Source organism: Ipomoea nil, unplaced genomic scaffold (genome assembly GCF_001879475.1).
Source record: "Ipomoea nil cultivar Tokyo-kokei standard unplaced genomic scaffold, Asagao_1.1 scaffold1074, whole genome shotgun sequence".
NCBI lineage: Eukaryota > Viridiplantae > Streptophyta > Magnoliopsida > Solanales > Convolvulaceae > Ipomoea > Ipomoea nil.
In genome coordinates, this window is record NW_017617502.1 from 940,472 (window position 1) to 1,079,457 (window position 138,986).

At 38.6% G+C, this 138,986-nt stretch overlaps 18 protein-coding genes and 1 non-coding gene across 29 annotated transcripts; 8 read left to right on the forward strand and 11 right to left on the reverse strand.

The window, feature by feature from the left end:
* The first annotated feature begins 382 nt into the window (after positions 1-382).
* On the forward strand, positions 383-3,160 carry LOC109182694 (NPL4-like protein 2). 2 transcript variants are annotated; one of them, XM_019332846.1, is made up of 3 exons: positions 383-1,579; positions 2,680-2,953; positions 3,037-3,160. In XM_019332846.1, exons 1-2 carry the CDS (start codon positions 590-592, stop codon positions 2,932-2,934), a joined length of 1,245 nt encoding a protein of 414 aa, XP_019188391.1. In that variant the 5' UTR covers positions 383-589; the 3' UTR covers positions 2,935-2,953; positions 3,037-3,160. The 2 variants fall into 2 exon arrangements, with proteins under 2 accessions (XP_019188391.1, XP_019188390.1); XM_019332845.1 differs by having other exon boundaries at positions 2,680-3,160.
* A 4,536-nt stretch (positions 3,161-7,696) lies between these two features.
* LOC109182692 (sister-chromatid cohesion protein 3) lies at positions 7,697-16,048 on the forward strand. Of its 2 annotated transcripts, XM_019332841.1 has the most exons (21): positions 7,697-7,964; positions 8,063-8,234; positions 8,808-8,920; positions 9,024-9,116; positions 9,336-9,499; positions 9,593-9,829; positions 9,920-10,064; positions 10,156-10,334; positions 10,430-10,557; positions 10,631-10,758; positions 10,907-11,080; positions 11,670-11,831; positions 11,916-12,116; positions 12,196-12,333; positions 12,434-12,637; positions 12,712-12,856; positions 13,125-13,231; positions 13,443-13,580; positions 13,661-13,923; positions 14,368-14,492; positions 15,498-16,048. In XM_019332841.1, the coding sequence occupies exons 1-21, from the start codon at positions 7,917-7,919 to the stop codon at positions 15,743-15,745; spliced, it is 3,312 nt and encodes a 1,103-aa protein (XP_019188386.1). In that variant the 5' UTR covers positions 7,697-7,916; the 3' UTR covers positions 15,746-16,048. The 2 variants fall into 2 exon arrangements, with proteins under 2 accessions (XP_019188386.1, XP_019188387.1); XM_019332842.1 differs by lacking the exons at positions 10,430-10,557; positions 10,631-10,758 and having other exon boundaries at positions 10,156-10,299.
* A 2,730-nt stretch (positions 16,049-18,778) lies between these two features.
* On the reverse strand, positions 18,779-26,536 carry LOC109182693 (serine/threonine-protein phosphatase BSL1). Of its 2 annotated transcripts, none has more exons than XM_019332844.1 (21): positions 25,976-26,536; positions 25,829-25,889; positions 25,632-25,710; positions 25,468-25,547; positions 25,292-25,386; positions 24,646-24,745; positions 23,908-23,977; positions 23,376-23,477; positions 23,128-23,191; positions 22,826-22,996; positions 22,335-22,503; positions 22,052-22,250; positions 21,808-21,975; positions 21,482-21,720; positions 20,696-20,780; positions 20,498-20,596; positions 20,213-20,412; positions 20,066-20,141; positions 19,653-19,788; positions 19,425-19,564; positions 18,779-19,346 (listed from the first exon to the last, which is right to left on the reverse strand). In XM_019332844.1, exons 1-21 carry the CDS (start codon positions 26,172-26,174, stop codon positions 19,263-19,265), a joined length of 2,616 nt encoding a protein of 871 aa, XP_019188389.1. In that variant the 5' UTR covers positions 26,175-26,536; the 3' UTR covers positions 18,779-19,262. The 2 variants fall into 2 exon arrangements, with proteins under 2 accessions (XP_019188389.1, XP_019188388.1); XM_019332843.1 differs by having other exon boundaries at positions 23,110-23,191; positions 25,976-26,535.
* A 4,393-nt stretch (positions 26,537-30,929) lies between these two features.
* Positions 30,930-34,501, reverse strand: LOC109182695 (protein tas-like). 2 transcript variants are annotated; one of them, XM_019332848.1, is made up of 13 exons: positions 34,349-34,501; positions 34,179-34,253; positions 34,000-34,099; positions 33,803-33,911; positions 33,302-33,390; positions 32,990-33,046; positions 32,717-32,825; positions 32,514-32,636; positions 32,394-32,458; positions 32,168-32,271; positions 32,028-32,092; positions 31,851-31,905; positions 30,930-31,481 (listed from the first exon to the last, which is right to left on the reverse strand). In XM_019332848.1, the coding sequence occupies exons 2-13, from the start codon at positions 34,240-34,242 to the stop codon at positions 31,321-31,323; spliced, it is 1,101 nt and encodes a 366-aa protein (XP_019188393.1). In that variant the 5' UTR covers positions 34,243-34,253; positions 34,349-34,501; the 3' UTR covers positions 30,930-31,320. The 2 variants fall into 2 exon arrangements, with proteins under 2 accessions (XP_019188393.1, XP_019188394.1); XM_019332849.1 differs by having other exon boundaries at positions 30,931-31,481; positions 32,535-32,636.
* A 53-nt stretch (positions 34,502-34,554) lies between these two features.
* On the reverse strand, positions 34,555-34,627 carry TRNAA-UGC. The gene has a single exon. It is a non-coding gene; the product is annotated as a tRNA-Ala (tRNA).
* A 4,397-nt stretch (positions 34,628-39,024) lies between these two features.
* On the reverse strand, positions 39,025-39,778 carry LOC109182696 (histone H2AX-like). Its single transcript, XM_019332850.1, has 2 exons — positions 39,509-39,778; positions 39,025-39,404 (listed from the first exon to the last, which is right to left on the reverse strand). The coding sequence occupies exons 1-2, from the start codon at positions 39,716-39,718 to the stop codon at positions 39,183-39,185; spliced, it is 432 nt and encodes a 143-aa protein (XP_019188395.1). The 5' UTR covers positions 39,719-39,778; the 3' UTR covers positions 39,025-39,182.
* Positions 39,779-47,283: 7,505 nt separating this feature from the next.
* On the reverse strand, positions 47,284-48,657 carry LOC109182602 (ankyrin repeat, PH and SEC7 domain containing protein secG-like). The gene has a single exon (XM_019332751.1). The coding sequence runs from the start codon at positions 48,655-48,657 to the stop codon at positions 47,284-47,286; it is 1,374 nt and encodes a 457-aa protein (XP_019188296.1).
* Positions 48,658-57,469: 8,812 nt separating this feature from the next.
* LOC109182604 lies at positions 57,470-61,096 on the reverse strand. Its single transcript, XM_019332752.1, has 6 exons — positions 60,640-61,096; positions 58,629-58,991; positions 58,450-58,535; positions 58,045-58,361; positions 57,869-57,940; positions 57,470-57,758 (listed from the first exon to the last, which is right to left on the reverse strand). Exons 1-6 carry the CDS (start codon positions 61,094-61,096, stop codon positions 57,470-57,472), a joined length of 1,584 nt encoding a protein of 527 aa, XP_019188297.1.
* An 838-nt stretch (positions 61,097-61,934) lies between these two features.
* Positions 61,935-63,814, reverse strand: LOC109182580 (LRR receptor-like serine/threonine-protein kinase GSO2). The gene is made up of 2 exons (XM_019332731.1): positions 62,291-63,814; positions 61,935-62,151 (listed from the first exon to the last, which is right to left on the reverse strand). Exon 1 carries the CDS (start codon positions 63,532-63,534, stop codon positions 62,329-62,331), a length of 1,206 nt encoding a protein of 401 aa, XP_019188276.1. The 5' UTR covers positions 63,535-63,814; the 3' UTR covers positions 61,935-62,151; positions 62,291-62,328.
* A 3,043-nt stretch (positions 63,815-66,857) lies between these two features.
* LOC109182741 (probable LRR receptor-like serine/threonine-protein kinase RKF3) lies at positions 66,858-69,705 on the forward strand. The gene has a single exon (XM_019332915.1). It carries the CDS (start codon positions 67,157-67,159, stop codon positions 69,077-69,079), a length of 1,923 nt encoding a protein of 640 aa, XP_019188460.1. The 5' UTR covers positions 66,858-67,156; the 3' UTR covers positions 69,080-69,705.
* A 1,294-nt stretch (positions 69,706-70,999) lies between these two features.
* On the forward strand, positions 71,000-71,747 carry LOC109182605. Its single transcript, XM_019332753.1, has 2 exons — positions 71,000-71,155; positions 71,316-71,747. Exons 1-2 carry the CDS (start codon positions 71,000-71,002, stop codon positions 71,481-71,483), a joined length of 324 nt encoding a protein of 107 aa, XP_019188298.1. The 3' UTR covers positions 71,484-71,747.
* Positions 71,748-73,052: 1,305 nt separating this feature from the next.
* LOC109182743 (sugar transporter ERD6-like 7) lies at positions 73,053-79,254 on the forward strand. 3 transcript variants are annotated; one of them, XM_019332918.1, is made up of 19 exons: positions 73,056-73,287; positions 73,332-73,521; positions 73,603-73,665; positions 73,814-73,903; positions 74,104-74,163; positions 74,299-74,364; positions 74,467-74,532; positions 74,611-74,686; positions 74,789-74,853; positions 75,191-75,283; positions 75,379-75,459; positions 76,890-76,974; positions 77,433-77,476; positions 77,559-77,621; positions 77,708-77,767; positions 77,856-77,909; positions 78,642-78,701; positions 78,792-78,906; positions 79,001-79,254. In XM_019332918.1, exons 2-19 carry the CDS (start codon positions 73,339-73,341, stop codon positions 79,114-79,116), a joined length of 1,440 nt encoding a protein of 479 aa, XP_019188463.1. In that variant the 5' UTR covers positions 73,056-73,287; positions 73,332-73,338; the 3' UTR covers positions 79,117-79,254. The 3 variants fall into 3 exon arrangements, with proteins under 3 accessions (XP_019188464.1, XP_019188463.1, XP_019188462.1); XM_019332917.1 differs by having other exon boundaries at positions 73,056-73,521; XM_019332919.1 differs by lacking the exons at positions 78,642-78,701; positions 78,792-78,906; positions 79,001-79,254 and adding an exon at positions 78,027-78,184 and having other exon boundaries at positions 73,053-73,521; positions 77,856-77,963.
* Positions 79,255-82,831: 3,577 nt separating this feature from the next.
* Positions 82,832-85,509, reverse strand: LOC109182742. The gene is made up of 4 exons (XM_019332916.1): positions 84,630-85,509; positions 83,641-83,848; positions 83,420-83,549; positions 82,832-83,301 (listed from the first exon to the last, which is right to left on the reverse strand). Exons 1-4 carry the CDS (start codon positions 85,463-85,465, stop codon positions 83,030-83,032), a joined length of 1,446 nt encoding a protein of 481 aa, XP_019188461.1. The 5' UTR covers positions 85,466-85,509; the 3' UTR covers positions 82,832-83,029.
* Positions 85,510-88,324: 2,815 nt separating this feature from the next.
* On the forward strand, positions 88,325-90,194 carry LOC109182744 (BSD domain-containing protein 1). The gene is made up of 2 exons (XM_019332920.1): positions 88,325-88,444; positions 88,523-90,194. Exon 2 carries the CDS (start codon positions 88,539-88,541, stop codon positions 89,829-89,831), a length of 1,293 nt encoding a protein of 430 aa, XP_019188465.1. The 5' UTR covers positions 88,325-88,444; positions 88,523-88,538; the 3' UTR covers positions 89,832-90,194.
* A 5,316-nt stretch (positions 90,195-95,510) lies between these two features.
* LOC109182823 (sm-like protein LSM2) lies at positions 95,511-97,653 on the forward strand. Its single transcript, XM_019333029.1, has 3 exons — positions 95,511-95,672; positions 95,751-95,909; positions 97,255-97,653. The coding sequence occupies exons 1-3, from the start codon at positions 95,670-95,672 to the stop codon at positions 97,372-97,374; spliced, it is 282 nt and encodes a 93-aa protein (XP_019188574.1). The 5' UTR covers positions 95,511-95,669; the 3' UTR covers positions 97,375-97,653.
* An 806-nt stretch (positions 97,654-98,459) lies between these two features.
* LOC109182821 (protein PALE CRESS, chloroplastic) lies at positions 98,460-101,693 on the forward strand. 2 transcript variants are annotated; one of them, XM_019333026.1, is made up of 8 exons: positions 98,460-98,698; positions 98,783-98,892; positions 99,514-99,708; positions 99,876-99,962; positions 100,450-100,539; positions 100,623-100,802; positions 101,237-101,520; positions 101,606-101,693. In XM_019333026.1, the coding sequence occupies exons 1-7, from the start codon at positions 98,563-98,565 to the stop codon at positions 101,468-101,470; spliced, it is 1,032 nt and encodes a 343-aa protein (XP_019188571.1). In that variant the 5' UTR covers positions 98,460-98,562; the 3' UTR covers positions 101,471-101,520; positions 101,606-101,693. The 2 variants fall into 2 exon arrangements, with proteins under 2 accessions (XP_019188571.1, XP_019188572.1); XM_019333027.1 differs by having other exon boundaries at positions 98,462-98,698; positions 100,450-100,500.
* A 671-nt stretch (positions 101,694-102,364) lies between these two features.
* On the reverse strand, positions 102,365-110,429 carry LOC109182820 (CSC1-like protein At4g02900). 2 transcript variants are annotated; one of them, XM_019333025.1, is made up of 12 exons: positions 110,050-110,429; positions 109,370-109,469; positions 108,414-108,757; positions 107,403-107,552; positions 107,080-107,215; positions 106,896-106,997; positions 106,595-106,714; positions 106,322-106,402; positions 105,645-105,985; positions 105,027-105,272; positions 103,091-103,415; positions 102,365-102,901 (listed from the first exon to the last, which is right to left on the reverse strand). In XM_019333025.1, the coding sequence occupies exons 3-12, from the start codon at positions 108,725-108,727 to the stop codon at positions 102,449-102,451; spliced, it is 2,268 nt and encodes a 755-aa protein (XP_019188570.1). In that variant the 5' UTR covers positions 108,728-108,757; positions 109,370-109,469; positions 110,050-110,429; the 3' UTR covers positions 102,365-102,448. The 2 variants fall into 2 exon arrangements, with proteins under 2 accessions (XP_019188570.1, XP_019188568.1); XM_019333023.1 differs by having other exon boundaries at positions 108,414-108,764.
* A 327-nt stretch (positions 110,430-110,756) lies between these two features.
* Positions 110,757-112,122, reverse strand: LOC109182822 (EID1-like F-box protein 3). The gene has a single exon (XM_019333028.1). It carries the CDS (start codon positions 111,781-111,783, stop codon positions 110,827-110,829), a length of 957 nt encoding a protein of 318 aa, XP_019188573.1. The 5' UTR covers positions 111,784-112,122; the 3' UTR covers positions 110,757-110,826.
* Positions 112,123-131,001: 18,879 nt separating this feature from the next.
* LOC109182882 lies at positions 131,002-135,775 on the reverse strand. 3 transcript variants are annotated; one of them, XM_019333114.1, is made up of 9 exons: positions 135,645-135,775; positions 135,075-135,145; positions 134,585-134,747; positions 133,556-134,388; positions 133,189-133,362; positions 132,955-133,071; positions 132,474-132,653; positions 132,294-132,340; positions 131,002-131,733 (listed from the first exon to the last, which is right to left on the reverse strand). In XM_019333114.1, exons 2-9 carry the CDS (start codon positions 135,120-135,122, stop codon positions 131,433-131,435), a joined length of 1,863 nt encoding a protein of 620 aa, XP_019188659.1. In that variant the 5' UTR covers positions 135,123-135,145; positions 135,645-135,775; the 3' UTR covers positions 131,002-131,432. The 3 variants fall into 3 exon arrangements, 2 of the variants coding, with proteins under 2 accessions (XP_019188659.1, XP_019188660.1); XR_002054458.1 differs by having other exon boundaries at positions 131,536-131,904; positions 132,233-132,340; XM_019333115.1 differs by lacking the exon at positions 132,294-132,340 and having other exon boundaries at positions 131,571-131,733.
* Positions 135,776-138,986: the final 3,211 nt, after the last annotated feature.

A 138,986-nucleotide genomic window follows, 5' to 3' on the forward strand; every position in this document is an offset into this window, starting at 1 on the left:
ATTAGATTTTTACCACTTTAATTATCGACTTCTAAACTTGTCCAATTCTATCACCAATTATGCAATTTTTACTTAAAATAGTCATTTGCCAAACTAAAATAGTCCTGATTATGACCATTTTGATTAACAATTGTATAATTGGAATGAAATTGAACAAATTTAAAAGTCGATAACTCGATGATCAAAATAATAAAATCATAATAGTTGAGAGCTCAAATCAGGTATTAACTCATAAATCAATTACACTTTTACGTGTGGTTAGATGGTTAATTTCAACCTTTCTCAAATTAAATTTTACAATAACAATATGAAAAGAATTATAAGTCTTCTAAGAAAAGAAACAAGCATAAGTGAAACAAAGCGATTGGGATTCCTAAACCAAACATGACTCCTTCCCCACTTTTTATAAAGGAAAATACAGTTTAAGAGCGCTCAATATTGAAGAACGCAACTCCTCTCTTCTTCTTCCTCTTCTTCTTCAGGGTGGAGCAGTGTGAAACCTCTTCATCACTGTGTCTCAGACGACGCTTACAACTTGGGAGGATCGGGTTCTTGGTGTATTGGATAAGAACCCACCCAGGGATCGCATATGGCGAAGTTGATGATCAGAGTTCGGAGCAGGGATGGGTTGGAGCGGGTGACAATTGACACCCCACACGCCACAATCGCTCAGCTCAAATCGGAAATCGAGGCCCAGCTCCGAGTTCCCGTCCAATCTCAAACCCTCTCCGCCAATCAAAACCTCCTGCTCGCCAAAACCCTAGACGACATTGCCCGATTCACCGACATGTCCAATCCACACGCCCCGCTCTCTTCGCTCAACATCGCCCACGGCTCCATCGTCTACCTAGCCTACGACGGCGAGCGGACCGTCGCCGGCCCGGCCTTCCACCCCGCCGGCTCCTTCGGGAGGAAGATGACCATGGATGACCTCATCGCCAAGCAAATGCGCGTCTCCAGACAGGAAGACCCTCACTGCGAGCTCGTCTCCTTCGATCGAGACGCCGCCAATGCCTTCCAGCATTACGTCAATGAGACGCTCGCTTTCGCCGTGAAGCGCGGAGGGTTTATGTACGGGACCGTGTCTCCGGAAGGGAAAGTGGAAGTGGATTTCATCTATGAACCGCCGCAGCAGGGGACGGAGGATAAATTGTTGCTCCTCCGTGATCCCGATGAGGAGAAGATCGTCGATGCGATTGCCATAGGGTTAGGGATGAGGAAGGTGGGATTCATATTCACACAGTCCGTTACTCAGGACAAGAAGGATTACACCATGTCAAACTCCGAAGTTCTGCAAGCTGCTGAGCTGCACGGGGAGGGCGAGTTGAAGGAGTGGGTGACAGCCATGGTTAAACTCGAGGTAAACGAGGATGGAGGTGCAGATGTGCATTTTGAGGCATTCCAGATGAGTGATATATGTATCAGATTGTTCAAGGAAGGGTGGTTTGAGACAGAAGGCACTGAAGATTTAGATCCCAAGCTTTCAAGGATGAAGAAAGACGTGGTTGTTGGAGTGAAGGATACTAAAGAGGTTGACAATGATTTTTTCTTGGTTGTTGTTAAGATTGCTGATCACCAGGTGAGTTTGAATTTTCTCCTTTGCTTGCTTTCTGGTATTCAATTTCATTAATTTCTATGATCTCCACAATCTGACTTAGTTAGATCAGATAACTATATATAATGATCTGAATTCATTGGCTTCAAATATCTGCTTTTGCCTTTATGTTTATTTCCTGATTGATTGAACCAAAGGGTGAAACTTTAGATGCAGATGACCTAGGGGAGTTGAACTAGATGCATAAAATTTGGCAATGTGTGTGTTTGAGAAGTAATGATAGTATTCACAAATTTGGGTGTAAAATAGAATGCATGCTAAGTTCATTCTAGTTAGTAAGGCCAGCGTCCTAGACGCTAGGCACCCCAGGCCGAGTGGATTAAAGCCCTAGGTAGCTTTTAGTCGGCCGGCCAATTAGGTGCCCAACATGGCTGGGTGGTTTTTTTCCTAGCATGTACCTCTTTGCTCGGGTGATTTTAGTATTGCCAAATTACTGATTTTGTCTTTGTTACTTTGCATATAAGTTTGTCTGATTATGAATTTGATTTGTAGTATATATTATACACTTCGTTGTCATTCATTATCCTCACTTGGTTTGATGAGCTTCCATGGGATGGTGTCCTTGTCCGTCCCTTCCTTCCTTCCTCAAAATGTGTGTTCAATGGCATAAAAAAGTTAGGTGCTTTATGCACTTTGGTTGGTGGTATGTGGTGCATTAGTTCTAGTGCTATTATACCTCAGCTGCGGCTTGTATGCTATTATCATTACACCTTAGACATGGCACAAGATTAAAAAAGTAATGTTTACATCCTCCCTCTAGTTCTCTAATTCTGAGGGGCACCTAAGAGAGATTTGTAGGATGATTTAAATTGGATGGTTAAGGTATCTCTTGAAGTTCAAAGTCTGAAACACAATTCTTGGAGATGCAATAGTATTATTATTTATTAGGCAAAGTTTGTGAAATCTACTTTTTTTTTTTTTTTTTTTTTTATGTGGTATGCATTCTTCTTGTTCTGTTATGCCTTAAATACTACTATGTAGTGTATTAAGTATAAGTGGTGGAGATGGTATTGGTTTATGGCTATTGCTCAGTTCTATTGTATCTCATGTTGAACTTTTTGTAGGGTCCACTTTCATCGGCTTTCCCTATCGAGAACAGAAATGTTCCTGTGACAATGAGGGCACTGAAAAATCATTTTGATCGAACAAAGAGTGTCCCATTCGTGAAGCGAATTTCAGATTTTCACCTGATGCTCTTGTTGGGACGGTTTTTGGACATTAATGCTGATGTACCTGCATTAGCTGAATGTGTGCAAACACAGACACCCGTCCCCGAGGGTTATCAACTCCTTATAGAGTCCATGGCCAGTGCTTCTTAAGCCACACTAGGATATGAATCAGCAAAGGAGTGGGATGATGAGATATGAGAAAACGCCAGCCAAAATTGACCTCACAAAAGCCCCCCATGGAATCAAACCTCAGTGCCTTTGCAATGGGCAGACTTCTCTGATAATGTTGTATGCCTTGCACATTTGCTGATGTAACTAAAATCAAACAATACATTATTTATTTAGTTTTATTAAGATTTTCTGAGTTGTTTGTTTATGTTATACTATATTTGTATATTATTTTTATGATTTCCTTTTATTGCAAATTATATTTCCCATGTGATGTGTAAACTTAGTTAAATTTCATTTTCAATTTATCTATATAGGGTCTGGTTCTTATGAGAACTATTCTATGTGAGAATGTGTGAAAGGAAATGTACGAGTGTGATTAAACTAATATGTTTAGACTAAAGAAATTAGGAGAATAAAATAATAAAGAATATTAAAATAGTAAAGAACGTTTGACTAAAGGTAAATTATGAGATTAAAATAGTAAAAAATATTTGTCTAAGGTAAATTAGTCTTTTAAGTAAAAACTAATCGCATTAAAAAAATTACTCCTCCCACACTACAATTTTAAAACATGTTTCTTACTAATATTGCCTGGAAACAAAACTGCACGACAAAAAGACCGTAACAATAGTATAATGCACCACACCTAAAACATAAACGCACTGATACCTAACCAATACACAAATCACAATTCTATGATGCACCACACCTAAAACATCAACGCATTGGTACCTAATCGTTGCACAATGCACAATCGTACGATGCACTACACCTAGCACCCAAATGCATAGTCCAAAAGCCTATGATGCACTCCCCTCCTAAAATCACATATTTATCAATAGTTCTACGGTGCACCATACTAAGCGCACTAATGTACATCTCATCAACCTACGATGCACAACTCTTAACACTGGGTTGTACAACCAACAGAACGGTACTACCCATAATGTGTACATATACACCAACATCCAAATATAGACAATATTATATTTTCAAAAAATAAGTGAAAACAAATAAAAAAAATATTGATCACTTTCCATAGACGAACACTCAATCAATGATGAAGAAATTGCGGCTCCAATTCGCAACAGTGATAATCTAAGAAATAAGAAACAAATCTAGTCACATCTGCAACAATTATACACACACACAAAAGACACTACTACACCCACTTATTAAAAAAAAAAAGATAAATGTCAAATAGGCTCTTAAAGTATACTCAAAACAGCAATTAGACCCTCAATCTATAAAAAGCTCCAATTGAACCCCTCAACTTGTTTAATTAGTGTAATTCAATCAATTTGCTTGTAATCTTCCCGTTAATGCCGACATAACAACCATGTGGATTTTTATTTTTGTAAAAAAAAAAAAAAAAAAAAAAAAAAAAAAAAACCTAAAAAGCCTATGTGTATGGCAACAAACAAATAAATTTTTATTTTAGTCCAAATCAAAACAAAATAACTAGATAAATAATTACAAAATCATAATCTAATCCCCAATCGATCACCTCTTTCAGATTTTTCTTCCCTTATACCATAGTCGTTCCATCTCCTCATCTCACATATTTTTTCTCTTCACTTCTTGTCCAGAGATGATGTCTTCTTCTTGGAGTGCCTCTTCATTGTCTTCTCCATCAAAGGTGAGACCAAATCTACAATAAGAGCCCCCCTTGTATTGTTGTTGCAGATTAAAATCTCCACTTTTTGTATTACGAGATATTGGCCAGTAATTTTTTGGGTGTCAAAAATAGAAGGTATGCATATCTTAAAATTTTAACTTTGGGTATTACTATGCTTAAAGCTTGAATTTTAAAATATGCTATATTTTCAATTTTTTTTTAAACAAAATTTTTTCGTGAATTTCATTTTTTGTTTGTTTGTTGAAATTGTTCTTTTTCTTTAAATTTGATTAGTATTATAATTTTTGGGTCTTTTGAAATTTTCTTAATATTTTTTTTTATTTGTTCCAGGAAGGTGGATGTGACTTTTTTATCTGGAAAAATTTATTGTGCAATAATGATGATGTTGAATCTGATCTAAGTAAAAGATATGAGTTAGCATTGAAGAACTCAAGCTTGAAGTGATGGAAGAACTTAAATTGGTTATTCAATATGTAGTTTCGAAGGCAAAAAAAGTAATTGAGTCTAGAAGCAAAAATGGAACTGGGGGTTACGATTACACTACAAATACTTATATCTGTAAACGAGTAGGAGAGTGCGCTCGTGGGTCAGTAGGTCGGCCAGTCGGTTTACCGAGGGTCGGTCTACTTGGTGATGACTGAGCGGTCCGAGGCTGAGTAATATTACAAGTATTAAGTGGTTACAAGCGGGTTGCTACAAGTGGTGCAGGTTGCAATTGTAGAGTGTTGAATTATAAGCGAGTTGCTACAAATGGTGCAGGTTGCAATTGTAGAGTGTTGGATTATAAGCGGGTTGTTATTACAGGGTGAAGATTACAAGTAGTAAGTAGTAGGTGTTGTAATGAGATGAACATGAGAAATGATGGGGAGACCCTCCTATTTATACTAACTAAGTCGGTTTACGCATTTAATGCACCAACTACAAGTGGATTGACGTGGTGTCTTCATGTTGGCTTGGCCAGACGGTCACTCTGCAGCTACTCGTAGGTTGACTAACCGAGGTGACAGAGCCGCCCTACATGCAAGCTGTAAGTTGTTGTTCTACAAGTGCAAGTTGGCCCCTATAACTTGTCGTATAAGTTACGTTTTCGACTTTGCAGGCTGTGTCACATTGTAGGCCGACCGGTCAACATACGATAGACCGACCGGGTGGCTTTCCGTCGGGGCGATTCCAAGGGTGGTTCGAGAGCATCTTTTTTTGTCACGAGGCTTATCAGTACAAGCAGTACGGTTGATCACAAGTGATTTAGTCCCGTCGGGTTGATGGCTATAACAGACCGGTTGGGTGACTTTCTCGACGGACCGGCTATACAGATCAGTCCTTTAAGTGTATTTACCCATCAAGAATAAAGGTTTTAAAAATACAATAACAAAAAATCAAGACAATTGATTCTAATATAAAAACATCCAAAGCACTAATTGTTGGAAAATTCTGAACCATGTGTCTTTTCTGTTTTTTTTTTTTTTTTTTTTTTTTTTTTTTTTTTTTTTTTTTTAAAGGAGTGTCCTTTCTGTTATAAATATGTGGCTCATAATCTCATTTGATATTTCTTGTGGCCACTATTAACCTAATTAGCTTTGTTGGCAGAACACACAAACACATAAACTTTCTTCATCCCTTTTGTATGCCTCCCTAAGTTTGAGCATTAGTCAAGTTTGTCCAACGTGGTTATTATATGTTGCCTGTCGAAATCGAAAGCGTACCGACAATCTTGACTGCACCGTTACTGAAAAAATAACGCTTTTAAAGTAGTGTTATATAACACGGCACATACTCTCTTACATTCATACACAAGTACTTCTCCTCGTTTCCTAACAAGGTTGCCAGCCTCCGCGTTGACGTCGCTTATATTTTCCAACACCAATATGAACAAAAAAAAAAGTAAAAGAAAAATCTAAAAGTACTAATACAAAATAAGGAGGAATAATGAAATGAAATCCTTATTTTATTAGGGAATGTGTTTTTTGATTAAGGGGGTAATCACATCCCATAATAGTGTTATAAAAATCTGTCAACCAAACAATAACAATCACTTTGATTCACATTCCTGATAGCTAAACCCATGAACCAAACACACCCTTAGATTTGATGTGAATTAGAGACAAGAGATCTTGCAGGGGATGATTTGTTTTTTTCTTTTAAGGAAATCAATAGTGTGTATTTGATAAATCTGACATTGTAACTCTAATCAATAAAAGACCATAATAAAATTAATTTAGATTGTCTATTTTTTGTTGGTAAGGAATTTAGATTGTCTATAATTACTAATAAGTCACTTCTAAACTCTAAATGAAGGTTATAGTGTGAAACATAATAATCCAATTAGGTCAAACCAAATGAGTAATAACTCTAATAGAGTATTATTTTTTCATCTATCCAATATTTGTTTACCGCAATCAAAGATTTTGTTTTTGTTTTTTGTTTTTTGTTTTTTTTTTTGTTTTGTTTGTTTTTTTTTTTTTTTTTTTTTTTGGATCAAAGAGAGAGTGATATCCAACAAAATTAAGCTCTGTCTCTTCCCCTAGTTTTGGCATGAGGAGATCGAGGATAGAATTTAACTCCTATTTGATCCTGGTAGATCGCGTCCAGTACGCCATGGGGAGGAACCGTCAGAAAACGAATGTCGATCTGGTGCAACAAGGCCATCGAAGCAAACTTGTTAGCCACTCTATTTTGCTCTTTAACCACATGCTTGAAAGTCACATTGTTCAAGGAAAATTACATTTTTAGTCCTTCAATTATACTCATAGTATAGATTTAGTGTCTGAGTTATATGAGTGACCATGTTTAACCCTTAAATTATGTGCAAAGTTGTGATTTTAGTCATTCGAGAATTATTTTTGTCATCAATATGTTACTCCGTATTTACTAAAAAGTGACAGATTTGATTATTCAGGGACTAAATACGCTACTTTGTGCATAACTTAAAAGGTTAAAAATGATGATGCATAAAATTCACGAATTAAATTTATACCACGAGTATAACTGGAGGACACAAAATGTAATTTTTTCCCCAAAAAATAATGTTATGGTATCAAAATAAAATTTATTCCATTAACATTTTTAAAATGGAATTAGCAGTTTACCACGGTAACTCGGCAAGGCTGTCGCGCAGTATAATGCGGATGGTAGCGAAGATTTAGCAGAACAGAAGCAGCGTCCATAACCCACCGGTTCTATAAATTTCTTGGCGGGAGATTTTGCCGCTTTCCCAATTTCATACAATTTCATACAATCATTCACATACACTCCAGCCTTAGTGGAGTGATTTGTGATTTGTGGAGAAGAAATCTCTCTGCAAGCTCAATTTTCTCAGAATTCCATGGAAGACGACGAACCAATGCCTTCACAGACGGCGACTCGTCGTTCGGTCAGTCAGGATACCGACTTGCCCTCATGATTGTATTTGCTCGTGTCTCCGTTGTGCATTGCCCTAATTATGTTTTCTGTTTTGTTCGTTCATGGTAGAAACGGGCTAGGGTTCAGATTAGGGCCAATGATCTTCGCGAGATGAGCTTGAATGAGGACGAGAGAGAAGAATCTTCTGATGACTTTGAAGAATCTCGCCCTCGTGCTAAGCGAAACAAAGCTACTGCAAGCACTTCAGCCGCTGCTCCGATTACCGATCAGACTTTAATTGGTATTATATCATTGCAACTCTGCCCTTCTGGTTAGACTGTATATAGTATTTCAACTTTGTTGAGTCTTGTTAGTTTGAGATGGCTGTTATGCAATTTTTGTATGCTACAATTGAGTTGCTGGTCTAGAGCTATCACAGTATCACTTCACATTTTTGCATTTGATAGCATGTGCCTTGTGTGAAATTGATTGGCTGCCATTGTAACTGACACTTCAGTGGTATCCTTCAATTAAAAAAAAAAAAAAAAAAGAAGGGGAGGAGCCTTGGGAGTATTCATGACTATTATTGCATGGTGATTAAGTTGGGGCACATTTATAAGAAATTATAGTTCACATTTGGATCCTGGCTGAACATCTTGTAGAATTCTTAAAGTAGAGCATTTGCTATCTTCGTTTGCTGCATTTTCAACCCTATTGGCTTCTGAAAGTAGATATTCCTTCTTTTTATAATTATTTTCTTATAACTGCATTCCATTCTAAAACAGGGAAGAAGTATATGAATGTCATCATGCTGCTATTTTGTTGTACATACACTACAGCTGATATATGTGTATTTTTTAAAATTTGTATTCAGAGGTTCTAAAAGGTAATAGGAAACAAATCCCTCAAGTGGTTAAGAGTTGGGTTGGACATTATGAGAAGGAACCTGAAGCTGCAAAACTTGAACTTGTTATGATGATACTTGAGGTAATAATGCTTTTTAATGGCTGCAGAATTTCTGTAATTTCTATTCTAAAGCATTTAAGTGACATGTAAGTTTGGCTATGATTATATGGTTGTATTATTGCAGGCATGTGGAGCCAAGTATCATATTGATGAAGAGTCCTTGGATCAGACTAATGTTGACGATGTAGTTGTTGCCCTTGTTAACATGGCTAAGAGAGTATCCTCAACAAGCTCTATGTTCAACACTTATTATTATTATTTTTTTCAATTTTAGTATTTATATTCAGCTTTTATAATTATATAAATGTAGAATTTCCTTATCTACTTTTAGTTTTAATTTTCATTATTATTATTATTTTTGCAAGACTTATATATTTATGAAATGTTTGAGCTGTCTGCAAACAATTTATGCAGTTTCACTTAACCTTGAGATCAGGGTGAAGTGGAAGATTACCATAGTTCGAAAAAAAAGGAGTTAAAGAATTTCAAAGATAACCTCATCTTTTTCTGGGATAATTTGGTTACCGAGTGTCAAAGTGGGCCACTTTTTGATGGTGACTTGTTTGACAGGTGCACAGACTATATAATAGCATTGTCATGGTAAGTATTTGATACTGGTTAACTTTTGGTGTGTGTGTGTGTGTATTCTGGGTGATGTGATTTAGCTAATGCATTCATTGCTATGAATTGTAGCACCCCTCCTAGAGTTTATCGACAGATTGCCTCCTTGATGGGACTACAGCTTGTCACATCCTTCATAACTGTTGCTAAAATGCTTGGTACACAGCGAGAAACTACTCAGAGGCAGCTAAATGCAGAAAAGAAGAAGGCAGCTGATGGGCCTCGTGTTGAATCACTAGACAAGAGGTTATCTGTGACTCATGAAAAGATTACAGTAATAGAGGAGATGATGCGCAAAATATTTAAGGGGTAGGAGTCTCTACTTAGAATGTTATGTAAGCTCTTGTCATTAATTAATTTTCTTGTGCTTGATAGCTATTCTGTTTGTTATTTCTGTAGGTTATTTGTGCACCGGTACCGCGATGTTGAATCCGATATCAGAATGCTATGCATTCAGTCATTGGGTATCTGGATCCAGGAATACCCCTCACTGTTTTTGCAGGATTTGTATTTGAAATACCTTGGTTGGACATTGAATGATAAAGTGAGTTGACAATTTCAAAATCTAATTGATGTTATTTTATAACATTTTAGGTCCAGAACTTCAAACTCATAATTGTCAATTATATGCACAGACTGAAGGTGTGAGGAAGGCATCTGTCCTTGCATTGCAGGAATTGTTTAAGGTGGATGATAATGTTCCATCTCTTGGCCTTTTTACTGAGAGATTTTACAAAAGGATGATTGAGCTTGCAGATGACGTTGACATTTCTGTTGCTGTATGTGGCATAGGACTTGTAACACAACTGCTAAGGTACTTTAAGCATCAAATGCTGAAATAAATTTTGTGTTTTTTTCTACGACACTGTTGAAAGGTAATGGATAGACTGGATTTTTGGCATTTTACAGGCTGCAACTTATTCCTGATGAGGATTTAGGTTCATTATATGACTTACTAATTGATGACCCACCAGAAATCAGACGTGCAATTGGAGCTCTAGTGTATGATCATTTGATTGACCAGTCTAGCCGAACAGGTTTGTTTGAATTAGAAACTGCTCTAGTTTCTTTCGTTTTATTAAGTCATGCTAATGATTTTTATCCCTTCAGGAAACGCTAAAGAATCTTCAAAAATTCTACTTAGTAGAATGCTGCACATATTAAAAGAATTTTCATCTGATGAAATGTTGATTTCCTATGTTATTGATGCTATCTGGGATTACATGGATGCCATGAAAGTACGTTGCGTAGGCTATTGTTCCTTTCTAAATCATACTTTCTATCAAAATAGAGCTAAGTCCTGCATCCCTTTTGGGCAGGAGGAGGTTTCCAGGGTCATGAATCATTTAGTGCTCACTCGTTACTATGAAAATAATGTGTTTGTAGGATTGGAAGTGCATCATCTCTATGCTTCTTGAGGAAGACACATCAATTGAGCTAAGTGATGCAGATGCGACAAATCTGATTCGGCTGCTTTCTGCATCTATTAAAAAGGCAGTGGGAGAGAAGATTGTTCCTGCTACTGATAACAGAAAGCAGTATTATAGTAAAGCACAAAAAGTGAGGAAGCCTTTTATTGATCCTTCCTTTCGCCCTTCTTGGAGTACTTACTGTTCCATCTTTTAGCAATAATTGCCTGAAGTTTTCTTGTAAATTAAACTTTTGTTGCCTTTCAGTATAAAAACAAAGTCTGGTTTAAGCTGAGATCTGCTGATGTTATGAGGTCTTATATTGCTAATAGCAAAGAAAATTAGTTTCATACAATGAAAGTTTTTATCTATTTATTTACTTTCTTTTCTTTCCTCTCCTCACCTCAGCTTCCTTTATGAAGTTTTCTAGGTTGTATTGAATTTGAATCTTGTTAGGGAATAATTTTGCTACATTTTTCTCTAAAGCAAGATGTTGATAATTTGAACTTAGAAATGTCTGGGTTGGCTTGAATTGATACTTGCCAGAGCATACATTCTAGGGCACATTTATGTCTCACTTTAGGAAAATTGTCCCTATTAGTGTGACTATTGCCTGATCATACTAGTGGTATGATTTTTTTGTTTATTGAAGTTGAGAAAAGCAATTCTGAATCAGTGTGAAACCTTACTTTGTTTTAGCTTCATTGTTATCTAAGATTCCTTTATTTTGAAATCACCAGGAAACATTTGAATCAAATAAGCAGACCATTACAAATGCCATGATGAAGAATTATCCTCAGCTACTACGCAAATTTATGGTTGACAGAACAAAAGTGTCATATTTACTTGAAATAGTTGTTCATATGAACCTAGAGCTTTATTCTCTTAAGAGTCAAAATCAGGTTGGTTCACTGAAACTCTTTTTGTGGGAACTATTGAACATAACTTAGGGCAGTACAAATTAAGCAGCTTTGTTTCTCTTTCAGAATTTCACTTCTGTTCTTAATCTTATGAAAGAGGCATTCTTTAAGTATGGCGAAAAGGATGTCCTGAGATCCTGTGTGAGAGCCATCAACTACTGTGCTGCTGAGAGTCGAGGAGAGTTACATGATTTTGCTCTTAACCAGTTAAAGAATATTGAAGATGAGCTTCTTGTTAAACTTAAATCTGCAGTCAAAGAAGTAACGGTGTGTGCTCTTTTTAATGGTTCTTCTACTCTCTTCCTTTAGAACACTTTGTTATATATTGTAATTCTTGGTTTTGCAGGATGGGGATGATGAATATTTACTTCTTGTAAATTTAAAGAGATTGTATGAACTTCAATTATCACGGGAAATTTCAATCGAAAGCTTGTATGAAGAATTTGTTCATATTCTTAAAAATTTCAGAAACATCGATGATGAGGTGGGTAAAATGGAACTTGCACGATAACTGTGTATGAACTATGGAGGAATATTTTACCTGACATTGCCTACTGTGACCTACTTGTGCATACTTTATACAGGTTATTTGCTTTCTGCTTCTCAACATGCATCTGCATCTTTGTTGGTGCCTGCATTCTATCATAAATAGTAAGACAGTAACAGAGACTGTGGTATCTTCCCTAAAGTCCAAGCGCAGTACCTTGTTTGAACAACTTGAAGACTTCTTGCAAACTTGTTCTGAAAATTCTGGTGAAGCTAAATGTGGGAATGTGCTTGCATGCAGGGTAAGCATATTTCTGATTGGCAAAAGTTATCTTTCAATTCTGGGCTGACTTTTGACTGTTTATTTTCTTTTAAGGTTTGCACTATAGTTGCTGAACAGTGGTGTCTGTTCAAGAAGGCTAACTTTGCTTCAACAGAGCTGGAAACTCTGGGATATTTACCAGATAATTCCATTCTCCAAAAGTTTTGGCATGTTTGTGAAAAGCAACTACATATGTCAGGTCGGTCTAGCTCCATCATTGCTAGTATTGTGCCATAGATAGTATACGCTCATCCTCTGGTTTGACCACATTTTAGAATTGGAGCAATTGAGTCAAAAGCAACTCCTGGATGAATGTCATTTTTAAACTTCAAGTATTATGCAAGGGTCGTTATTGTTGCGTAGTCTAAAGACCGAGTTGTAGTCAAATGTGAAAATTAAATTTACTTTTATGTGCCTTCATGTAGAGGTCTGATTTTGAAACCTAAATTTATCTTATAAAATGCCAGACGAGACAGAAGATGATGACACCAATCGAGAGTATGTTGAAGAAACAAATAGAGATGCAGTCATCATTGCTGCTAGCAAGTTGGTTGCTGTTGATGCAGTTCCTAAGGTAAGTTAAATTAATATTTTATAGCTTAGACTTTTGGTCAACTGAATATGTTAAGTACTAAAGCTGGGCAGAATTAAAATTGCGGTGTTATATTAAGGATTGGTTGCCAAGGAGGAGTACTCTTTGATTCTAGTCCTGTATTATCTGAATTGAAACTTTACTGTGCTATTTTTCTTTAATCATCTGCAAATATGTTTCATTGCGGATATAGGAATATCTTGGTGCAGAGATAATATCTCATTTTGTAAGTCATGGTTCAAGTGTTTCTGAGGTCATCAAGCATCTCATCACAGTATTAAGGAAGAAAGATGACAAAATTTCAAGTATTTTACTTGAGGCGCTGAAAAAGGTTTGTTGTTTCAGCCTGGAGAAGCACAATCATTTAAATTTCATTACTGGGTGTCCTCATCTCATTCCTTTCTTTATCAGGCCTACAAGCGGCATTTGGTAGCTGTTTCATCCAGTGATGAAGTAGCATCAAGCACTACATTTCAAGAATGTAAAGATCTTGCTGCTCGGCTTTCTGGAATATTTGCAGGTGTTGCACGGAACAAGTATAGATTGGATGTTTTGAATATTGTCAAAGGAGGCATTGACTATGCCTTCTCAGATGTTCCAAAACACTTGTCTTTCTTGGATGCTGCAGTGCTACATTTTATATCCAAGCTTCCATTGACCGACATTCTTGACATGTAAGGGTTCTTTTGAATGTGTCCTGTAAACTTAATTTGCATAGGAAGTGCATGATGTTAATTGTTGATATGTTGAGCAATTAAGCTAGATTATTATTATTTTTTCCCTAATTTCTCTCATTTTTTTGGGGTAAGGAAGCTTGGCAGAATCCCATTTGGTTGGGTTCCACTTTTTCTTTTTTCTTTTGTTAATTTGAATAGGGGAGTAGGGGCATGTGGATTTTTTTTTTTTTTTTTTGCATGGGAGGTTTTTCGTGTTGGTTTCTTTTTAATGGATCTAATTACCGGAGAGAAATATTATATAAGATAGAGTTGATTTTTCTTGTTCTTAAGCATTTTGCATCATACATGCTTCCAACTCTTAATTGGTGAATCAATATTTCTACTTCCTAACCTCCCATGTACAAATACCAAAAGACATGAACTAAATATTTTCATGGGCAGCTTGAAGGATGTTGAAAGAAGAACCACAAATGTGAATACAGATGAAGATCCCAGTGGATGGCGCCCCTATTTAACATTTGTGGAGACCATTCGAGAGAAGTACGTGAAAAATGAAGGTTTCCAAGGTACATTTACGCTTATAGATTTTTGTTGTGATGCTTTAGGAGTTTAGGCAATTTATAGTCTCTTCCTCCTTATGCCTTTAATAATCAATTGTTTTGGATATTTTCTCTCCTGTCACATCCTGTAGTTATTGACATTGTGAAAATTTTTCTAATGCTTGCACTTCAAGAGGTGATTCTACTTCATTCTTAACATAAAAAGACTGATTTGAGTACATATTCTAGGAATTTCTTAGTCAACAGAATGCCTCATTAAGTAAAGCAATTATGATTGATAGGAAGTGCAGCAGAATGGAATGGCAGACTTAAATGAAATTATTATGGGTCAAGTTATTACTAGTGTAGGGAACGGATTGCTATTACAATGGTATCATTTTTTGTCCTAAATGAAAGCTAAGTTCCAATTTGGTCTTAAATGTACTAATAATTTAACTTGGTCCTAAATGTATGGCCTTGGTTTTGATTAGATCCCAATGTCATCTCCAACTAATTTATTGAGAAATAGAAATTGTATTCTTGTTCTATTTTATTTTTTCCTCAACTATTCTCCTACAAATTAATATTTATGAAATTTAATAACCTCAGAGTTAATAAAGTTCATATTTAATAAATTTGTAGGAAAATAGGTTAGGGGAGTAAAAAATAGAACCAATAGGAAGTTGAAAAGAAATGGAAAGAAAAATGAATATATTTATCAAACATCAAAATTGCCCTTTATCTATTTGGCAATAAATTGGTTGGATAATTGAAACCTATGTCATAAATTCAGTTTCAAATTGAAACAAATGTAAAAGTAGATAGTATTGGCTACAATGACAGTGCAGATACTTGATTGATGCTTGATGTATGTCCTATCTCACCATCTTGACTTGTAATCTTGGCTACAAAAAGAGCATAATTAGTTTCTTCTAGCTCTTCATTTCGTATATACTTTCTCAAACTTTGTGTTATTTGTCCAATGGTTTAGATGGGTCATAGATGTGAGTGGTATTTTGGTTTTGATTATAGATGAAAAAGAAGGCGTGTCTGCGAGACGCCGTGGGCGTCCTCGAAAGAACCAGAACATACAGGGGAAGAAACTGTTTGACGAGGCTAATTCCAGTGAAGAAGAGGATTCAATCAGTGGATCTGAGCAAGATGCAGAAGAGGAAGAGGAAGAGGAGGCTCCTCTAATACATTCCTTCAGATCAGCATCTAAGCTGAAGTCTTTGAGTGTATCAAGGGAGAAGAAAGGCCACACCAGTACAACAGGTTAGGCATTGTGGTCAGCACTCTGGAGGATAGAGATGAATGTGCACTATACACTTTGCAGGATATAGCTGTCTTTAATAGATGCAATTGGTTTTTGCTTAGGTTGATGGATGAAAGAACTATCTGTGCCTTGTAATTATGTATGTTGTATCTGCTTATCGAAGATGGGATTTGGATGCATTTTGTAACTACTGTAATTACTAACCCTACGTATTGCAGGTTTTACTGTTTGTTTAGATATCTTAGTGACTTGGAAATCAGCATGAAAGAACAAAATAATACGACTTTTTTTTTTTCCCCCTTTCCTACGCTTCTTTCATGGGCTGTTTGGTTCACGGAATGGATTTGAAATGTCATAGCATTGTCAATAATAGGTCTATTCCTCTGTTTGGTAACTACTTGTATTCCCAGGAACATTGTTCCTGGGAATGACTTATTTCCTCTACAGGGAAATAGCTATTACTGGTACTCTCCTGGTATTAACCTATTTATATTACTGGCACCCCTCTGGTATTAATCTATTCATGAGTTCTCAGGAATAGAGTTTTTATTATATTTTCTTTTTTACCCTTGATCACTCCCAAGTATCGCAACAGAGCAGAGTTTTTATTATATTTTCTTTTTTACCCTTGATCACTCCCAAGTATCGCAACAGAGCAGATTGGTTAACTGAATTGAACGATCACTCCTAGGCCGCCATGGAGAAATTCCTTCTGATTGGACGATTTGTGAGACAGAGGCAATCACTGGACATTATTAGAACCACTCCCCAATCACCTGTTCTGAATTGCCTTAGATAGAGAAATTGGTGATTGCAATTTGCGATTGCCATTTTCTAGATCAATCGAACACATTACCGGTGATCGCAGCTTGCACTCATTCTTCTCAGCTTCAATTGGGCGTTTAATTGGTGATCGCAACTCGCAATCTCCTTTTTCTAGCAATTTTGGCCCTTCATAGCAACAATTCTCCAAATTAAGCGATCGCACAATCGATGATTGCGATTTGTGATCTTTCTCCTCAACTCCAATTGGACATGCAACTAGAGATCGCACAATCAGACATGCAATTGGAGATTGCAACTCCGATGTTGCCATATTCTTGGCCGGCGATCACAATTCTTTCAAATTGAGAGATTCTTTGTTTAATTCTGTCACTTCCAGATTGTCCGAAGCTCCAGAACCGGCTAGATTATTGCTTCGTTCCAGATTTTCAGATTTCGGAGACTTAGCCATCTCCGAATTTCCGTCAGATTGTGGCTCTGTCATTTATGTCTTTTAAACATATATTCTATTTCTATTCTTTAACCAACCAAACGTGCTAATACAATTCCTAAAGTCTATTTCTTCAGCGAATCAAACAATAAAATACAATTTCTTTTCTATTCCTTACCTATTCCAATCCTTATCGAATAACATTCATATTCCCTCCAAATTTATTCCGTGAACCAAACAGCCCGTCAAAGTAAGAAATTACCTTTGTTATTTTCTTTTTTTCTTTCCATTTTCCTATTGGTATCTGGTATTTTTATATCATTAATCTTCAATTATTATGAGTTATCCTTCTTTAAAATAATATAATATTTAAATAAATGTACACAAATGTTTTGTGTCCCAACTACCTTGTTACACCATTTCGGAAGTTAGCTAGATTGTCCCAAATATTTGTCGCAGTTGTACATAGTTTGTTCAAGTTTGTAGAATTTTCTAGAATTGTACATAACTATAGAGATGTAGAAATTCATAAAATCTTTTAAAATATTATAGAATCTATAAAATTGTAGTGAGAATTTTAGAGATAGAATCGTACTCGATTAAATCAATCTCCATTGTCCATTGAGGAGTTGGATTAGTATAAATATCCTTCCCTGAGTCACTTAGCAACAGGTCGAGCACAAGGACCATAGCAACATGTTGAGCACAAGGTTAGGGACGGTGCCCAAGAGTTGAGTACAAGGTTAGGGACGATGCTCAAGAGTGCTTGGAGGCCGAACTAGCGAGGGAAGAACCTTATAAAGAAAATACATAGCCGACTAAAAGATAAAAAGATAAAATGATAATAGTTGGATAATGATTTTGTAAGCGACTTTAAGCTCCCTAGGCAAGCCTCAATTTTAAGCCTGAATTTATTATAGTGAAATGAACATTAGCACTTCTTGTAACCACCGCCGGGGAAGGAGCAGGCTCAGAGACTGGACATCATTTGCCCACAGGAGTTTCTTCTTTTAGAATTCTTTAGACTTTTAGCTAGCAAACACTTCCAATATCCTACTTTCCTTATGTCGTTTCTCTTATAGGTCAAATTATGTTAATGTGCAGTGCACAAGGGGGACATCTTCATGAAATTGAGATTTACTTTCCAACTTAAGGGAAGACTTCCTCACCAACCAGAAAACCAGATAATGTCTTCACCTCTATAAAAAATTTAATAGAAGTTCAATAGATCTCATGTAGATGCCAACTTATACTAACTTGATAACTTGATCATAGTTTAACACTTTCCAATTTAGTGAAGTAAACAATAAAATTCACTCAATCATGGCAAAAAAGGTAAGATATCAGGAGAGAAAGCAATGTACTTGTGCTCAGATTCATCTTGAATGTAAGGAGAATGATAAAAACAATAGAAATAGCTGTCTACACAAGAAACACAATAAGAAAATTTCAGAATTTTCTTTCATAGTCAAATGCAAATGACATTGTCTATTTCCACTATATTAAAAGACAATATGTTATCCGCTTCAAAATTTACAACCTACATGGTATTAGGGGGTGAAATACAATTTAAGACAGACCAACAATCATTAGTTCATTACTACCAGATTTACCATGTTATTGAAACTTCATTACATGTGCAAGAAGAAAAGAGCAAGAACTGATTTAGAATATGTATAAATTTTTGGAAATGTTTAGAAGTTAAAACAGAAATCTCCGTACTTTTGCCTGCTTTTAACCCATAGCATTGCGCGTTGTATAAGTTGCAAAGATTATATAAAATAGTAGTCAAACCAAGAAGCACTTTGTACAACAACAACAACAACAAAAAAACTGTAACAGATTGTTGAAAATTGATAAATTTCGTTAGCTAGGGAAGCAACCCAATATAAGATTACATTACATCTTCCAAAACTAAGACTCTGAATCAATGGCATTGGCTATTCATCTCTGTGCATATAATAATATATTAATATTAAAACAACATATACTTCGCAATACAAATCAATCAGTTCCACAAGTAAAACCTATTGCTTTTTACAATAGAAATACACAACTCAACCCCACTCGACACGACACAATCTTAGCTGCCATCTTCTGCATCTCACTATCTATGTTCACAACGCAGAACTCATGCATGGCCGCTCAACTGTATTTGCGAAACATAAAATAGTTCTTTTACTCGTATGGCATTATATGGTCAATTTCACTACTTCCCTTTGAAACTGTAACGATGTGCCATTCAGAAAGGAATTTGTCAAATCCTGAATGGGAGAATATTGGAACTTGTATTCAATGAAATGCCCGCTCATATATAAGCGAGTGAGTTCCGGTCTAGGTCAGGCTGAGGGCGACCACGAGTAGGGGTAGGTGGTCGTTGAATGTTTAGTTCCTGAAGAAATGAGGATCCAACATTAATTTACAGCTAAAGCAGTTTTGCACAAATTGCAGAAAAGCTACACAGGCTTACCTGCATCCATGTGTCTTCATTGACCCGTTCTGGAGATGTATCTGGGGATAGAAGAGGCGGTGGCAATGGATGAATCAATTTAGGAACTATAACAAGTCCTCTCCCAACTACCAGTATTGCACCAGCATTATTGGCAGTTCCTGAATGCATTCATTTACACATTTAGACTACATATTCTGTTGCCCAAAAAAAAAAAAAAAAAAACGGTGTAGGATTCTAAATGCATACCACAATAGTTAGTAGCAGAAAATAGTGTGATCAACTGCCCCTGGGCAAAACGTTCAAATCCATCCATAACACACTCATGTGCTCTTATTATTAATTGCAATTTATTCCTCTTACAGAAATCTGTAACACGATCAGGCTGAAAGATGCAAAATTTAAATAAAAGAATGTTATGGGAATATCCAAATTGTAGTAAAATCTTATTCACAAGCACTGGATGTTGATCAATTTCCAACTAATCCACAGTTACTATTCAATGTAATCCACTCTTACACAACGAAAACCCTAAAATGAGAACTTCAAAGGAATTCAAATTTAATGGTTTTCACAAACTGTTTGCTAGTTTAGTTGCAACTGCCTTGTTTATATCCATTAGGACTCAGAAAAATAAGAGATAACAGAAAATCAACTCATACCCCAAAGGTCACAAGACCAGGCCCTCTTGCATTCGGTCTCAATCCTTCTACACTATCATTTTCCGTGGGATCAGACCTGAAATAAGATGCATATGTAAAAGCTTTGGAGATGAAAACCTCGATTGAAATGTATGAACCAAACCTTACCATAGTAAATCCATAAGCACTATGGAGCCAGCATCCATTGTTATTGGCCTTTCTATTTTTTCAATTTGTTCAACTGAATTTATTGACCTCCCTATACCACCATGCATACAGATGATTTTCTTTTCAATAAGTGCAGCAAGTGGAAGATAGTTAAACAGTTGATTGAAACGCGTCCAAGCCCAGATTCCATCATTCTCCCCCTAACCACATGTTTCATGTTTGTCTTTAGAATATAAAAAATAAATAAATATGGAGTAAATAATAAGTATGAACATTTACACATACCATTCTTTCAATGCATTCAATTCGAAAACCAAAAAGTGCATTGATGTCTGCAGCCTCATGATTGCCTCGTATTAAATGAACATTCTCAGGATATTCAATCTGAAGTTCAAGAGCATTTTATATTAAATGAGCATTTTATATCTGAAGTTCATGATGATTGCCTCATACACGAGGACTTTTGGACTGTCTAAAGCTTACTTTTAGAGCTAGAAGCAAAGTGATGGTCTCCAAGCTGTGCTGTCCTCGATCAACGTAATCGCCGAGAAATAAATAGTCAATATAACTGAAAAACAAAGACAATATCCATCAAAATACAAGGGATGGAATACAGACTAAAGAAAATATGATTGGGAACATTTCATGACATTCAAAAAGTGTAATGAAAAACATTTCATCTTATGGAGCTTGGGTTCCTACAAGAAAGCCCCTTCTTATGCAGGCACTATTACAGGTATTTTTAGTGGAAATGATCCTTACCACAGCAATTTTACAATCAGGAACAAAGTTTGTGTATAGATATTGAGTAGAGTGTCAGATGGAGGACTAACTTAAAAGAAACCCCAATATTCTAGTTGGTTCATCTTATTTCTTTACAAGAAGATTTAAAATACATGGCAAGGGTAAAATAACCAATGTTTCCAACACAGAATTGGAGACATTAGAAAAGCTTCCACATAGTGAATCAACATTTTACCTACCATTCAATATAGCAATAAATCTTATACACTCAATAAGTAGTTCTTCATGCAGGGTTTCTCTACTATATATCTACATACATGAAAGCTATCTTGAAGACACCTGATACTCATCACCAATCAATCAGAATAATTCAAGTTTTGTCTTTGATTAAGAGCTTGGTTAACTAACTTTGGAGAATCAGACTTCGTTCCCTACACAGGTGAGTATGTTAAAACTATAAAACCATTAAAGTTGGTTAAGTGCAGATTATGAATGTATTCCTCTGAACTTTAATAATAGTATTACGTTACGTCTCCGGCAGTGGAAGGAAATCCATATTCATCAAACAGTCGCATTAGATCACCAAACTGTCCATGGAGATCACCAAACACTTTGACTGGAGCTTTCAGTTGTAGAACAGTGGGCTCATGCATGAAGATCTGCTCAGCAGCATAACAGAGTTCACCCACTTCATAAGAATCCAGAAAGAACTTTCTGTTGACAGGAGCTTTCCAATTCCGAGGCCTAAGCAGAGTAGATATGATCTGCGATTAAAAAAAAACAAATTATCTTAAGAAAACAATCATTGCTCACTCATTAGCCTAGAAAACAGAAAAGATACAAGTCCTTGCCTTCTTATGCAACCCCTGGGGAGATTTCTGCCTAGTAAATTTTTTCGTTGGATTTGACAGATCGTTTTGAGATGGAACCATTCGCCGGCTCTCATTTTCAAATTGATCCAATGACAATTGCCTTACCATTCCTCCTAGGTTACCAACAGCTTCTTTTGCAACTACAACCTGTATCAGCACAAAAGCTAAAATTTTATTATTTGCATAAAAGAATTAACTTTATGCAGTTTAGCAAGATACATACAGCTCTGGGGTGAAGGCGGACATCTACTTCACAATCACTACCATCTGAAGTGGTTTCTGCAGCTTGGGAATTATCATCAGATATAGATGTTTCTTCAGGAGTGTTAGATGCAGCCTGTGCTGCTTGCCAGACAGCATTAGCAGCCTCAGCTTCAGCGGCAGAAGCCTCAGCCAGTTTCTCCATAGAATTCCTGTCCATGCTGCAAGCGAAACACTTTGAAGAGTTAAAAAGAATCATCACTACAAATTCCACCAAACAACTATCAAAGCACTATTGAGACTACCTTAAACCACCAGATGGGATGACATTTCCATCTGGAGTTAGTGTGGCATCAGAATTGACTGATCTAGCAGTCCCCATTGTTGGGGATCTCTCAGATGTTAAAACTGGGGAGTTTAAGTCAGATTGCAATGGAGAATTTTCTGCAACCAGTAAATCATCTAATAGAATATCTGCACGGGAAACATGAGAAGCTGACTATAAATGCTCTTGATCATGGATAGCTGATAACAATGCATAAAACGAAGCATCTTATCAATTGCTACTGCTAGCAGCAAATTAAACCAAAAAGAAATCTATTTGCAGATAATGGTTATTTTACAATTTGACTCGGATAAAATCTTCCAGCAGTAAGAAAATCTGCACTTCGCATCAAATTGAAGTCATTGAGTAATCTGTTTTGAACCAACACAGTCTATGCAATGTATTCTTTTAACATATGACAAAAAGAATTGGGGCATTCCATATTCTGCAATTATTATTTGCATTTATTACCTCCTCTAAGACCACCAAAAGTGTATATCCGAGCACCAACAGATGCAACTGCATGGCGACAGCGTCGTATAAGCTCTAATGAAGGATCATGCTCTGTTTGCCCTTTGTTATTACGTGAAGAAGTTACCAGCCCATTTCTATCTAACCAAACTCCAGCAGCTGTATCCAATACTATTTAACAGGAGACAATATTTTAAGACTTGAGAGGAGGATATTCTATTGAAATGAATTTCAATGAAAAATTACTTAAAGGAACAAACTATACAAAGTGTCCTGAAATTTACCTGCTACAGCTGCTTCACCTTCCACAGCACGACCACCCCTAAGTACACCTCCTGTAACATGTAATCGTGCACCAACAAAGACCTGACAACCAGTATAAGATTATGGAAAAGGAACAGCATTCCTATGCAGGGCTACATTCCAGCCCAAAAAATATTAAAGACTACTAAAGCAAACATAAAGGAGAAATTAATGTTGGCACGAAAGAATTTTTGGAAAATATTATCAATAGAAATGGATTGTGTATGACTGAGTGCTTATCACTTACCGAAGCATGTTGGTACCTTGGTGAAGCTGCAACCCCAGGAGCAAGAGTCCATTCCCATTGGCCATTTCTATGCATGAGTAGTCCATAAGCATCTGCCAGGGGCTGTAGGAGCAAAGAAAATTATAACATCCAATGTCCTCACCATGTCAACAAAATAAATAAATAAAACAACAACATGCTAAAAGCTATGTTGTTTTTGGACCGGGGTAGGAAATCAGTGACTTGTATAGGATATAGAGGCTGGCTTGATAGCAATTCGTAGCCAATGGAATTAGATATATAGATCCACATTGTTCCAAAAAATGTCATTAATTATATATTCTCACAGTTACCCAATTACCCCATTGGATAATAAATTAAATATACAACCACTTTGAAATACCATGTAAATAGAGGTGTTCACAACAGACAAAGACCTTTAAGGCATCCTATCAAGAAACTTTGGGAAACCAAAAGCAAGCAAAATAGAACACATAAATACACAATTACAATCATATTCTATACCATAAGGCATAAGGACATTTAGACATACCGTGCCTGAAGCATCTCTCCCACCACAGAGCAAAAACATCCCATCTGAGCGCGCACTTGCAGTTGCATACCTACAAAAGCAGCAAAAACTTATGTTTGAACATTTACAATTTAAAATATAGCACCTGAAAGATGACGAATTCAAAAAAAAAAAAAAAAAAAAAAAAATTGTGGAAAGTAAATGTGTCAACAATTCATAGGATGGAAAAGTTAAATATCAGCTATAATCAATTATATAAAACAAAGATAAACACATGCTGGATAAACAAATGGACTGAATGACTATAGGTACACTTTCAGCAGCAACAAGTTTGTATATATCACAGCTGTAATCAATTATCTAAAACAAAGATAAGCATATGCTGGATAAACAAATGGGCTGAATGAATATAGGTGCATTTTCAGCAGCAATAAGTTTTTACTGAAACAAACATGTATCAGTAACTTGGAATCTACATGTTTGGAGAACAACTTCCGGAACTAAACTACATTGTGCAATTAGCACAATTGAGAAAATAGCCTGGTTTAAGGATGATTATAGAACCTGACTCAGTTGAAGACAGCAGGCATCCAACATGATATCACAATATTCTACATTTATCTTGGAAATCAGTTATAGAACCAAAAGGTGCAAAATGCACATTCAAATAATTTAGTTTCACCATATATCCATTAAAAAAAAATCACTAACTTCCATGCTGATTTGGATTTGAATTGAGAGTAGATAATGTAAACTCACATTCTACCAGAGGGTCTATCACCTTCTGGATTCAGCCTTTGCCAGGCATATGGTTTCTGAGCAGTATCCAAAGCCCAGGCATCCGACAGAACTCTCTTCCCTGAACAGTATAAAAACAAAGATTTGAGACAGAAAACCTAGAAGTAAAACTGCATAGAAATTACTCATGTTACTGATAAGGATTAAGAATGACAAATGATAAAATAAGTATTTTATACTTTTTAATAAATATGATTCAATTCAAAGTGTCATCAAAACTCCTATCATCATCGAAAACATACAACTGGTGTCCTCAGGATCAAGAATGCAAATGAAATATGTTCTTCAGATATTATGAAATAATCTGGAAACACATTGCTTTGGTGGAATACTTCATACCCCCAACCCCCCTCTCTCTCTCCAAACACAGCAAAAGAAAAATCCACAGAATGACAACTTCATGCCACTATATATTATGAAGAATATTACAAAGAAAAACATTACAGGTTTCCAATAATCATCAAGAAAGTACTCAATTTAGCAAACAATAAGTATCACTCTAAGTGGTACCCTGGTAATAATTTTATTTCAAAGCATGCTGATAACATAATTTGATAATAAAGATGGAATGACTACTGAAGAATTTATCGAGGAGTATTGCGCTCACCATCATTGCCACTAAAGCTAACAAGATATCTTTGTGCAACCAAGTCCATAACATGGCCGTATCTTGGGCCAGGACCCTGGCCTTGAACTACAACTCTAAATCACAACAAGTAACCAAGTCAAAGTTAAAGAATCAACATGGAGGGGGGAGAAATTAGTATATTTCTAGAAGCTCACCGGTGCCATTTCAATTTGTCATTGGTCAAGTCAAGAACATATAGGTCGTCAGTTGAATGGCCAGCAGGTCCTATGCCGCCCTAGCATCAGTTGCACAATACATCAAATAAACTCAAAATCTAATTTTTTTTTTTTAAAGGAAGAGAATTTCAGCTTCTGATCACCTGAAATACAACCATAGTTCCAACAGCTGCAGCTGCATGTGCGGCCCTTGGTGAAGGTGGCTCTCCAGCTGGTTGTAGTCTTCATGATTGCCAAACCAGAATGCAAATTCGAGAATCATATCAGTTTACCAAAACGTTGAAATTTTTGAACCAATAGTAAAAATTTTATTTAAAAAAAAAAAAAAACAAAGAAATACCTGGTCCATTTTCTGGTGAGAACATCATAAGAATGAATAGCATTGGTTACGCCGGCAAGACCTAAAACCAAATAGATATTCAAAGTCAGCAAGTTTGCAGTCAAATTTGGGAGAGCGAGTCAAAAAGGTGGAGGAAAAGAGAATTACGGATGCCGGGGCCACCATTGCCGCCTTCAATAGCGGTGGCGCCGCCAAAGAGGATGAGACGGGGGCCGTGCGTTTTGGTGGCGGCGACGGCGGTGAGGGTGTGGCCGCAGCGGGGACCGGGAGCGTCTTCATCGGTGTCCCAGAATGTCTCTAAGCTACGATAAGTTGGAGCTGGATAAAGCCACGGCTTGGCAGCCATCCCATCCAGCTCTGCTCCACCAATCAAACAACCGGAGGATTGATTGGCACGCAGATCAAAGAGGAACACACTTGAATTACCACATCACCAACGCCGAGAAGAAAGGCCGCCGGAATCCGGTGAAGTTTTCAACGATCTGAGAGAGAGATAGAGAGCGAAACAGAACTGTGATTCTTTCTTACTTTTTCAAGTCGATGAGTAGTGGGGAGGGGGTTTTGCCGTTTTGGAAAGCGAATGCAAAAGACCGATTTTGGGGTTTTTCTTTTTTCCTTTTTTTTTTTTTTCAAAAATCGTTTATTTAAATTCCCCTTTTTTTCTGATTGCTTGAGATGTGAGAGTGAAACACGGCAGGCAGGCAGGCAGGCAGGCAGGGGGGATACGATACGAGTGTGGAAGAAAGTGAGTCAACTATGACACGGTTTGACAAAACCGGAAAACAATCAACCCGGTTTTCATACAACTCCAACTTAGTTCTACCCTATATATATATACAACTATTTATAAATTGATGCACTACACACTAAATTAAAAAGAATCTAATCAATAATCAAGTTTTTGACAATAATTAATGAGTGTCTATTTTGAGAAACTAATAACTTGTATATGTGGTAAGTGATGCTTTTGAGACTATCAGAGCAATCTACCGTCGAATCAACACTATCAGAAATAGCTCACAAAGTTGCCGAAAACAAAGATCTAGCTCTCAAACTCTCAAGCTTTTTATATACGCCAAGATGACCGTTATACTTACACTCAGCCGCTCATTAATTAATACAATAAATGAAGTAATTAAAGCCTTAAATATCGTAAATGTTACTTAATCATTACTCTGACACCTTATCTTCTTTGTGATGGATCATCTCTCTTTAACAACAGTCGATATCACTATTGCTATTAACTTCGCCTTAATCGCCCCATTATTATCTTTCGCTGGGTACTTAGCTCATTCTTCCACTACTCGGGCAGACCTACTTGAGCCTAGTAAGGTTGGTTGACGCACTCGTATTGCTTCTCTAGCCGGCTAGCTGACTCACGCTTCCTTCCTTTTTCAAATGACTAGATCCTCTAACGTTCTGCCATTATGTGTAACTGGTTCATTCACTCTTCTCATCTCATAATCCGGATTCTCATAATCATTCTAATCCTCTTAACTAATTAAGTGAGCCACTTAGCTCTATCAGACCGATCAATTGACGCTCTCATCCTCTGCCTTGATCCGAATGCCTCATCCACTCGTCCAAATCCTCATGCGTGTGTAGGCCGACCCCTCAAAGGATGCTCCACCTCTATTTATTCCATCGATTCTCCATCTGACATAATTATTCCGTCGTTATATTTCGCCTAGCTTCCTTACCCTTCCTCCTTGTTGTTCCACCTGCTGAATTAACCTTTCGTGCTTGGACCCATTATCCATCAATAAGTTTCTTGTACGATCATCTTATAAATTTTGATACGTGAGATGAGTCAGTCAAGATAAAATGTAATACTTATACTATAAGATATAATACTAATCTATAATATATTTTTTGTTACTTATAAAGTGAAGTGTAATACTTTTGACGAAATATGTAATACTTTTAAATAAAAATGTAATATTAGGGATTAAATAGTTACTTATGAAAAAAAAAGTGTAATACTAGTTGAATAAAATATGTTAAAAAATAACAAAGAACTTGTGATCAAGCATAATTTTGAATTTCTCAAATGAAAGGTTACAGGTTCGAATAATTGCAAAATGAGATTAATTTTTTTAATGGATAAGATATTGAAAACAAAAATAAGTAATAAGTAATTAAATAAATAATTCACACGAGTTAGTTGGGTTACTTTTGTTTGATCCAAGATTGTTGGTAACCTACTAAAAATGTTAATTGCACTTTTTTTAAAGGTTTATGGATCAATTTGGAGCTTATTTGAGTTCGGTGGCTTAATTGCTATCCCTAAATAGTTCAATGGCTTATTTGTACTTTTTCCCTAAGTTATTTATAGAGTTAATACCCAAAATAGTCCCTCGACTATGTCGTAATTACCAATTTGGTCCTCGACTATCATTCTTACCCAATTAAGTCCTCAACTATACAATTTTTACCCAATTTAGTCCTTTGTCAATTTGACTGTTTATTGACTGTCAAAAGTGGAAATAAAGTTGTAATTTTACAAGTTTTCTCCTTCCTCCTCATTTAGCAGCGCCAAACCATGTAGCAATAAGCTCCGGTTGGGTTCTAAACCTGTCAGTATCGAAGTAGTGGTTATGCATCGGATAGCCCATGAATTTGATTTCCAACGATTTTTTTACGGTCAAAATCTGATCGGAGTGTATTGCTGCATGGTTTGGCGCTGCTAAATGGAGAGGAAGGAGAAATCTTGTAAAATTATAATTTTATCCCGAGTTTTGACAGTCAACAAATAGTCAAATTAATACAGAGGACTAAATTGCGTAAGAATTGTATAGTTGAGGACTAAATTGGATAAGAATTGTATAGTTGAGGACTTAATTGAGTAAAAGTTACATAGTTGAGGACTTAAATGGGTAAAAATGGTAGTTGAGGACCAAATTGGTAATTATGGCATAGTCGAGAGACCATTTTGGGTATTAACTCTTATTTATAAATAAAGTCAATTCAAAACTATATGTGTATAATAAGTAAAAGAAAGACATGACAATAAATAAAAAGGTTTAAGTTGCAAGAAGTAATTGAATTAGATGCATCTATACGCGCTATATCCCAATGTGTTAGAACTTTAGAACATATGTACCGAGTTTTTTTTTTTTTTTTCTAATAAATGAGATATACTTGATAAAATCATAGTTTGGGGAAAAAAATATGAATAGGAAAATAATTAGGTGGATATGACATGTTTTTCAATTACTGAAGCAGAAAGAGTCAATACTGCATCTATTGAGGCTCAAACCTATCCTCCCATATGAAGGAACAACTTTGTGCCACTAAACCACAAGGTCCTTAGTGACAAGTTAAAAGCATCATAAGTAAAACAACTAAAAACGTGTAAAGAATAAACTATTCATAGTTTAAGGTTATATGACCAACATGCCCTCTTACGTGTAAGGAGAAATTCAAACTCATGACTTGTGGCATGACTTTGATACCAAATTGAAGCATGTGTTCCATCTCAACTAAAAGTCTAATCTAATAGTTAGATTACACATTGATGGTTATATGCTCAACAAATAGCTAGTATATAATAATCATATAAACAAAAATGACAAAATTTTAAAACTCAAAAAGTTTTAAAAATGTATCAATTTCAAAGTTTTAAAGCAACAAAAATCACAATACTCAAAAAATGTATTAACCCCATAAACAAATATTCAACAAAACTTTACCAACATGTTGGATCAATAATCAATATTAATTACAACTTTATAGTAATGTATTACCCAAAATATATGTGACGTAGTTAGGTAATCACACAATTCGTAATTCGGCTCTTATTGTTCTTCTTGTTTTAAGTCGATCAACTATAGACATTGTAAACTAATTTACTTCCATGTAATTCTTTATCAATTAGAATCACAATGGGAGATAACGAATACAAGTTTTCTCGTAAATCAAAGTTTTATTCACAAAAAGTCCATGCATTGTGTTATACTAAGCTAGTTGATGTAATAAAGGGAATCTCTTCTTTTTTTTTTGGTCTCAACCACACATGGTGGTCCGGGTCTTTCTCTATTCGTTTAACGGTCCAAATCCACCCGGTTCGCTCCGAGAGGCACAGAAGCTAGTCCAAAGGGGATCGTCACTTGTGACGGAATCAACCCCGGTTCATCCCGGAATTCTTCCCCACAAAGAGAGCTCATTTGCCACTTGAACTACCCTATTGGGTTTAAAGGGAATCTCTTTAATTAAAGCTTATCTTGTTGGCCATTTAATTTTTAGTTTGCTAGGGTTCAATAAACCCATATTATTATTGTAACCCATCATCATTAGCTGATAAAAAAATCAACCCAATACCTCTAAACCTCCTCATTGATGTACTCTATATATTATATTCATCAATGGCAGGCAATATAATGCACTATTGACTACTCCCTAAGTGCTTTGGGTGATATGAATTTGTGGATGAAATTGCATTTTTAGAGGGGTTATAACATGTTGATTCATAAAATAGATCAAGAAAATAAATATCATTTTCAAAAATAAACACATTATGTAATATGTAATAAACATATTATACATTTTGTTTATAAACACTTTTTGATATGTATATATTATACTAGTTTTACATGAACATGTCCAATGTTATTCATTACTTGCTGTATTTGGTATGGTATAATGTAGTAGTTCTACTTTTGGGTATGGTATAATGTAGTAAATACTACTTTTGGTTAGAATTACTTTAAGTTTTGTTAATTCGCTTTTGAATAGGGTTGTCATTGTCTTCGTCTTCCTTGCTTGTCCGCTTCTTTTCTGTTAATAGTGTCTCATATGCAATTGAGTTACTAGTGCTAGTTTGCAAAGAGAACATATTTGGTCTAATTGGTTTTCTTACATTAAAAAAAAATAAAAAATAAAAATAGATGCATAGAATCACTAAGTTGATTCCTTTATACTAATATATATAAAATTGACCCTGTCATTTTTTTTAGTCATTAATCATCCTAGATGAATGGATCAAATTGGTTCACACTTATCACGAACACTAATAAACGCTTAACAAACGAACACGAAAAATCTTCGTTCGTTCATGTCCGATTCGTTAAGAGCACTATTGCATAGGGTAAAAAAAAAATTGCTTATGATGAGGATCTCAAAAATGCCTTTTTTTTTTCCAATGGACTATAGGATCTAAGTACAACAACATACACCAACCAGTCAAACACGCACAGCTCTTCTCCGGGGCTCTTGCTTTATTTATGAGGCCTAACTCATGTCCCGTGACTATTCATCTACACCAAAAATATCTATGCATCCATCCATTTGTGTCAGTGTCATCCTCATGTTCATCACAAATACCATTACCCCCCCCAACATTTTGATGGACAACCTCCCAAAATGTGCAACTTTTTTCTTCCCCCCACCCCAATCATGATTATTATGTACTCCCAGAAGGCAGGATGACAGGAAAAGTTCCAAACCTTTTCAAGAATGTCTGTCTGTCTGTCTGTCAGTCACAACCTAGAACATCAAGGACAGGGGTTGGGGAATCTCCAGTGGACCTTGTTAATATCGGCAAGTATTTCAGGACCAAGCTCAACTGTGATTGCAGCAACTACCTCTTCAAGCTGCCATATCTTTGTTGCTCCAAACACAGCACTAGCCACAACAGGGTGTCTCAAAACAAAAGCTGCCCAAAATGATTCACAATTTACTACCTTCACTATTACCTTACCAACAACATTCTCTCTTGTTTTGTACTAACAAAATGCCCCCCACATATTGGACATGCATGCAATTATTTGTAATCATTGATGGATCTCAGCGCTGCACTATGCTTACTTCTTAGTAAGTGAAGCATGTTTAACCACAAAATTCTTTGGTTATCTGGTTGTCATATCCTTCTTAAAATCAATTAGTCCCTACCTTCAATATAATATAATGTATTTCATCCTCCATATTTACTACTGGTCTCACTAAATGACACCAATATCTATAATTATATGCATGTCCAGTGTATATACACACACAAAGTGAGAGAGGAGAGATCTTGTCATACCAATTGCAAGAGACACTGGATGAATACCATATTTATCTGCAATTTCACAGTATGACTGCAATAGATAATAGAAGTGCGTTAGCTAGGAAACAAACAAAAATGTGACGCAAATGCAAAACAAACACCTAGAGGGGGGACCATATAGCATGAAAAAGAAAGTAAGAACTATATACACACTATTGCAGCCTGTCTAATTCTGGTGTTTGACAGGTTGTATCTGGATTCCCCTTCCACATACCTCCCTGAATGAATGAAGCAGCTCACTTGTGAGAAATTTTACCAGTAGTATTGCAATAGCAATAAGATTGTGATGTAACCTCTGAACAGATTAAGACGAGCATCATCTGGACCCCCATCAGGTGAGAAGTACTTTCCAGAAAGTATGCCCATTGCTAGAGGGCTGTAGGCTAATAAGCTCACTCTAGGGGAAAAATAAATAAATTCAAGTGATTATTAACTTATCGCTTGCAGTGCAAAGTTTGAATGAGGTGTATGACTACCCAAAGAGATGTATAAAACGCAATGTATTGATACAAGGTTCACCTCTCGTTGTGGCAGCATTCGGCCATTGCCAAATCAAAATTTCGACATAACAAGTTGTATGAGTTCTGAAAATGTAAAACAAAAAGAATCATGGAAGCCAAGTCATGCTTTACTCATAACAATAATTGAGCCATACAGCACCTGGACAGAAACTATTCGATGATAGCCAGTTCCACTTTCGGCAACTTGTAAGAACTTCATGATGCCATAAGGTGTTTCATTACTCAGTCCAATGTATCTGATCTAGAGGGAATAAATTTCACCTTCAATTGAATGCCAAAAAGTAAAGTTGAATAACCAAATTATTAGGAAGCATAAATAACCTTTCCAGCATCGACAGCTCTGCTTAAAGCACTTATTTGTTCCTCAAAACTCACTGAGGAAAAATTTAGGAGCGGATCATATTCAGTTCCTCCAAACATTGGAACATAGCTGTGAGAAGGTCCAAGAAATTTCGATGAAATGGTGGATGACAGAAGGTAAGTCCAAGACGTATTCAGTTTTCGCATTCTAAATTTCTAATTCTCAATTATTAACTGACGCATATGATGCTATCAAAAGAACAGAGAAAATAGAGGGAAATCCATTGTACAAACCGATCAGGCCAGTGAATTTGATACAAGTCTATGTAATCAGTTTTTGCACGCAACAAACTGCACCAGTTCATCAGAAAATTAGTCCAAACAGCAATACAAAATCATTAACTGAAAAGTAAAAGCATAATGGGCCAGTAAATTTGATAAAGGTTTATGTAAGTAACAAGGTGCAACTATTTATCTGGAAAAATGGAAGAAATTAGAAAAACTATCATGATACTATACATTATACAATAAAATAGTAAATAATGTCAACATTAAGAAATGCTTCCAATCAAAGACAACAATCACATTGATGGATCAACCTATTACCTATTGTCAATTGCCTCAGTTACATTCCAGGCATCCAAGCTTTCTGGTCCATTTCGGATCCAAGACATCTGTCCAGAAGGGCCACTGACCTGTATAAAAACAGAAAACAACTAAGAAACCATATGCAATTGGAACAAGTTCAACTGTTCATGGTTAGAAGAAATCAATATAGCATCAGTCTGGAAGTCACAACAACGGTGAGAAACTCTCCTGTTTGTGATATTTCAAACACTGTCATGCCCCATTAGAGTTATTTACTCTTCTGGACAAATTTCCTTCATGCTACATGTATTATAGAGCTCATTAAAAATTGATATTGCATTATACTATCTTTATAAGCATAACTCTACAGTTATGAAACAACTCTTAATGATTCTCTGAGCATCCAATCTAAAATCAGTTGGCAATTGATAAAGTGACTTAGTTGGTTTAGTTGTTTGATATCGGATAACATTACTTCAAACACAAACGAACAAATAAAATAGAAGCAAATTTCACTACCTTTGTTGCAAAAATGACATTGTCTCGGGGGATTTTTCTCTCCTTAATCCATCTGCCAAAGAACTCCTCACTCCTCCCCTGAGTTTCTGCACGCTGAGGCACTGGATACCTAGCATAAAAAAGAGTTCAAGAAAATTCAGTTGAGAGGAACACCAGCTGCACATTAGAGACAAATGTCGAACACTTGGTGTGCATACATTTCAGCAGAATCGAAGAAGTTAATTCCAGCATCCAATGCTCTATCTAGGATCTGAATAGACTGAGAAAAGGTGTTCTGCTCGCCAAATGTCATGGTTCCTGCTTCAGATTTTGGAACTCAGAAAGAAAAAAAGACGTACAAGTGCGAGAACAAAGAAAGAGAGAGCCATGGACTCACCTAAGCAGAGTCTAGACACTCTCATATCTGGAGCAAGATTGAACATAGGCATGGCCAACGCCATTGCAGAGCAGTCTGATACATATTATTACATTAATCTAACTATAAATAATAATTTAACAATCAAATTTCGAAATACTACTGGTAAAACAAACAGTGCAAAAATTAACCTCAGTGAGTCTGCGTCCTTGGTCGCCGTCGCCCCGTAGGCCTCCCGCCTCTGTACAACTGAACTGTTCCGCAATTCCACTGTTCCGCGTCGCGAATGTTTTCCTGCAGATAACGCAGACTCCCCGGCTGGCCGTTGGCGGTGGCTACTCTTCGCGCTTGACGATGTTGTTTGCTTTAAAAGCAGAAGTGCTAAAAGAAATTTAACTGGAGATGCGGGGGATCGAACCCCGTGCCTCTCGCATGCAAAGCGAGCGCCCTACCATTTGAGCTACATCCCCAACTTGATAACATCACAGTTTAAATATTATAAATAATTTAATTAAATCCTGACTACTACACCAATCGCAAGTTGCATTGAATCAAATTACAAGACCCTTAATGAAGTCTTAGCTTTTGTTTCAAAAATTACAAGACCTCACCATTGGGCTCTACAATTTGAGCATACACTTTGGCAATTTATATCAAGAAACATGATCCATATGATGAGAACTGATTGTATTATATTTTCTGAACTTGATTACAATGAGATCAGATGATGTGAATATATAGAATAGAGAGTCACAGTGTAACAATGATAAGAAGTAGAGAGTCACAGTGTGACAAGGATAAGAAGTTCTAAACAGACTCATATACATAGAGTCCTAATACTCCCCCTCAAGCACAGTGTATACTAGTAACCTGTAGCTTGTCCCTTAAGGAAGAAAATCTAGGTCCAGGCAGAGCTTTGGTGAAGATATCAGCAAGTTGATCCTTTGTGGAGATGAAGTTGACTTGGATATCGCCCGAAGCTACTCGATCACGAACAAAATGATAATCAATCTCCACATGCTTGGTGCGCGCATAAAAGATTGGATTGGCACTCATATATGTAGCTCCTAGATTATCACACCATAATTTTGGAATGGAAATAGCCGGAATCTGTATCTCACGCAATAATGACATAATCCATAGAACCTCAGCACAAACATCTGCAAGAGCTTTGTATTCAACCTCAGTGGATGACCTGACAACAGTTCTCTGTTTCTTGCAAACCCATGATATAAGATTACTCCCCAAGAAAACAGCAAAACCACTCGTGGATTTTCGATCGTCAGGACAACCAGCCCAATCAGAATCAGAGAAAGCATGAATGTCTCTAGATGAGCATCGTCGTATGCGTAAACCATGATCAACTGTTCCTTTAACATACCTGAGTACCCGTTTGAGCTGCTCCCAGTGTGATATGGTGGGAGCATGCATATGCTGGCATAACTGATTAACTGCAAAGGATAGGTCAGGTCGTGTGACAGTGAGATATTGCAGTGCTCCAGCTAGACTCCTATACTGTGTGGGATCATCATATAGATCTGAATTAAAGGGGACAGTTTTCGAGACAGAGATAGGTGTAGAAAGGGGTTTGCATTCAGACATTCCAGCCCGTTTTAAAATATCATTCATATACCGTTGTTGAGATAAAATAATCCCATTGTCACTCTTAACTGTTTCAATACCCAGAAAAAAATTTGGTTCACCAAGATCTCTGATTTTGAATGTAGCAGACAGTTTGGACAAGAGCTGAGACATAATACCCTGATCACTTCCCATTACAAGAATGTCATCCACGTACACCAATAGATAAACCAAAGCAGAGTCTTTAGAGTAATAGAACAGAGAGACATCTGTCTTGGATGCTTGAAAGCCAACTGATAGTAAGAACGTATGTAGTCGATTAAACCAAGCTCTGGGAGCTTGTTTTAACCCATACAGAGATCTTTTTAACAAACAAACATGATTCGGGAAGTTAGCATCAATATAACCAGGGGGTTGCTTCATATAAACTGTTTCAGCCAGATTACCATTCAGAAAAGCATTATGAACATCTAGCTGTTTGATAGACCACCCAGATGATAAAGCTAGAGATAGAAGGAGTCTTACAGTCGTAGGCTTTACCACTGGACTAAAAGTGTCGAAGAAGTCCTGGCCTGGAACCTGATTAAAACCTTTCGCAACCAGCCTGGCTTTATGCCTTTCAATAGCACCATCAGCCTTTCTCTTCGTACGAAACACCCATTTACAGCCAATAATATTCATACCGCAGTGGGTGGAACTAGAGACCATGTGTGATTATGCAGGAGAGCATTGAATTCTTGGTCCATGGCTTCACGCCACTCAGGATATTTGACAGCTTGAGAGTGACATGTGGGTTCCGTGGGATGCACTTGAGCTGCTAGAGCAAAAAGAGGAGCATCTGCGTTGCTGCGAGTGGCCATAGAGTGAGTACGGACATTGGGCCTGATGGACCGCCCACGTGGACGGCCTCGTCTGCGAGCAACAGGCTCTACAGGATCACCCAACGAGGCAGCCTGTCCGGGATCCACGGCTGGTTCGAATGAAGCAGGTAGCGGCAGTTCTGGCAGCTCATCATTGGACACGGCAGGAATAGGTGTGTTGTGACTGAGAACAGATTCCGCCCAAGGTCTAGAAAACGGAGTAGATAGATCCTGCAAAGAAGTTTTAATAGCAAAGGGGAAAACTTCTTCATCAAATCTGACATGCCTGCATGTGTAAATCTTATTAGTATGTAAGTCCATGCATCTGTACCCCCTAAAGGACTCAGGATAACCTAGGAAGACACATGGAGAAGACCTGTATGACATCTTATAACGATTATATGGTCGAAGATGATGGTAGCATAAACACCCAAAGACACGAAGAAAAAGATAGGAAGGAGGGGATTTATGTAACAGGAGATAAGGACTGGAGTTATTTAATACAGAAGATGGCATTCTGTTAATTAAATAGACATCAGTCTCAAAGGCAAAATCCCAAAATTTCAAAGGAACAGGGGCATGAGCTAGAAGAGCCAGACCAGTTTCAACAATGTGACGATGTTTTCGTTCAACACGACCATTCTGTTCATGTGTATAGGCACAGAATTGTCTATGTTGAATTCCTAATTAAACAAACAAAGAATGCAACTTTTTGTACTCAGCACCTAAATCAAATTGAATGGCCTTTATTTTGCAATTAAAGGACCGTTCAACAAGAGTACGAAATTTATCAAAGATGACATAAAGATCAGACTTTAATTTCATAGGGAAGAACCATGTATAACGGGAATAGTCATCCACAAAGATCACAAAATAACGGAAGCCAGAAGTAGATAAAGTGGGCGCAGGACCCCAAATGTCTGTGTAAATAAGATCTAGGACTTGAGAACTAGAGGAAGCAACACGGGGGAGGGGAAAACGGGCAGATTTGCCTAATTGACACGCATTGCATAAAGAATTATAACAACGAATATTATCACGAGACCCACTAACCAAACAAGAACGAAGTATGTGGCTAAGAACACGGTTATGAGGATGACCCAGACGATTGTGCCAAGTGGAAGCCGAGGCACGAGCGGAAATAAACGCTGACGGAAACGAACTAGGTAATGAAAGTGTGTATAGTCCCCCGAACTATTGCCCCGAAGAAGTATTTCCTTGGTATTGATATCTTTCACAACAAAAAAGGAGGGGTGAAACTCAAAAAAGACTTTATTATCGGATGCAAACTTCTGAACAGATAATAAAGAATTAGACAAATGCGGAACGTGAAGTATATCAGACAATGTAAATAATCTAGAAGGGGTATTAAAAGAGGCATGGCCAACATGACTAATAGATAAACCCATACCGTCACCGACACGTAAAGTGTCATTACCAGTGTACTTCTCCGATGTAGAAAGGGCAGCGATGTTCGGAGTTGCATGATTTGTGGCTCTAGTGTCCGGAACCCAAGTATGAGAATTTGACGAGGTTTTAGCAACTAAATCATTCTGAAACACCAAATTAGCCTGAGAACCCGGAGCCCCTGAATATCGCCGAAAACAGTTGTCTCCCGTGTGATCGAAACTTTTGCAAATTTGACACGGATCATTATATCGCCAAAAACAATTGGCTCCCGTGTGACCAAAACGTTTACAAATTTGACACGGATCATCATAGCGCCAAAAACAATTGGCTCCCGTGTGACCAAAACGTTTACAAATTTGACACGGATCATCATAGCGCCAAAAACAATTGACTCCTGTGTGGCCGAAACCTTTACAAATTTGACACGGATCATCGCAGCGCTGCATCTTCTTGATTTTATGAATCACAAAACCCTAGCTAACTGATACCAGATGAGAACTGATTGTATTATATTTTCTGAACTTGATTACAATGAGATCAGATGATGTGAATATATAGAATAGAAAGTCACAGTGTAACAATAATAAGAAGTTGAGAATCACAGTGTGACAATGATAAGAAGTTCTAAACAGACTCATATACATAAAATCCTAATACATATAACATTATGAACGTTAAATCAAATAATAGATACAAAATTCATATTAATTTATTTTATGTATAAAATTTTATAATACAAAAACTTGTACTATAAACCTTAGTCTATACCATATAAGGATTGATCTGTATGTTACCTTAGCAACTGTTTTATAATGCGAATTTTTCAATTCTTCCAACTCTACATTTTTTTCTGGTGTGCTGTTAGAAGTTAATTGTACCAAGTTCGCAAATCTGAGAATTTCGTTGTACCAAATACTTCATAATGATAGTTCATCAGTTCTAAATCCCAGTCAATTGAGAAAATTGTGGTTCAATGCACCAGGCAAAAAATTGATTAATAATTTGATAGTCATCACTTGTTAAACTAGCACCCATTTCATAAAGCAAGCATCAAACATTGTATTAACAACTGCAATTCAGCTACTAAATCTACATTTAACACTTTGATTTAGCACTAAATGTTTGACAACAAAAAATTGGCACAACCCCCATTTCTTAGCCCTCGTAAGCTGATCTAAAACTCCTGGGACGCAGATCCAATCTCGCCCTTCCCTTTACCATTCTTCTTGGGAAGCAAACACTGGTTAATGTTGGGCAGAACACCGCCATTGGCGATGGTCACAGATCCTAACAGCTTGCTAAACTCCTCATCGTTCCTCACCGCCAATTGGATGTGCCTTGGGACTATCCTGTTCTTCTTATTGTCCCTTGCGGCATTCCCAGCAAGCTCCAAAACCTAGAAATTCAACAAATCAGCAATTGATTAACGATTACACAACAAAAAACAGAATCAGAATAAAGGAATGATTGAAAGATAAGAGAATTGAGAGCAATATGAACCTCAGCAGCGAGGTATTCGAGAACAGCAGAGAGATAGACCGGAGAACCGGAGCCAACGCGTTGAGCATAACGGCCCTTCTTCAGATACCGGGCGACTCTGCCGACGGGGAACTGAAGGCCGGCCTTTGAAGACCTAGTGACGGATTTTGAGGCTTTAGGCTTGCCGCGGCCGCCGCCGGTGGATTTCACTTCCGCTGCTGCAGAACTCATGGCGATGGAGGTGAACTTGAATGAATTTGATGAATTGAGTTTTCGCTCGCTGGTTGATCGATTTGGGAGGGAAAACAAACACATTCGATCTTTATATAGAGAGGAGCGGCGTCTGGACCTCAATTCTAATTGGTGGATTTGATTTTGCATGGATTGCCAACGTGGCTCACATCTTTTGCCTTTCCGTTCTAGAAATCTTGATTCTGATTGGTTACTTGGTTTTTGCGGAGATTGCCAACGTGGCACCTATTTCACTTTCCCAGGTACTTTTGCGCTCCATCAAATTTTTAACTCCTACTTTGGCGCCACATTATTTGCTTCAATTATTTCCGACTTAAAAAATGTGCTTCAATTATTTCCGACTAATTTTAGCATTAGAATTATAATATAATTTTTAAACTAATTTTAATAAAAAATATAAAGAACACTACATTTTAAAATTGTGCATATTTAAATTTTAATTATGATAACATTCAAAAAAAAAAAAAAAATTTTAATTATGATATGTGATTGATGAGGAACGAATAAAATACACTTTTAATAAATTTAATATACTTTTTATTAATTAAAAATTATCACAGTATAAGGAGTTAATATTTAAAATGAGTTAATACACAAAATCGTCTTCGACTATAGTGATTTTTCTCAATTTTGTCCTAAACGACTTTGGTGACTTAATGTAGTCCCAGAGTTTTGTGTTTTACTCAATTTCGTCTCAGACTTTTGTGTTTTTGCTCAATTTAGTCCCACGTTTGTTATTCCTTCTATTTGTTGTTAAATAAATAGACAATTCAGTAATTTTAATATTGGCATCTCTTTATTCATAGACATGTGAAGTGCGAAATCTCCCTTTTTTTACAAATTACTCCCATAATCACTTATAAAGCTGCGAATATAAAATTTGATTCGTAGGTCTGAGAGTAACTCTGGGTGTAATTCGTGTAAGAAAGAGAGATTTCCCACATCGCATGTTGAAAGTAAAGAGATGTCAATATTGATATTATTGAGTTGTCCCTTTATTTAACACCAATTTGACGGAATAACAAACGGAGGACTAAATTGAGCGAAACACAAAAGTCTGGGACTATATTAGGTCACCAAAGTCGTTTAGGATGAAATTGAAAAGAACCACTATAGTCGAGGACAATTTTGGATATTAACTCTATTTAAAATGATTTATCTACTATAATAACTTTACTATTTTGGTTCTAACTTTTAAGTTTGTAAATAAATCCCTTAACTATAAAATTCTAACTCATTTTAACCATCATGTTAAATGGCCTTTGAATCTAAGACAAATTAGTAATTTCCATACTTTGGTGAGCATCCATTCATACCCAAGGTTGTTGCTTCCTCAATAAATCAATTAAGGGTCCAAAGGAAATAACAAATTTATTTTATAATTGGTGCGGAGAGTGTTTATAGGTTTATGGTCATTCCATGAATATTAGTATGTATTATCGAAGTAGTTCGCAAAGCTCACAATCATTTCAACGAAGTTGAGGCTTTAACTTGTTAGCTAGAACGAGTAAAGTCGTCGGACAAGCAAAATAAATTCATCGTAATCTCCAACATTATTCGAGGCATAAATGTATTTAAATACTGATTTTGCATTGGTGGAAAGGCCATGATTTTTTTTCTTATTTTATACAATATTGCAAGCCAAATTTTTGAAACCTCTACTTCTATTGTGGTAGTAGAACAGGCGAACAGGCATTTAGTGCATGTGAAAACAAGTTAGACGATACTCGTTCAAGGGTGACGTTGCAATCAATCAAAATTCAAGTTTGCACAGCCGATTAGGGGTTGACAAAACGTAGACAACATGAAAGATGATAAATCTACCATCATCAACGACTTATTTTTCCGATTATACAACAACCACTATAATCGAAGTGGAACAAACTGACTCTTGACAAAAAATGTAAGAGAACTACGTGTGCTTTGATTCTTATTGAAATTTCAATAAGATATGTTGGCGACTTAATCTTGGTAAAATTAAGTGCAAGCCCAATTTATTTTTTTAGTTGAACATTAAAATTAAAATATTTGATATAAATATATTTCAAAAAGTTATAGATGTAAAAAAAAATTATTGAATTTGGATTATTTTAAAACAAAACAAAGAATTTCACAGGGAAAAAGAATAGTTTGAATTGACAATTCAAACCGAAACTGCAGATTGGCCATTTTTTAAACTGAAACTGAAACTTCGGTCATACCTACAAGTACGTGATGTTTGGTTCAAAGAATAAAAATAAATAGAATAGAATATAATTCCAACATAAATGAAATAGTAAATGAATAGAATAAGAATACTATTATATTGTTTGGTTCACAAAAAAATGCTATTAGAGAATAAATCATATTATTGTGTTTAGTTGCACTAGGGAATATAAAATGAATATTATTTAAATACCTAAAATACCCCTATTCAAAATAAACACATAAAAATATATACATACTCGCCTACCATAAAATGACTATTGACATTGAAATTTTGATAAATAGATTAGTTTTTAATATTAATATATTTGAAATATTTTGGATAATATTGATATTATCTAATTTGTTAATTAGATAATATGAACAGAGTTTGAACCTATCAAAACTCTTCTATCATTCTTTCCAAAATGTTGAACCCCAACAGAGCATCTGGTAACTCAACTGGCTCCCCTCACTTTGAGAGGTTGCTCAACTGGCTCCCCTCACTTTGAGAGGTTGCTCCACACTGTCGATGGTGAGACTCGATCCCTGGTCATTCTTTTCAACTTTCACCTCTATGACCAGTTGAGCTGCCCATGCGGGCAAAACTCTTCTATCATACCCCTATAAATATGCGCTCTTATTTATATGTATTCGTCATAAGAAATAATCATGTAAACATCTGAAAATAATATTCAGAGATCACAATAAAAATACGATCCTGGAAGTAAAAGTCCCTCCTCCATGATGATCATGCTTGTTGATCCAAACCTCTATTGAAGATCAAACCATTTGAACCCGAAGACCCTTAAACGAAGAACAAACATATAAGTTCTTATTTGGAGATTAAGCCACTTTAATTCTTGAGGCCTTTCAGCGGTGGAGTGTTCAAGGCATCCAATTGAAGAATCAGATGACCATCTAGAGATCTTGTACCCACACCGCATTGATACTTGACTTGATAATCAGAATTTTGAATTCAATATATATATATATATATATATATATATATATATATATATAATTAAATATTCTTTGTTCACAAATTGGCACGCCCAATGGGACAGTTCTGCCTCTCATCTCTTCATAGGCACATATCATTCAACCGGCATGGGGAAAAACCTCATATGAAATTTGAAATGGACGAGACTAAATGATACTCTTTGGCACGAGTTAAAACAGCCTCATATTCTTTAAGGTTCTTTAGCACGAGTTGAAACAGCCTCATATCCTTCAAGGTTATTTGGCACAAGTTGAAACATCCTTATATCTTAAAGTTGTAGTGTTGAGACTTTCTTGCACAACATACTTTCGAGTGGTATATGCTGCTCTTAAAGTTGTAGTGTCGAAATTTTCTTGCACTACATACTTTCGAGTGGTATATGCGGCTCTCAAGTGGCGTACAAGCAAGTCTCGAGGGGCATTTGTTGGCATTGAAATTTTGATAAATAGATATGATGGGGTGTGAACCCCGTGAGCTCGGGGCCCAAGAAGAAAAGAGATCAAGCCCAAGAAGAAGAAGAGAAGCCCAAGAGGAAGATGGAGTAAGCCCAAAAGAGATATGAGCCAAACCGAGGAGTCGGCTCGACCCGGGAGTCGGCGCGAGTGTGGGATTGGCACGGGTAGAAGGTCGGCCTAAAACTAGGCATTAGCCTTATAAAACTCTTAATTATTTACCCTTAAAGTCCTATTTACTACCCTATTTACCTACCCCACCATTCCTAACCTCCCACTTATTACCCAATTATTATTATTTTCCATAACCCCCTAATTATCACCCATCAATACCCTACTAATGGTCCAACAGACACTTTTGGGATGGGCTAGCTATAAAAAGGAGAAGAAGATCACAAGGAGGGGGATTCCATTCATTCATCTACATGTGGGAGGACTCTCCCAAGTACTATTCTCCCACTCACTATTCTTTCTCCTCTAAGAAGACATATCATTCATTCATACATACAAGCACTCTTCCTACACCACTCTCCCAAGAGAAGGCAATTCACATACACAACAAGAAGACTATCAAGAAGACTTCATTCTCCCACAAAGAAGCATACTCCATCTCTATATACAAAGTATAGCTCTTTCCCTACACAATATTTTCATACTACATGTACAATATAGCTCTACAATATGTACAAAGACACCTACAAAATGCATAGTGGAGTTAGGCTTGGCACCGCCCAAAAAGGCCCGTGATTTTCCTTTCGGTTTCCACGTACAAAAAGCATTGAGTTATATTTTCTACTTATTTTTTCTATAAGCCGCACGTGAAAGGTGAATCCACCGACCAAGGTTGTGTTGGACCTCTCTGGGCCCAAAAACCCAAAAACCAACAAGATAGATTAGTTTTTAATATTAGTATATTTGAAATATTTTGGATAATACTGATATTATCTAATTAACAAATTAGATAATATCAAAAGAGTTTGAACACATCAAAATTCGTCTATCCTATCCCTATAAATATGAGCTCTTATTTCTATGTATTTATCCTAGGAAATAATAATATAAACATATGAAAATATTATTTAGAGATCAAAATAAAAATGCGATCCTGAAAGCAAAAGTCCCTCCTCCATGATGATCATGCCTGTTGATCAAAACTTCTATTGAAGATCAAGCCATTTGAACAACAAACATATATGTTGTTCTTTGGAGATTAAACCACTTGAATTATGCAGGCCATTCAGTGGTGGAGTGTTCAAGGCATCCAATTGAAGAATCAGAGGACCATCCAGAGATCTTGTACCCACACCGCATTGATACTTGATTTGATAATCAGAATTTTGAATTCAAAAAAAAAAAAAAAAAAATATATATATATATATATATATATATATATATATATATATATATATATATATATATATATAATTTTCTTTGTTCATAATGACAAAACAACATAAAAATTATTGTATTATTTCAAAAAACAATTATAAATAAAAATAAACTGAAGAACAAAACAATACTAACAAAGAAAAAAATATACTATACATTTCTCGTGTTCGTGTACTACATGTGTATGTATATATAACCATCCAGAGATCTTGTACCCACACCGCATTGATACTTGATTTGATAATCAGAATTTTGAATTATATATATATATATATATATATATATATATATATATATATATATTTCAATTTTCTTTGTTCATAATGACAAAACAACATAAAAATTATTGTATTATTTCAAAAAACAATTATAAATAAAAATAAACTGAAGAACAAAACAATACTAACAAAGAAAAAAATATACTATACATTTCTCGTGTTCGTGTACTACATGTGTATGTATATATACATATATAAAATTCAATTTGGAGGAAAACATAAACACATAAATATATATATACACACATGAAATTGAGAAAAAAAAAAAAGGAATAAAGAAGAAACATAGAAACATATTATTACACCTTAGCAATTATTGGAAGCGATATATTAATTGTAGGAGTATAAAGAATGCATGGAAATATATGTATTTCTATGAAGGGGTTATAATGGTATTTTTAAAATACTTCATAATAAAATAGTTTTTCTAATGGACTAGAAATAGCTAATACTAATGAATTCTTGAAATGATTATTTTCATTGCAAAAGGAATTGCTCATTATATTCTGTGAAATTCTCTTCCTTGTAAAAATGGAACCAAACAACATAATAAATATATTATATGAAATGGACATTCCATTTCTAATATATTTTATGAACCAAATTAGACTTATCCAGAGATTGGTTCCCAGGAAAGACTTGGTATTATGACTTGTGACATTAAAAAAAGGGTGGGGCATGGCGTTTTAGTTAACTACTCAACATATAAGAGATTAAATATGAAACCAAAAAAAGTGAAATTTTGTCTTTATGTAAACTTTTTTAATACTATGCGGTAAGCAAGATAAAGAACCAAGCAGTTCTTTATTTTTTTTATTTTTTTTTTCATTTTCCTTTTGGGAAGTCTCTTTCCTTTGCCCAATTTGTTTGAAATACAAATAAAGCAGTCAAGAAGTTAGTTGAGATGTCATGAATAAATTATATAAACATTAAATAAGTAGCAATAAGTTTGTGTTATTCCATCAATATTTTATATACATCGTCTAAAAAGCATATAGAAGAGTAGTAGTTGAAGAAAAGGATTTTTAAAAAAAAAAAGTTGAAAATTTGTTTTTTAAATTTTTTTTCATAGTTTATAAATTTAATATAATGAAGGTGTAATGACCTCAGCTGATGGGTAAAAATTGTACAGAAAATGTAATCAATATGATGGTGTGACCTATTATTAGTAATTAATTTATTTTTTTAAAAAAATTAACCAATAGCAACACATCATACGTACATTTTGTAAAATGTTTGATGTTAAATTTAAAGAAACACATAATACAACTAGGTAATATAGGTTAGGAAACTAAACCCTAACGCAAATTCTTGCTAAAAACATGATTGTAATACTATACAAAAATAAAATAGAACCAAAACATTTGGTTTTGATACAAAATCTAAAGTACTAACATATATACACACAAGTTGATGTTGGGTGGACAAGTAAATTGTCAAGTCCAACAATTAGTGACTAGAAAATTATTGGGCGAAGGTTGGTGAAGGATCAAGTCCAGTATTATACTTTTCGAAATGCAATGACGGTATATAAGAAAGTAAAGTTTCATCTTCGCTGTGAATTTTAACTTTTGATGTAGTAGTATGGATTGTTGGGCATAGATCGGTGAAAGACCAAGTTGTATCTCTAGAAAGAATTTACAAAAAGGAAAGAATGGGTTCCCGCAGGCATGTCCCTTGAAATTGGGTTTGGCACCATGAGCAATTAAATACAACGCCACATGTTTGTGTCCCATTTCGATGGCATGATGTAAGGGCATGCAGCTAAAACATTTGGTTTTGATACAAAAACTCTAGTACTAGCATATATAGTGTTGGTTGTACGGGTACACGGTAGCCGGTTGACAGATCAACATTACTGCTAACAAAGCAAGAAATAGCACGAGAACAATGTTATTGTTAGAAAGTATAAACCGAATCCTTACAATGTGACCCCTAAGGGGTATTTATACATACTTGATTGATTAAAGAAAGGAAAGGGAAATGTATCCAAATTTTGATTAAGAAACTTCCCTAAATCAAATTTAGATTTACTTCTTCAATTACAAGATCTTATTTCTAAATTTGAAAAAAAAGAAAACCGGTTGAGATTTGATAAAGATTCCTTGAATATTCTTCTGGATATCCTCGGCCTTTGCTCTCGGCTCGACTCGATTGGCTACCTCCATTGATCGATTGCCAGACCGGTGGCTCTAACTGGGTATCCATCATATACGTCAGTTGACATATTATATGTCTCTAGAAAGAATTTACAGAAAGGGAATGATGGGTTCCCGCGAGCTTAAGTCCCTTGAAATTGGGTTTGGCACCATGAGCGATTAAATACAACGCGATCTGTCTGTGTCCCATTTCAATGGCATGATGTAAAGGCATGTAGCCACAATCATCCACCGGGTCAACCTTAGCGCCATGTTTCAGCAACACCTTAACGCACTCGAGCCGGCCCTTGAAAGCCGCCCTGTGCAGGGGAGTCCACCCGTTCTGATCCCTCCCGTTCACGTTAGCCCCCTCCGCCAAGCATTTGCTCAGACCCCCCACGTCCCCAGTCCTAGCCGCTCGGTGCAACGCATCTCCCAGCCGCAACATATCGTACAGATCGGAGTGTCCCCTTTCCACGGAAACATCAAACGGGGTCTTCCCGTCTTTGGTTAAAAGATTCTTCGCTAGCTTGGAGCTATTCACCAGGATCTCCACCGCCCGGATCTGGCCGGAGTTCGCCGCGTGGTGAAGCGGCGTCCATTTGTTAGCGTCCTGGAGATCGGGATCGCACCCTACTGATATGAGAAACTGTAGGGATTCGACGTGGGATTGGATTGCCGCTACGTGAAGCGCGGTTTGATTTCTGGAGTCGAGTGAGTTGAAATCGATGTCTATGTAGCCGAGACACAAGATCTCCATCAAGTCCACCCGGTCAATCGCCGCCGCTTGGTGTAAGAACCGGTCGATTCTGTTGTCGATCGTGTACCCGGCCCGGATCAAAACCTCAACCGAATCAATGCTTCCGGCCTCAACCGCTAGCCCCATGGCGGAGACTCCGTCGAAATCCCTACTGTTTACATCTGCTCCGGCCTCAATTAACGCGGAAACGGCGTGGAAATTCCCCCTCCTGGCCGCAGATCTGAGCAGAGAATTCAGCTGAGGTTTCCGGCACCAGGAAATCGCCTTAGGGAGTAGAAAATTGGTTTCTAACGAATTAGAAGAGGAAGGGGAAAGAAGGAAGTCCACGACATCAGCTCCAACAAAACAGATTGGAATCTTAGCATCCTTGAAAATATTGGGGCCGGGCCGTGAAAATATACGGCGGAGATCTTCCTGGGTGGCCTTGCCGGTGGGAAGCATGGAGGACCGGACGAGAACAGAGTCAAGCGGCGAGGACACCGGCGGGAGATCACAGGGGCGAGCCAAGGAAACCTTGAAGCAAGCAGTGGATAGAGGCTTGACGATAGAAAACTGTGGCGAGGAAGAGAAGAGAGAGGGATTTGTGGGTGTGAGATTAACCGCTACGGACATGGTGTGCATGAGGTTGGTTAGGTTGAAGGTGGCAGAGGAGTTGTGGCCTCTGGTAAAGTGAAGGTTGAGTTCTTCAACATCGGGCTTCACCAGCTTGTCCATGGCGGTAATGGGTAATCAAGATGGTGGAGAAGAAGAAGAATTTTTCAAGCTTTAGTTTAGTTTGGTGTTTTGGAATTTGGAGAATGGCGGCACATAGAAACGGGAATGGGATGGATAGATGCTTTTCATTTGATAATAATGGACTAATGGGTGGAACATTATTTTTACATGATTATATCCTATAGTTTGTGTCGTATTAATACTATAATTTCAATCAAACCAGTGGGACCATGGGTCCATAGAATATGTATTTGGACGAGATGGGTCCGGTCTTGCACTCTTGCATGAGGTTTGCTGTGTGAAACACGTAAAATTGAAAGATCAACAACTCGTTTTTTTGTTGACAAAATCAACTTTCATGTTATGTTTTCATACGGCAGCTGTGCTCTCTGTGTGGCCCACAAGCGACTGTATTAAGAGTTCTATTTTATATTTGCACGGGCTTAACTCAATGATTTAGTGGGTAGTATTTGTGATAAGAGATCAAGGTTCGAACCTCAGCAGCAGCAGTGTGAGAATTATGTTCAAAGTGGGCAGATTCCTTGTGCGCACCGGCATTTGAGTCACCGTGATTTGCCTTTTGGAGTAAGAGTTTTATTTCTTTGTTTTTATTATCAGATTTTTATATCTTTATTTTTATTTCATGACATGATAAATAAAGTTTGAATATTTTTATTATGTGGATCTCAAAAAAATAAGTCTACATCAAGAATTTGTAAAAAGAAGTGTAAATTTAAAAGTAAAAAAATGAAAGTACATATTGGAATCAATGTCGGAGTAAGAGCAAATGATGGCTTAATTAATAGCACAAGGGAATAATGAGATGGAATATTAAACAGTTTAATCATTCCATTACGCTTATCATCTCGCAAAGTGACAATTTAGGTTGCCACTCTTGAGTCAGTCTTATCAGGTTTATCAAAAGTTGAGTCTTGTAAATAATACGCGATATTGGTTCTATAATTATTAAAACAATTTAAGTTTCAATATTTATTAAAAGAATTTCACATCCTTTCTTAAAATTTCCATAACCCGGTGAATCGTTGATCTATCAAAATAAATAGATCATATCAGTCATCACTTTTTATATGAGAGTCAATTTTCACATGAACTCTCTCAATGTATCATTAGGTGTGGTGCATTTATGCATTTCATTCCGTTATATTTTCACACTTTGTGATACATTTATGCATATCTAGTGGTACAATCCGCACCCGAAGTGATACAATCCTGAGGTTGTATGGGTTGCTCTTCTTCGAGTCAAGAGCCAAACTCCATGGCTGTGCTTCGAGTGGCAGCCAAACTCCCAATGACTATACTTCGAGTGATAGTCTAACTCCCAAAATGTCTCCAGACATTCATAAATATATTCTTCATTCCTTCCTAGGTTGCCCAGTCATCCGCTTCCCATAAGCCACAACATATTCTCATGGGCTGAATCTTTGGGAATGGAATCCCAATGCTGCCAAGTGAATCATTGTAGGATGGTTGTGGTAACTGCATCTAACTTGGCATCTTCTTGAAGCTGCTATGCGAATCCACAAGCTCTACTCTGTTTATGGGTTTTTTTTTTTTTTTTTCTAAGCCTGAAAATAATTTTTCCAGGTTGATACTCTCAACGAGAGCACCAATTAATACAACCCTGAGGTTGTATGGGTTGCTCTTCTTCGAGTCAAGAGCCAAACTCCATGGCTGTGCTTCGAGTGACAGCCAAACTCCCAATGACTATACTTCGAGCGATAGTCTAACTCCCAAAATGTCTCCAGACATCCATAAATATATTCTTCATTGATTCCTATTCTTCAGATACATAGGTTGGTATATATACAGGACCATAAAACCACCCACTACCCCTTGTACCCCACTACTACTATTCCACTATAAACTAAATCAATAATAATAATAATAATAATAATAATAATAATAATAATAATAATAATAATAATAATAGTAGTAGTAGTAGTAGTAGTACAGCACCCGTGGTTGTATCACGAAGCCTTGTCCGCATTTGATCCAATATATATATATATATATATATATATATATATATATATATATATATATATGTTGGAGATAATGAACCACAATCGATTTAATATCCGTAAAATAATATTTATATATAAAACGGACCCAACGGTTATATATACATGTATATCTACGAAAAAGATATACCAATATATATCAACCAAAAGGAAAAAGATATACCAAGAAAGAAGGAGAAGGAAGAAAGAAATGTACGAGTTAGGCAAGGTGCCTTTCTTTCCTTAAAACCTTATTTGCCACCTCCCAAAAGTGCTAGGAGCGTTGTGGCCTAGGTCTCCCAGGATAAAACGTACAACGGTTCGACGTTTGAGCACCCAAACGAACGAACCCGGCGAACAAGAGCACGGGCAAAACGCAGCTTCAAGAATGGAGTAGAAGCAGAAGTATTTTAAGGCTTGAAAAAGATATTTTTCTTGTGTGTTCTTGTTACTTTTTCCTTAGAAAAATTCTGCTGCACTCTACCCCTTCTTATATAGGGAGTGAGGAATGAATAGCCTTTATTATGGCATTTAGGGGCATCCCTACAACTCTTGTAACATCCACCATTTACATAGGTTTTAATTCAAAAATTGAAATTGGAATTAATTCAAAAATTAATTCCATAACAGCTGAATTAAATCCCAACAGTCACAAATTAAAAGCTGTAGGAAAACTGTGTTGGCCAGCACAGTTTCGGCCAAAGCCGAAACTGGCTTTCGGCCGAAACTTACAAAGTAAACTGGCTTTCGGCCGAAACTTTGCAAATTACAAAGTTTCGGCCAAATGGCCGAAAGCTTTGCAATTGCAAAGTTTGGGCCATTTCCATGTGGCCGAAACTTTGCAATTGCAAAGTTTGGGCCATCCATTTGGCCCAAACAAAGTTTCGGCCAAGTGGTCGAAACTTGCACACTAACCCCTACGAAATCATCACAAAGTTTCGTGTTTTTCAGTGGCTGTGTCGGAAAATGAATACCGAAGTTTTGGGATTTGATTTGCACCCCCCTGCGCACGAGAGAGAGCCTCTATACTATACAATTCAATAAGCTTAAAAAGAGCTCTTGTATAAATAGTGGGGCAAATCCTCTTCCCAAACCAATGTGGGACAAAAACTCACTTTTTCCCTTCATTTTCCAACTCACATGGGTCTACTTTGAGAATCAATATCTCATTCACCCATTATCCGTTTTGAGCGTACAATATATCAATCTCTTCGTCTCACTACGAAGAACCCGAATCCACTTTGGCCCGACCCAAATCGGAAGTGGACCCCACTGATAATTGTACCACAAAATAGCCACTTAAATATGCCATTTTATGCCATTTTAAGCTATTTTTTCCAACAATATATATATATATATATATATATATATATATATATATATATATATATATATATATATATATATGATTTTGAATCCAGTGAGGTCACTATATTCAGGTAAGATCGTGAGATTCGATCATGAGCATCCATTTCTATATTTGAAGGGTTTAGATTGATAGTTTATTTTATTGGTAAATGGCTGGTATCCCATATACTTAGGGGTAGATGGGTAATTTTATAATGTCATTAATTGTATTACCGTGTGTAGATCACTCGTGATTCTCCTTTCCTTATGCGTTACATTTTCTGTTCTTTTCAAAAGTCGCACCTTTTTGCGTTTTTCTCGGTGAATATGCAGTACACGAGTCGTGGCCCAGGATTCTGAAATTCTTCCTGCCGGTGTCCATAGCCCTTCAATCTCCATGGCTGGCTCAACCACTAGGCAATCTAAGCGTCGAATGAGTACTTCTTCAATTGTTGTTCAAGGTATTTTCCTGCTTATTTGTTGTTGTTCATCGTTTTTGGTGTTCGCTTGATCGCATGATGGGTTTGGGGTTGTGGGTAGGGTTGGTTTCCGGTAGGCACTCACCGCTCGCCAGCAGGAGTCGACACCGGTCGTTTGTGGGCGATGTCGCCGGCAGTAGTCGACACTCGCCGGAGTTTTATGGAGTCCGACAGTGTCTGACTCTGCCGCTGGTGAATGTCGTTCTCTAGCGACGGCAGTTGTCGGCGCCTCGGCAGTGCTCCGGTGATTGTGAACCACTGTAGGGTTTTATCTCCAGGGTTCATAGGTTTTTTTTTTTTTTTTTTTTTTTTTTTTTTTTTTTTTTTTTTTAATTTATGTTCCTGTTTAATAATCTGGTTTTCTTTAGAGTCTGTATTTTTTAGGTGGGTGCATGTGTGTTTTGTGGTCTGTGCTTTGGTGAATTAGGTGTGTGCCTATGAATAGATGTCATTTGATTTTGGTTTGTGTGAGATATATTCATATATTCTTAAGATGGGTTGAATATCAATGCTACATAACCTGAAAACCAATTAGCTGCAAATATTAGTGTTGTGTATCTTCAAAAGGACAATTCAAGTAATAATGTGCAGCAAAGTCAATGAATCTCTGAATGTCAAATATGAATCCGGTGTAAACAACATAAGAGAAACAGGAAAAATAATCTGAACTTTGGCCTGAATGATGGTCTGTATATCAAAATGATATTATATGGACTTCCAATTAGAGCCAATTGTTAAAGGTTGATGATACTATACACAAACCACCAAAACAAAATAATTTTAAGTATTCATATTATATGGACTTCCAAACAGAACATGTGTCCCCCTCCCCCAACTGTAGTTTGTATTCATACATGCATCTGAGGATACACAGTAACATTAATTTTAAGTATATTCATTCCATCATATTAATTAAATTGTTTTCTGTAATCAGATATTAACTTCATTATTATTTTGGTATGATTTGAGTCTGTTAAACTTGATTGAGAAAAATAAATATTTTTACTATATTCTGTCAATTATTTACGAGTAGTCATTCTTCGTTGTCAGTTGTTATTTCTTTCAACATTTTGTTATTTTTCACATAAATTTGAGGATTTGGAGAAAAATGGGTGTGTTGACTTACAATAAATTTTTTTTATCTCTAATGAAAATACCGGTTTAATTGGATTGGAGTTAAAAGTAACTAATGGAAGTTCTTAAATGGTCGTGTGATGTGGTATAATAATTACTGGTTGTATGCATTTTAGTTGCAAATACCCTTCTAGACTGAAATTCACTGTTCCTTAGTCTAGCTATTATCTGGAAACATTCTTTATTTATTTAATTTTTAAATAACTCAGTCTAGCTATATGGATCTTTATGACAATACACAGCTGTATATATGCTTTTATGATATTACCAGCCATTTGAATCTAGAATTATCCTACAGTGCAGGATTGGGAAGATGGATTTAATGATACAGCAACCTTATGCAAGAAAATATATGCTGAGCATGAAAACCTTTGGTAAGAAGTTTGGTGCAGTAGTCTCTGTATAATTGTTACATGAATCAAACTAGTAGAAATGTCAGGATCACTACAAACAACTTAGCATGCATCGTCTGTTAAAACCAATGCCTGCATATCACCATATTTTTATTTATATTTGGGTTTCCCTATACAATCATTTCCTGTTGATCAATTTACAATAACCTTAAAGTTGTTTCATCTTATCCACTATTAACATATTCTGATGTTGATAGTACATGGCATACTTGTAGTTGTGTTAGGTGGAGAACTAGCACAAGCCCAACTGCAATAACGCACACGCCAAAAACTCAAAAATGATCCGTGTGCGCTGTACTGGTTGGGTGTGTGCTCGGAGTTCCTAATTGTTACACATCATTCACTCTACCGTCTACACTTGCCATCCCTACCGTGTTATGCACACGCCAATTTGCTTAAATGTAAACTAAAAAATGTTGATAGTAAATGTAATATTTTTCTTTTCGTTTACTGTTTAAAGATGACAGTACAGTGTAAAATAATTTATAATTGTGTTTTTTTTCTTTTTGATGTGCTAGCTTGTCGTATGTGCACTAACGTAGGTAGTTTTTTGTTTTTATGTTTTGTGGGGACTACCCTTTATTTTTTTAGGTGTATATTATCACATTTTGCTATGTGCATGTCGTTTACATGATCGCGTTTTGTTGTGTGCATGGTAGTTATGGCATGTGTGCGCAATGGAATATGTTGCACACTACGTTATCATTTTTCTTTATTATTATTATTATTATTATTATTATTATTATATTATTATTATTTGTTTTCTTGATGTGTTTGTGTTTAGACCCTTTTTTGTGTGTTTGTGCATTAAGCTTGGGTATTAGTAGGGAACAATGTTGAAGAGAATCCAGATGATGTGGTAGCTATCTCATCGACCGATGACTTTGTTTCTCCCCCTGTTGTCGTGTCCAATCCTACCCAAGTAGACCCGCGCTTCGGACGCTTCAGATGATGGGCTTGCTGTGGATGGCGTAAAACTCTTCCCGGCTTCACGTTTCCTGGGATTTCCCTTGGACGGTTGTGTATTGTTCCTTTTTTTTTTCCTGGTAAAAAATGATGTTACAGCCTCGCGCACATGCCCAACTGTACTACTGCACACGCCAAAAACTCAAAAAGAAATAAGATGGGTATCATAAGCACTGTAATGGGGTTTTCTTATTTTTGGATTTGGGAACACATTTTGGATTCTGGCTGGCAATGTCATGGTTAGGTTTTTTTTTTTTTTTTTTTTGTTTTTGGGTTCTCATTTTGCATTCTTGTTTATTTTCGTTTTTAGTAGATAAGGATTACCTTTTATACCAAGATGCATATGATTTTGTTATAATTATAATTCGTACAATACTTAAATTTTGGACAAAATCAAAGCATTGAAGCAGTTTTAGTTCTATTTTTGTAATTACTTTTTTTTTTTATTGCTAAGAACGTAAATGTAATCTAGAGGATACTCCTGCTTACTCTTATCTACTATTAACAGAGTGGCATACTTGTTGTGCTAGGTGGAGAACTAGCACAGGCCCAACTGCAATAGCGCACACGCCAAAAACTCAAAATGATTTGTGCGCTATAGTGGTTGGGTGTGTGCTCGGAGTTCCTAATTGTTACACATAATTCATTCTACACTTGTCATTCCTATCGTGTTATGCACATGCCAATTTGTGTAAATGTAAACTCAAAAATGTTGATAGTAAATGTAATATTTTTCCTTTCGTTTTCTGTTTAAAAATGACGCTATAGTGTAATGCACAAGTCCAACTGTTCTAACGCACACGCCTAATATTATTCTAACGCACACGCCTAAAATAAATGAACACACCATACCACATAACTGCATACACGTAAAAATGCACACGCAATATACCATACATGCTCACACCACCATTTTATATTCTTGCTAGTCGATATGTTACAATGTTCCATTGAAAAAAAAAAAAGGACAGGTCATTCCCATAAATGAACAACCCACTTGTAAAAAAAAATCGTGGCCTACATGTTACAAAGTACCATTATAAAAAAATTTGCAAACGTCTTTCCACATAAAAGCACACACCACCGTCAAAAAACAAAAAAAAAATCTCGGAATTTTGCACACGTCATACCACACAAACGCACACGCATCTCTAAAACGTTCACACACCTACGTAGGAATTTGAAAGAAAAAAAATAATTGACAAGCACAATACTAGAGCTACTATGCACTTACTATCTATTCAAAATGCAAACGCCAGTACAAACAATTTTTTTTTATTGGTTACGTAATTCCAATAAACTTGCACAAGACCAAAAAAAAAAAAAAAAAAAACATAAAAATGCACACTCAATGTTATAGTAGTTATCAAAAACACAGTGTTATGCACACGACCGAATAAAGTAACGCATACACCGACAAATAAAAACCATCGTAACATTAACCTAAATTAAAATTACAGATTTATCATTTCAAAAAAAAATTATAGATTTACATTCCTGTGTTGGCACGTTACTGCTTCAATAGACTTAATTATTACAATCCCTTATATTATGGTAAAAATTCTATTTTAATTATAACCAAAATTAAACACCATAATAGAATTACTCTTTCACCCTTCCCTTTTAAATTTATCCTTAATTAATTGATATTTGACTTTCAATCCTATCCATCCATTGAAAATTTATTAATGGATAAGATGAGATCTCATGATCTCATCTATCAAGAGGACCTCATGGGATCCAAAGCCATATATATATATATATATATATATATATATATATATATATATATATATATATATATATATATATACAAACGCGATTAAGTGTTTTTACACACATTTAATTCGCGTTCGCACACACTTAATCTAATCTAGACTATTAAAAAATATTAGATAAATGCACACGATTTGTTCTTACGTTCTCACCTAAGCAAGTGTTCTCATTAGAACCCTACTATATATATATATATATATATATATATATATATATATATATATATATATATATATATATATATATATATATATATATATATATATATATATATTGTTGAGTACTAATGGGGACCAAATTTTGGGCCAGAACTCGTGAGAGTGCTGGGAGTCTGGGACATTCTTATGGTCAAATCAATTTATATAATCTCTGTCTTGTGTTGAAAAATAATTAACAATTTTATTTATATATTATTTAAATATACAATAGAATAATACCTAATATAATTTTAATAAAATTGGCAGTGTTAATCAACACAGTACTTTTACACTAGGTATAAAAAAAAAATACATTGCATGCATATTTGTTTTGGAGGCTTGGAGCACTACTCATAAAATATCATAAATGACCAGTTATTCAAATACCACGTATAAAACTGTTTATACAAGAATACATATATATGTTATCAAAACAGTAAGGGTCCAAGCTGAACTGCTTATGATGGCCAATATAATGATTATATGATTAGTACTCTTGTTCTTGCTTGAAGAACTGAAGCTTTTGAGAGGGGAGGAAATTCTTCGTTTGCAGCGATAATGTTTTGGTAGGTTGCATGTGCATGAGAAGAATAATAGGGTTTATCATGCTTTACTACCTTTTCATTCTTGCCAACTTTCTGTGGAGTTGATGATTCTTTAAATTGAAGGGGACGAAAAATAATAGGTTGAATTCTCATAAGCTCTAGATCAGGTTTGTAGTTGTAAGGCAATTTGCTTTCATCCATCCTTCTAAAAGTAATAGAAATTCTGCAATAAGAGAAATAAGAAGAAAGATTAGTACCTCATAGGCAAAAGAATATAATATAAGAACGAATGCTGAAGTGATCTTAATTTATTAATGGCTTTTAATGATTTACCTTTTAGATGAAACACGAGGTATGCAATGTTTTGCAACATCAGCTCCATTACCTTGTAAAACAAGCACCGATCTGCATTATAACAATTCAAAGTTAAAAGACTTCTATTTTCATGATTTCCACATTTTCGATCTCTTTATATATGAATTAGATAGAAAAGATATTGAATAACATACCCGACTGGTAGAGGTACCGAGACTGGACCGAAAAATTCTCCAATGCCATGATTAAGAATCTTCAAACTCGAGCCAAAAACAATGTTGCATTCTGACAAAAACGATACGGAGCAAAACGGTCGAATAAAGTCGTGATGGTCGATATGGGGAGGAATGCAGTCACCCTCATCGTAAATGTTCACAATGCAGCTATTAGGGATACATGTTGGAGGCAAAACATGCCACCTAACCATCCGCTTAATCATTTGCTTAAATAAAACAGGCAATGGATCTACTTCTTCATCTCTGATTATACCAGGAGGATTGCCATTTTTATCCTATATATCACAAAACCATAATCCATAAGCTTCTAAAAAAAATAAGTAATAAGGAATATGAATATAATAAGCTAAGTAATAATTTTACCACTGCATAATTGTAACAACCACCAAATTGAATAATTGTACACCCTTTGCACCCCATCCACTTCTTTGGTTCATAATATGTTCTTGCTGCAAATTAAAGAGTTAAACACACTAAGTAAGATATAATCATCAATACCCATTTTCATAATATCTAATTGACTATTAACATTGCTTATATACCTCTAAGTTGTCCTTTTCGACCCAATTGTTGATACTTGTACACGCATTCAACAATCTTCATTTGCTCTTCTACGTCGAAAATCTCAGTATGTAATTCAACACCTTCAACCACGTTTATCACTTTCCCATCCACTCTCTTGTAGTGAACAAAATCCTTCTTACTCTTCACTTGCGCGAATCTCATATGTTCTATCTTCTCCTCATCCGAGAACGCCGGGGTCTGTTTCCGATTTACTGGTGTCGGCGACGATGCATCAGAAACCAATTTTTTCAACGGATTCCGGTAAGTAGGTGCAACTATGGGTGCATGCAGCATAGTAGATTTCTCATAGGGGCAAGAAAATGATATTTCACCAAATTGAACTACAATTTTAAAAAAAAAAATAAAAAATAAAAAATGTTAACACACTCGAAAGGAAAAATAGTCATGAAACTAAAACAACCATGAATCTGAGTAAGGATATTAAAATTTAAATATGGTCAGAGAGTGACTAATGCTACCCTTGAAATGCAGGAATAGAATAATAAAATAGAAAGAAAATTATTAATATATAAAACTTGGAAATTTTATTAACATAAAAATATGTATTTATAGGCTTATTACATGATTATTATAATTCATATATTTTTGGTGTGTGCGGGATCTAAAAGATCCAAGCTCTATTGAGAAATCTGATGGTGATTATATCAAGAGAAATTAGGTCATGTTCATTAAACTTTAAATAGGTAGGTTCCAATAGCAGTAGAAATAGAATTAATATAAAATTAAAAAAATTTATAGGACTAGTCTAATCATATTGTATAATGTAAAGTATTTATAGGTTTATTATACATAAAATAGCCATGAAAGCATAAGTATGAATCTAAAAAAGGATATTAAAATTTAGATATGGAATGGTGGCTAATGCTACCACTTGAAATCATAAATAGAATATATAATAAAATATGAAAAAAAAATTAATATAAAACTTGAAAATTTTATTAACATACACATATGTATTTATAGGCTTATTACGATATAACTAAATCATAAAAACAATTTGTAACAAAGGAAACTAAAATATTTTTACTTACTGTTTAGCTTCTCCATGGGAGCTCTGATAGGAAACCTAATGAAGTGAATGCCGAGTTGGGAATGAGTGAGTGATGAAGCAATAATCTCAGCTGGATGGGAATTTATATATAAGAGAGAAATTGATGTTAACTTAAATCTGTTGGAAATAGAATTACTGAATTAGGAAAAAGTTTGACTCAATCCTGATATGAATAGGAAAAAGTGATAGTTGGCGCCAAATTTAGAAAATATAGCCGTCATGAACACGACAGTAGGGCAAACTAGTGACGTATGTATACATCGGCTTACATATTTTTATTATTATAAAATAAAATACGGCGTAAAAATTAACTTTGTGTACGTATTCGAATTAAAAATCAGTATTTAACTATTTATTACGGAGTATTTGATATTAGGAAAATTTATCAATTTAGTCCCTCAATTGTTAATGTAGTTCATAGTTTTCAATTTCAACAAATTTAATCATCGAATTATTTAAAAAATTTGACCGTCACTTTTTCTATCCATTATATGTCTAACTCTCTTGGGCTCTTATTAGTATATATATATATATATATATATATATATATATATATATATACACACACATATAGCCAAATCAAAGCTCAGCTCGAGCCGGCTTATTTCATAACCTAGCTGAGTTCGAGCTTCAATTTTCGAACTCAAGGTTACCTATTTTTTATTGAGCTCGAGCTCGACTCGGCTCGTTTGCACCCTTATACAGTTATACTATACACTCAATTTGTAATTAAATTATCTTTTTTTTTTTTAAATATGGCGTACCAGTATATTAATTCAGAAATTGAGTGATAGAGTCAGGAGGGATTAAATCCCAGTACATAGAATGATCCTGATCACAGGCTAAACTAGCAAGAGTATGCGCATGTAAATTTAAAGCTCTAGGAACACAATTAAGCAAACAATAAATGAAACTACCCATAGCTGTCCTACATTGCTCAATCACAATTCCAACATAGGATAAGTTCGGTGTAGTAACTGCATGAACCGCATTCCTTAAGACAAGACAATCTGGAAGAATATCCACCTCGCTCTCGTTTCGGTCTTTAAGCCAGGACAAGGCTTCCTTGCATGCTAGCGCTTCCGCCATAAGAGGAGTAAAACACCCCGGGAGCTTTCCATTTGCCGCTGCTTTGAACACACCCTCCGGACCGAGTAGAACCGCCCCATAGGTTGCATTGCCGGTGTTCGGATCGTAGCCGGCGTCGACGTGGCACGTCGCCCATCCGGCCGCCACTGCCTGCACTCCTTCGGCTGGTGTCGCCACTGGGCGGGCGTGGACTGCCGTGTAGGTCGCCTCTCCCGCAGCTGCACGACGCCACACCACCTCCGGCCTCCTTACCGCATGTTCCCAGACCGCCTCGTTTCTGGCCATCCATAAAAAATAGAGGACCCCCACAACGCGTCTGACTTGTTTGCCTGTGAGCATATCCATAACAGTCAAAAGCCAGTTCGGGAAAGACGTTGAAAAAATATTTATAATAGGCAGCCCCGAAATATTCCATACAACTCTAGAATAATCACATAAAACTAATGAGTGCATAACATTCTCATTAGCAAGACCACACAACATACATGTTGGGTTCACATCTACCCTCTTTATAATCAAATTTGTTGTGGTTGGGAGTATATCACACACCGCTCTCCATAAAAAAGTTTTCCATTTGGGTGGAACTTTCAACTTCCACAATGTAATCCATCTATCAAAATCTCCCAAAGTGTGATTAAACTCTCCCATTAGGCGCCTATAAGCATCCTTTACCGTGTAACAACCATTCGGGTCATTATGCCAATACCATGTGTCTCTATAATCTGGGCTCACAGGTATTTTTAGAATACGATCCACATCCTCAGGTTCAAATAGATCTGATAAAATATGGAGGTCCCATGTTTTTGTTTGCTAATCTATTAAACCTGCTACAACTGCATCCCTTAATGGTTCCGACATTACTGTTTGAACCAGTGGACTAGGATTATCCTGCAACCACGGATGACCCCATATTAAAGTTTCCTGGCCATTTCCAATTCTCCTTCGTACATGGGCAACAACAAAATCATGAGCAGCCATAATACTCCGCCAACAAAAACTGGAATTATTTTCCACCGTTACATCAACAAAAAAAATCTTCGGGTAGTATCTTGCTTTGTAATTAAATTATCTATTTACCTCTTCGAACTTGATTCAAAAAAGATTTAGACAAACTAAAATTCAGTTTGAGCGAGACGAATTACTTGCATAATATATAATGTGAATATTTTTCTTTTTAAAACAAAAAAAGAATAGAAATCATCAACATATGAAATCTAATTGACCAATGTAACCCTGTTCTAGATGAGGAATAAAATTTCCACCATCCTCACTCCCATTCCTTTGAAATTCTTTTGATTCCTTGACTTCAATGGATGGAGAACCAAGTTCCTCGTTGGGTACTGCATTTGGAAAAAACAAATTAATAAATGATTAATTAGATAAAAAATAAATAGTTAATAATATCCATACCATCATTTTTTTTTTGTTTATCATTATTGCTTAATCCATAATTTCCAAAGTATTATATTAGCATATTACCACAAAATCCTGTAAATTTATTTTCCATCTTGCAGCCGTCAATTCCCCTTTCTACCCTTCCACTCAACACATTGCTCAGTAGGCCTGCTCTTCTGCTTCCCAGCTTTCAACGGACACGGGGTCTGAACCGGCGGAACCATACAGTTATACTGCACGCACAACGATGACCTTATCGGAATCTCTGCCGTCGGATTGATCTCCATTCCGGTCAGGTAGTTGTGCTGTAAATACAGAATCTGTATATTCGCCGATAGTAACCGCTTCACTAAGCCGCCGGGGACTTGACCCCAGAAGCGGTTGTTGTTAAGGTATAAGCTCTGTACGGTCGAGAAAAATGGAGATATTTCACCGGAAAAACGGTTGAAACTGAGATCAACGGTCTGGATTGTCACCTGATTAACCGGCGAAATCGGACCGGAGAATTTGTTTCTCTGAAGTTGCAGATTTGTGATCGGGGAACTGAATATGATTCCCGGAATGCAGCCGGTGAACTGGTTCGAGCTTAGATCGAGATAGTTTAACCGGTTTAGCCGGGTTAGGATCCGGTCTACGGGGCCTGTGAGCCGATTCCACGGCAAAGAAAGGTACTGAAGCGAGGAAGGGAAAGCATTCGGCGGGAGTGAACCGGAAAGGTTGTTATGTCTGAGTTCGAGGCGGGTTAGGGTTTGGGAGACGAACGGAGGGACTGAACCGGAGAGACGGTTGTTACAGAGAATGACGTTGGACAACTCCGGCAAGGCTCCGATTTCCCGAGCAATACTTCCGGTGAACTGATTGAAACTAAGATCAAGCGTTTGTAGTCTCTTAAGCTGACCAATCGCCGCCGGAATCCTCCCCGACAAAAAGTTCCGGCTGATGCCTAGGAACCTAAGATTTTTCAACTGCGACAGATTTTCCGGCAATGTACCGATTATCCTCCCGGGAACCACAGTAAACTCGGCGAGAGCAGAAAGCTTACCAATAGCCGGGTCAATCCGTCCGGTTAAACCCGGCGACCCGGCAGTGGAATCCCCGAGATTCAAGGAGATAACCCTATCAGCATCGCAGAGAACACCGGGGAAATTACAGGGGTGGGAAGTGAAATCCCAGGAAGCGAAAAAGTGAGAGCCGGGCAAATCATGCATGCTTTTCCGAATGACCTGTAACGCCAAGAAATCTTGGGGGTGAAGAACGGGAAGCGCAAAACTGCAGGTAGAATAATGAAGAAGGGCGAGAGTGGCAATGAAAGATACAACACTCCTCATGGTTAGAGCTTAACCGCAGATGAAATGGCAACGTGAGACTACAATGCTATACACTGCAGATAAAGATTGAGAGGATAAATTATTTGGAAAGGGAAAGAGAGTAGGTAGGGGTTGGGTTTATAGAAAAATGAAATTGCAGATAAGTAAAGGAATTATTGGTTCTTGGTGGATATAAATAGTGATTTGGTAGCTTAGGAGAGAAGATGGCGGAAATGCAGCACTGCAACTGCAACTGCAACTGCAACTTCGAGGTGAATCTTGTGAGGGAGTTTTTCCCTTTCCCATATCCCCCGATTGAATTGGAAAATAGTTAGTGTACTCTCATTTTAAACTCTAAACTTATACTTCTTCTCACATATTTTGAATGTAAATATTTTTCTGTGGGCTCACATGATAAAAATAATCAATTCTTTGCCACCTCAGAAAATACAAATGAGGGAGTAGAATTTTTAGAGTCTATATAGTAGAACTCAATTGAATTTTGAATTCTAATATGTGTAGTCCTAACTCTTACTTTTTTTTTTCTTTTTTTTTTTTATGTGATCGACACTGAAAAGTTATTTTTTCAATTATTCTTTCAAAATGTTGAACCATAACAAGGGTCTCCCTCATCCCGATACGACAGAACATTTGGGAGGATGTAAATCATGGTAACTCAACTGAACATGAACCATAGAGGCTAGACCTTTGCTTACTGCACACAAGGAGCCCCACTCACTTTGAGATGTTGTTCCCACACTGCCGCGGGTGAGACTCGATCCTTGGTCATTCTTTCAAACTTTCACCTCTATTTTTTTTAATTATTATTGTGTGGACCACGGTTCAAAACGATGTCACCTCCTTTGTCATTTTTTTACGTGACCTGCATTTTTCTTCTCCAATTCTTCTTCCTCAATTCCACTGTCGCAATATACATTTTTATAACTAATAAAGTACATTATTCTAAAGCATAAAGTAAATTATTTTAACTAATAAAATACATGATTTTACTTTAGAAGGTTCATTAATCTAACTCATAAAATATATTATCTTACCCCAAATGTTCATTATTCTAATGCATAAGTTACATTATTCTAAACTCATAAAATATATTATCTTACTATATAAAGTTAATTATTCTAACACGTACGTCGTTATTGATTAACAGAATTATTATTATTATTATTATTGTAACGTAAAAAAGACGTCGTTTCGGATCGTGAAAAACAATTTACACAATAATTTTATTTTTTTTTATATGGACTTCAATAAAAGTGTTTGTATCAAAATTTTGAATGTAAAAATAAAAATGGACAATAGAGAATGGAAGTTCATATATAGTATTTTTCGTGGATTTTAGGGTAAGGTTCGTAAACGGTTGTCCAAGCCTATGTGGTTGTTTCCGAGCTGGAGTTGCGTAGTTGCGTGCCACACACCACGGGGTTCAGGTTTTAACTTTTTGTATAATAGTTCCCTAGTTGTAAGTTGTAAGTTTCTGATTAGAAGCTAAAGTCACTTTTTCTTTTGTCTCCTTTTTACCTAGTGTTAATTTCCTTTCTCTTTGATACATATGAGAGAATTATACTTTTTGTCCCAAAATTATAGGATAATTATTATTTATTTATTTATTTATTTTTTGAAGAGAAAAAGCATTAGATTAAGTCCGAAGACAAAGTATTACAATTGATAAATGGAGGGTTGGAAGACCACTCCGAGCAACCAGGCATAAAAACAGATTGCTTAGCTAACAAATGAGCAACCTGATTCGCTGATCGTTTAACAAAAGTGATAAACACATGAGTTAGATCACTCAAAAGATGTTAAATATCTCTAAGAATTAAACTAAAAGAGGAGTCCCCCAAGTGTGCTCAAGAGATTGGACAACTAAAAGAGAGTCGGATTCAACATGGATATTGCTGAGATTTCTTTCCTTAAGCCAGCTCAAAGCTTCTCTAATCGCCGCTGCTTCAGCTTCTCTTGGAAGATAAGTCCCTGACATTCGTGAACTTTTAGCTGCAACAAAATTGCCGAACTCATCTCTTAAGGAAAGGGTAATTATATAATTTATTCTTGAGTGTTGGTCATGTTTACTTTTCATCTTTAAGTTATCATTAGGATTGCACTTTTTATTCTTTTGTGCTCACTTTTTGTTCCTAAGTTATACTAAAAATTACAAATTTTACCCCTAATGTTTTATTATTAAAGGGATGGAAAGTACAACGTCAATGATAACTTAAAGACGAAAAGTACGTATGACCATAACTTAGGGACGAGTTTTATAATTAGCCTATAACTTAAGGATGAAAATTACATTGTTCCTTAAAATTATTGAGAAACTACCTTTTAATAGGAATGGATGGTTTTGTTAGGACGGAGTTCACCATAAGTCAATTATAGAAGTATAGAACGTGGGTAAGAAAATAGTAGTATTATAGTCCAAAAGAGTGTACAAAATTTGAGATATTGGCCCAAAATAACGGCTTAAATGATAAACATATAATACAAATTATAGCTCAAATAGTAGATTAGAAATAATAATGTTGCTGCTAGGAATTGAACACTGGTGTATGGGTTGAAGGTTAAGACTACAAACCACTAGACCATGAGGGATTGAGTGAACCAAGGGATAATCTTTAAGGGGAGGGAATGGTGCTTTATATATAGTTGAAAACTTTTCGAAGAGTTGAAAAATGTACGACATCAACTTGCTTTTAATATTGGTCATTCACGTGTCTCCCATTACTTAAATGTCAACGATCTTTCCACGATAGTTTTAGAATTGTGTCCACCTTGTAAGATAGATACCGTTTCACGATATAACAATTGTAGTTTATTCTAGGTTAGGAGAATTTCCATAAGAAAGACTATAATTGGCTTCTTAGAGTGGATCATATCCATCAAAACTTAAAAGTGTAATTGGGTTGTCAAGTCCACAACAATTCCAAGATAAAAGAAAGGAGCCCACGTCTCTAGCTACTTTCTCTATGAAAAAACCCATCGAATCTTGGACCTAAAACTCTTTATCCAGGGGACCTCAAATGGGGAGCTTTTTGGTTCCAACCTTCGTAGTAACACTGTAACAGTGAACTTTGTTCAAACCAACATTGACCATCCTCAAGCAACACGTTTAATATCAACTTCATTCTTCCATCCTCACTTTCTTCCTCACTATGCACAAAGAACTTCCCTCACTTTGAGAGGTAGCTCCCACAATATGACTTGTGAAATTTAATCTTTGATCATTTTTTTAAAATTTTACCTCTGTAATCAGTTGAGCTCCCTATGACAATCTACCAAAAAAAAATATATATATATATAAAATTGAACCAACTCACACTTACACATAAGATTCCCTCGTCAAAGGTTGTCTTTAGTGAGAGAGCTTTTCTTCAAGATCGTCGTCTCTGAATCAAATAATTAAATCCAGTACAACCAACTCAATATTCAAGTTTCGCTAGCTACTCCATTTTGGCGACCCAGATTTCCATTTCCATGAATGATCAGCGCAAAGTCAATCCTCCCCTCCCACCCACCACCGTCTCCCCCGCCGCCTCCCTCAATCCCCCGTTTCTCTGTTTCAGATTCTTACTCGCCTCCGTGAACCATAATTCCCCCGCCCCCAACTAACAAAACTGAAAATAGAATGATGCAAGTAACGATTTACATCATCTTCTTCATTATCTTCTTTAAAATCGCTTCTCCTTCCCTTTCAGTTAGCGACGTTTCACTGCAGCAACAGACCAATTCTTCTTCTTCGTCGTGTCCTCTGGATTTCGATGTTCTTCGGAGATTGGTGGAGCAGAGCTCCTCGCGGCCGACTTTGAACACTACAACGAATTGCCAGTACATCCTTCAGGGCCTCCGCCTCGTCCAGTCCGACTATCTCCGCCGCACCAACTCCTTCCTCCCGCCTTTGCTCTCGGCGCAATCTTGCTGGGACTCTTATCAGGCCGTAGTCAACGCTTTCCTCCCCGGCTTCGATATCCGCCGCCGCTGCGGCTTCGAAACCACCTGGATCTCTCAGGGTTGCATGAACATCACGACCCGACCCGAATTCGAGTCCAACGTCTCCGCCGCCGCCCTCTCCAGCGTCGTCTCCGCTTGCAATCAGTCTCTCGACAACAACTCCCCTTGCGCCACGTGTACCACCAGCCTCTCCAGCCTCTCCGCCGGATATCTCACCGGCCCTTCCATCGGCAACGTCTCGGATTGCACGGCGTACCCCTCCATTTACGCCGCCGCCTTCGCTAACCGCTTCGGCCCCACCGATAAAGGTACCGCAAAATGCTTATTCGGTCTCGATTCCTCTTCCCCCAGTTCGGGGAATGGAAAGAAAAAAGTTGTAATTCCCATTGTATCCGTGCTTTGTGGTTTGATTTTGGTTCTGGGATTTGGTTATTGGTACCTAAGGAGAAGAAAGAAAAGAAATTTTATGAAGAAATGGAGAACAACTTCTTCTAATCTGGGTTCTGCACTGGAATCAATTAGTAGCAGCACAACTCTGATTAAATTCTCATTTGATGAAATTAAGGCCTCCACCAAAAATTTCTCAAGGATGAACATAATTGGAATGGGAGGCTATGGAAATGTGTACAAAGGTGTTTTATCTGATGGCTCTGAAATAGCTGTTAAGAGGTTCAAGAATTGCTCACTAGCTGGAGATGCAAGTTTTGCCCATGAGGTCGGGGTAATCGCGAGTGTTAGGCATGTAAATTTGGTGGCATTGCGGGGATATTGTACAACAACAACGTCCTCCGAGGGTCACCAGAGGATTATAGTGTGTGATTTGATGAAGAACGGGAGTCTCCATGATCACTTGTTTGGATCATCGAGCAAGAAGCTGAGTTGGCCTATTCGACAGAAAATTGCCCTCGGGATGGCTAGGGGATTGGCTTACTTGCATTATGGGGCTCAGCCAGCCATTATTCATAGGGATATTAAGGCTAATAATATACTTTTGGATGACAACTTTGAGGCGAAAGTGGCGGATTTTGGATTGGCCAAGTTTACTCCGGAGGGTATGACACATATAAGCACTCGAGTGGCGGGGACTATGGGATATGTAGCACCCGAGTATGCCTTGTATGGGCAGTTGTCGGAGAGGAGTGATGTTTATAGTTTCGGGGTTGTGCTTCTTGAGCTTTTGAGCGGGAAGAAAGCGCTTATGGCGTTTAACGACGGGCAGCCTACGCTCGTGGCTGATTGGGCGTGGGCGTTGGTTAGGGAACGGAGAGCATTGGATGTGATTGAGGACAATATGGGTGAATTGGGGGCACCTGCCATTATGGAGAAGTATGTGTTAGTGGCAGTTTTGTGTTCTCACCCGCAATTATATGCTAGGCCAACGATGGAGCAGGTGGTTAAGATGCTGGACACTGATGTACCGGTTCCAATGATACCCGAGAGACCGGTTCCATTGATTGCAGGCATTGAAGATATTGAGAGATCGGTTAGCAGTAGTGGGTCTGGCTATCTTTCTACATCTGCTGGCTACCAACCATTCGAGGGAAATAGCCCTAAAGCCCCGGGGGGAGATGGTGAAGATTCTGTTGGCAGAAGAGAATGATTCAAGTCTAGTTTGCAGCTTCCTTCTATTAAATTCTTGATGATTTTATTGTCTCACTCTTTGGTTGGTTTACATCAAACTTGAGACATATTTACTCAGTTAAATCAATGTACGTTGGTTCTTCACACATGTAAATAAGCTTATATTTGATCGACAGCCTCAAAACCTTGGGGAAGAGATAAAAGTGTGAACTTGCAATCACCCACCATTAGGTAGCTTGTGGCAATCCAAATACTGGACTTGGTATCAGTTGCACAGCACAGATGTACTAATGGAAGGTAAGCTGACATATCATTGAGATTTTGTTCAGTAGCAGATGACTGTACTATTGATTTTGTGTTACAATGTAATATCTGTTCATACAGACATGGGGTTCGAAGAGCCACAGTTATGTCGCTTGACCACAAGGTCTTTTGTACTCCGTGATTGATATCTTTATCCAATTATCCTGATGCCTGAGCTAATATGCTTTGTGCAAAGTGAACTGTTTCATTCTTGGCTGTTCTTTTACGCTCTCAAGACAGCTATCCATTTGCTACTCGAATAATACTCATGTCTAATGATAATGTTGATGAAATTACTTAAGTATTTCAATGCATTTTTGGATATATAGATGTTTTCCACTATTTCTCATGTGGTTTTAGGCTAATGGGTGGCTCCATCTGATATTTGTTAGTGGTATACTTCTAATCTCCATCTGCGCATTCCATCACTGTTCATAGCCGCCGGAAAGTACCGCCTGGTACACTAAAGCAGTCTGACAATCCTTCTGGATGCAAACTGTTACGTGCATAGAATTCAAAGCCCACACAATCATTATACTCCCTAAAATCAAGGACAAGATATATATACAATAAAGATTTTAAATCATAATGTTAGGACTATATTGTTTGTATTCTAGTACGACTCTTATGTTGTTCTTATATTTACATTATGTTTTATTCTCATTAATGATATTCAGATAATTTAATCCTCATCTGGTATAGTGTTTCTCGCTTTTATCATGGTAGTGTATGCTTCGGTTTTCCCTGACAGTTTTGTTGGTGTTTATTCTTAATGGACCGTCTCCGAGGCTGCTGCATCGATCCCTATTGTGGCCAGTTAATTCGTTATCTTCCGCACATCACTTTGTCTTGATCAAACTCACCGCCTGTAATTACTTTTTTTTTTTGGCGAACTCAACCGCTCCCGTTCCCGTTCTTGCGTGGATAAGGCTTATTAGGGTTTTTGGGCAGAACCCTTCCTTTCCCAGAGACAACGCTGGTTCACTCCTCCGACATTGCTGCTTCATCTGGTTCGTTGGTGATGTCGCGGGCTGCCTAGCTTCAACAAGACCATGCCATATTACCGATGCTAATCTCTTCCATGTTCAAGGAGATCATGCATCTTGCAGTGGGGAGGTCTACATCCATTTAGCTATGGCCGTCGATTGAACAGTGTCTGGGGTCGACGACTAGGGCTCGGGCACCTCCTCGGCCAGCTGCAGGCTCTCCGGCGAGGGGATGCATCCATTGCAGATTACCTTAGACGGGCACATGTGTTGATCGAAGACTTGGCGTTAGCAGGTAGACCAGTCAGTTTAGATGACCAAAATTTGTACGCTTTTCGGGGGCTGAGGTCGAAGTTCCGGCTGTTGGCGGCTACGTTGACGACAGGCGAACCGGTGACCTTGACGGAGTTGTCTGACTTCCTCGTCACTCAGAAATTTATTTGTGCGGAGGATGGAGCTGGTCCGGCGGCAGACATGTCATTGGTTGCCCCTCGTTATCGTGGATAGACACAACATCGTAGAGGTGGCCGCGGGCGGTGGTAGCGCAGTCGTGGGCGTGGTAATCGTTCTCGGTCCTCCGGGCTTCGTTGTCAAATTTGTAACGGTCAAGGCCACTCGGCTTTGACTTGTTTTCACAGGTACTCGGCTCTATGGCTTATTCAGCTGGTGACGTTGGTTCGCATCACTGGTTCCCTGATACTGGAGCAATGAACCATGCCACACCTGATCCATCTGTGATGTCTTCTGCTGCTGGCTACAATGGGCCTAACACGTTGCGTGTCGGTGATGGAACATGTTTGCCTATTGTTAGTGTTGGTTCTGTTTTGGCAGCCACTAGGTCTAGGTGTTTTAAATTGTTTGATGTATTACATGTTCCTGACCTCGTTCATAAATTTGCTCGAGATAACAATGTTTTATTTATTTATTTATTTATTTTAATTTCACCCTAGCTCCTTCTTTGTGAAGGATCTTTCAACCAAGGCGGTCCTGTATAAAGGTAGCACTTCAGGGGGTCTTTATTCTTGGCCCGTTTCAAATGTTGGTCCTGCTGCATTAGCTGCTGCTCATACTTCTTCACGATGTGACATAATCGGCTTGGACATCCACATCTTCGTGTCTTGCGTCAGATTTTAGATTGTTGTTCTATTAGTTCGTCTCTTTGTTTTGCTTGTCATGTAGGGAAAGCCTCTCGGTTTCCTTTACCTCGTATTGAACGTTCTAGTTCGCATGTTTTAGAATTAATTTATACAGATATCTGGGGCCCATCGCCTTTACTTTTTGTTAATGGCTTTCGTTATTTTGTGTTGTTTGTGGATGATTACACTTGATATGTTTGGTTCTACCCTATGCGTGCAAAAATTGATTTATATTCCATTTTTTATCGTTTTCGCTCTTTAGTTGAACGTTTTTTTTTTCTCGCAAGATATTGTCTGTTCAGTCTGATTTAGGGACAAATTATGGATAAATTAAATCTAGACTCTCCATTTAGAGGGAGTGATTTTGTGTTCATGTGATGTGTGTGTACATTGTAAACTTGGCGTGTGTGCACTATAGTACATATGCGTGCACATTAGCTTGTAGTGATGCATGATGTGTATGCGTGCATTTTCATGTAAACGTGTGCACAATTTTAGAGTGTGCACGGTGTAATGTATGAGTGTGGCGTGTGTGCACATGATTCTGGCGATATTCTATGGTGCACACAATGTTGTGCACGAGTGCATATAGTCGCCTAGCTAGAGCACATAACAACATCACGTGTTTGTCTCGTTAAATTAAAGCAACGAACATTAACAAAATAATTATATTTTTTATATTTAATAATAATAATAGTAATTTATTATTTAAATGAAATGAGTTAATTCCATTTTTTATCTTAGATTTATTGGTTGCGGACTTACAGTTCACTTTTAGTTTTTTTTTTTTTTTTTTTTTTTTTTTTCAAAACATCATCTTTGATCATAGTATTATTGTGACATGACTATTTTTTATCATCTACTTAAACATGACCAAGGTTCCGACTTCCGAGTCCTCAAATGGCCAAACTGGATTCCGGTACTTTATATATATAAAAGTTTTAGATTCATTGTTTTAAAATATAACTTTAATTATTAAGTTTAAGGTTAAAAGATCCGAATCTTGCTTACAAAATTCAAATACGACACTACATGATCCATTGATTGGTTGTGAAAATGAGATTCCAATGCAAGTTGCCATAGTCACATCAATACATGCATCATAATGTCTCCTATACGAAAAGGATCCCATTATGAGCATCTCCCCTAGTCTTTTTTTTTTTTTGGGTCAATGAGTAGTCTGAATTTGTTCATATTATAATTAAGGGATGCAGTTGTTGTTGATATACAAGTTGGTATTACTTTAAATGTATTTTAGGCAACAAATCATTTAACATGGTGTCATATCACCCCCACACTCGGGCCCAACAGCTTTTCTTTTTGTCTAATTCACTTTCTTTTCTTTTGTCCTTTTTCCTGTGTAAGTTTGGGGAATACCCCCATTCATAGGTCCGTAAACTCCTTACTTTGAGAGACTGTGGGTGTCGCTAGTGAGACTCGATCCCTGATCATTCTTCCAAAGTTTCACCTCTATGACCAGTTGAGCTACCCATGCGGGCGTAATAACATGGTGTGATATCATATTGATATATATACACACCTAACCCTCAGAGACACAACACCAACATCTTCAATACCAATCATATAAAGACAAAAATAACAATAATAAAACCGTTACCTAAGTAGCTGGAAGATGCAATAGACACCAAAGTAGACAAATAAATTTGGACCAATCATAATTTCTGCAGTCTGAGCACTAATATCTTAATATATATGCCACACTTCTCAGCAAATCAGTATCTTTTTATGAACTCTTTTCCTTTTTGTCCTTCTCTCTGCACCTAAAGGCTAAAACTCCCCCTTAGCTTATTGGTACACTGACTGGGTAGTAGTGGTTACTCTGATCTAAGGGCATGGATATTAAGCAAGATGATGTTGAAAGAGGTGAGAACAGTGTGGCAGAAGCAGATATGATAGCCCCACTCATTACTCCAAAAAAAGAAGGATATGGAGGTGGTGAAAGCAAGGAAGAAAGATGGTTGCTTTACTTTTCTACAATTGTTGCAGTGTGTGGTTCATATTCATTTGGATCTTGTGTAAGTTCATTCTGCACTATACTCTAAAAGCTTCCCTTTTTCTTCATTACATTAATCTCTGGTTTCTTATTTTTCTTTCAGGCAGGCTATTCATCACCAACACAATCTGCCATCAGAGAAGATCTAAACCTATCCCTAGCCCAGGTTTGTCTGAACCACACTAAAAGACTGAATCTAATCAATTAACTAGTCTAACCCATGACCTTATAAACCCATATGTTCTCTCTTATTTTTTTTTCTATGAGGGACTCTTTAAAAAAAGAATAACAATATTGTATCTGTGTTTGTGTAGTACTCACTCTTTGGCTCCATTTTGACATTTGGTGCTATGATTGGAGCAATAACCAGTGGACCAATTGCTGATTTCATTGGTCGCAAAGGGGTGAGCGCCAGATATTGCATTTCAGATTAAATGGAATGATGTGTTTCGTCACAACTAAAAGACTAAGCCGATAGTTGAACTATACATTTATTATTTATATATATTATGCTCGACATAACATTGCTTTCAGTCCATGCATGATTAGAATTTTTATTTACTTTTCCTGATATGTTCCATCTGATGCAAAATGCAAATTACAGGCAATGAGAATGTCGGGCGCCTTCTGCGTGGCAGGATGGCTGGCCATTTATTTTGCTAAGGTCTGTCTGTCATTGCACTCTGATCTCTCAAGTTTAATTTTATATTCAAAACAACAAAATGTAAATTGACTGCAGAGTATATATATATATATATATATATATATATATATATATATTTAATATTTTGTTCCTAAGGGGGCTGTGCTTATGGACATTGGAAGGTTGGCAACAGGATATGGAATGGGAGTGTTTTCTTATGTGGTACTCTCTCTATCACCATATTCATGTTCTTAATTTCCTAGGATACAAAACCTTAGCTTATATTATCCCATTGCTTTCTTGTTGAAATAAACCGCTAAACAGGTACCTGTGTTTATAGCTGAAATCGCGCCAAAAGATTTACGAGGATCTTTGACAACATTGAATCAGGTGAAATAAGACACCTAACTATTTTTAGCAGATTTTAGTTTTAGTAGTGTTTAATGTTCATTCATGTGTATGCTACAGCTTATGATATGCACTGCAGTATCTGTTGCCTTCATTTTAGGGACAATTCTGAGTTGGAGGGCTTTAGCCCTAACTGGTTTGTCTTCTTAACATTAATCAATCTAAATCATATTGTTACTGAGAATTATTGAAGCAAAATAACAAGAGATGCTCTATTGTTTTATGTTCATATATGCAGGGATAATCCCATGTGCTATTCTTGTTATGGGCCTCTTTATCATTCCAGAATCTCCTAGATGGCTGGTGAGAAAGATAATATAACTCTACCAACAACTTTCTCCACTTCTCTATAGTTGCAAGACCAGACAGAAAAGTTCTGTTCGGATCAAACGCTTACTACTACACCAAAAGTTGTAGTTCATGGTGAAGATGCAACTTTATTTCTTTATCTACTGCCACATTTTCGAGAGGCAGGGTTATGGACTTGGGAGTTAGGGCCACATTTTTCAGCACCCTGCCTTTCGAAAATGTGATGGTAGATAAGGAAATAAGTTGCGCCTTTGCTGTGAGGTATATCTTTTAGCGTAATGATAAGCGTTTGATCCAAACAAGTTGAGATAAAATGTGTTTCTATCTGTAGGCAAAGATTGGGCATCAGAAGGAGTTTGAGAATTCACTACGTGCACTTCGAGGCAAAGATGCTGACATTTCTAAAGAGGCAGCTGAAATCATGGTTCATACTCTACACTAAAGTTCCATATTATATTTCTAAACATACAATTTCCAGCATGCAATGTATTCTCATTATATTATGTGATTCCATGGCAGGATTACATAGAAACCCTTGAAAAGCTCCCAAAAGCCAAATTGCTAGATTTGTTTCAAAGAAGATACTTGCGCTCAGTCACTGTATGTTTCCTTAGCTTGTTCTCAATGCATTTTTATTTTACATGCAACAACAGGCTCTTTTAGGGTGTGTTTGGAAACCTGAAAAATGAGTTCTGGAAATCATTTTCCAAGTTTCCAGTGTTTGGATGTGCCTGAAAAATCAAGTCAACGGAAATCATTTTTCATTGACTTTGGAAAATAGGCTTGTTTTGGAGGAAAATGACTTCCCCTTTTTTTGGGGGGAAGTCATTTTCCAACTTTTACACCAGCATCACACCACCACCAACATCATCAACACCATACCACCATCACCACCACTATACCCCCGCCACCATCACACCACCACCACAACCACCACCAACACCGCAACCACTACCACCACCACCACCACCAGCCTACCACCGCCACCATCGCCGCCGCCACCACCACCACATACCACCGCCACCACACCACCACCTTCACATTACCGCCGCCGCCACCACCACCACTATACCACCGTCGCCGCCACCACTACCACCATACCACCGCCACCGCCATCACCACCATACCACCGCAACCACCGCCACCATATCACCGCAACCACCACCACCACCATACCACTACAACCACTGTCGCCGCTACCATCGCCACCACCACCATACCACCACAACCACCATCGCTGCCACCACTACCACCATACCACCGCCGCCGCCATCACCACCATACCACCGCCACCACCACCACACCACCGCCATCACACCGCCACCGTCGTCACCGCCACCACCACCACCATACCACCGCAACCACCGCCGCCGCCACCACCACCATACCACCGCAACCACCGTCGCCGCCACCACCACCACCACCGCAACCACACGACCACTGCCACCACCGTCATACTACCACCACCATCACACCAACACCACTAACATCGTCGCCGCCACCACCAGCATACTACCGCAACCACCGTCGCCCCTGCCACCACCATACCACCGCAACCACCATCGTCGCCACCACCACCATACCACCGCCACCACACCACCACCGTCATACCACCACCAATTATTATTATTATTATTATTATTATTATTATTATTATTATATAACGAATAACACCACTACCACTACACCACCACCACCACCATAATATTTTGATATATTATTAGTTTTTTTTTTTTTTTTTTTGAAAAACTTAGCTATTTTTTATTATATTTAAAATTAATATTATATTATTATATATTATTATACATGTTGTAATATTCTAAATAAAATAATTAAAATGTTTAATTATACAATTCTACTCATTTTCCAGAAAATGAACCAAACACAGAAAAACAGTTTTCCATAATGCAACCAAACACTGGAAAGGAAAATGTTTTCCGGAAAATGACTCATTTTCCAGAAAACATTTTCCAGAAGTCATTTTCCTGCTTTCCAAACGGACCCTTATTGTCAATTTAATTCATGGTCAGATCGGGGTTGGACTAATGGTGTGCCAACAATTTGGTGGAATTAATGGAATCTGTTTCTACACCAGCAGTATATTTGAATCCTCAGGTACCAATCTCTAACCTATGATCAATCTCAACTTGCTGGGCAGAGGCCGATGAAGGGTCAAGTCCAACACCATGTGATTAGACGGATTGTTGGGAAGTCCAGCACCTTATCTCTTGAATCACCTGTCAATCTTGATTGCACAGTTTTTGCTCTGTGATCTGACACGAATACCATTTGTTAGGATCAAGTGCTTACACTATGTCAAAAATTATAGACAGTAGCGAAAGCACAATTTTATTTCCTTATTGACCGCTGCATTTTCTAGAGGCAGGTGCTAGACATGACCCGCCTCTGTCTAACAATCCTCTAACCACCCATTGTTGGACTTGATCCTTCACTGGTTTCTACCGAACTTGGCCCTTCACTGAACTTTGCCCAACAATGCATATAACTACATTTCCATTTAGAAGTTCAAATGCTTCACGATATCACCATATATTTCTTTGATTTCATTCCAGGGTTCCCTTCAGATGTTGGAACTATAATCTATGCGATTCTTCAGGTTTCAACCTTACTCTGGCAGATCTGTGGAAACTAGATAACCATTCTCAATTTCACCTAACCTTTTTTTTTTCCTTGGATAGGTTATAATCACTGCATTAGGGGCAACCTTAATAGACAGAGCCGGAAGAAAGCCTCTATTAGTGGTATAACTAGGAACATATCAGAATGCCATTAACTTAAGAATGTGTTTCATGAAATAGAGGCTAATTTAAAGCTTTTCTTTTTGCAGGTTTCTGGGTCAGGACTTGTCATTGGCTGTGCACTGACAGGCATCTCATTCTATATGAAGGTGAATGTTAAACAAAAATGCATTTCCCCAAATTTTCTTTTGATTAGAGTAAGGTTATGACGGAAAAAGAATCTTTGTTCTGAATCAGGGACATGAAATAGCTGTCAATGCATCACCATTACTTGCTGTAACAGGGATACTGGTACTGCTTCCATCTTTTATGTGTCGAAATCACCCCTAGTTCAATAAAGATTTCATTCTTAAAAGAGGTCTATGAATACTTGAATCACTAATAATTTGTTGGGCGGAAGCTCGTGAAGGGGCAAGTCTAGTAATTGGTGGTTAGATAGAGGGATTGTTAAGCAGAGGCCCGTGAAGACTAAGTCTAGCAATTGGTGGCTAAGAGAATTGTTAAACAGAAGTCAGTGAGGGGCCAAATTCAGCAATTGGTGGCTAGGGGGATTATTAGGCGGAGGCCGGTGAAAGACTAAGTCTAGCAATTGGTGGTTAGGCGGAGGTAGATGAAGGGTCAAAGTCCAATAATTGGTGACTATGAAATTATTGGGCGGAGGCTGGTGAAGGGCCAAGTCTAGCTATATGTGGCTAAGCGGATTGTTAGGCGGAGGCCAACGAAAGGGCAAATCCAACAATTGGTGGCTAGGAGATTGTTTGGCGGAGGTCAATGAAGGGTCAAGTCCAATAATTGGTGACTAGGAAATTGTTGGGTGGAGGCTGATGAAAGGCCAAATCCAACAATTGATGGTTAGGGGATTGTTGGGCAGATGCCAATGAAGGGCCAAGTTTAGTAATTGGTAAATAGGGGATTGTTGGGCGATATATAAGAAAATAAAGTTACGCATTGACTACGAACTATATATAACTTTTGACGTACTGATAAGCGTTTGATCCTAACATAATTGTTTATGAAATTCAGGTGTACATCGGATCATTTTCAGCAGGTATGGGGGCAGTCCCATGGGTAGTGATGTCTGAGGTAACATGCAAAATCCACAACTAACCTTTGTTCATATTCTAACTACCTTTTCACATTATCTTAAGTCTAGTTTGTTTGTGTTCCATCCAGATATTTCCTATAAATATTAAAGGGGTTGCTGGAAGCCTTGCAACACTAGTGAATTGGTTTGGTGCATGGTTATGCTCCTACACTTTCAACTTCCTCATGGAATGGAGCTCTTTTGGTAAAATCTCATAAGGATATGTTAGAAATGAAAACTCAATTCTATTCTTGGATTTGCACTAACTATATATGTGGATTTTCATGGTTGATTGCAGGTACTTTTTTTCTGTATGCAGTAATCAATGCCCTTGCCATTTTATTCGTGATCAAGATAGTACCCGAAACCAAAGGAAAAACCTTAGAACAAATACAGGCCGCTATCAATGCATGACATCTGATCTATTCTTTCCTTTTTCTTTTCAGTAGGAAATTGAAGAGGAAGATTATTCGTAGGGATGAATGATAACTTTGTATGTCATGTACTAGTATATTTATAATAAGAAAGATAATCATTTCACAAACTTTAAAAGAAGTGTTTTCATTTTTCAAATGTTAGATTAAATCGTGACAATCTTAGCCATTAATTGGTATGCATATCTTTCCAACACATATTCCAATAAAAGATATTATATCCCATCACAAACTTTATGAGGAGTGAATATGATATCACAAACTTTAACATAAATGTTTTATTAAATCGCAACCTATCTTTCAAACACATATCTCTATAAATACTACTCTCGAACTTTGTCTGGCTTTTTTGTCCTCCTGCATAAAGATATTCTGAATTTGTTTTTGTGCAATACTCACTCTTTGGCTCCATTTTGACATTTGGTGCAATGATTGGAGCAATAACAAGTGGTCCAATTGCTGATTTCATTGGTTACAAAGGGGTGAGCCGGAAGATATTGCACCTTTTTCACCTAAATACTTAGTAATAGTAATGTATTTACGAGGAGCTGAGTTTTGGCAAAATTACATCTAACTCTCAGCACTTGAAAACAGGAAACACAGTTGCAAAGCGTATCTGCAAGATTTGAAGAATAATAATAGGAAAATGACAATATTTTTTTTAGCAGATCTTGGATTTGCATCATATTCAAAGGAACTGTTTCTGGTGGTTTCTCACTGTTATGCATTAGTTGTTATTCATTCATACTTGTAAGTTTCATTGTTTGGTAGGTGAAAAATAAAATTACTCAGAATATTGATTCCATTGTTCGGTTGGATTTAGAGCATCCATAGTAGTGTAGTTTTTTGGTGGTTTTTGAGGAGTTCTTGTGAGTGTAATTAGGGAAGAGAATATGGGATGGAATAAAAAAAAAAAAGAGAAACAAAAATAAACCTGATTTTTTTATTAAAAAAAAGGGGTACTATCAGCGCCGGTAACGCGCCCGTGCCCTGCGCAAGTTTTGCTGTGGATCCCACATCTCTGAAAAAATCAATACCTTGCAGAGTGATCTTCGAATAGTTATGCTGTGCATCTGTATGCACCATGCATGGTGCATACAGATGCAAAAACGACGTCGTTTTATTAAAAACGCGCGTCTCCCCTTTAAAAAAAAAAATTCAGGTTCGATTCCTAGTAACAACATTATTTTGTTCATTCATTATGGAATTTTAGTTCATGGATTATGGAATTTTAGTTCATCGATTATGGAACTATAGTTCATCGATTCTGGAATTATAGTTCATCGATTCTGAAATTTTAGTTCATAGATTCTGGAATTTTAGTTCATTCATTCTGAAAATTTTAGTTCATAGATTAGATTATGGAATTATAGTTCATCAATTATGGAATTATAGTTCATCGATTATGTAATTATAGTTCATCGATTATGGAATTATAGTTTCGAACCTAATTTTTTTTTTTTTTAAAGGGGAGACGCGCGTTTTATAAAAACGACGTCGTTTTTGCATCCGTATGCACCATGCTTGGTGCATACGGATGCACAGCATAATTTGCCGTGATCTTCAACCTTCTCTCTCTTACCCCTCTCTCCTCCATGTTGGCACTCTATTTTTTAAAATCCGTGAATAACTCACAGGTGTGGATGCTAGAATTGTTAGAAATAATAAGTATAAAGACCTATATATGCCTACAAAATAATAAAAGTAATAAAAAAAGAAAGAAAGAACAAGAATGGGCAAAATAGTCAAATCATCTCATTTTTCTTCCCAACTTACATGAAAAACAAAATCTCATGTCCTACCAAAGATTTTGTTTTCCTCAAATGTCAATGAATTTCATAAACTAAACACCAAAAAATAACATTTTCCTCCACTTTAAAGAAAATGCTTTCTGTGGAAAACTTTTCCATCCAACCAAACATCCCCTAAATTGTTATTTAAAGTTTAAACTCTAATCAAATAATAGTTAAACTGTAATCAAATAATTTTATTTAAACATTAATTAAAATTTATTTTTTAATTTTTTCGATTTGGAACAGAAACCCTTTCTTAATAGGAATTGATCGACTGTACGGTTCGGTTCGAACCAAATCGTGATTATACCTAACCACAACTGGAGGAAATGGAGAGAAAAAGACTTGCAACTTGTGTGTAGGGCGCACTGCATACCTTTTTTTTTTGTTTTTTGTTTTTATTTTTTGTTTTGGGTTGTTAGCCTTTCTTTTTCCTCTTCTCTCCATCTCTTTCCTACATGTCATGCACTGCAAAACCACAAAGAAAATTTAACATTGTTAAGGTTGCTCTAAAAGTGTATTTCTTGAGTTCTTGATTGCAATCTTTCCTTCCGGGGACCATGGACTTTAATGAAAGTTGATATCAACACATCATGTTTCCTTTATCTCAAATGGATCCCCTTTAGGGTGGAGTTGTCCATGCCCTGTCTGGAATTATTCACATTATAATGGAGGGTGGTTGTTGAACAAGTTGGTATTGCATTAAATTTTATAGGCAACAAACCATTTAACTTAGTGGCATATTGATGTTCAAACACAATCTTGAATGTTAGAGCATCATCATCAGTGCATTTTTCATGATTTTTGAAACAATAACAAACTAAAGGTTTAGTTTTTAATAAATGTGGAGATTGATTTTTTGTTCGGTAAATAAAGGTTTTTATTAGGCCTGCTAGGTGAGAGAAAAGAGGTGACAAAGTCATAAATTTGCCCGTGGAGTGCAAGAATTGCGCCCAGTAAGCGCGTGCACGCACCTACTAGGCGCATTTGTAGCTTGAATGTTTTTCAGGATATATATATATAGTCCGCCCTTTTTTTCCTTTTTTTCTTGCCTTCCTTTCTCTTTCCTAATAACACTTCAAACACCGTGAAAAAACATTGACTGAAGAGGATGCTATTATGGGGAGGAGCCAGTCCACATTCAAGATGAGTAGGACCAAAGTTGACAAACAAATGAATTGTCTCTGCTTCAAAATATAAATGAATGCCATTAATTTCCGTAAAGTTGGCTTGCTTTTAGACATTGGCAACACCATTGTTGCTTCCTCAGTGCCACACCTTTGCATTTGAAAGTCTTCTCAGCAAATCAGTAGCACTTCATATACTTCACATTTAGAAGGATTCCCTTTGCTGTGGCATTCATACCTTTTGGGCTTTCTTCCTTTTATCCTATCCTTCTTTCTGCATGTAAAACTCCTAATTGATACACTGACTAGTTACTGATGCCCGGAGAAGTGAGAACGACGAGGAAGAAGCAGATGTCGGGTCCCCATTCATCTCTCCAGAAAAAAGATGGATATGGAGGTGGTGAAACAAGGCAAGAAGAAGATGGATGATTTGCTGGCTCTTATGCATTTAGATCTTCAGTAAGTTCACTCTAAACTTTCCTTTTTCGGGTAGTCATTTTGTTCATGATCAAGATTGTTAGGCGGAGGTCAGTAAAAGGCCAAGTCCAACAATTGGTGGCTAGGAGACTGGTGAAGGGCCAAATCCAGCACCTTGACTCTCGAAAATGTGGCGGTCTATAAGGAAATAAAGTTGCGTTTTCGCTGTTAGCTATAACTCTTGACGTAGTGATAAGCGCTTGATCCTAACAACGATAGTGCCCAAAATCAAACAACTTCGGAAGGAATGGAATACAAACATGAAGTGGAATTGTATCAGAATACAGTCGATGCACACTCGAGCAAATTGTTAAATGTGTTATAGCAGTGTATCACAACAATTCCATATACTATTTGAGATTTATGGATACTTTACCTCTTCAGTTTCTTTCTGGAAAAGAAAAAGGTAAATAGGAGTGAAAGATTAGTAATGCTTTACAGACCAATACAGAGCAGTGAAAAAACAAAACAAAACAAAAATTTTCCATTAGGAATGTTATGTATGTATTTTCCATAAACCCTTTGAAGAATTAGGATCTGTAATCTTTACAACTTTCTTCTTGGCTGGCCGCTTGTTACTGCTATCAACACATTGCTGACGCTCCTCCTCCTCGTCTACTTTAACCACGTCAACTTTCACTATGTGATGATCCGAAGTTCCCTTGGAAGAGAGAACCGAGTAGGATCCTTGCACAAACTTGAACGACGAATGTGGTGAAGCCAGTATATAATCCACTCGTGTTCCATACTTACATGTTCCCTGTACACCTGCATTTTCAAAGCATCACGTTATAGTGGTGTATTGAAAATATAAGAGAGAAAATATGGGTTTATAAGGACATGTGTTAGACTAGCTAATTGGTTGAATTCTAGAAAGTTGCCATACTCTGTCCTTTGGCAATCACGACGACAGACTCACATTCGCCGCCAAAATCTTTGGCATCAGCGTACTGTTTAGTCTTTAAGTGCTTCATCACCTCAACTTTGGGAGTTGGCTTTCCCATCTCTTCATAGTACTGGAAATTGCAGAATGAAAATTTTCATCAGATCATTATCATTTATTTACTGAATTACTGCCCATCTCTCAGGTAAAGAGGGTTGGTTTACCTTAACAATTTCTGCCCATCTCTCAGGTGAATAATCCGTTTCATCGAGTGAATTTAGACCTCCAGCTAAAAGGTGGGGTGTGTCAGCTGACTGGATTATGGCATTCATCTGCTTCATTCTCCAGTTTTCATCTAAATGGTCAAGATGGGTGCAATACAAGTCGAATTCGCCTACTTGAGGAACCTCGATTTTCGCCTTTAGGACATTCCTGCAACACAAATTTTCTTTTAAAGTTTTAGAGTCTCTAGTCCGTCAAGAATTGGGTGTGCTAGGATCAAACGTTTACCACTACGCAACGAACTATAGCTGCTGACATATTGATAAACGCTTGATCCTAACAAATGGTATCTCTTGTGCGAACAAGAACTGTACAGTTAAAAGCTGGCTAAGGGAAGCCCTTAATCATAACAAAGATGATAAGTTTTTAAAGATTAAGCGCTTATCACTATACCAAAAACTATAACTCGTAGCGAATGTGTAACTTTATTTTCTTATACCCTACACATTTTTGAAAGACAGGGTGAGGGTGATGGACTTGGCCTTTATTTATTTATTATTTTTTTTTTTTGTCAAAGCCATGAGGTATCCTAAGCAGATCCTAACTGTAAGAGGCCCCTTTAAGCCCGTGCTGACCCAATTAAAAGGCAAAGTGCTGGTCAGATTGATTTTTCCATATGAGAGAGGGTTAAACTCCGGCCCTCTCTTAAGGAAGAGGGATGAGAGTGGACGGCCACTCACGCCAACCAAGCTGGTTAAGACTTAGCCTTTATTGACTTCCACTAAGAATTCCCAAGTCACAAGGTGCTGGACTTTGGTTTTTACCTGCCACCGCCCAACAATCCTCTAGTTACACTATGTTGGACTTGACTCTTACTCGTCACCGTCCAACAATCTCTTAGTCATGTGATGTTGGACTTGACTCTTACCGGACTTCGCCCAACCTAAGTGCAATGCAATGTGAGGAAGGAAGGATAAAAGAGATAAAGAACCTGAAATCAGAGTCATCAAAGATCTTTTGGGCCTTCCAGCTCTTAATAGGCCACTTGGACAAGATGGCATTGCCATACTCCGGAGCCCAGCTCTCTGCAAACACATAATTCATCCCCAAACCGGCAGCCAAATCTGACAATGGCTTCATCCCTTTCTCCTCCTCCGCCTTCACGCCTTGCAGCGCCACCACATCCGCCTCCACCTCTCTCAACACCTCCAAAATCGTCCTCCTATTTCCATAAATCTCGCCGCCATTCTTTCCACCGGCGGCCTTCCCCCTGCTCCTACTACTCGTCCTCGAACTCTCCTTTTCATTCTCGAGAAAGCTCAACTGCCCACTCTTCTTCAGGGAGATTTCATTGTCCGGCAAATTAATCGAAACCCGTGGCTTCGATTTGGCCGCGAAGACATCATTCTCTCTTCGGGCCATGGAGTTGAGACGCAGGGAAGACTGCTTCAGAATGCCCTTGGGCCGACTGTCCATGGAGTTTGATCTCAGATGGGTATGGGAGTGGGTGTAGTCTTCATCTCCGAAATCAAAGCTGGCTGATCTTCCAGACCTCGGAACCGCCGGCGCCATGGAGAAGAGGGCGGCATTGAAGGTGGCGACGCGCAAGGCGGGACGAATGGCGGCGGAGGAGGCGGTGTGAGCTGGGTTGGAATCGGATTTGAGAAATGTTTTGACGACGGCGGCGTTCTTGGAACGGCGGCGAAATGAGCGGCGGAGGCCATGGAAGAGGCGCTTCAGTTTCTTTCTGAGTATTCTGAACATTGGGACCAGAATATGATGAAAAGGTTGAATCAAGAAATCATTATTCCTTGGAGATAATAACATGAAAATGAAAAGGAAAAAGGAAGTGGACTTTTCTGTGGTTGTCACACTCAGATGTCACTTTTTGTGCGTTAGCAATGAAATATGAATGAATTATTATTACTATTAACTAATCACCACCAAATTCAATCAAATCATTTGTTTATTAAAGAGTTTGGTTTTGATTAGGGAAGATGGAGAATTTGCAGGCCGGAGAAAACAGATACCCATTTGTCTGCCCGAGTTTAGTAAGTACTCCGTAGTATACTAGTATCTATGGGAAGAGATTAATGTTCAAAACTTGACAATAACAATAGCATTTGACTCTATCTGCTGAGTTACTGAGTTACCGTGATTTACATTCTCTCAATACTAACAAATTATTATGTCAGTTAATAACCAAAATGGTCCATCGACTATGTCGTAATTACCAATTTAGTTCTCGACTACCATTCTTACCCAATTAAGTCCTCAACTATTCAATTTAGTCCTCTGTTAATTTGACTATTTGTTAACCGTCAAAAGTGGGGATAAAGTTATAATTTTACAAGCTTTCTCTTTCCTCCTCATTTAGCAGTGTCAAATCATGCAGCTTCCAAACATGTCAGTGTCGAAGTAGTGATTGTGCATTGAATTGATTTTCAGCAATTTTTTGACTATCGAAAGCCGATCGGAGCGTATTGCTGCATGGTTTGACGTTGTTAAATTAGGAGGAAGGAGAAAGCTTGTAAAATTACAATTTCATCCCCTCAGTCAACAAATAGTCAAATTAACAGATGACTAAATTTGGTAAAAATTACATAGTTGATGACTTAATTAGGTAAGAATGATACTCGAGGACCAAATTGGTAACTACAACATAGTTGAGGGACCATTTTGGTTATTAACTCTTATTATGTGGATCACCATTCACACTATGTTGTGTGAATCATAATAAAAAGTACTTAAAAAAAAAAACTCAATTTATTAAGTGCATGGCAAGAATATCATGAACAAAATAATGTATTTTCTTTGAATATAATGTACATTTTTAATATACTAAAAATCCATTATTTGTATACTGAATGTACATTATTTGATAGCATGGTACACACAATAATAATTACTTAATACTCTGTCAGACCAGAGTGTGGAGCATTGAAGATTCAATCTTAGGAGAAAGAACAAAGAACAAATTCCCATTTGGTGTTTTCCCCTCAACTAAACTCTTGAAAAAGTAATTGAATAATTTGCTACTTAAATTAATAAACATATTTGATGTTATTTAGAACATATAAAAATATTTTCTCTCTACCTAACTCAGATCTTATAAAGACTAATGATTATTATAAAAGCAAATGGTTCTTGGCCTGCATTTTAACTGCTACGGGAAGATTGGTTATTTGACGCCGGATCTGGTTAGCTTTTAGATTAAAGAAATAATTAAAGAAAACAGAGATTCAACTGCTCCATAATCCAATCTCCATCACTTCTATATAGAATATCCTCCAAAGAAATTAAATGGTATCTACAACAGGCAAATTTTAGGATTAGGTACGCAAGGACTGTATTAATTTCTTATTTCTGTTTTAAAATGTTTCCCATTACATTACAGGGGAACAATAAATGCTAGCAAATTCCACCCCCCTATAGTTATTAATTGTTGTAGTATTGCTATATTTAAATTTTGTCTCACATAGATTCTTAAGTTTTATTTGTTCGTCACAATTAATCATCTATTCAAATTTTGTTATTTCATTGTAGACTAACTTACCCCTCTATAAATACATATAAATAAATATCCATCAAATCTGAAAAAATCATATCCATACAAGAACCCAAGATCAAGGGCCTAGATACAAATAATATACTCTAAGCATAATCCATACAATTGATAACAATTGTAATTCGGTAGTGTTCGGTTGCAAATTATTTTGTGGATTCGAGTCTAAATATTCACAATTTATATATTAAATGTTCACAATTTACCTTTTAAAATTTTACAATTTGTATATTACGAACACACAATGTTAACATATATGTAATTGATTATCTTGTTTTGTATTTACAAGTTCCTTTCAAATACTGCAGTTACACAATATTAACATATTAAGATTTGATGACCATGTAATGTGTTCTCAAATTCCCTTCTATGATTGTTATGTGTTTTGATTTAGAAAAACGATTTATATTCTAGAAGTTTACAATTTCAATACTAAAAATACACAATTTATATGTCGTTTAGAATCGGGGGGCAAATTTTACCGTGGAACGCGGTCTACAATGTATTGTAGTTCAGGCATCAAAACGACGTTGTTTTGTTTAATGAAAAGAAACGACACCCGTTTTGCGCCGTTCCGCAAAAAGTAACTCAGTTATTCAGTTTCATTTTGTATACATTGCAGTTTAATTTCAATACAACTACAATATCATTTTGATATAATTATAATTTCGCTGGACAATAACACTCAAATATGTGAAATTGTTATTCAATTTCATTTTGTATACACTGCAATTTCATTTCAACACAACTATAGTTTCGGTTCAATTCAATTACAGTTTCATTTGATAATATAAAAATAATACGTGAGACAGTGTCAGTTTAAATAGATTGTAGTTTCATTTGGTAATTAACACACAAAAAATACGTGCTCTGTTAAGCTGTAACAACTATCGTATATATTTTTTAGATCATGATTCACAAAATTTTATAGACCGCGGTCCATAGTATAATTGCTGTGCAAGGTGGATCCTGGTCCATTGTATAACAACTCGGTGGTGTGAGGGACATCCCTAGCCCATTACACGAAATTGGGTTCAACATGGAAAGGGTTGAAAGTGGATACTTAAAGCCCAATCTGAAGAACCCAAAAGTAGTTTGATACTTTTATGGTTTCAGTGGCAACCGAATTTGTGTTATTCTCTGTTATCGGCTAAGTGCTAACCGCTATGGTTTATAAAGTTGATTGCTACATCTTTCTCTGAAACTAAGCCAATCTCATAATTCACTTCGATCGATTCGATTTTTAAAATTTTGAATCGATCGATTTGATTTTTTAATTTTTTAATTTTTTAATTTTTTTTGGAATCGATCGATTCGATTTGATTCGTTGAAACTATGGATTTCTTCAAATCGATTTTAGCCGATGATCCGGAACCCGAAAATGTGCAAGATTCCAAACAGCATTCCCCGTCCCCATCTAGCCAAAAAGAGGAAAATCGCGAAGAAACTGAGGGTGTGGATGGCGCAGATCCGTCAACTACTGCTAGCGGTGCGAGTAGATGGGGGAGTTTCGGAGGTCTCATCAAGACTTTAGCTTCCCGATCCGAGTCAGTCCTCGAGACTTACCGCCGGGATCTGGAAGAATTCGGGACGGGTCTTAAGAAAGAGACGGTGCTTTTCCGGGAAGTCGCCAGCCGTGCGGTGAAGGAGCTCCCGGCTTCGATCGAGGTAGGCGCCTCGGTGGCTCATGGCTCCCTGGGATCAGTCGGCAAGACTATCGACGGAGTGTTCAAATCCACCGCCGATATCATTTCTCAAGGTAAAGATACTCTCCTATCCTCCTCCGACGCCGAACCCGAAACCCCCGACACGAATCGGAGCTCCGATTCGCGTCGTTACAGTAGGTTTGATGCGCAGCTAACCACAATCCGGAATGACCCCGCTACTTTCACCGACGAGCCTGAGGATTTGGATGAGTATAGGAAGTGGAAATCGGAGTTCAATTTGAACGATAAGAGGCCGGAATTTGAGGAATTGATCGGAGAAAATGGTGGTCTAGATGGTGTTTACAAACGCCTTGTACCCAGTGTAGTTGATGAAGATACCTTCTGGTGTCGCTACTTTTACAGGGTGCATAAGCTTAAGCAGCAAGAAAGTGTTAGGGCTAGCCTTGTGATGAGAGCAATATCTGTAGATGATGAAGAAGAATTAACCTGGGATGTTGATGACGATGATGACAATGATTATGAGCCAAATTGTACTGCAAAATCGAAAGGCGAAGAACAGGGAAATAGCCAAGCTAGTAATCAAGATTCAGGGAAAATCACAGATGAATTGCAAAATGTGAGTTCTGATATCAGTGATGAGAAGGGCTCTGTTACTGGATCGAGTGAGAATAGTTTCCCTAAAGAGAAAGAGGCCGAGGAAGCTACATTACTGAAGTCAGTTGAGAAGGGAGTTCCGAGTGGTAAACAGAATGATGCTTGTGAGCAGCAACCCGTGCAGGAAGAGGAAGACTTTGGGTGGGACGAGATTGAGGATATCGAGAGCGGTGATGAGAAAAAGGCTCTCACTTCTCGTGGTGAGAGTGCAAATATAGCTGATTTGAGAAAGAAGCTTGCTGATGATGATGATGATGAGAATTTGGGTTGGGATATCGAAGATGATGATGAGCCTATCAAAGCTTGATCCTTGGCCAATATCCCATTCGCCTTTGAGAGCAGAATGTGAGAATTGCAACAGATATCTGCAGATGGTATAATTCATTTGTTTCTTGAATGCCTTGTGTTCAAAACTGTCTGTCATTTACTCATTTACTCACAGAAGTGAATACATTCATCTATGCATAAATGGTTGTAGTTATATATATATATAGCAAACTATGTTACTACTACTTGTCATTTATATGTGAAGTGAATGTCTAAATGTCTATGCAATTTGCTAATTTGAACAATTAGCCAGTTAGGGGTTTCTGATTTATGGTTGCTGCAGCTACTACTTGTACTATATCTTACATTCAGAAATGAGAATTGCCTTGATTTCTTCATTCAAACTCATGTTTTCTATAGAAGCAGTCAATACATTTCTCAGGCTAGAACTAGTCAAAGACAAGCTAGTTGCGGTGGAAATTCATGTTAATAGATTCTTAATGGGTCTAATGGGTTCCTAATTCATGGTGACTGCTACACATCTGCCCCATCTCATCTGCGGGTAGTCATATGATCTCTTTCCCATAAAGGAAGATGCTAGTTGTGCTTGCTGATTAAATTGGGAATATTTAGTAATAGGCAAAACTTGTGTGATCCGATGGGTCGGGACAAGATGACAATGTAATACTTATAAGGAAAATATATATGAATAATATTTATATTGGAAAATCTAATACTAATTAGAAATAAAGTGTTACTAACTTATGAAGAAAAGTGTAATACTTCTTTTTGAATAGTATCTTGACTTACTCGTTTTATGAATTTATTTGTGAGACGGTCTCTCAAGATAGTCGCTCTTAGTTAGACCTGGCAATTCGTGTATATGGGTTTGTTAACGGGTCGACACGATAACGACACAAATACGATAAGGCTAAACACGGACACGACACGTTATGGTTAGTGAGTTTAAATTTTTAACACGGACACGACACGTTATGGTTAACGAGTTTAAATTTTTAACACGGACGCGAACACGATTTGTTAACGGATTGACACGATTAACAGTTTTGTTAACGGGTTTCAAGTCGTGTCGACACAAAATCCGTGTTTAAACCCGCTATTTTTATTAATATATTTAAAACACTAAAATTTAAAGCTAAGTTATATAAACAAACAAATATAACCTACAATTCAATCCATTAAACAAACTAAAAAATATTCAATTCATAAAATTCATAAAATGATAAAATAACATCCAAATAGTATAATTAAAGGAGTACATACTAGTTTTTAGAATAAAATTGAACACACAAAAAATTCAAATTTCAAATTGTTAAGCATCAACAATTGGTTTAGAATCTTCGCCTAATGTAGTAAATTCATCCTTAGTCATGTTCATAATATCTTTTAAAACCTCATTCATGACAATGGTTTTTACCTAAATGACAATGGTTCTTAGCGGGTTATAAACAAGTTTGTGTAAACGGCTTTGTGTTAACGGGTTAACACGATAATATTAACGGGTTAAACGGTTTCTTAATAGGTTTAACGGGTTGACCCGTTAAGACACGAAACATAACGGGTTTTTAATGGGTCAACCCGTTAACGACCCGGGACACGTTAAGGCTAAACACTAACCCGTTATTTTTGTGTCCGGTTTCGTATCATGTTAACGGGTCGTGTCAATAATTGCCAGGTCTACTCTTAGTAATAAAGTAATTGAGTAATGTATATTAACTTAAAATCATTGTAATAATTTTTTTTTTTAATAAAAACATAAAATGTATATGCAATAGTTTTATTACTAAAGTAATTCCCTTACTAATAAAAAATGAATAATAAAGAATTTATAGTAAGATACCCTAATACTACTACAAAAAGAATAATAAAGAGTTTATAGTAACTAGTAATAAAATTAGGGTTTAGGGTTTATGAAAGGTCAAATTTTGGAACGAATTTTAGTAACCAAAACCTTCTAAAGGTCTAGTTTTGGAGAACTGAAGTTCAAGAAGTAAAAGACTTGAAGATAAGAAAGTTGAAGGCTAGAAAGATCGAAGAGTTGAAGATTCAAAGAGTTGAAGACCAGAAGGTTAATAGTGAAAAAGTGGAAGGTCCAACCTTATTTGAAACATTAAGGCACTCAAATTCATAATCAAGAGCAAGACTTCAACAAAGCAAAAGAAGATTTCAAGCCATGTCTACATAGTTGGAGATTCAAACAATTTTATGTCCAACCAACTATTTTCTTATTGGAAAGTACAAAGATGCGGAGTAACACGTGTTGTCTTGTGAAAAAAATGATAATTGAGGACGAATTTGTGATCAAGACTTAAGTGCATTTTGTTGTACTTGAAGTGATAGTGCAATCCTCCTAGGTGTTTTAGAAGAAGAGTGAAGTAAACTCAGTTTAGCGGAACTACTATAAAAATCTCTATCTTTCTATCTTCAAATTATTAGCAATATTTTCTCAAATTCTAACAAGCCAAACGTAAGATTAAAAATAACAAAACTCATGCCTAATTTAAAAATGGGATAAAAAATATTTTAGGATGCATTACAAGTTTATAAACTATGATTTTACTTTGCATTAAAGTTTTATTGAATTCATTGTTTTCAAAAAGTTTTAAAAATTTAACAAGGTCTATTCAACACTCCTCCCCGCCTAATCCCCCTCGGGACCAACATGTTGCTTCTTCCAATTTGGAAGGAGGTGATGAATGTCACCCCACTTTAAATTCAAAAGGAGGTAGTGAACGTCACTCTTCTTTCCAAATCTGGAATGAAGGAACGAGCGATGAACGTTGCCCCTCCTTCCTGTTCCGGAAGAAGGTGGCAAACATTGCATCAATCTAGACTGGAAGAGTGGCTAATGTCACGGGCTGTCATGGCAGTTAAGAAAAATAAAGATTTTTTTTTTTTTTTAAATAATTTAAATTGCCACGCCATTGTATTTTTTTTTACCGTTATGTAATTTTTTTTTAAAATTTAATGGTGTAATTGTTTTTCACTAAGGTCCGTTTGGAAAGTAGGAAAATAACTTCTGAAAAATGACTCATTTTTCAGAAAAAATTTACTTTTCTAGTATTTGGCTGCATAACATAAAACTCATTTTATGTGTTTGGTTCATTTTCCAGAAAATGAGCAAGAAAACATACAATAGATGGGACTTCAGTATAAACCCCCACCCCCCTCCAAAAAAAAAATTTATTAAATTTTTTTTAATAACATTGAACTAGTTTGGTTTCTGACAAGGAAACAAATCTCCAGTTGTCACTGACACTCAAACCCATAACCTTTCTTATAAGAGTTCAATTTGGTGTTACTGGACCACAAAATCCTGGACATATTTTGTGTTCATAGTTTATATGTTTTATCTAATTAATGATATGGAGTATTTCAATTTTTTATATGAACAATTCTAACTATTTTGAATTATTTTAATTTTGCACCCGCTCAATTAATCATCGACTCCACCCTAAGTACAATCCACATGTATAAAAGTACACATCCTTTCTATGCAATTCATCTCCCATATCCATACAAAATTTTCTTCACCATCCTTATTCCCCACCCAAATATCATAAGCCAACCCTACTAAGAAAAGATTCATTGCATACATGTATGTGGCCATGTGAGCTTGTCAATCAACCTACTCTCACATACAACTAAAATTGCATATCCTAAAAACTATACTCCACTCGGCCACTCCACAATGGAATCATTCACCTTTTTCACCTTAACTTCACCAACATTATAAGTTGAAATATCAATCTCTAATTAAATTTCTTGACCTTACAAAATGTAACCTAACTATAAATTATGGTCATGTTTGATAATATAGTTAACTTATCAACTAATTTCAGTTTATTTGATCACTATTAACTGTTTGAATTGGAAATAGACAAAATTTGGTGTAAAAATATATTGAGAATATTTTATTTGATACAGAATTTAATGTAATGGATTGGAAATAAACAAATGAGGTTCTAATCCGGTTGTTGAACAATTTATTGCATCTGGTGTTAGGAGGGCCATTTTTGTAGATTTGGTGTGCAAACTTTTTTTTTTTTTTTTAATTTAAAAAAAGCAGTAGATCTAGATGAAATTAATGGCTGAAATTTATGCGCATTTTTTTACTTGAGAACTCCTTCACACATGATTTTGGACCTATATATATAAATATATTTTTTTATATAGATAATTTCGATTTATAGCATTAACAATTTGAACCAAATATAGGCCAACACTTATACCATGGACCTGGGTCTATCTTGAGTTCAAAATACACAATTTATATACTGAATGTTCACAATTCAAATTGTGAACATTCAGTATATAAATTGTGTATTTTTTTAACACGGATCCACCTTGCAAGGTGAACCTATATCCACAAAATAATTTGCCAATAGAGGCTGAGCCAGTCGGCAAATTATACCATGGATCAGGGTCTACCATGTTTTTGTACATGTAGCTATCATATTATATGTCAGCGATTATCAAGTCAGAGTTGTATCTATAGTTGACACATTCTATACCTGTAATTGATAGTTTCTGCACCTATAGTATCATATTATGTGTTAGCAATTATTAAGTTATTTATTTACATGTACAAAAACTCTTAACTGTATTTACAAAATGTGTTAATTGAAGGTACACAAATTTTGTATCAAAGTTCACAATGCAATATGAACCCTTATCGATGGTATAATAATTGGGCAAATTATGATGTGCATCCGTGCGGATCAAAAACGACGTCGTTTTGACTAAAAACGCGTGTCCAACTAAAAAAAAAAATCAGTTTCGATTCCCGTCAACAACATTATGTTGTACATAATTTCTAAATGTATAGTTATGAAATTATGGATGCATAGTTATGCAATTCTGGATTTATAGTTATGAAATTATGGATGTGTAGTTATGCAATTCTGAATATATAGTTATGAAGTTATGCAATTCTGAATTTATAGTTATGAAGTTATGGATGTGTAGTTATGCAATTCTGAATGTATAGTAATGAAGTTATGGATGTGTAGTTATGTAATTCTGGATGTGTAGTTATGCAATTTTAAATTATTATTTTTTTAAGTCGACGTCAAAACGACGTTGTTTTTGCATCCGTATGCACCATGCATGGTGCAAACGGATGCACAGCATAACGAAGTGCAAATTATGCTGTGCATCTGTATGCACCATGCATGGTGCATACGGATGCAAAAACGACGTCGTTTTAATAAAACGCGCGTCTCCCCTTAAAAAAAAAAATTAGGTTCGATTCCCAGCAACAAAATATGAACTAAAATTCCATAATCGATGAACTATAATTCCATAATCTAATCTATGAACTAAAAATTCCAGAATGAATGAACTAAAATTCCATAATCTATAAACTAAAATTTCAGAATCGATGAACTACAATTCCATAATCGATGAACTATAATTCCATAATCGATGAACTATAATTCCATAATCTATGAACTAAAATTCCAGAATGAATGAACAATATAATGTTGTTGCTGGGAATCAAACCTGAATTTTTTTAAAAGGGGAGACGCGCGTTTTTTAATAAAACGACGTCGTTTTGGCATCCGTATGCACCATGATGCATAGCATAACGATTGATAACGAAGCCAGTCGGCAAACTTGAACCCAAACCTTACTGGACCAGCGGCCTATGTTTATAGGCTTTGATCGGTTTCAGCCCAATAAGATCTACGCTAACGCCTTGTAGTCTGGCCGCCAAATTTGATGTTAAACGGGTTCGTTTCCGGGCAGTAGAAGTGAGTCGAGTGACACAACGCTGTAAGGGCAGCGCTTGTTTTCTCCTTTCATCGTCAAACCGCGCCGGAGCTTGCAGTAGAGAGATTTCTCAACAAGAAAAATGGTAAATCCCGCCTTACTCTACCAATAATTCCTTCTTCGGATTGATTCAGTCTCTTTACTTTGTTCTCTTGGGTTGCAGTTGTTCTTCTCGTATTTCAAAGATTTGGTCGGGAGAGAAGTGACGGTGGAACTAAAGAACGATTTGGCAATAAGGGGCACCCTTCACTCCGTCGATCAATACCTCAATATTAAGCTCGAGAATACTAGGGTTGTTGATCAAGACAAGTTCCCTCACATGGTATCTCGCACTTTTTCTCAGTTCGTTTTTGTTCTTGTTCTCATTTTTGGTTATTATTATTATTATTATTATTATTATTATTATTATTATTATATTGTTGTTCACTTTTCTCTCTTTGTTCTTGATAACAATCGAATGATTTAAGGTTTATCTTGCTTGGGATTGGTTTTCTCTGCAATTAGGGTTTATTGTGGCTTTTCCCTTGTCTTTGTCTGAACTTCCGTTGCTTGCTCTGTTAATTTCAATTCTATTGCAAGTGTTATGTTTTTCAAGTGTTGCTTGACTATAAATGATGGTTTCTAGTGTTTATTTGGGGAATTTTGCACAATAAGGATGGTTAATTTTCAGTTTAATTTCACTGTTGAAATGTGTCTCTCAGCACTCTCCAATCTCCATGCTTTATACCTTTTTTGGGTTTGCAAGTGAGATTGCTAGTTATGCTTGCATTTTGATACACTATTGTGGATGCTTAATTTTGGTATGTATAAATGTAACTCTAATAAGTGTTTTTGGTATTACGTGATTAATATTTCTGTGCCATCTTTCTGTATGGAGAGATATTTTTAGTAGGATTGGGTTAAAGTACTTGGTAGTTCCAATCCTAACAGCCTGGCCGATATATCTCCGCAATTGAACTTAGCCATTCTGCAGGATCTGAAAATCTTTATGTTTTGTAATCTTTTCCTAAGGTCTGTAAGCCTTTGCTTGTTGATTCTTCATGTTTCAGATCTTCAAACTGTCTGTGGGAACTTTTTAAGCTGATAATTTGGCATTTGAAGTAGAGAGATTCCACGATATAAAAATGATTACATTATCTTTGAAGTATAGGATTCCATAATCTCCCTTGCCCCCACCTCTTCTCTCTTTCTCTTAACAACCTCTCTAATTAAAGACTATCTAATCTTTATTGTATTTGTTACTATCACTTGGTTATTTCTGCCTGTCTTTAGAGTTTAGAATGACCATGATATGGTATCCCATGGTAGAAAATCCAAGTAAATAAGATAGCTCTTCTTAGTGGTCATCTAATTTTATGGGAATCCTGTATTTTGGCTGTTAATTCGTCATTATTATGCCAAATGGTCTGTAGTTATGTAGCTTGTTGAATGTTAATTGCAATTTGGAGTTGTACATTCATGGCATGCAGAAACAGTAATAGAGTTGGATGCAAAATACTTTATTGAGGTTCAGTGTTTAATAATTTGAAATCCCCGACTGGTCCTGTGAGCGGCATAACATTTATTGAAAAAAGTTATTAAATTTTGCATTTTTGCTTATGCTTGTATATACATTTGTGTGTTTAGTTGGGGTGGACTAGTCTAACTAACTTGTTATAATGCAATAGCTTTCGGTGAGGAACTGTTTCATCAGAGGCTCAGTGGTGAGATATGTCCAGTTACCACCAGAAGGAGTGGACATTGAACTGCTTCATGATGCGACAAGGAGAGAAGCTCGAGGTGGATAAATTCGATCTGTGGATATTTTCTCCCATGAAGGAAGGTTTCATGTTTCAAATATTTTAGCTGCAAGTATTTGTACTGTGAATTTGTTATTGACATCTCCTAAGGATATTGAATCATGTAGTTGTATCCCAGAAAGAGATTACACACTCAGATCTGAATGCCTTAATTCTCAAATGTCAGCTTCAAATTTTTCTAATTCTAATTCTGTGGATGGATGATTAGATTACTACAGACATTGGTATACTGAATTTCAACCGTGTGCTATTTTTATTATTATGTGGGAAAAATCTAAAAGATTCTGTGATTAAGTTAAACATGGGAATTCCTATGGTCTCCCTAGGAATTGCACTTTCACACTTTGTTGTGGAATTCTAATTACATGATAAATGACCTATTTTATTCTTTTTATTATTATTATTATTATTATACAGGAACATTTTAATTTTTATTCACTTTTAAAAAAAAAATCCTTATCATTTCATTCATGTCTATCAAATAAATAATATAATTTAAATTTTCATTTTATTATTTTTTACTAGATTACAATTTTTTCTCCTCTAATCTCTCCTCCCAACCAAACACCTCCTTGTTAACTCTATATGAGAAGAATTTGTCAATGTACAAAAAGAATTTAAAGTAAAAGATGGTTTAATAAGAACATCTTCTCTATAAAAAGTATGAACACACACTAAATCAAAGAGTAGTTTGAAATTTGAAATAATTATAAAATAAATCTTGCTCTTAAAAATTTTCTTTTTGTTGTAAATAGATTTATGGTGGACATTAATGATATCTTTGTAACTTCGGATGTAATTATTCTCTATTATTATATCTCTTCATTATATCTTGTATATATAGATCATTGTACTATGATGAAGATAAGGAATAAGATGATCATGACCTTTCCCTCTCCACTCTGTCTTTTTCTGTTTAACACTTTTCCAATAATTATAAAATTAATCTTATATTTTTTATTAAAATAAAATTCTGCACCATTAATGAACTTAATAAAAGATTAAGTTGAATCCTCATTCTTTATTTTATAAGAGGATATGCAAAGCGAATTAGTGTCCAAACGAAGAACAGGGGATTCTAGTTTATTCGGATTTTCGTAAATCTTGCCAAGCCCTAGGAGGGAGGGTTTAAGAAATAAGAAGAGTGCGAGTGTTGGAGTGTGTTGTACCCCAGAAATGGAGTCAAAGGCCCTGCGGATAACATGCCTTCTTCCTCTTCTTCCCACACCCCGCTACCCGCCTCCGTCCTTAAAACTTTCGCTATCATTTTTTAACTCAATTCCTCTAAGAATCAAGTCTCTCCCCGTCGCAGGTTAGCCTTAACCTCCATCTTCATATTCTAAAACCAATTTCCTTCTTTATGTTTTCGTATTTATTTGGTGCTTTCAAATTATAGCTCCGAAAAGATGCAAGACAACCCAAGAACAAGACCTTTATGATGGGATTCCCCCAGAGTTCTTTGATGATGATGATGGCGATGGGCTTCCCCCGGAGTTCTATGATGATGTATGCATCTCCCTTTCCCCCCCTCTTTTTGCCAATAACTGAAATTAGAAAACAAAGAGGTTGAACCTGCTTCAAAAATTGAATCTTTCTTGAGTATTGTAGTGTTGGGCAGGGCGGGTAAAGGGCCGAATCTAGCACTATGTGGTTAGGAGATTGTTGGGTGGAGCCCAATAAAGGGCTAGTACCCGTTTTCGAGAATGTGGGTCGGTATAAGAAAATAAAAGTTTACACTTTCATTACGAGCTATAGCTTTTGGCATAGTAGTAAGTGCCACTCCTAACAAGTGGTATCAGACCTGTTGGGAGGGATTGTTGGGTGGAGGCAGATAAAAGGCCAAGTCCAGCACCTGACTCTCGAAAATGTGTGGTGGTATAAGGAAATTAAGTTGGGGCTTGGTTGCTTTTGGCTTAGAGATAAGCGTTTGATCCTAATATGTAATCTGTGTGTTTGAGTTTACTGTTATTGCTGTCAATAATTGGAGCTCTTATTTTGTTATGGTGGCTAATTTATTGAATCTTGGAAAAGAGGGGGATGGAAAATGAGAGTAAAGGAAAAAAGGGATAATCCTTCTGTTCTGTTATTTGTATGCTTTGAAGATAGGACTAACCTTCTCCCGGTTAGGAATGGCAAGCCAAGCAAAGGGAGAAGACCAAAGAGTTTCACAGATTGCGTCAACAGGAAGATGAAGAGGAGGAAAAGAAGGTTGATGAGTATCGGGAAATCGCTATGCGGTTGAAAGATTATCCTATAGAAGAGCTTTGCAAGGCCAGGAAATTGGTATCTAGCTTTATTAGATCAGCTGAAGAAGTTGAAGAGGTTGGAAATATTATCTTCTTGTTTATCCATTTTAGTTTAACATTAAGCATTGGTGATACATTGATACCATTTAGTGGAACTATAACCATAAGTTATTACAGGCCACTTCTTACTTACACTAATGCATTTTTTTTTTTTTTTTTTTTTTTTTTTTTTGTTGTGTGAAGAAAATTGAGGAAGCTGCTGAAAAAGGTGAACTAACTGAACTTGTCCTGATGGTAATATGGAATCGCCTCGATCTCGCCAAGCGTGATGTTAGTCTTCCTACTGCTAATTGCTTCATTGATATGCAGTTGGGCATTTTTTGTTCTCATATATATGAAATGCAGTATCTGTTCATAACTACTTTTCTTAACCTACTGAAGCACAAAGAGTCAATATTACCCTACCGAGGCTCAATATTACCCTACTGAGGCTCGAACCCATAACCTCCCATATGGGATAGCCACTTCGTGCCACTAGACCTCAAGGTCATTGGCAGGTCTTATATCTGTTAGTTTTACAAATATCTAAGATAATAAAGGACGGGGTCTGTTTCAATTTTAGACAAACTTGGAAGTCGTATAGTTTAGTTAACATCTAGTTAATGCTTTTTTCATCTGCAAAATACGTTTTTGTGTACTAAGGGCATCTGATATTTTATTTGTATAATCTATAATGGTGTCATTAATGCAGTATTTAATCAGTATTGTTACTTAAATCATGGGACCTTTTGTACTTAGTTTTTCATCACATCTTCAGGATGAGAAGGATGCAGTTCGAAGTCTTGATCTCTTATATAGGCGGGTTGAGGTTTGCTCCAAAAACTTCTGTAATGATTGCACAGTTCATGTGAAGTGACTAGAAACTGTGTCCTGTTTCTTGTAGTTACATTTTGATCATTAAAGAATAAAGACGCCTTTTTTATCTTTCAGATGGAAATTTTGAAACGTGAGGCTACTCCGGCCATGAGACTGCTCAATGATCTTCTGAATATGTATGATGGATTCGACGATGAAGGGTGGCTCAAGAAATGTAAAAAAACTATGGTCGAAACATTTCCACGGGAGGATCCATTCAGTATTCTTGTACCCGCAGGATTTGACATGGAGAAGGTATATTGCAACCGTACAATATTTGCTCTTGCTACAATATAATAAGGGTCCGTTTGCAAAGTAGGAAAATGACTTCTGGAAAATGTTTTCTGGAAAATGAGTCATTTTCCAGAAAACATTTTCTTTTCCAGTGTTTGGTTGCATTTTGGAAAACTTGATGTGTTTAGTTTATTTTCTGGAAAAATGAGTAGAATTATATGTTTAAACATTCTGGCAGAAAATGACTTCCCCAAATTTTGGCGGAAGTCATTTGCCGCCAAAATGGCTTCATTTTCCCCAATCAACGGAAAACATTTTCCGTTGACTGGATTTTCCTATTGCATCCAAACACTAAAAACTCAGAAAACATTTTCCAGAAGTCATTTTCTGGGTTTGCAAACAGACCCAAGTTGATTCGAAGGCATCTTAGTGAAATGTTCTTTGCTTTCTCGTAGCACGAAGGCCCAGTGAGACCAAATCTAGAAGCCGACGATGTACTTCTAAGAGTGGATTTCGTGAGAGAGGTAGATGCGCTGCTACAGGAGGTTCGAGGGGAAGAAATAGAAGCGGTAAATGCGCAATGGCTTGATGCTGAATCGGTTGCGGTTAGGTTGAAGAAACAGGAGAAGCAAAGAGCCATTAACCAAGTGGAAGCTATTTTAGATGTGGCCATTAATTTGAAGTGGTAGTGAATCAGAAGAAACCACAACCTGCCTTCTTCCCCTCCATGCTTAGGCTGCTGCATGTATCTCTCCATGCTTAGGCTGCTGCATGTATCTCTTCAAGGCTTGAAATGAATGTAACACAATCAACGACATCTTAATCTTAATCTGTGTATATTGAAAGGGATGTTTATTTTTCAGTTTCAACAGATTGAATTGAAAATGTAGAAAAATGTCTCAACTTTTAGTAGAGAGGAGTGGTAGTTCGGATAATTCAAATTACGCCCACTCCTAAGTGGGTCCCACCACCAAAAAAAATGAAGACTATTTCTTGGTGCAGGTGAGGTGTACCAGAAGTGCCCAGACAGGCGCTTACACACCACTCGTCAACCCATTAAACAGCTTTATTATTATTATTATTATTATTATTATTTAATTTATTCTTTTAGTCGTCGGATTTTTGTTTTTCCTTTACTTTTTCTCACATTTCCTTCTCTCTTTTCTCCTATTTGACAACTTAAAAGCCCACAAAAAATCTCAACAAATAAGGATGCTCTAATATATTCATCATCTTTAATTCCAAAAAAAAAAAAACATTATAAGCAACCAACTAATAACTAAACTCAAGAGATTCAATTTTGTAAACTACAATAATATGATTAGATATTATTTTTACATAGTATAAAAGTACCAAATTTAAGAGGTATGAATATAATTGTTACATTTGAATATTTATTTTTCCACTAATAAGCCAAAAAGGAAAAGAAAAATCTAAACTACCCCAATTGTTGACCTATTTCTCAATCTCATATATGCTTGGTGGAGTAGGGGTTGTTAAGAATTAATATTTAATTAATTAACATTTAATTAACATAAGAGATGAAGTTGCTCTTTTATCAAATAATAATTTTGACTGACTGACCAAGTCAATCAGTCAAAATTGGTCAAACCAACTGTAAAATGGATGATCAGCCAATAACCAAACACTCCCGATGTATTTATCTATTATAACAAGTTAGGATTAGGGGTTTGAGCAGCAATTTCCCTTCTGGGAATTCTCCTGGTGGCCACCAGAGGATCATTCTCCTCTTCATCCACTGATACTGGAGCCTCAAATTGACCCCTGCCCTTAAAAACTGGGTGCACATAAGCATCACCCAGATATATTCTCAGGTTCAGGTTCGGTTCTGTTGCCTTCTCCAATGTATCTTTAATCTTGGCTTCCTGCAATGGGAACTTAACAAATGCGGATTCGAATCTCCCCGTGCAGAACTTATGGAACCAGATTGTTAGAACCGGAAGAACAAGAATGACTGGGCCTGACTTGGCCACATTCTTGGTGCTCATCAGCCCCATCAGCTGCACCTGAGATATCACCAACCCGATGATTATGCGACGGTGAACGTCCGGCCAGAATCCCGCCCCGCTCTCGTACTTCTGGTCGTACACGTTGATGATCTTGCAACAACAAATCATGGTGTCAGATGTATTGAGCATATGCAGTCCAACTATCAGCTTAGACTTTTAGAGCACATGTCTCAATTTGGTATCAGAGCCATGTCAAAAGTCATGAGTTCAAATCTCTGCGTCACCCGATAAAAAAGAGAGACTATGGAACACATGCAGGCCTGATTCATGCATACATACCTGATGGCGGAAGACCAAGTAGGCGAGAGCGAAGAAGACGATTATGAAAGGGAGGATAATAGGTGTGATGACGGCGTATACTAATCCCAGTAAGAAGTAAAGCTGTATGCGAGGTTCTGCTATGGAAAAAGTTATGGAACCAGGATCCATAGCCTCCTGCCTGTCCTTATCTGTCTTTACCAAGAATGCATCCTTAATATGGAACATAATGAGAGGAGATAATCTCAGAATCTCTGCAGCAATGGCAGCCCAACCATCCACCATTATGAAGGAGATAAAGAAGGTGGCTTTAATTGGAATGGCTACGCCTATAGTCTTTGGAATTCTGCAAGGGAAATATTCAATCAAGATATCAACAAGTATGTTAAAAGAGGGAGTGTTAAGAATATCATATTGAAAATAAGAATTTATAATGTCATGAGTTAGATTTTTTTATGTGCATTATAGTCCATTGAGTGATCTTGAGTAAATTATACCCTAGATCAGGGTCTATCTTGCATTGTGATAATTGTTATACCATGGACTAGGATTTATATTGCATTGTGAATCTTGATCCAAATATTATGTGTCTAAAGTTAGCACATTTTGTGTACCTGCACTTAATAATTTTTGTACTTGCAAACAAATTGAAGGCATGTAACATGATAATTATTACATACACATAATAATTACAGACACATAAATTGTTAAGTGCATGTACTAAGGCTCTGTTTGGCAAACCTAGCTGAAAAGCAATAAGCTAGGAGCTGAAAGCTGAAAAGTTATAAGTTCGGAGCTGAAAATTAAAGAGCTATTAAGCTAGCTGTTATGATTGAAAGTGTTTGATAAAATTAGCTTTTTGACAAGTTGATAAATCTAAAAAGACAAAAAAGATATCTTCATAAAATTTAAATTAGTTTGTTTACATATTAAAATTTAACATTTTTTCTTTTAAAAAAATTAACATTTTAAAATAAAACTATTAGCATAATCATGATCTAGCATCTCATAATGAAGTAGCAATATTGTTGCAAATCTCATAATAATAATAATAATAATAATAATAATTGCGGTGAAAGTTGTTGATAAAAGAGAAGAGAAAATGATTTTAATTGGAAAGGGTAATTATGTCATTTCTTTAAAATAATAAGGATAAAGATGAAAAAAAAAAGTTAGGAAGCTAGAAGCTTATTTTGAAATGTAGCGTTCCAAAATAAGCTTTTATTTTAAGCTAGGAGCTTATTTTGGGAACATTACCAAACATAGCTTATAGTTTATTAGTAGCTTAAAATAAGTTATAAGCTCCTAAATAAGTTCTGTCAAACAGAGCCTAAATATGTTAACCGCAGAAATATAAGATGTTGATTAACATGGTAACATATTTTGTATATAATAACTACACACACATAAATTGTTAATGGCAGGTACTAAATATGTTAACTGTAGACACATAAGATGTTGGTTAACATGGTAACATAATTTGTATCTGCAGTTAACCATTTATGTGTCTTTAGCTATCATGTTATATGTCTATAACTATTATGCAATATGCATTAAATCTGTTTATAGCTAAAAAAAAAACGTTTAACAGTAGATACAGAATCTGAATGTTATTTTTGGACTAGAGTTTACAATGCAAGGTAGACTCTGGTCTATGATATAATTTGCCGCATTGTGGACCCTGGTTCAAAAATAACCTTCAGATTCTATACCTATGAATAATTTTGAAGACACATCAAATGATAATTATATATATGTTCTGTATCTGCAGTTTTACAAGTATAGAATTTGTTAACTGCAGATACAAAATCTTTGAATCAAGGTGTCGCAACAATGCAATATAAATCTTGGTTCACAGTACAATAATTGGTAGTCTTAACTTAATTTTAGATTATAACATGGTATCAATTCAATAATTATGAGTTAAATTAAATTAGTTAATTGATTGGATTCATACTCAGCTGGTGCCTGATTAAGAAATTTATCGAGTTGTTGAAATGCAGCTCCTGCGATAATACTTCCAAGGAAGACATTGACAAGTAAAAACAAATGGTATTTTGCAGCTGAGCTTCTCTCCAGAGATGAAAGTGACGTAACGCCTTCTGCCTTGCTCATGGCCATAAGAATTTTAGGAACATTGGCCAGAAAGAGCTTCAGTACCATCCCAGGAAGAAATCCCTGAATAAAAGCCTTAACAGCATCCCTACAAAACCAAAAATTTTCAGCAAAATTAAGACCAAAGAGTTCCTCATAATCATCGTTTGGAGTTAATACCATCTAGGATCTTTCGAGTATAGAGATTTTGTCACATATAGTCCTAAACTTTTAAATTAACTAACGTTCGACTTTTAAATTGTTACTATCCATGATCCAAGTTAACCAGTCCTTCAATTATTAATGTCCTTCCAACAGGACCAAAACAAGGAACATGTGGTTAACTTGGACCAGATGATAACAATTAGAAAGTTGAAGGATCACAGGTGATCGATTTAAAAGTTTAGAATTAAACGTGACAAAACGGAGGGACCATGACATTAATTCTTTTCCTCTGGCTAAAATTGAAGAAACCACTCACTTCTCTATCACTGGCGTCAAGAAAGGGAAAACCTTTTCTATGCCCTCAATGCTGGCGAGAGACTGAACAAATGCAATGGGAATCATGAAAAAGAAGGTAAGAAAGAAGAAAGCCGCAGCCATTAGTAGTTTTCGGATGTTGAGTTCAACATAGGGTATGGCAAGACTGTTCCAAAAGACGTCTCGCGGTTCAGGTGCCCATTCTGTGAGCCAAATGGTGGGATTGTTTGATTGCTGGGTTTGGGCACACACAGCTGCTCCCCATCTGGTTTTGAATGAAACAAAAGCTGCTGGAATTATGGCATTAGGGTCACTTAAGACCTTCTCTCTTTCTTCAGCTTCCTGGATCAAAGAGTGTAACCCATTACTATATAGAAGAAACAAAACACTTTGCTCTAGCATATATAGATATGAAACAGGATCATATATCTTTTGGTTAGACCACGAGGTGTTTTAGCAAATCTTAACTATAGGAGACTGTCTATACCATATTCAGACTGATCCTCGTTTGCACTGGGCTGGCCCAATTAAGAGACAATCGTATTGGTTTTTTTATACAAGAGAAGGTTTCATACTCCCGACCTATCTTAAGCGATGAGAGTGCATGACCACTAACACTAATCAAGCTGGTTAATCAGGATCATATATTCAAGCCTATAGTTAAGTTAAGGCACTTACTCTTTCACTCAAATTTTTGATTTCAGATGTATAATAGTCAATGGCATCCACAGTTTCCCCCCAGAGGCCCCAGAAACCTGTCTATACATGAAAGAACATTAGACTTTGAAATTGTTAGGCGGAGGCTGGTAAAAGCCAAACCCAACACCCAACCTCTCGAAAACATGATAAGTTGGGCATTCTTTCGAGCCCCAACAATAACATTTAAGATTGGTTGGTGCTGGGAGGAGAATACATAAATGGATCATCAAATTCATGTATGAAAAAGAATACCTTTGTTTTTGGTCTTTGGGAAGGTTTTCTTTCAAACACTGTCTGGTAGTAAGTGAGCCAATTCTGCAAACTCTTCTTTTCCTCCACCAGACTTGCTAGCATGTTAGCATTGTATACAACCTAAAACTTTCATGACTTTACGGTTACATAACGCAGATTTGAAGCAAAACACACAACACAACAAGTAACGAATTTAACTATCAGCTGCACGAAAATGGTAAGACAATACTTCGACTGAATCTCGATATGGAAGCCACAAAGTTTTCTGAACCGAGAATTATATATATATGTAGAGACAAACCTGGTGCAGAAGGTAATTATCTGGATGGTTTACACAGAAGAAATGCTCAACGTGCTCGCTAACCGTTTCATCATTATCCGGGGGAACATTCCTCACAAGGACCTTTAAGAGAGAGCCAAATTGGTGATGATTAGCTAAAACGCGATTCAAACGAGCACAAAATCCATAAACTTAAAGCACTAACCGTGAACTGATCAGGCCGACGCTTTTCAGTAGCAAGAAACTCCAGCCTCAATCTAGAGACAATTCCATACTCTGTGTATAGAGCATACAAGGTCCAAAATGAGGCTAAATAAGTCATTGCTATGTGTGCCCATAACCTGAAAAAAAACAAAATTTTGGTATAAGTGGAGAGTTATTCTGCAATGCAATGTGAAAAGAAACTTATTTTAAGTTACAAATAAGCTATAAGCTCTGTTTGATAAATTGGGCTTCTGCCAGAAAGAGGCTATAGGTTTATTGAAACAGAGGTGGACAAAAGAAAATTGAAAGAAATTTAATGCTTACTTAGGTGATCCTGAAGGAATATTTGATATTGACATTTTGTCAATGTCATTGAATGTTATGCCCTCAATATGCTGCAGAGATCCACCAGTCCAGTTAATAGGAACTAAGACGGCAAAAGCAAGAAGCGCAATGGGTACAAATATTTTCAGCCTGCATTAGAACTATACAAATTAGATGGCCTGCAAAACTGTAAAGAAAAGTGAAACTAAAAATAATAGTACTTCCTTTCCCAAAAAAAAAAAAAAAAATAGTTCCCTGAACCACTAAAAAATAGTGTTGGGCGGAGGCCGGTAAGGCCAAGTCTTAGTATCCAGTGGTTGGAGGATTGTTAGGCGGAGGCAGATAAATGGCTAAGTCTAGCATTCAACTTCTTGAAAATGTATGGCGATATAAGGAAATAAAGTTATGTCTTCGTTATATGCTATTATATAACTTTTGACGTAGTGGTAAGTGGTATCTAGGTTTGAGAGGGGAAATTGTTGGGCAGAGGCGGGTAAAGACCAAGTCTAGCACAAAGTCTAAATTTAGCATCCGTGGCGTGGCATGTGTGACTGGAGAGGAGAATTATTAGGCGGAGGCCGGTAAAGGTCAAGTCTTAGCATCTGGTCGCTAGAGGATTGTTAGGGGGGGACTGGTAAAGGGTAAGTCCAGCACCCAGCGTCTTGAAAATGTGTGACGGTATAAGGAAATAAAGTTGCACCTTCCTTATATGCTATTGTATAACTTTTGACGTAGTGGTAAGTGGTATCTAGGGCTAAGGCTGAGAGGGGGAATTGTTAGGCGGAGGCGGGTAAAGGCCAAGTCTAACACAAAGTCTAAGTTTAGCATCAGTGGCGTGGCATGTGAGGTTGGTGGATAGGAGAGTTATTGGACAGAGGCCGGTAAAAGCCATGTCTGACACAAAGGCCAACTCTAGCACCCGGTGATATGTGTGCCGGTATATTTCGACGTAGTGGTAAGCCTTTGATTTTAATAGTTGAGCAGATTAGCTCTACATATATAGTCACTCACCCAAGTAGGTAAATTCTAATATACACAGCGGAATCAAGGCCTGCATGATCTATAAGTTCAGGCTGTGGCATATGCAGTGCCGCTGGCATCCAATTCAAGAACCTTATGTATGTTCTTATGTCCAAATTCACAAAGTTCCGGACTACAGGTCCACATTTTCTTGGGCTTGCTCGTGTACCCTTCAAATACCATTTTGGGAAGTACACTCTATCGTTAACTGGTTGAATTCGCAGAACTGCAAACGCCAAAAGAAATGCAAATGCTGACATAAGGTTGATGGCAGCTGAAAAAATAATGTCCTCTTCAGCAGCCATTTTTGCCCCAAACTTGTTGTATCTTCTAACCTGTTAACTTTGGTGAAAAATGTGTGACAAATGAGTATTGAGCATATAATATATAAGCATACTACCCGTTTAAACTTTTAGTTAAAATAAAGCACATACTTTAATTTGATATCTTGTCGAAAACAATCACACAAGAATGTTTGGATCTGAGGTAACATTATTTAGGAGCAATGAAAGAAAGACTGACAGGGCGTTCAGTTGGAATGAATGAATTAGGGGAGAAAAGTAATTCGGTGAGAAAAGAATAATGTGAGAATAAAGTAAGAATTCAAATTATAGTGTTTGGTATGTAATAATAGGATTACAGGGAATTGAAAGGGAATAAGTGATATAATATCTGAAATGCCCTTTGTGAGAGATAAGGATGAGATGGGGTGAGAATAATGATAGGGGTAAAAATGTCTTCACAGTATTATATTTCTCAATTTCACTGCTGAATTGTAATTCTTAGGTAGGGCCATGAATTACAATTCAGCAAAGGGAAAAATTGTAATTCACTGGAATTGCAATTCAGTGGAATTAAAATTTCCTCCAACCAAACAACGTAATTGGGGGAGAAACGAATTTCAATGCAATTACAACCCATCCAACCAAATAAGCATTGATAGTTACCTTTGGGGTGAGATAAAGTTGTAAAAGAAGTCAGTCCCTCCTTGTAACTTCTTCTTCAGCTCCTCTCTTATTCTTATCCTGAAACAATGTGGATTGTTACCTGCCCACAAAACGACAACATATTATTGGATATCGAATTTAATCATATGGGTGAAGGAATGACGCATTTCTTGAACCATATGCTACACTAAATCTACCTAAACCAACTAAAAAAATATTACCTAATAAAAAATAACGAACGTTTGAAAAAAAAATAAAAATTACCCAAATCAATAAAGATAACAACTTTAATGCATGCACTTTAGTCTGAAAAATCTATAAAACAAAACATATTTTAGCTTTGTTTGATAACATAGTTAGGTTATCAAACTAATTTTATCTTATTTAATACTATTAACTGTTTGACTTGATTAAACGGTCAGTATAAGTGTTTAATTAATTAATTTTCTATAACAATTTATTGTTCCAAAACATTAAAATTTAAAAAAAAAATATTCAAAATAATTTTTTCGATCAGCTTACAAATTAATTTATCAAATATCTTTTTACAATCAGCTAATATTATCCATTAATTAAACATATTAACTCAATCACGTAATATGCTAACAACTATTTACGAAACATCACATTTATCACCTCAAGAATTCATAATAACCCAAATGTTGTTGAAGTATTACAACCTGGGTGGTCGTGTCGGTAAAATAGAAAAAGCAAGATTGCAGAAGAATTTGTGGCCACCTCGTCCTCTGACTCTTGATAATCAGGAAATATTTATTATTGTGTTGCCCTTTCTGGCTAGCCAGCCCTTCAGGCAGGCAGCCAGACAAACAAAGCCTTTCTTTCCCTGCAGGGGAATACGAAAGATATTGCAGAGCTTCTTGAGAAGGGAGAAAGAAAGAGAGAGACAGAGAGAATGTGAAAATGAGAAATACGACAAAAGGGTCGATTTTTCTGCTGGCTGACAAAATAGTAGATAATTAGTAACCACTGGTTTTTCCATTTTAGCTATTAATTTGCCTCCCAACATTTAGCAACAACAGCGGTAAATACTCTTCATTCCAAAATTAATAGAAATAAAAAAAAAAAAAAAAAAGGCTAGAATTTCAGACAATCCTAACCACTAATTCTAAACCAAATTAATATAATAGTCCAGATTTGACTATTAAAAATTTTTTAATTCTTCTCTTTTAAGGTTAAATTCCCACCCTCAAATAATCTTACTGTCCGACACAATATTTAGAATGATGTAAATTATAATAACAGACAAAATTAAATGCAAATGTAAGATCTGTCCACTTTAAACATAATTTCCACACTAAAATTTAAATATTTATCTTTCCTCTCAAATATTATTTACTGAACCAATAAGTTAAGTTTATCTGACTGAAACAAAAACTGAATTCTTGTATTAACAAAGGGTCAATTCCATAACACAACATTACATTATCCGGTAGTTTTTAGTGAGATCCATTTGCAATTGGATTACCCGCATTCCGATCAATCGCGTCCTCTTCTTCGTCTCCGTCATCGGCGCCGCCCTCTTCGTCTTCTTCGCCGCCGCCGTCGTCGTCCGACAGAGGCACCAGCCAACAAGCACCGTGTAAGTGGCCGTTGACACACACGAAGTATTCCGACCCGCCGTCGAGCGAGCCGAGGCGGCGAGCGGCGCTCTTAGGGATAAGACGCGCCGCCGTCATGCTCCACACTCTGGCGCCGCAGTAAGGGCACTTCACTCGCTCTTCAAGCCCTACCTGTCTTCGGATCAGACACGCCCTAGTTCTCGACTTCATGAATCCCCCAAATACCCCTCTGTAGATCCCCAAATCGTCCTCTCGGTCCCCCGACGGGTGTTCGCACGGGTCGCTCACGTACAGAACATCGCCTCTACACTTGCTCACCAAAAAGCTCCGCCCCGACGTCTTCGAGAACCGAGTCTCCCTCGCGAAGTGCCCCGGCGACGGCCGGCCCAGCCCGAAATGCCGGCTCGACTGGCACCCGCAGCAGTAAAACAGCAGCTTCGCCATCGCTTGCCACCCCCCGCCGATCCGCCCGTTCGGCGCGCCGTTCGTCAATGACGCTATCATCCGCGGCGCGCGGTACACGCAGAGCTCCCGCCATAGCAGCCGCTTCGCTAGGGCTCGCAGTTTCGTGTTCACCGACGCCGTCTGGCACAGCGCGTGAATATCCCACCTCATCGAACCAAACACAAGGAAAAGCAACCTCTCGTCGAGAATCCCCGGGTTTTCCGCGTCGGAGGATGAAGAATCTCCGGCCTGGTCAACCCTCCGGCGTTGACTGCTCATTTTTCGTCGGGTATGGATAGCGCTCGGCCGGGGTTCCGTCTGTGTTATAACGAGGCCATCTCCAGAAACATTCCATTTTTTCGTGGGACACGTGTGAGACCAGGACTCCATGATTAACTGCCTGCGCAAGAAACGGGGGCACGTGTGACGCCGTGACTGGCTGACAGCCACCACGACGATATTTATCGAATCGAGGACATGGACACGTAAGCATCTCGAAGTGGGTAAAGCGCTAGGCGACACGTGTGTTATCCGAAATTATCTTTTTTCTCTTGGCTCGAAATATCTTAGGGTTTACGTGGCGAAAATTCGTGAAATTTGCCGGTGCTGGTACGCGATTACTGGTCTGAGCGAATAGTCGAGGGCCACGTGTGTAACGGTGAAGGGCACACGTATTGATGATGACTTGATTGATGTTTAGGAGATTCGGGTCAAAGGCGGTAAATGGGTATTTAAATTTTAATTGAAAGTTAATACTCAAAATAGTCCATCGACTATGTCGTAATTACCAATTTGGTCCTCGACTATCATTCTTACCCAATTAAGTCCTCAACTATACAATTTTTACCCAATTTAGTCCTTTGTCAATTTGACTGTTTGTTGACTGTCAAAAGTGGAAATAAAGTTGTAATTTTACAAGTTTTCTCCTTCCTCCTCATTTAGCAGCGCCAAACCATGTAGCAATAAGCTCCGGTTGGGTTCTAAACCTGTCAGTATCGAAGTAGTGGTTATGCATCGGATAGCCCATGAATTTGATTTCCAACGATTTTTTGACGATCGAAATCTGATCGGAGTGTATTGCTGCATGGTTTGGCGCTGCTAAATGGAGAGGAAGGAGAAATCTTGTAAAATTATAATTTTATCCCGACTTTTGACAGTCAACAAACAGTCAAATTAATACAGAGGACTAAATTGGGTAAGAATTATATAGTTGAGGACTAAATTGGGTAAGAATTGTATAGTTGAGGACTTAATTGAGTAAAAGTTACATAGTTGATGACTTAATTGGGTAAGAATGGTAGTTTAGGACCAAATTGGTAATTATGGCATAGTCGAGGGACCATTTTGGGTATTAACTCTTTTAATTGGTAGGGACATAGTAGGGCTTTGTCGGAAGATATTTTTGCTACTCCCGTAGTGCCGAAGATGGGAGGTGGGCCCCTTTCTATTTTTAATTTTAAGGATAAGTACAAATAAGACACTGAATTATTTGAAAACAGCAATTAAGTCATCGAACTTAAATAACTCTCAAATAAAATATTGAATTAAAAAAAAAAACAATTAACCTTTTTAACAGTTAACTCTAGGTTTTTGTTGACTGGATTGTCAAATGTTTATTTATTTATTTATATTTTTTATTATTATAATTCACCTGTTGGTTTTAGAGTTTTTTGGGCTCAGGGAGATCCAATACAACCGTGGTTGGTGGATTCACCTTTTAAACAAACTATGGGACTTGCAAGGAAAATAACTATGACTTTCTGTATATTTCTTGTTTACTCTTTGAGAAATTCGACTTGGTTGTCCTTTACATTCTCAAAGAACCCCTTTTATAGTGGGTCACCCTTGCTAATTCTAAATGCGTACATTAAAGTGTCATAATGTGACCTTATCACACTTACAGGCCGTTGGGCAGCCGTTACTAGGCCTCCCAACAGGCTATTTGACCAAGCTTTGAAGAGGCTCTTAAATGCCAACGGCTATCTTGCTGAGCCGACCTCTTGCTTGTGCCGACTCCTCGTTCGCGTCGACCGTCTGCTCGCGTCGGCCTTCTGGACTCGTTTATAACTATCTCTGGGCTTTCCCTTCTCTTCATTGGGGCCGACCTTTCTTGGGCCCAATATTCATCCATTCTATCTTCTTTCTTCTTCAGGCCCTAGGCCCATTGGGTCCGTACCCCATCAACTAGTCTCTCACTTTCCGGTACCGGGCCCTTCTTGTCCGAGTACTGGAAAGTACCAGTCTCCCTTATGCGAAATTGCCTACGTTACTCCCCCTTTTTCCGTCTACGCTTATGACCGGATTGCGGCCGAATTTGCCATGATTCCCACTGATTCCCTCTTTAATTCATGATTGCCTTACGAGCCTATAAATGAGGTTTCCCTCCCACTTCTTTTCTACACTCCATTCCTTTTCTTCTGGTCTTACCATGGGTCGACCACCGCTAAACAAGAAGAAGATCGACTTCGGTTCGCCGTCCAGCTCCCCGCCGAACAAGGCGAAGAAAAAGGTTAAGAAGTCTATGTCCCACAAGCGTTCTGTGGTCCTAGGAGTGTCAATACGGGCCGGCCCGCCCCATCGCGGGCTTTTTATTTGGCGGGCTGGCCCGCGAAGCCCACGGGCTTGGAACTATACAACCCAAACCCGCCCCATGTGGGTTTGCGGGTCTCCCGGGCTGGCCCGCGGGCCATCACTTAAATTTTAAAAAAAAAAACATTAAATAGTATGTAAACATGTTAAAAGCGCTTGAAATATGGCACCGTAAACTTCCATAAACCTCGCACAAATTTCCCAGATCGATACCACGCATTCAGCAGAACTGTAGAAGGGTGATCAAAACTAGGGTTCAACAGCACACTCGATTTTTCTCTCGGCTTCAGATTTTCCCTCTACAATTCCTGTCTGTGTATAATACATATATAAATATGTATGTTTGCTAGACTTGGAGGCGATTTAGTAATTCATAAATATGTATGAATTGATGATTTAGTTTTAGTAATTATTTGATAGAGTTAGAGGCGAATGGAGACGGGAGAACCGAAGAACTACGAACTCTAGGAATTATTGAATTAAGAATTGGCGAAGGATTATTGAATTATTGAATTTCTCCCCTTCTGCGTACTCTTAGATAGTTAGATCTACACATTGCCTAAGAATTAAGATATTATATATATGATTTTTTTTTTTAAAAAAAAGATATATTATATATATAATTCATTTATTTATTTTTTACATATGGCCTGGCCTGCGGGCCGGCCTGCAACCCGCGCGAGTTTGCCCTGCGGGCTCTGGCCCTCCCTCCGCGTACCATGCCCGTTAGGCCCGCATTTTCGCGAGCCTAATTTCTTGCGGCCCTAACCCGCTACATTGCGGGGCGGGTGCGGGCTAATCCGCGGACTCCGACCCACTTTGACACCCTTATGCGGTCCCTTCTTCATTTGGGTCCCGTATGCCGGAGGATGTGCCGCCTCCGAGTGTTGACCCACCCCGTCCGAGGATGGGACTTTCGTGGAAGTGGCTATCCCTGAGCAATTGTCTTTTGAGATGACTTTCACGATCCCACTTTACGACCCTGCCGAGCCAGCCACTAAGCAACTGTCGGATGCCGACTATGCTCGATTCTTGGAGACTTACGCGGGAGACGCTGCGCAGGTGGCCCCTCCCATGATGCCGGCCTTTTGGGACTCGGTATGCCCGTCTCCCACGGGCTCTGACTCGCCCAACGATATGTCCTTCTTGGATGAATTTTTGTCTCCTGAAAAGTGAGCTGGACCAGTCGTCGGGGTTGAACCGCTGAGGTGGGCCGTCAATGCTGAAGAATCGCTGTTACCGTGAATGAGGACTTAGGGAAAGTATTCGGAGGGCCCTTAAATAAAACTTTCCCAAGTGTTTGATGTATCGTGGCCCTCTTTTTAATAAAAAAAAAAATATGATTCTTGATGGGGTAAAAGACCCCGGCCCAAGAGATAGGGGCCCAAAGAAAATAGAAGTGGGCCAGCATCGAGAGGAGCCCAAAGAGCAATCGGGCTGAGTCCAGGAGTCGGCCGAGGCCCAAGCCCATGAAAGGACCCGGCTCGAAGAGCCGTTGAGGGCATTAAAGGGGTTCCTTTAAAAGAGAGCCGTTGAAGCATTAAAGGCAGGACCCGGTCGGGCTGTTACAAGCCTAGGAGAGCCGTTGGTCGACCGAGTAATGGCGTCCAACGGCTCCATATCTTGATTAGCCTTGAAGTCGGCCATTAAGGGCCTTCAAGTCGGCAGAGAAGGAGCCACTATATAAAGGCTCCTCCATTCTTGTAAAAGGGGAGACATTTTTCGGACACCCGAGAGAGGGGGGAAATAACAAGGAAATTCCGAAGCACTAGCATTACCTCTGAGTTAGACGTATATTTTATTGAGAGGTGTATCCACCGACCAAAGGTTGTGTTGGACCTCCTTGGGCCCGAAAACCCTAAAACCATCACTGGCACCGTCTGTGGGGATCGAAACGAAGAGTCACGTATCCTCTTGAGTGAGGCGAGTCCGAGGAACGACAGTCAGAACCTCAGTCGAATTAGGAAAACTCCAGACATGGCAGGAAGCGAGGAACAGTCGAGCCGTCATGACAACGGACGGGAGGCCGACCTGAGAAGCCAGCTGAATCGGAGAAGCGCTCGGAGCCAAGAAAACGAGACGACACCGCCGCCGACGCCGCAGATAAACCGGCAATTGCCTCAGGTGCTGCTCACCCCGGAGCAGTTACGCGCAATCGGACGCGCCTGCGCCGAAGCAAGCCTAGGAGTGAGAGAACAGTCCGTCACCCGCCAGCCGCAACGCGAGTTGCAACCGCCTCAGAGGCCCGACAACCGGCAATTGAGCCGACGGGCTGAAAGCCAACCGGTACAATCCGTTCATTCCCGGCTGGGTCCCAGCGTTGGGCGTCGGTCGGCAAGAGAACGATTAGGCCGGAAGGAGCCCAGTCGTGCCCCACTAGCCGCCCGCGATCAACAAGCTGCACGAGAGAAGAGCCGAACCAAAAGAGCCAGGACTGAGACTCGTCACGTGGAGCAACCCCCCCGCAACCCCGTCGTACCGGCTGAGTCTGAAGTCGGCGAGAGCACGAAATCCACGGGAAATCGCACCCGGGAGAGGGTCGAAGTGGCAAACTTAGTACAGGAGGTGCGAAATCTGAAAGAACGGATGGAGGGGAAAGCCAAGTCCCCAGGACGTACGTTGCTGACCGCCTTACCCTTCTCGGACGAGGTTATGGCTTTTAAGATACCGAGTGACTTCAAGTTCCCGGAGCAAGCCACGTTCGATGGAACCGGCGATCCCCGTGAGCATTTGCTGAGCTATCAGGCTAAGATGCAGGTTTTAGGGGTACGAGATCTGGTCATGTGTCGCGCTTTCTTACCCACGTTGAAGGGGTCAGCACAAAGGTGGCTGGTGGCGCAGCCCTCAGGGTCGATTCACAACTTTGAAGAGCTGGCAGACCGCTTCATGAGCCATTACGCCGCCAATATCAAGCAACAAAAGGACCTAACTCACTTGGGTGACATCCGTCAAGACGAAGGCGAATCTTTGAAAACCTATTTGGCCCGCTGGCAGAGAGAAATCCAGTCCATAGAGGTGGTCGAGGACCAGACAGCGCTCACCTTCTTCATCGAGTCGCTGCGGTCCGGCCAGCTGTACCGAGACTTGAGGGACAATCGTCCGGCCACCTACGCAGAAGCCATTCATATGGCCAACAAGAGGGCCAATACGGAACAGGCTATGAAGTACAAGCGACAGCGCGAAGTCGGCGGATCCGCCAGCGGAAAGAGGACGCGAGCGGAAGCCAAAGAAAGGCGCCCGGACGTGGCTCGGCGACCCGAAGTTAGACGGCCGTACGACCGACCAGTGGTCCACGCCTATCGGCCGATTCCCGAGCGTCCGGTCCACGAGGTACAAGCGGTTGCCCCGCCTCCGCCTCCGCCGACCGACGATCGCGTGACAAACGAAGAGGTGGGTAAGAACTCTAAGTATTGTCGTTATCATAAATCTTATACTCACAGTACGGAGGAGTGCTTCTACCTGAAGAAGATCATGGAGGGTATCATCCAGCAAGGAACCCCGCCTCCTAACCAATGGAGGCGGAGGCCGGGCAGTCGAAGGGATGAGGAACCCGTCGCCGTTGCCGAAAGCAGTCGAGGCAAGCAGCCGGTTCCCGAAGAGGAGGAGGCTCAGTGGCGCCAGAAACCGGTTATCAACATGATAGTCGGCGGGCCGGAAGGTGGTGATTCAGCGAACACCAGAAAAGCTTGGGCCCGGCAGTTGTACGTCGGGACAGTGTACGGGCGTGAGGAGAACTCTAAAAAGGTGTGTCGAGAGCCCATCGTGTTCACCGACAGAGACTTACCATCCGGAGAAATACCGCATCGAGATGCGTTGGTTATAGCCATGGACGTCAACGGCATCGTCGTTCGGCGAATCCTGGTGGACACCGGGAGCAGCGTCAACGTGCTATATCTAGAAACCTTCACCAAAATGGGACTGACTCGAGAACAGCTGAACCCCGTCAAAACTCCCCTCGCCGGCTTCACAGGGGACTCGGTGGAGGCGGAGGGGTCAATCACACTTCCAGTTGAGATTGGCACGTACTCGGACGTACAGAGACTCAGCATGAAATTTATTGTGGTAAACCTGGCCTGCTCGCATAACGCTATACTCGGCCGACCGGGTCTTAAGGATTTAGGGGCTTTGATCTCAATTGAGCATCTCTGCCTGAAATTCCGCACACCAAATGGAGTAGGTACGGTGCGCTGTGACCGAAAGGTCGCCCGCGACTGCTATCTGCAGGCATGCAGAGGGATGGGCAAACGCGAGATGCAGATCCATGAGATCACTGAGAGGCCCCCGAAGAAGACGATACTACCTCGCCCAGAGCCTGCTGTCCAGTTGGAGGAAGTCGAGATCGACTCTACGCAACCGGACCGACGGGTCCGAATTGGAGTCGGCCTCTCTGAGACATTGAAAAAAGAAATTGTAAAGGTGCTCCGAGAGCACCGGACGGTTTTCGCCTGGGGCCCCGAGGACATGCCTGGTGTCGACCGATCAATCATATTGCACAGACTCGCCGTGGATCCGGAGCACCGACCGGTCGTACAGAAGAAACGATACCTGGCCAACGACCGGAGGGAATTTGTGAAGAAGGAAGTTGGCACGCTACTAGCGGCCGGGCACGTCCGCGAGGTTAAGTACCCGGAGTGGTTGGCAAATGTGGTCCTCGTACCCAAGCCCCCGACGTGGCGAATGTGCGTGGATTACACCGATCTTAATAAGGCTTGTCCGAAAGACCCGTTTCCCCTACCTCGGATCGACCAGTTAGTCGACGAAACGGCCGGGTCGGCGCTGCTGAGTTTCGTGGACGCCTTCAGAGGGTACCACCAAATATTTATGCACCCGGCGGATGAGGAGAAGACCGCCTTCCTGACACCGGACGGAGTTTACTGTTACCGAGTCATGCCCTTCGGACTTAAAAATGCCGGGGCTACGTACACCCGAATGGTCGCCCGGTTGTTCCAACACCTGCTTGGGAAATCGATGGCTGCGTATGTCGACGATATGCTCGTCAAGAGCCGGGAAGAGGACAAGCATGCGAAGGACCTGGCCGACTGCTTCAAGGTAATGATGAAATACAACCTTCGGCTGAACCCCAAAAAGTGCGCGTTCGCCGTCCAAGGTGGCAAATTCTTGGGCTACATGGTCACCAAACGAGGCATCGAGCCTAATCCGGAGAAGGTACAGGCCATCATCGACATGCAGCCTCCTACAACCGTCAGGGACCTACAACGGTTGACTGGCCGATTGGCCGCCCTTAGCCGCTTCTTGAGCAAAGCGGCGGATAAGACCGTGTCTTTCTTCGAAGCCATGAAGAAGAAGGAGGGATTCGCTTGGACTGCCGAATGCCAACAATCGTTCGAGGAATTGAAACAGTACCTCTCAACGCCCCCAGTGCTGTCTACCCCCCAGGTGGGCGAGCCCTTATTCTTGTACCTCGCCGCCTCGGCCAAAGCAGTGAGTTCGGTGTTGGTCCGAGAGGAGGACCGAGTCCAGCACCCGGTTTATTACGTAAGTCGCTCGTTGAAGGCCGCTGAGACGCGGTACACCGTTCTGGAAAAGGTTGTGTATGCGTTGGTAGTCACCGTGCGCAAGCTGGCACCCTATTTCCAAGCCCATACCGTTCGAGTTTTGACAGACCAGCCGCTCGGAAGCGTGCTAAGAAACCCCTTGTCCTCCGGTCGACTTGTAAAATGGGCCGTAGAGTTGACTCAGTATGGGATTGAGTACCAACCCCGGCCTTCCATTAAGGGTCAAGCCTTGGCCGACTTCCTGGTCGAATGCACGGCAAGTGAGGAAGAAAAGGAACACGCCTCGGAGAGCTGCCCAGGCGAGTGGTGGGAAATGCACGCGGACGGAGCATCGAGTCGACAGCACTGTGGAGGCGGTGTCATGCTCGTCACTCCGGAAGGATTCCGGCTATATTACGCTCTGAGATACTTGTTCTCGACATCAAATAATGAGGCCGAGTACGAAGCGGTATTAAACGGTCTCCGACTCGCCAAGGCCCTGGGAGTTGAGCGGCTGCGAATCAAGACTGACTCCAGACTGGTAGTCGGACAGATCTCGGGTACGTGTGAAACTAAGAATGCAAGGATGGTACTATACAAAGAGCGTGCGGTCGAGATGCTAAAAGGGTTCGGGGCTTACGAGATAGAGTACATACCCCGAGCGGACAACATGGAAGCCGACCTATTGTCCAAAATTGCCCTGGAAGGGGTACCGGACCACCTGATAAAAATTTGCCAGAAGGTGGAGCTAAATTGGCCGAGTGTTGAAGAGGCACCACTGGAAGTCCAGCGAGTAGATATCGAGGAATGGGATCGAGGGAAAAATCCCGAAATGTTCTGGATAGAGGATATCCGGCGATTCATAGAAAAAGGCGAGTTACCGGAAGACCCGGGAGTCGCCGCGAGAGTTCGGCGGAAAGCCCCTTCCTTCCAGATCATCGACGGACAGCTATACAAACAATCGTTCGGAGGACCCTTACTAAAGTGCCTGCTTAGACCCGAGGCCGAGAAAATAATGGACGAAGCTCATAGAGGCATTTGTGCCGCGCACCAGGGCGCCCACACGCTCGCCCGGAAGTTAGTCGTTCAAGGGTATTATTGGCCGACCATGATGCGAGACTGCATCGAATGGATGTCCAGGTGCGGCGTTTGTCAAGCATTCGCCAGGAAAGACACCCGGCCGGCCACCTTTTATACACCGGTCACCACTGCCATCCCCTTCGCCAAGTGGGGAATAGACTTGTTGGGGCCATTGCCCGTCGCCCCGGGAGGTCTGAAGTTTTGCGTTGTGGCTATCGACTATTTCACCAAATGGGTCGAGGCAGAACCATTGGCTACCATCACTGAGTACCAATGTCGACGTTTTCTGTGGAAAAGGGTGATATGTCGCTTCGGCCTGCCCGAGCACATCGTCAGCGACAACGGGCGACAGTTTGACTGCCAGGCCTTCGCCGACTTCTGCCGCCGACACGATATCAAGCATACCAAGGTATCGGTGGCGTACCCACAAGCCAATGGGCAGGTCGAGAATGTGAATCGAACGTTGGTCGATGGGATCCGGAAGAAGCTCGAAGACATCCGAGGAAGTTGGGCGGACGAGCTTGACCGAGTCCTATGGGCTTATCGCACTACCCAGCGGCGAGCGACGGGGGAGAGCCCGTTCTCGCTCGCATACGGCTTTGAGGCCAAGGTTCCAGTCGAAGTAGTCGAGCCCACCCACCGGGTTCGCACCTACTCGGATGCAGCGAACGAAGAGAATCTGCGGATCGAGAAAAATTTCCTAGAAGAAAGGAGAGAAGCCGCGAGTGCACGGATGGTTGAGTACCAGCAGGCGGTGAAAAGATATCGTGACCGGAGGACTCGCCCGCGAACCTTCCAGGTTGGCGACCTCGTGTTACGCGATCGACAGGCCAGTCAGCCCACCGAAGGGGGCAAATTTGCGGCTAAGTGGGAGGGGCCATACTGTATTGCAGCGGTGGTCCAAGCCGGAACCTATAAGTTGGAGACTATGGAAGGCAAGCCCATAGATCGCATATGGAATGTCACTCATTTGAAAAGGTTCTATCAGTAGAAAAGGATAGGCCGTATACGGGCTCGAGGATTCCAAAAATCTAAATAAAGCACATGGGTTACCGCTAATCGCCCGAGGGACTCGGCAAGAAAAGATAGGAAACAAGGGCCCAGACCCTTAGACGTTTCCGAGGAAAAGCCTACAGGAGTCGCCTCGACTGAGGGACTCGGCGAGTATTGAGAGAAACGACGGGGCACTAACCCTAAACTGTTTCTGAGATAGAAAAAGCCTAATGGGTCGCCTCGACCGAGGGACTAGGCAAGAAAAGATAGGAAACAAGGGCCCAGACCCTTAGACGTTTCCGAGAAAAAGCCCACAGGAGTCGCCTCGACTGAGGGACTCGGCGAGTATTGAGAGAAACGACAGGGCACTGACCCTAAACTGTTTCTAAGATAGAAAAAGCCTGATGGGTCGCCTTGACCGAGGGACTCGGCAAGAAAAGATAGGAAACAAGGGCCCAGACCCTTAGACGTTTCCGAGAAAAAGCCTACAGGAGTCGCCTCGACTGAGGGACTCGGCGAGTATTGAGAGAAACGACGGGGCACTGACCCTAAACTGTTTCTGAGAAAGAAAAAGCCTAATGGGTCGCCTCGACCGAGGGACTCGGCAAGAAAAGATAGGAAACAAGGGCCTAGACCCTTAGACGTTTCCGAGAAAAAGCCTACAGGAGTCGCCTCGACTGAGGGACTCGGCGAGTATTGAGAGAAACGACGGGGCACTGACCCTAAACTGTTTCTGAGAAAGAAAAAGCCTAATGGGTCGCCTCGACCGAGGGACTCGGCAAGAAAAGATAGGATACAAGGGCCCAGACCCTTAGACGTTTCCGAGAAAAAGCCCACAGGAGTCGCCTCGACTGAGGGACTCGGCGAGTATTGAGAGAAACGACGGGGCACTGACCCTAAACTGTTTCTAAGATAGAAAAAGCCTAATGGGTCGCCTTGACCGAGGGACTCGGCAAGAAAAGATAGGAAACAAGGGCCTAGACCCTTAGACGTTTCCGAGAAAAGGCCTACAGGAGTCGCCTCGACTGAGGGACTCGGCGAGTATTGAAAGAAACGACGGGGCACTGACCCTAAACTGTTTCTGAGATAGAAAAAGCCTAATGGGTCTCCTTGACCGAGGGACTCGGCAAGAAAAGATAGGAAACAAGGGCCCAAACCCTTAGACGTTTCCGAGAAAAAGCCCACAGGAGTCGCCTCGACTGAGGGACTCGGCGAGTATTGAGAGAAACGACGGGGCACTGACCCTAAACCGTTTCTAAGATAGAAAAAGCCTAATGGGTCGCCTTGACCGAGGGACTCGGCAAGAAAAGATAGGAAACAAGGGCCCAGACCCTTAGACGTTTCCGAGAAAAAGCCCACAGGAGTCGCCTCGACTGAGGGACTCGGCAAGTATTGAGAGAAACGACGGGGCACTGACCCTAAACTGTTTCTGAGATAGAAAAAGCCTAATGGGTCGCCTTGATCGAGGGACTCGGCAAGAAAAGACAGGAAACAAGGGCCTGGACCCTTAATCGTTCCTGTGGAAAAGCCTTGAAGAGTCGCCTCGACAGAAGGACTCGGTGAGCAGTTAAAAGAGACTAGGTTAAAGAAAAAAGCGCCGAGCTCAAGATAATACGAAAAGGAAGAGAAAAGGGGAATTTCATTAAAAGAGGTCCGAAAAGGAGGCCAGCCTTTACAAAAAGGGGGCTATCCCAAACAGAATAGCCCTAAACTACTGGGGAGGGGGTGTCGACATCAATCCCTTCGACTTGGGCCCCTGCCGTTGGTCCAGTCAGGGGAACAGAAGAAGGGTCCTCGGCCTGAAGAGAGGACTCGGCGAGCTCCGGAGGTGTTGCTGAAGGAAGAGTCGCCGGATCAGAGGCTGCCGGAAGAGCTGCCGGGTCCCCAGTTGCCGACTGTCCTTCAGTCGCCGGAAGAGCATCTATCACGGGCTTGAGGCCCCAGCTCTCGGGAGTGAAAGAGGAGTCGCGGACCAGCAAGGCAGAATGGATCTCTGTCTGCGCCTCGCGAAAGCCGAGGCGATAGTCGCGCTCGCCCAAGTCCAGGAGGAACTCGTCACCATCCGGCGTCGACAGCCACTCCTTAGCAATCTCTTTTTGGCGAGCCTCTATCGCCGCCTTCACTTCCGCCTCGAAGGCAGCCGACTTCTTGTACTCCTCAACAGAGGTCGCAGCAATCGTCGCCACCTTGTCTCGCTCTTCCTCCCACTGGCGGGTAACTCTCAGCATCTCGGAGTTGTGCACCTCCACCGCCTTGAGGTGTTTCGCCTGCTCTTCCAAAAAGGCCTCCTCCGTCTGACGCAGCTTGTTGGCCAGAGACCGCATGTCGGTCCTGTAGTTCTGCAGCCGCTTACTCATCTCCATCTGGAAGGTGAGGTTCTGCGAGACGGACACGAGTCAGATAATGAAAGGAAAGGACGAAGGGAAAGGTCAAGTGGGAAACACTTACGCGGTACGACTGGCGCAGTGAGGCCTCGAGGATGTACCCGTCCCCCAGAGCATGAGTCGCCTCCACGTCCTTAGGTAGAAGGACGTTAGCACACCACTTACGGACTGAGGAGGTGCCCATCCAGATCTGGGCATCCTCCTCTACCTCATGGCACAGCCGGATCCTTTTGGGAGCCGGCTCATCAGTTTGACCAGCCGGGCGCTTAGAGCCGGGACTCTCTGTCTGAGGAGGAGGTGGCTGTCGAGTGGGCGACACCACTGGCGACGGAGTCAGATCCACCACGTTCCGAGGTGGAGGAAGAGTCGGCCTGGGAGCCGGAGACGGTAGTGAGGAAGAGGCAGCAGCAGTACCAGAAGTGCGTTGGATCAGCCGACGCCTCATCTTTTCGGCTCTATCCGCCATCTCGGGAGTCGGTTCAACCGCCTCGTCGGAGCTGGAGGAGTCGGAGTCGTATGGACCTGTAAAAAGGAAAGAGAAACCATGAGCTGTTTCGAGTCGGAATATGGCAAGACAGGAAAAGAAGAAGAATGAGGGGTAACGAAGACTACCTACGGTGGCCGCACCCTCCGGTAGCAAGCCACGCTTAGCCATGGCCCGGACTCGGGACCAGTACTTGACGGAGTACGGCCCGAAGCCCTTCAAGAACTCGCCGCCCAGGACCGCATCATCGGAGGGAACGGCACGTCGAGAGCAAGGCTTGAATAGAGCGGCCAGCCACAGGGTCGGAAAAGTAAAGGAAGAAAGGGCAGGGCGGACAAAGAAGTAGAGGAGCTTCCAATCCTTAATGGAATCGGACAGCCCCTCGAAAAGCTGCCGCCCCGGGCGAGCGGCGACTTGAACGAAGCCCGGAGAGTGCGAGCCAACCTTGTTTACGGTAAAAAGATACCGGAACAGGTCGAGGTCCGGCTCGCACAACCACCAGTGGCAGAGATTGATGAAGCAAGTAAGGAGTCGGTGAGAATTGGGCACTAGTTGGCCCGGAACCAAGTTATAATGGCGGTAAAAAAGGGAGAGAAAAGGACATGGAGGAACTCGGAAGCCAAAGGCAACCGAGTGTAGGTGAATACCGACACAACCCTCGGGTGGGTCGTAAATTTGCCGGCCCTCCGGGGCAAGGATTACGGCCGAGGGCCCAAGAAGGTACTGGGCCATTTCCAGATCCGTCGCAGTAACGACGGACGGCGGCCCAGAGGGACGGACGGCGGCCCAGAGGGACGGACTATTGGATCGAACTTGCCCCGCGGCCGTACAACGCCACCCGGTAGAGCCGCCACCGTCGTTAAAGGAGCGGGGCTCAGCGGAGTAACCGCCCCCGAAGAAGAGGGGGTCGGAGGAAGAGAAGATGTCGATGGAACGTCCGTGGGAAGTTCCATACGACGGAGGGGAGACGTCGATGGAACATCCGCTGGAAGTTCCATGCGACGAGGAGGAGAAGAGGAAGACGAAGAAGGAGAAGAAGAAGAGGGAGAGGTCACCTCGGTGTTATCGACCGAGTAACGACGGGAAGAAGAAGAACGTGAGGAAGAAGACATTACCTAAGTCAGGAAGGAAATCGGAGGAGGAACAGAGTGGCCGGAGAAGCTCGAAGTTGAAGCTGAAAAGGAAGACTGGAGAAGAGAGTGGAAAGAGAGACGAAGTGGCTATTTGAAGGGTAGGAATTTCAAAGGGCGGCCACGTGCCACTTTCTCGTTGGAGGAGCTGGAGGTGACGAGACGTGAAGGGACGCCGCATTTAATGCCTCAAAAGGCGGGGCGACGGTTCAGGTCTAGGGTTAGCCCACAGACGGCGCGTCTGCCCTAGGCTAGGGTCGAACGTCACGTGACCCGGCCTGCTAAGCTGGAAGAACGTAGTGGGCCATGGCCTCTGGGCCCACGAAATACGAACGGGAAGCTTCTAGAAGCTACCCGATAGAGCCCGGCTCGTCAAATGACACCGGACGAGCTCACAAAGAGATTCCGCTTGCGAGGTCGGCGATCGGACTCGGCGACTCCCCAGCGGGAGGACCTCTCCATAACAAGGCTAGGCGTCGGTCTCATAGATCCGAGGTCGGGCGACAAAATAATAAGAAATTGCGGGGTCGGATAGAAAAGCACACAGTTTATTTAATTAGTACGAAGATTACAAGGCCCAGAACTCGGCCGGTGCAAACTACAAGAGAAAACAGAGTCATGGCTTAGCTTCCTTCTCTGTCGACGAGCGGGCAGCCGGAGGACCCTCTAGAAAGTACTGGGGGCGGAATGGTAGAGGACTCGGCTCGGGCTCTGGCATCTCGTCCAGATACACGGCCGGCTTCCCATCGTCAATCATTTGCAGAGGCCTCTCCAGAGCACTCGGCGACATGGCAACGCCGAAAAGCGGAGGAACCTCCCATACCTCTTCCTCCTCGGGAGCAGGATTTCCGACCTCTGGTCCGGGATCCTCCACCACAGGCTCCATCTCCACATCGATAGGCTCCCTACACATCAGGTCCAGCATGTCTGGAGGCACCACGATGGGGTCTGAAGCCGAGTCGCCCACCAGACGACCTCCGTTAGCCAGCCTCTTCTGCCTCAACTGCTCCAGTCGAGCATGCTCCTTGTTGCGAATGGACCAGCGGCGATCACCATCCCTGTAACTCATAGCGCCGTGTTTTCACAAAATGAAGAGTGTTGCGATTTGCATCAACTGTGAAGGGTCTTTATATAGCCCAGGAAAGGCGAATATCTAGGCGATAATCACGGAGGAGACTGACATAACTGAGCCGGATTGGACGGATGACGAGAATCTTTGTCAGAGATTAGTTCCATCAGATCCGCCCGGGAAGAGCAAGATTCGCACGCCAACATAGAGAAGATTGGATTTACCCGAGCTATGGGGAATATTGCAGGTGTCAGACTGAAAAGAACCTGATGATGTGACCGACTCCTTGACCAGTCGTCCGGAGGGGTACGCAACAAAACACGGCAAAACATAAGGCAAGACGAAAATAGCGCTTTTTATTATTATTATGGAAAAGGAGGGTACAAGCAGCAAGGAGCTTATTACAAATAAGGAATATGAAAATGCTCCTAAAAAAGATTCCTCCGAGCTATGACCGACCCCGGTACATAAGGTCACTCGCCAGGCGAGGAAGAGTCACCCCCAAAGAATCCCCCGATGGTCCAGGGGGAGAGGGGCAGAACGAGTCCCAGAAAGCTGGCATGAGCGGTGGCGCGATGGGTTCCTCATCATCCGGATACGCCTCCAGGTAGCGGGCGTAATCCTCGTCATCCATTAGGCCCGTGACCAGCCCGTTCAAGTCGTCCAGCGGGATGGAGAAAGTCATTTTGAAAGTCAATTGTTCAGGGACGGCCACCTCCACAAAGGATCCATCTTGAGAAGTCACCCTGGCGGTTGTTGGAGTCGGCGGACGAAGCAAAGGCGGCACGACTTCTCGCTGAGGTGGGGTCGGCGGCTGAGAAGCTGAGGAGGTGGCACCAGCAGGAGATCTCCGAGGAGTCGGACGAGAAGCTTTTTTCTTGCTTTCCCTCTCAGGTCGAGTCCGCTTAGAAGGCAGCGGACGCCAAGGAGACCCGAAGTCAATTCGCTTCCCTTTCAAGGGAGAGCGACCCATGATGAACTTGTGAAGATAAGAGAGAAGGGAAGAGGCCATTTATAGGTACCAAGCCTAGACGGAAAATCCCAACGGCTCCGCGAGATCCGGGGAGGATGGCTGACAATCCGGACGTTACAAGGGGCTATTCAGGGCACGGATACGGTAATTAAAGGAGACGAGCGGTTGCTACTTTTTCAAACCCAGGTTGGAGGACCGGGTATGGAAAAGTGAGGGACTAGTTGATGGGGTAAAGGACCCCGGCCCAAGAGATAGGGGCCCAAAGAAAATAGAAGTGGGCCAGCATCGAGAGGAGCCCAAAGAGCAATCGGGCCGAGTCCAGGAGTCGGCCGAGGCCCAAGCCCAGGAAAGGACCCGGCTCGAGGAGCCGTTGAGGGCATTAAAGGGGTTCCTTTAAAAGAGAGCCGTTGAAGCATTAAAGGCAGGACCCGGTCGGGCTGTTACAAGCCTAGGAGAGCCGTTGGTCGACCGAGTAATGGCGTCCAACGGCTCCATATCTTGATTAGCCTTGAAGTCGGCCATTAAGGGCCTTCAAGTCGGCAGAGAAGGAGCCACTATATAAAGGCTCCTCCATTCTTGTAAAAGGGGGGACATTTTTCGGACACCCGAGAGAGGGGGGAAATAACAAGGAAATTCCGAAGCACTAGCATTACCTCTGAGTTAGACGTATATTTTATTGAGAGGTGTATCCACCGACCAAAGGTTGTGTTGGACCTCCTTGGGCCCGAAAACCCTAAAACCATCAATTCTCTCTGGCTTTGTTGTCGTTTTTTTTTTCTTACTGCTTTGTCTTCATACGCGTCTTTGACACCCTCTGCGGGATCGGTTGCTTTGACCGACCACGTGGTCGGTTCTCCGCGATTCCCGAGGCCTGACATCTCATAATCTTTCCATATATGTGGGGGATTTACTTTCTGCCCACAGCAAGAATCTTTCCTTATCCAGATGGGACTGATTGAACTTCTAACTGACGCATATTCCTGCCAGTCAGCCCTCTTCCCTCGCGTGCCTGCCAAAAATGGTGACCCCCTTAATTTGGCTTCCCGTCTCCGAGGGCCCTTGAGGTACAAAAGCTTCAAGCCCGGGCTTTACTAACCCTTTCTGAGTTTGTCTTCGCCTCGGGTGGCTCCTCCTTTGTTCGGTGTCGCTATGGCTCCGAGGGCAACTTTTTGCGGGGGTTGTTCTTTCAAAAAGCCTCGATATTGATCTTAGGATTTGATTCCTGCCTCGGTTGACTGAACGTCAACTATCTGCAATCCCTCAATACCAGGGGATATGTGCATATACAAACTATTAAATCAAATGCCTCCACTGAGGTTCGAACTATCACCTCCCACATAAGGGAGCAACGTAGTACCATTGGACCACAAGATCCTTGGTATCTTAATCTTTCTTTCATCCTTTCTTCATAATTTCCCTTTTCTTGATCCATCGAGCTAATGGGCAATCTAAATTTAACACTAATTATATTTTTTCTAAGTCCAAAGTCTAATGTAAAGACATAATTACACTTTTTCTAAATAATTCAATAGCTTATTTGACAATTATTCCTTACTTTTATCAAATCTTTCTTTTGCCTCAATGGTATAATAATAATTCTTTGTTCTAGATTGTATAATAAATGATTGCGTACCCAAAAAAAAAAAAATTACTTTGCGGCATATATATTGAATTTATAACAAATGTACTTGTAAGAAGAAGTGGATATGCACATGTTTACTCAAGCCTGCCTTCCTTTAGGTATATGCTCTAATTTTCACTCAAAATTTGAGGGAAATAAAGTCTAATGTTTTACAAAAGCGAAACAGCATGCCCTGATCATGGATTGTGCTTGTATACTCCTTTTCTACTTTCTAGCGTGGAATTCTGTCATTAGCTATTTTACAATTTTTTATTGATTTGTGGTTACTTTTACAGCTTTATAGATTTTTTTTTTTTTTGAAAGAAATATATCATCGGAAGAACATTACAAAGATAGGGAAGAGAGTAAGGTATACAATCAGACAAAAAATGACTTCCCAAACAAAAACTAAAGCAAATATAGTGTTAGAGAAAGTCTGTGCCAATGCTTTTATATCCACAATAATATTACAGCCATAACATAAGCAGATAGAATGGTACTAAAGTGTAAAGTGTAAACCACCGAAGAGCAGCAGCGCAATTAAGAAATCCATCAAAAAAATATTATTATTATTTCTTTTGTATTGTTTTTATTTATTTTTATTTTTATTTTTATTTTTATTTTATTGTTATATGAAAATATAATACGTGTTTTGCACAATTAAACTAATGTCTAATATAAAAACTAAAATAAGTAAATAATTAATATAACTTTTAAATATGAAAGTTTATTAATATAAAATAAAATTAAATATTTTTAATATAATCAAAATGAGTTTTTTCAACTTGCAATAAAAATAGTGGTAAATATGAGTATTGTGGTAGATAGTTATGATCAAAAATAAAAAATTATGTCCTAACAATTTTTATATTAAAATAAATTAAGTTTTCTTAATACGATTTTGATGACTATTGATAAGTCAATAAAACTTGCCTTTTTTTTTTTTTGGTTAAAAGTGACTAGTTTATAATATTATTCTTCCAAAGGCTGAACCCCACACCCCGACCCAACAGAGCATTTGGGAGGATGTAAATCATTGCAACTCAACTGAACATGAACCCACACTGTCGCTGGTGAGACACGATTCCTGGTCATTCTTCCAAAGTTTCACCTCTATGACCAGTTGAGCTGCCCTCCATGGTTGCAGTAGGCGCTAGGCGCTAGTTGGGCGGTAGACTAGCCGCCTATGCGGCTAACTAAAAGAAAAGAAAGTAGTGCACGTGTGTGGGTGTATATATGTCTTATTATTATTATTATTATTATTATTATTATTATTATTATTATTATTATTATTATTATGTGTGTGTGTGTGGATAAAAAATTAGCAATACAAGGCCGAGTCGACCGGGTTAACTCGATCGAAATGGACGAGTAAACTCGGTCGAATTCGGTCGAGTTAGGCGTTAAGCAGTCGAATCGGCCGAGTAAGGTGCTTAGGCGGCCGGATGTTTAGGCAGGCGCAATTTTTGCAACAGAGATATTCAGTGTTGCAAAAATCGCGCCTAGGAACCGCCTAACCGCGACAAAGAAGGCCGAAATCAGCCTCCTCCGCAACCGGGCGGCCTAGCCGGTTATTTTTATTTTTTTTTTAAAGGTGTAGAATGTTTGGAAAGGTGTAGGCCAAGGTATTTTCCTAGCACTACTGCACTAGGCACTAGCACCTTTTCTTTTTGGCTTCAGTAGAACCAAGGATTTTTTTTCCTATCCTCTACTAAGCCATGTGTCACTCTCTTCCAGACAAACAAAAACTTAAGAAAATACCTGTTAAGGATGCTCTTATAAACGACATATACACGTATGAAGAGTGCGAGGACACTAATTATTGAAATATTATTTGTCTGCCTTCAAAACGTGTCAAAGGAGTACACAATAATGAAACCTGCACAATTTTGATTTATCTACATAATAATGAAACGTGCACAAGTTTCCCTGTATAAAAAATACTTATACTATTTCACTCAAGATGAAAGCAGCTGCCTCTTCGGTGTAGAACTGTAGAAGAAGACTTTATGGGGCAAATGCTACTTTATTTATCATTAACACCTCCAAAACTCCATGGCATGGCTCAAACAAACTCAGAGTTTAGCTGACCAAGAATGGATGTAACCAAAATAAAGCTATTTAGCAGAAAAGGGGGGAGTGGGAACTTAAGATAAAATGCAAGCAAAAAGGCTATTATAATTTGACAGAGCTGTCGTCTCAATTCTAAGCACCATTTCCTTCACATGCACAAGTCACGGTTGTCAAAAATTTCCCATCCATCCTCCAGAAGAGCAGCTTTACAATTATTTCTGGTTTCCTCTGCTGCTGCAGATGTGCTGTCCATCTTCTGCTGTCCTGACAAATTTGTTTGCTCAGCAGCTACTTGGTCCGAATCAGGTACCAGACTTTTCGAGGATGAGCTTGAAGATGCTAAAATGCAGCTTGTCTGACTGGAAGAAAGCGATTTGCTGAGTGGAACGCGATCATCAAACTTCTCTTTTAGTAACCTCACATCTTGACATATCACTGATATCTCTCCTCTGCAAAACAGAATGCAAGAACACCCCGGCATACATGAAAAATCCCTATACAGATCTCCAAGTGCAGAAAAAAATTGAGTAAAAAATCAAAGATAATAATCCAAGGCTCCTATCAGTTATGTTCATATATTCTTAATCAACATCACCCAAGCCCACACCTTTCGTGCTGGAAATTATTCTGTGGACCCAGGTCCACCTTGCAAGGTGAACCCCAGTCCAAATGTTCACAATTTACCTTGTAAAAATTTCACAATTTATATACTACTAACATACAAGGTTAACATATATGTAATTGATTACCTTGTTTTGTATTCACAAGTTCCTTTCAAATACTACAGTCACACAATATTAACAGATTAGGTTTTGATGACCCTGTATTGTATTTATGTGTTTTTTGACTTAGAAAACTCTAAAAGTTCACAATTTCAATACTAAAAACACACAATTTATACGTCGTTTAAGACCCTGGTCCATGGTATAACAACTGTTTCGTGCTGGACAAGGTAACTTAACAGCCATCCTGCACAAAATTTGGAGTTTTACTGGATAAGAACACTTACTGCAACATATCTACAATGCGTCCACGATCAACAAGGAACTCCTGTAACTGAAATGAAAGAATAAGAGTGTTGCATGAACAGATTAGATATTTTATTCTTTAGAAAATGCCCCAATCAAGCATTGTAACACTCCAAATTCATGCACAAACACACGCAAATATATGATGCAGGGGTTTTTACCTTGGCATTTTCTTCTGCCTCTCGCTTCAAAATGTTTGAATCTTGCACAACTTTCTCCATAATGAGTTCTTGCTCAACCAGTGCTTTCCGTGCAAGCTCTTCCTTTTGCAACTTGTCTTGTTCAGCAGCTTCCCTCTCTCTCTCGGCAGCATCTAGTCGTACTTCAAGAGCTTGGCGCATCTATATTGAAAGATGTTATAAAAGCAGGTAAAAGGATATCACACTGCTAGTATATACTTGTCAAATTCTATAAAAAGTTAAGCATACTCATAAGTAATATTAACTTAAGTTAGACAGAAGTTCTGACAAGACCCCAATAAACGAACCCAGCAGAATAACAAGCTAGTTCTTTTTATCCCAACAAAGAATGATTTTGGAGGAAATATTCTTCCAACAACACAACAGGAGTAGAAACATAGGAAAGAATCCAAACTATAATAGAGAAAAAGGTATTATCTCCACACAACAAAAATTTCATCACCTCATCAAGAATAGCAAGAGATTTATCCCTTTCATCTGCCAAGCTGAGAAGGCGAGACTGGAGCTCTTTCACTTCAGTAGCCAGGATAGCCTTCTCACCATACACTTCTCCAGCATGCTGCAAAAAAACCCCCAAAAATTTTTTTTTTAAAAAGGTGCAATTCTTCAAAATCAGAAGAAATTAAACACAGTATCATATCAGCAAGGCTTCATTTTGTTAGAAATGGAAAGCAACCATGTCATTTGCTTCCTTAGCATGTTTCAGCATTTCTTTCAAGTCCTCCACTCTTTTAAGTATGTCCAGTCCCCCGATAGCAGCTTCCTCCTTTGCCTGTTCTGCAGCTTTCTCTTGAAGTTCAACTTCCCTCATTAAGCTGATAAGGGACTCCATAGCAACAAACATGGTTTTCTGCAAAATTTTGATTTTAGATTTTGGACTTTCTGCCAATAAATCATCTGACTTTGCAACCACTCAATTATCAGTATATATGCTTTGCAGAAAGCATCCGGGAAAATTAAGAATATGCATTGCAACACTCAAAATCTACTCTGACAAATGAGAAACAGGTACTTGATGCAAGGTCAAAATTACAACACCTTACCTTGTTAGATCTTGCTTCAGCAATTATATCCTCAAGAAGACCAATTCTACAAATTTGACCCGAACGGGTAACTATAGAATTAGCGATAGGTTCCATGTCAGCATTAAGCAATTCGCTGGTATCAGATGCAACATTAATAAAACCATTTAGTACTGTTGCTTCAGGAAGAACATTTTCCATTCCTGCTTCAACAGCCAGCCCTGCATTGCCCTGACAAGCCTGAATGTTTGATGAAGCATGATCCAAAGAATCACTATACAAGGATTTTTCATTGCATGTATCTTTATGTGTGGTGCTGCTATCTCCATGAATTGCAAGGCCATTGATCTCAACAGCCGGCACATTCAAATATTCCGGATATACAGCTCTACTTTCTTCATGAAGATTAGAAGCATGTTCTAGTGATTCAGAGGATTCACATTTATCACCATAGTCATCTTTACCATCACATTTTTCATGTACATCACAAGCAGGTTCTTGAGTTCCAGAAGATTCACATTTATCAGCATTGTAACTTTCAGCAGCAACTTCAGGATTTGACTTAAAGGATGTGATATTAGAAGATAAATCAGGACAAACTCTGACACTACTTTCACCAGTCGCTAAGGAGATCAAATTGACACTTATACTGCCTTCAAGTACACCTTGCTGTCCAATTGCATTGGAAGCTTGATGGTATTGACCTTTTGCATCATGTAGAGGTTGGCCTCGCTCACATATAGCATCATAGGATGACAAGTCATTTTGCTTTTCATTACAAGATGATGCAGTTGATGATGCATTTTGTAGTGAAACGTCATTTTTCGGGAAAGTTTCACTAAAATCCACAGCAACTGATGAAATCAAAATGGTCAAGTTAATTACTTTCAACCAAAATGCCAGTAAAAGAAAAAAAAATACTCGTAGCATGTAAGTTTCTGATTGAATACTCCGTAGCATGACGTTTCTGATTGCTAATAATTTGAATCAGCAGGGTAAAATAATCTTCACATAATAGTAGACAGCATTTGGACAAAAAACAAGCCTTACCAAGAGATGATTGTGCTAAAGCCCCATTCTTAGGGGATGAAGCAGGTAGTGGTTTGGATCTCTCTGTCAAAAAAGGGATAACTTCTGTAAGAACAACCTCAACAGCTGCATCAGGATCCTTACAGTGTTCAATAGCAACAGCCCTTAGAACCCGAGAATCAACCTGTTTCAAGTGATGAGAAGATCTTTCAATAAGTTAAAGTTTTTCCTTCACTGCATATGAATTGGTTACAAAGAATAGTCACAAATACAAACTTTTGAATGGCGGGAAACTAGTTCTAATTTTAGGAGTGGCAATTTCAGGAAAATACTGTTCTTATAATTTAAATTAAAATTCACCCTCAACACACACCGCGATACCAAAGCATGGGTCACATAAACAGAGGAATTAGTTAAACTTGCATAGATTTTAGAGCAAAGAAACAAAACCCAGTTTAAAATTAAATACAGCTGGCATAGTGTAACAAGAAACTTTTCATAGTGAGCATACCTCAGGGAAAACCTCCTGCAAAGAGCTATATACTTTTTTGAATCCCATCTCAAATAATTACAAATTCAACTCTGCATAATTGTAAAATATATAAACATAAGTAATTAAGTATGAAAATGTCAACTTAAAATTGGCACAGAAAACACCCTACGAAGGGGTGAGAAACAGACCAAACAATTAACAGAAATCTGAGCCGAATTCTCAACATGTACAATATGTCTCAAACCCTAGCCCTCAACATATTGCCATTTTAATAAGAAAGCAGGAAAAAAAGAGCCAAATTATCAACACAGGGGTAAACAATCATAAATTTAAAAACTTCATATAAAACAGAGACGAATATACATCGATGAAAGACGCGTCAACGCCTAAATTATTGTAATCCTATTAAAAAAAAAGAATCAGAAAACCTTTTTCGTTATTCTGTAGTATAAATCCGCAAACATGCAACGAAAAAAATTGGCATCAGAATGCGAAGCGACGATGACATACGAAACCCTAGGGGATGATCAATGATGGGTTGAATTAAAATTGAAGCTGAGAGACAGCGACTGTGATGAAATTCCATACCTATGCGTAATTCAGTATACTCGCGAGAATCAGTACGCAGAGAGAGAGAGGGTGTGGCTGTGACGTAGGGTAGTAGTGTGTGAAGGACAAGACGATGATGAGTCTATAAAAGGATGGGTATTTGCAGTATTCCTTTGGAGATGGAGACTTTAGAAGTGTATTATTATAATAATGTTTTGGGGAAAACAAATATTATTTAAAATTTCTAAATTTTTACAGTTTAATAGTCCAAGCCTTCTCTTCCACCCATTATCACAACAGAAATTTACTATTTTGTTGCTTGATAACAAAAATCAAACGTAAAGATAATTTAGAATTATCTTCTCCTCCAAATTGAGGTATTTTTAGTTAAATACTTTATAATTTATTTTAAACTACTAATTAGTTAGTACCTTAAAATAATAGTTTATTTTAAAATATTATTAGATAGCATTTCAAAAATAAATCAATAATTTTTTTAAAAAAAAAATCATTTTTATTCTTATTGTTCAAACAAAAATTGGGACCACTTGAATTGTTACAAAATAAGCTTCATGAGGTTATGTGTGTGTTCAGGTGCGGTTGTGCGGTTAAATTTGAGTCATTGATCTTGCCTAAATCAACGTTCAGAATTAACAATGATTTAAAAAATGTGCGGTGGCAATTTGGTTTTTTTGCATCTAGGTCAAATTGAAGGTGCATGATTTTCCTTCTCAAGGTGCGTGATTTTTGTGCTTAAGGTGGGTGGTTTTTGTACTGTGTGTCTTAAGGTGCGTCAATGTGTTGAAAATTTAAGTGCGTCGATCTAAAGTTTTAAGTGCGTGATTTTCCTTCTTAAGGTACGTGGTTTGTGTGCTTAAGGTGCGTCATTTGTTGAAACTTAATGTGCGTTGGCCTAAAGCTTTAGGTGCGTGGTTTTTCTTCTTAAGGTGCGCGATTTGTATGCTTAAGGTGCGTCGGCTGTTGAAACTTAAGGTGTGTCATTTTAAAAATTTAGGTGCATGGTTTGTGCTCTTAAGGTGCTTTGTTTGTGTATTTAAGGTGCGTGGTTTGTGTACTTAAGGTGTGCCATTTTAAATCTCTAGGTGCGTGATTTGTGTTCTTAATGTGTGTGATTTGTGCACTTAAGGTGCGTCATTTTAATGTTTATGGTGTGTCTTTTTGTGTTAACCGCACAACTGTACGGGGAGTAATATTTGCACATGATCCACTCCCATTGAGTGATGAATAATAAAAGATTGATGATTACGTGATTATATAGTATTTGCACATGATCCACTCCCATTGAGTGATGAATAATAAAAGATTGATGATTATGTGATTATATAGTATTAATTTATTAAATAATACTGCATAATATTTTTAAGTTAGAATAAGTTTGCCAACTACCATGTAGTGTGATGACATCCTGATTGCAATTCCAAATGGATGGTCATAAGTTTGAATCCCGGTGATTGGGGACTTAATATTTAAGAAAGTATAAAACAGATAATATATACCTTGTAAAAAATCATGATTAAGGACTGACATACATTGTAGTATCTGAGGCTTGATCTCATGACCTCTCACATGGGAGAGGTCACTACATGCCATCTGAGCACAAGGTGCTTGGCATGATTAAAGACTTAATATTTGAGAAAGTATAAAACAGATACTACATTGTACAGAATCATGAGTTTTTTTCTTTTTTTAAAAAAAAAAAAAAGAATAAGTTTAACAATTTTTAATTAATTTTAGTGAAAAAAAAGTTTGGAGTCACATGAAATAATTATTGTAATCACTTGTATCAAAAGGCATTTAAAAAAGGAGTAAAAATATTACAGTATTCTCTGTGAAATGGCGGCGGCAGCGGAGGCTTAAATGCTTAATGTCAATCAACTATGATACAGGGGTAAAAGAGGAATATCACATGACTTAGTCTAGTGAATTTTCTTGGAGAAGGGTCCAATGCGATTAATGACGGCAAAATATGTTGTGGAACCGTGTCTATCTTCGTGTCCAACTTGTAAGGTGAATACGATTCAAAAACTGTTCATAATTATGAATATATAGTTCTATAATTATAAATATAGAGTTTTATAATTATGAATATAGAGTTTTGTAATTGTGAATATGAAGTTCAATAATTGTGAATATGAAGTTCAGTAATTATGAATATAAAATTCAATAATTATGAACATAGCATTTTGTAATTGTGAAATAGAGTTCAATAACTGTGAATATAAAGTTAAAACATTATGAATATAGAATTTTATAATTATGAACATAAAGTCATAGAGTTTAGTAATTATGAACATAGAACCATGTCCACCTTGCAAAGTGAACACTGTTCCACGGCATAACCAGGGCCGGCCCTGGGGCATGGGCCTGCCCAGGGCCCATCCCTAGAGGGGGCCCATAGACCAAGATATAATAATATATTGTAGGCAATTTACAATCATTATTGTGTGGACCATGGTCCACACAAGTTGTGTGGACCATATTTTGTCTACTGTAAAGTAATGTACATTCAGTATAAAAATAATGTACACTTAGAACAAAAATAATGTACATTGTATTCAGGGGATGTACATTATTTTTGTTCTGAGTGTACATTATATTGTATAATGTACATTTAACACAAGCATAATGTACATTTAGTATATTAAAAATGTACGTTTTGTTATGGTCCACATAACATTGTGTGGACCATGGTCCACATAATAATTTGCCGGCAATTTATATCCTGCACCACGGCGCGCGTTGCATTGTGCGCCCAGATGCAAAACGACGTCGTTTCAATTTTTTTTTTTTTTTTGAAATTTCCCGCCCCAGTGTTTGGCAGTTAATTTCTTTTAAAAAAAAAACCATGTTCAAAAATGTACATAATGTTATACTAGAATACACATAATTGTATACATGAATGTACATAATTATATAACAAAATATACATACTCTTTTTTAAAAGATAATACACATAATCTAACATAATACATAATAAACATAAACTTTTAACATGATACACATCAACTCTTAACATAATACACAAAAATTTCCTGATTCGGATGTACATAATTGTATAAAAAGAATTTACATAATTGTATAAAAAATGTACATAATTGTATGAACAAATATACATAATCACAGCAACTTCCTACTGCGCCTCCCAAAACGACGTCGTTTTGGGAGGCGTGTGACGCACAGTGCTACGCGCGCCGTGGTGTAGGGTATAACGTCGTTTTGGGAGGCGTGCGACGCACAGTGCTACGCGCGCCGTGGTGTAGAGTATAACGATTGTATATTGTATATTATATATACTAGTAATTCACCCGCGCAATGCACGGGAAAAAATTATGTTATTATAAATATAAATAAAAAATAGAA

Coding starts and splice junctions, on each gene's coding strand:
- LOC109182882 (XM_019333114.1), bottom strand. CDS start 135,122: ATGGGATTCAAAAAAGTATATAGCTCTTTGCAGGAGGTTTTCCCTGAG. Junction 132,654..132,954: donor CTCTTGCTATTCTTGATGAG/GTGATGAAATTT, acceptor CTTTCAATATAG/ATGCGCCAAGCTCTTGAAGT. Junction 131,734..132,293: donor CGCATTGTAGATATGTTGCA/GTAAGTGTTCTT, acceptor TCTGTTTTGCAG/AGGAGAGATATCAGTGATAT.
- LOC109182605 (XM_019332753.1), top strand. CDS start 71,000: ATGGCTTATTCAGCTGGTGACGTTGGTTCGCATCACTGGTTCCCTGAT. Junction 71,156..71,315: donor ATGGAACATGTTTGCCTATT/GTTAGTGTTGGT, acceptor TTCTTTGTGAAG/GATCTTTCAACCAAGGCGGT.
- LOC109182820 (XM_019333025.1), bottom strand. CDS start 108,727: ATGGCTGCTGAAGAGGACATTATTTTTTCAGCTGCCATCAACCTTATG. Junction 107,216..107,402: donor ATTCCTTCAGGATCACCTAA/GTAAGCATTAAA, acceptor GTTTTTTTTCAG/GTTATGGGCACACATAGCAA. Junction 106,998..107,079: donor GTCGGCCTGATCAGTTCACG/GTTAGTGCTTTA, acceptor TCTCTCTTAAAG/GTCCTTGTGAGGAATGTTCC.
- LOC109182694 (XM_019332845.1), top strand. CDS start 590: ATGGCGAAGTTGATGATCAGAGTTCGGAGCAGGGATGGGTTGGAGCGG. Junction 1,580..2,679: donor TTAAGATTGCTGATCACCAG/GTGAGTTTGAAT, acceptor AACTTTTTGTAG/GGTCCACTTTCATCGGCTTT.
- LOC109182823 (XM_019333029.1), top strand. Junction 95,910..97,254: donor AAGACAAGTTCCCTCACATG/GTATCTCGCACT, acceptor ATAATGCAATAG/CTTTCGGTGAGGAACTGTTT.
- LOC109182695 (XM_019332848.1), bottom strand. CDS start 34,242: ATGGCGTTGGCCATGCCTATGTTCAATCTTGCTCCAGATATGAGAGTG. Junction 33,912..33,999: donor TTCTTCGATTCTGCTGAAAT/GTATGCACACCA, acceptor TTTTTATGCTAG/GTATCCAGTGCCTCAGCGTG. Junction 32,459..32,513: donor TGCTGTATGGCTCAATTATT/GTTATGAGTAAA, acceptor TTACATTTTCAG/AACTCATACAACTTGTTATG.
- LOC109182744 (XM_019332920.1), top strand. CDS start 88,539: ATGGATTTCTTCAAATCGATTTTAGCCGATGATCCGGAACCCGAAAAT.
- LOC109182604 (XM_019332752.1), bottom strand. CDS start 61,096: ATGGCCAGAAACGAGGCGGTCTGGGAACATGCGGTAAGGAGGCCGGAG. Junction 58,362..58,449: donor GTTGTTACAATTATGCAGTG/GTAAAATTATTA, acceptor TGTGATATATAG/GATAAAAATGGCAATCCTCC. Junction 57,941..58,044: donor TCGGTACCTCTACCAGTCGG/GTATGTTATTCA, acceptor GTTATAATGCAG/ATCGGTGCTTGTTTTACAAG.
- LOC109182602 (XM_019332751.1), bottom strand. CDS start 48,657: ATGGACAAGCTGGTGAAGCCCGATGTTGAAGAACTCAACCTTCACTTT.
- LOC109182692 (XM_019332841.1), top strand. CDS start 7,917: ATGGAAGACGACGAACCAATGCCTTCACAGACGGCGACTCGTCGTTCG. Junction 9,830..9,919: donor ATGCGCAAAATATTTAAGGG/GTAGGAGTCTCT, acceptor TTATTTCTGTAG/GTTATTTGTGCACCGGTACC. Junction 12,117..12,195: donor CTGCAGTCAAAGAAGTAACG/GTGTGTGCTCTT, acceptor TTGGTTTTGCAG/GATGGGGATGATGAATATTT.
- LOC109182821 (XM_019333026.1), top strand. CDS start 98,563: ATGGAGTCAAAGGCCCTGCGGATAACATGCCTTCTTCCTCTTCTTCCC. Junction 98,699..98,782: donor CAAGTCTCTCCCCGTCGCAG/GTTAGCCTTAAC, acceptor TTCAAATTATAG/CTCCGAAAAGATGCAAGACA. Junction 98,893..99,513: donor CCCCGGAGTTCTATGATGAT/GTATGCATCTCC, acceptor TCTCCCGGTTAG/GAATGGCAAGCCAAGCAAAG.
- LOC109182822 (XM_019333028.1), bottom strand. CDS start 111,783: ATGGAGTCCTGGTCTCACACGTGTCCCACGAAAAAATGGAATGTTTCT.
- LOC109182580 (XM_019332731.1), bottom strand. CDS start 63,534: ATGAGGAGTGTTGTATCTTTCATTGCCACTCTCGCCCTTCTTCATTAT.
- LOC109182742 (XM_019332916.1), bottom strand. CDS start 85,465: ATGTTATTATCTCCAAGGAATAATGATTTCTTGATTCAACCTTTTCAT. Junction 83,849..84,629: donor TTTGATGACTCTGATTTCAG/GTTCTTTATCTC, acceptor TTTGTGTTGCAG/GAATGTCCTAAAGGCGAAAA. Junction 83,302..83,419: donor CGTGATTGCCAAAGGACAGA/GTATGGCAACTT, acceptor TTGAAAATGCAG/GTGTACAGGGAACATGTAAG.
- LOC109182743 (XM_019332917.1), top strand. CDS start 73,339: ATGGATATTAAGCAAGATGATGTTGAAAGAGGTGAGAACAGTGTGGCA. Junction 74,533..74,610: donor CTTTGACAACATTGAATCAG/GTGAAATAAGAC, acceptor TGTATGCTACAG/CTTATGATATGCACTGCAGT. Junction 74,854..75,190: donor CAGAATCTCCTAGATGGCTG/GTGAGAAAGATA, acceptor TTCTATCTGTAG/GCAAAGATTGGGCATCAGAA.
- LOC109182741 (XM_019332915.1), top strand. CDS start 67,157: ATGATGCAAGTAACGATTTACATCATCTTCTTCATTATCTTCTTTAAA.
- LOC109182693 (XM_019332843.1), bottom strand. CDS start 26,174: ATGGCTGCCAAGCCGTGGCTTTATCCAGCTCCAACTTATCGTAGCTTA. Junction 25,548..25,631: donor GAACTATGGTTGTATTTCAG/GTGATCAGAAGC, acceptor AACTGATGCTAG/GGCGGCATAGGACCTGCTGG. Junction 20,781..21,481: donor TCCACTGCCGGAGACGTAAC/GTAATACTATTA, acceptor TTTGTTTTTCAG/TTATATTGACTATTTATTTC.
- LOC109182696 (XM_019332850.1), bottom strand. CDS start 39,718: ATGAGTTCTGCAGCAGCGGAAGTGAAATCCACCGGCGGCGGCCGCGGC. Junction 39,405..39,508: donor TCGAATACCTCGCTGCTGAG/GTTCATATTGCT, acceptor TTGAATTTCTAG/GTTTTGGAGCTTGCTGGGAA.